General features: G+C 39.0%; 1 protein-coding gene and 3 pseudogenes across 1 annotated transcript; all 4 read left to right on the forward strand.

The window, feature by feature from the left end:
* The first annotated feature begins 11128 nt into the window (after nucleotides 1-11128).
* Nucleotides 11129-28983, forward strand: LOC100735610 (E3 ubiquitin-protein ligase TRIM58-like; annotated as a pseudogene).
* An 8269-nt stretch (nucleotides 28984-37252) lies between these two features.
* LOC106025633 (olfactory receptor 2W3-like) lies at nucleotides 37253-38196 on the forward strand (annotated as a pseudogene).
* Nucleotides 38197-52504: 14308 nt separating this feature from the next.
* LOC134473090 (olfactory receptor 2W3-like) lies at nucleotides 52505-80251 on the forward strand (annotated as a pseudogene).
* A 42495-nt stretch (nucleotides 80252-122746) lies between these two features.
* Nucleotides 122747-123667, forward strand: LOC100729779 (olfactory receptor 2AK2-like). Its single transcript, XM_003479733.1, has one exon. The coding sequence runs from the start codon at nucleotides 122747-122749 to the stop codon at nucleotides 123665-123667; it is 921 nt and encodes a 306-aa protein (XP_003479781.1).
* The last annotated feature ends 20512 nt before the right edge of the window (nucleotides 123668-144179 follow it).

The raw sequence follows: 144179 nt of genomic DNA on the forward strand, positions 1-144179 counted from the left end.
TACTTACTTTTCTGCTGTTACAGTTTTCTGTCCTGGAAAATTTAGGCAAAGCCATCAGCTGTTCGAGGATAGTGACCCCAAAGGCTAAGGTTCCTTGATAATGAGGACTAATTTAGGGGTCAGTGTAATAACTTTACAGTCTGCCAGCCACAACTGGAACAAGTAAACAGAAGTCCTTGTGCCCTCTGACACCTGAGCACACAGCACTCCAGCTCCCCCTGAAAGGTGCCACACATTTGCACAAACCGCAGTTCTGTCTTTGCTGCTGGTGCCCAGAGAGCCACAGAGCAGTGGTGCCATCTGGGCTGAGCCATCACTGGCTGCTGTCCAACCCCTTGAAGCAGATTCTCCACTTAGTAACCCTGGTTTCCTGGGCCCTGGGCCCTGGGGAGTGCTGTTCCCAGATCCTCTGTGATGTCACCCTAGAAACAGGAAGCAATGAAATCAGCTTTCTGATATGGGATTCTGCCCACTGAGACAACTGGGGTGAAACCCTTGGATGCAGTTCTTGTATTCCTTTGGAACAGCCATCCCATGACCTTAATTAAGCCTCTAGCCACAATTCCCGCCTTTTCAGTTCAGGGAAATTTTGCTGTATCACACAATGAGATTTCCATCCTTCATAAAACACAGTCACCTTTTAAGCTAGTTGTTTAAACACTGGCTTTTGAATGTATGTAAACAAATGTTGTAGAGATGCTTCAGAAGCTTACAAGAGTTGGCTGTGCTGTCTGAGCTGATTCAGACATTGTGCAGACATTGTACCGACATTGGCCCCTCATGTGCACAGAGGCTGCCTGGGCAGTAGCGGTAACTCAGGTTAATCATCCACAGCCCAGAAAGGAGAAAAAGCAGGGTTATCAGTTTCAGCTGTGAGAAGGGCATTTTTGCCAAAAACTGCTCTGTGAACCTGTAGGGCGTCAGAGCTGCTCTCTGTCCCTTCAACAAAAGCTTCTAGTATTTGTCCAAAGTGTAGACAGGGTAACCTGGGGCCACTCTGTGTAGATTCAAAGCTGATGTGTAGGCTGGCCTACCCCAGCAAACTGCCAAGGGGCCTGCCCTAGCCCTGCAAAACCTAGGGGAGCCATCACTCAGAGAGCTCCCCAGAGACACTTGGCCCCACTCTGCACAGCAGGGTCCTGGTGGTTGGGGTAATGTTTTCCTGATTTTTGGTTTGCTTATTTTTGTGTAAGAAAAACTCTCATAATAGACAATTTTAAATAACAAATACAACAACCATTCTTTAAAACTTCTAGAAATTTAACATTTGGCTTTCACAAACTGGTAACAGACTCGTTCTAACATATCACTGTCTCACTATGGCTTCATAGTAAGTTGTGATATCTGGTAGTGCAAATTCTCAAACTCTGTTAGTTTTCAAAATTGTTGTTTACTTCAGGGGAACTTGCTTCAAGTTCACAATAAATATAGCTCTGCATTTATTTAGATTTTTTGCTTTCTTATATCAATTTTTAGTTTTCAATAGAGTGGCAACACACAGCTTGCTAAATTTCTTGAGTTTGTTCATTTCCAGAAGACACTGCAGTTACATACTTGGGACGAAGTGGAAAAACAGGTTACAGCACAGCCAGGGAAAAATGAAACCAGCACAAATCTATCAAGACCTCTATAGACTATTAAAGGGCTGTTTAACAGGGAGAAACTGCTGCCTTCTGCTGCTGTTATCATTTCTCACAGGCTGCCCAGGGCATGAGAGGAATCAAAGAGCTCCAGGGACCCTGGAGCTTGGCCTGCACAAGGGAGGTGGGAGGAATGATGGTTGTTTCAGCTGATGGGGGAAATGTCATAGTTCCAATGTAATATAAAGTTGATGGACTTCATACTGGTTTTGAAGGATTGTTCTACCTGTGTTATGACGGTAAAGCTGTGAAATGGTAAAATAAGCAGTTCTTTGTATCCGGAAACTCGTTTAAAAAATACATGTGTTTGACTGCCAGGTTGACTAAATGTGGACTGGAGTGGCTGATACCTGTGTCCATCTGAGAAGTTTAGGAGCTTGGCTGAGTGACCTAGTGTGGGGCAGGGTCCTCACTTTGTAAACATCCTTGTCCTGTGCAGAAGGAGGGCCCAATCCATGCAAGTGCTACTTTCCAAAGTTTGCTAACATTTTTTCGTATTTTTCTTACCATAGAAATTCCTTACAATCCTCAAGGTCTAACAGTTGCTAAACTTGGTCACTGTGATAAAAACTCAATTACAAAAACAAAAGGTGGGGGAAATACCAAGATGGCAGAGCAGTAAGTAGCAGAGTAAAGAGCCTTTCTGAGAGCTGCTATCCAGACAGTGGAATATAGCATCATGAGGAAGACAAGAAGGAGGGAAATAGGTCCATAGGACCCAGGAAGAACCCGAAATGTGAACTGAAGCCCAAAATCATTGAAAAGAGAAACTTCAGTGAAGAACAGGGAGGTGTCTATAGACATCTTCTCGTGGAGACAGAACTCACTGCGTGAAAGGAGAGGTTTGAACCTGTGGACAATGGTGATAGTGATGGCTGGCAATCCTGTAGAGGCACACAGCAGTGGAGGGGAGCAGTGGACATCGAGGACTACACTGGTGGTGTTGAGAACAGAGGACTTAGTCCACTTGCAAAAGAGATCAATTGACTGGGAGCCATGCTGGTGACAGACCAGCTGAACTCAGAACACAGAACTGCTGCTGGCTCCATCTAGAGACACACAGCTGCGCTCAGACGTTTGGAGACTGCTTGGATGGTGGAGAGCCCAGTGAGTTTGATCTTGGGGCAGGCCTGCTGACATCATCTACTATGCTGCCAAAAAGCTACTGCTGGCCTGCTGGGACTTATCTGCCCAAATCAGGATCTTGTGTCCACAGGTTGCCTATGAGTGAAACTGGAGATAACACTGGAAGTGGACCCCCATTGCTTCTCCTTCATTGTTTGATCTTGTTTTTATGTGAGTGTGAATGGGATTCCTAGCCTCCTTGTGGTTGTGGTTCTGTTCTGTTTTTTTCTTTTATTTCTTCCGCTTCTCTTTTCCTTGAGTCTTCTGCACTAGCTCCCAAGGCAGCATGGTTCTGCCTTTATTCTCTAATGTTACTTCTAGTTCCTTCTTTTTTTTCTACTTGTTTATTTTCCCCTTATGCCATTTTATGTTTTAGCACCTGAGAGCAAAATAGACATATTAAGGAATTGTGTACTGCATATAATTTTTGGGTTTATTTCATATTTTGTTATGTAACTACATATTAGTTAATATATTTAAAAGTGACAAATTAAAAGCTAGCCTGCCATTTGGTAGACAATTGGTACCCCTATATTGGTACCACTATAGCCAAAATTGACATAATTGTTCTTTTTTTTTTTGTCTTTTTCTTTTTTACCAGTACCGGGGATCAAACTCACGATCACACACTTGCAAGGCAGGCCCTTATGCGGCTGAGCTAAATCCCCAGCCCCAACATAATTATTCTAAACAGCTGTGGTCCTGGGATTCCATGACTAAGATTAGCTAAGAGTCACAGAAAATACAGTGGAACAGGGGCAAATAAACATAATTGAACCAAACCAGCAACAACTTCTCACTTCCAGCAAACTGATGGTTTAAGATCCTAGAACAGATTCGAAGTCCAAAAGATGCCTACACCTGAATGACACTTCAAGAAGTATTCATCATATAGGGACCCTAAATACTTCAAATAAAGCAAACCACCATAGACAATTTACCAGCATCACCCCAGGATTTAAACTAAAAATAAAAAGAAAGAAAATGGGAGGATATTTAAACAAAATGCAACCTTGCACATCCAGTACACCAAAGGCAAATCCAAGGGATAGTGTGTTGAAACAGCCTGAAAGCCTCCCATCAGGCCGCTCTGCAGTGTTAACAATAAAGCAATTGGTTGAGGTTCTGAAAAAAAATGAAATCAGAAATAATGATGCAGATAACTACAGAGATGGTATCCAATCTAAAGACCATGCTCAGCAATGCTAGAGCAGATACAGATGAAAAAATAGATGAGTTTAACAAAATCAGGGAAGTTCCATGTAGGAAAGAAATGGGATACATAAAGCAGATCCAAGCAGACATCCAGGAGAACAAAATCTCCACTGAAAGCAATTGAAGCAGATTAGGCCAATGTGAGGACAGGATCTCAGATACTGAAGGTTTGCAGTCAGCGACCAGGAAAAGAAAGACTTCTCAAAATGAACAAGGGACCATGAGAAATCAATCCAGCAACTCATGGATGAAACAAAGAAGAATAAATTAAGATTGATTGGATTCAATGAAAAAGCAGGAGATACCACAAATGATAGTTAAAAATATGCACAGGTATCATGGCAGAAAATTTCCCTGGTAGAGAAAAAGAATCTGACATCCAAATAAGTGAGGCATATCGGAATCCAATTATACATAATCAAAAAATCCACAACCAGGAATATCATAGTCAATATTCCAAAAATTCAACACAGTAGAATCTTAAAAGATGGTGTGGAAAAGAGAACAATCACCTGAAAAGGAAAGCCCATCAGAATCACAGCCCACAGAATCTCAGCACATACTCTCAAGTCAAGGAGAGCTTGGAGAGTATTCCAAGACGACTTTCAACCCAGCTTCAGGTACACTGCAAAACTATCTGTCAAAATGGATGGAGAAACAACCTCCATGATGAAGAACATCTGAGGAAATTTATAACTGATGAAGCAGCACTCCAAAATGTTTTTGAAAGATTTTCTAAAAAAAGATAATAATGATTACAACTCCAAGAACCTCAACAGAAGGAAGCCACAAGGCAAGGCAAGCAATTAGAAGGCGGGAGAAAAGGGGGAGCCACAAACAACAAAAATAACATGGCAAAGAGAAGTCGATACATATAGTTACAATCATCAATGTTAGTGGTCTCAGTTCATCAATCAAAAGACATAGATTGGCAGAATGGATCAAGAACACAGATCCAACAATATGCTGCATACAAGGAACATATTTCATTGAAAAAGAAATTCATAAACTGAAAGTCAAAGGCCACAAAACATTATTTCATGCTATAAATCTATACAAAGAGCAGAGGTAGTTATTCTATTTGCAGACAAAATGAATTTCAAGCCAAGACTGAGTAAGAGAGATAAAGGTCACTACATCTGCATAAAGGGAACAATCCAAGAGGAAGAGGTAACAATCATAAATACATATGTAACAAATACCAGTGTACCCAACTATATAAAACAAATATTAACATACATGAAAAATCAAATAAGCCTTAATGCAGTTGCACTGGGAGATCTCAATACCCCACAGTCACAAAAAAGAGATCAACTAGATGAAAAATCAGTAGTGAAATATTAGAACTGAATCAAACTTTTGAACCAAAAGTTACTAGACATCAATAGAGTGTTCCACCCCATGACATCAGAATATACATTCTTCTCAAATTCACACAAGACATTCTCCAAAATAGACTACATACTGGTTCACAGAACATGCTTAAGTAAATGAAAAGGAACTGAAATTATGCCATGCACACTAGTAGACCACAGTGCAATGAAATTGAAAGTCCATGGCAAAAGAAACCACGAGAACTTAATAAAAATGTGGAAATTCAATAGTATCCTCCTGAACAAACAATGGATCACAGATAAAATTAAAGAAAAAGTTGCCCATTTTTAAAATTGAATGATAATAATAATTCAATGAGCCATAAAATATGCTACAATGAAAGTAGTCATAAGAGAGAATTTGATAGTAATAAATATACATATCAAGAAAACAGAGTGAGTGCATATAACCAGTTTACTGGTGAACTTCAAATTTCTAGAAAAAAAAAGCAGGCTAAGACAAAAGCTTGTATAAGTGAGTAAAGTATAACAATCAGAGCAGAAATTAATGCATTGGAGACTAAAAAACAAAGAATTAATGAATAAAACAGTAAGTTCTTTGAAAGATTAAATAAAATTGACAAACCTTTATTCAACCTTATCAAAAAAGGAAAGACTCAAATTCATGCAATTAGGCATGAAAGCATAAAATCCTAACAGACACTGCAGAAACTCAGAAGATCATCTATACCTACTTTACAAACTTGTATTCTAATAAGATGGAAAATGCAGAAGAAGTGAACAAATTCCTAGGCACATATGAATTATTAATACTGAATCATGAAGCTATAAAAATCCTAAGTAAACTAATATAAATCAATGAAATGAAACTCATAATTAAAAACCTATCAACAAAGCAAAGCCCAGGCCCTGATAGATCCACAGCTGAATTCTACAAGAAATTTAGAGAAAAACTAACACCACTACTTCTCAAACTCTTTAATGAGGTTGAAAAAGAAGCAATACTCCTAAATTTATTCCTGGAAACATGCATTACCTGATACCAAAACCAGAGAAGGAGTCAAATAAGAAAGAAAATTACAGGTCAACTTATCTAATTAATCTAGATGCACAAATCCTCAGTAAGATGCCAGCAAACAGACTGGTTACATCAAAAAGGCTGTACACCATGATCAAGTTAAATTCACCCCGAGGATGCAGGATGATTCAACATATGTAAATCAACAAATGTAATACACCATATCAACAGAACCAAGGACAAAAACCACATAATCATTTAAATGGATAGATAAAATGCTTTTGACAAAGACTAACACTCACTTATGATAAAAACCATACAAAACCATACAGAAAATTGTAGTAGGTGGCCTTTATCTCAATTTGATAAAAGTCATCTGTGATGAACCAACAGCGAATATCATAGTGACAAAAACTGAAAACTATTCCCCTAAAATCAGGAACAAAACAAGGCTATCTGCACTCTTATTCAACATAGTCATGGAAAATTTAGCAAGAGCAATTATAGAAGAGAAAAAAATAAAAAGAATACAGATAGGAAAGAAAGAATTAAACTATCCTTATTTACAGATGGCATAATACTATGCATGTAATACCCCCAAATCTCCATTAAAAATCTGATAAAATTAATAAGAAAATTCAGTAGTGTAGCTGGATAAAAATTCAGTAGTCAAAAAATCAATATCATTCCTGTACACCAATAAAATGTCACTGTGAGAGAAATCAGGGAAAGAAAAACTTTCACAGTAGCACCCCCAAAATATAAAATACATAGGAATCAATTTAACCAAAAAAATGCAGAGGATCTCTACATGGAAAAAGGACCTCTACTGTAGTCTGAATAACAAATTGAGGAGGATATTAGAAAATGGAATAATCTCCCATGCTCTTGGTGAGAATGAACCAATACAATGAAGATGTCCTACTTCCAAAACCTTTATACAGTTTCAATGCAATCTCAGTCAAAATTCCAATAGTATATCTCACAGAATTATAGAAAACAGCCCTGAAATTCATCTGGAATCAGAAGAGATGTAGAAGAGCAAAGGCAACCCTTGGCAACAAAGGCAAGACCAAGGACATCACAATCCGTCACTTGAAATTACACTATAAAACTACTGTACTAATAAAACAGATGCAAACGTCAGTGGAATAAATTAGAAGATACAGAAAGAACTCCAGATACACTAAGCAACTTTATAATTAATAAAGGTGCCAAACACATTCACTGGAAGAAATACAGCCTCTATAATAAATGGTGCTGGAAAAACTGGCTCTGTACATGCCAAAGATTAAATTTAGACTCATATCCTTCACCACATACTAAACTAAATTCAGAAGGCATCAAAGATCTGAATATGAAAACACAAATATTAAATCTGTTGAAAGATAGAGTAGGTAAAACTCTTGAAGACATTGGTTAGGCAAAGACTTTATGAATAAAACCCTGATTGCAGAAGAAATATTATAGATAATCAACAACTGAGATCTCATCTAATTAAACACCTTTTTCAGTGCAACAGAAACCACCAACAGAGTGAAGAAACAACCCACTGAGTGGGAGAAAACGTTTACCAGCTTTCTTCAGACAAACAATTACCATGGAGAACATACAAAGAATGTCTTATTAAAATGTTTTTGCATGTTGAAAGAAACCCCCAGGCAAGTGAAAAGAAAACCCATGAATTTTGAAAAAAACAAAACCTCAGCCAAAGGACTTCTGTCCTTCAGACAAAGGACTTCTGTCTAGAACATATAAAGAATTTTAAAAATCAGTTCTCCTAGATTTAAAGACTCAGTCCAAAAATCAGCATCTGAGATGAATACACACTTGTCAGATGAAGAAATACATACAGGAAATAAATAGATGAAAATACATGTCCAAAATCCATGGTCACTCAAGAGATGTAAATTAATAGAACACTGAGATTTCACCTCACCCCAGAAAGAATAGCTATCATCAGTAAATCAAGCAATATGAAATGCTGGAGGGGCTGTGTGGTAAAAGGAACCCTTCTCCACTCTTGGTGGGAGTGTAAACTGCTGTAACCGCTGCAGTAATCACTGTGGGGAATTCCTCAAAAAACTAGGATTGGAGGTTCCATTTGACCCAGCTTTTCAACTTCTGGCTATCTTCCCAGAAGAATTAAAAACATCATACCAAGTGATATATGTGTACCCATGTTTATAGCAACACAATTTGTAATAGGTACTTTTTGTAAACAACCTAAATGCCCATCAGCTGGACCCATCTGAGAGCTGACTGAAGGAGTTGACTCAAAATGCCCAGGATGTGGTGACCAGAAACGGGAATCAGAGGTCTGAGCAGGTTGTAGAGTGATTAGAGATAAATGACCTGACAGTTACATGAGAGATGTGGACACAGAAGGTGCCAGTATTCTTAAGATAAAATAACACATAAATATATATATGGATTAGGGATAAAAAAGGATTTTATTCCTTCCAAACTCTTCCTCCGACATATTTGCCAACTGATCTAAAATAAAATTTGACTAGACTAATTATTGAGATCAATTCTAAAGTTACAGTTATTATAATTAAATTCAGTCAAAACTTTATTTGTGTGCACTCTGATTTTGTAAGATGTGTGTCTATTTGTCCAATCTGTTGTGCTATGTACTTGTGTTTGTTTGTCCATTTGTCCAATAAATTGACAACTATTTTTATTTGATCTCAACATTTTTCCTTTTTTCTTTTATATTTTTAATCATTTGTTCATAATTTAAGTTGGTTTATAGATTTAAAAGGTGTGCTTTCATTCAGGTTGCTAGTTGCTCAAAATAATAACTGATTTGGTTTTCTCATAGGTCACCAAAATTGTTAGATAATTAATCAAAAATCTTTTAGGATGGGGAAGCATCATTGGACAAAAGTAGCTGCCTAGAAAAATTATCTAGTTCTTGTTCACTCATAGGAGGCCCCAGTGCCTTATGGGAGAAGTCACAGTAAATATTATTAAAATAAATTATTATGATATATTTACATTGCTCTTTCCTCAAAGGAATACATTTTCTAGACAACAAGGTTTTCAGTTTGAAGATGCCCCAGCACACAGATTTTCACATGCATGAGACAACTGATTGCTAAAATTTTTTTCAGTGTACTGAAGGTATTCAGGCCTGCAGATGTGCTGATCTTCCAAAGTGTGGAATCAGGCTTGTTTACAGCGACAGATTTTTCTTTCAGATTCAGACATCTGCCTATAACAACCACTCATATGATATACATCCCACTAAAGGACAGCAGATTAGGTAAACACTTCTTGTGCATTAGAGAGGTATTAGAGAGGTTACTAATATGGTTATGCTATGTCAAAGTGGAAGTTTAAGCATGTTTTGAAATGTCATTATGATTGTCATGTTGTGATATTATGCATGGGGCTTGATTTCTGAGTTTCTGTATAAAATATGTAACTGTATACATCCTACAGGTATTCAAATGTTAGATCACTCATGGCTGTTAGAAAAGAATAGTTCTGTTTTATGTTTCCAGGTGCTTGATTTTTAAATAAGACAGCAATATTAAGCTTACTGCCTTCAGTGCAATGTAGTATCATTAATCCTCTTTCCTGGATATTCTGCGACTGAGGTATGGAGACCAAAAGCTAGAAAGACGGATGGGCTAGGAGAACAAACAGTATTTTGGTCCAGATCTTTGAAGTCAATAAAGACTCAGGACATCAGAGGATCTCTGCTGTGACATCCTATAACTTGGTGAGTTCCAGATTTTCTGACCAAGGACTTTGTGGGACTGCAGAGGAAAGTGATAAATCATACCTAGCGTGCCTAAGGATAGTCAGCAGGAGAGGGAAACCTCCCATGATTTCACATAAAGCAACTTGGTCAGGCAGTGGCCATGACACATCCAGATCACTGATACACAGAAGTACTGAGAGCTGCTGAACATGGTTTTAAGGTAATTCCTCATGAGATTTAACCAACCCTGAGAGAGAGAGCAAGAGATTGATTTTAATTAATACAGGTCTCACCCTAACTTAGTCTTGTAGAAAAGCATAACCACAAATGTGTAAAACAGTGCCATAGTAATATGCCAGCTCTAAAAGAAACTCAAACACCTTCTGCCAATTTCCAGCTTCACCAGACACTGACTACTGTTATGGATTAATGGACTGTACAGAGTTAATTTGCTGAAGTTAAATTTAAATCCTTGAACTGGAAATCTTTAGCCTAAATGAGTAAGTTCACTCAGAGTGGAAAGGGTTCCACATGAGAAGGTCTTCCACAGAGTCCTTCAAACACAGCAAGTCCAGCTTCAACTGACCACTCATCACTTACAACTACAAAACAGAGAAGTGGGAGACCTGGAGAACTTCTGAAGCTGGAGGTCAACTGCATGTGCAGGGTTAAAGCAAGGCCAGCCCTGAGAACACAAGAGGCCGAGTGAAGCCAAATAAATGAGCTGTTCCTGCTCTGAGATCACCAGGAGTCCAGGCACGCCCTCAGAGCTGAAGAACAAGGATGCTGAAATTGCCATCAGCCTCCAGATCCTGTGAGGCCACTGCTGTAGTTGAGCAGGGTGAGCAGTTCCTTTCCTGCCTTCAGTAAACAGGGCTCCACCTGTCCTCAGCTTCATCCCTTTTCTGTATTTTCCCATCCTCTCTGAATCCTCCCCCAGGAACATCAGGAGCTGCATGCTATGCTGCAGCAAGGCGCTGGGAAATACGGTTCTTTTAAGCCAGCTGTCTCCTGTCCGCAGGTCTGAACACGTGTACTTATCAGTGTATCACTCAGGTGAAGCAGAAGTGATGGAGCAGCAATGGGCTGCACATGGCTGGAGCAGGAGATCACTGCAGCTGCTGAGAATGTGGTCCCAATACCAAGTGTGAGTCCCATCTTCCCTGCTGGTTATGTGGGTCTGGGCTAAGGCACACACAGCATTGAGGGGCCTCAGCCTCAGGGTGACCCCACTGGTTCTGTTTGACCTGATTAGGCCTCCAAAACTGTTTAGTGAGTGACTCTAAGTGCTGGTCACTCTACCCAGTCCTGAGAGTGGAGCAGTGAGCAGTATAGAAACACATGTTAATACAGACACACACACACACACACACACACACACACACACACACACACACACACACACACACAGTGTCCTAATGCAGGCCATGATTTCCCAACCACTCTTCCACCCACTTTGCATTCCTTTTCCTTTTTCCTTTCATTCTATATACTCACCCTTTGCCAGGACCTCTGTCACACAGGTGGTGTGCAGAGGTTCCTAATCCTCCCTCAGCCTTACATGAGTGTCACAAGGCCGTATTCTGTGACATGTGCCACAGCCTGCCCCTCAGCCTCCCCACAGGAGGTGTAGCCTTCCTCTGAAGCGTGGCTGCCTGCTGGTGGATAAGAAGGTTGGGGTGTGACGTCAGGATTCTGTGAGCTGCCTTTCCCTGGGGTGGTGGTTGGCAGTGATATTCACTATGTATTTAATCACACCTGGTAAAGACACTGGGGAAAAAAGACTCCAGAGCCCCTTCAGAACATGGGGAGGACAGTGGCCAGTGTGCTCCAGTGACTGGAGGACTAGGAAGAAGCCACAGCACTGCGTCTTTCAGTCACTTTGTATTTGGTTTCCTCTTATATGCTTTCCTCATCTTCCTGCCCTTTGCACCCAGAGCTGTTTCTGAGACCCACAACTCTCACTTACTGCTGGGAGCAGACTGACCTGTGGTGCCCCCTCCTGCAGGCCTCCTCTGCACACTAATAACTTAGCTCAGGGTCAGTGACCCCTGATTCTGTGTTTCCAGGTGGCTTTTAGGATGCCTGTGCTGCTCCTAGTCACCTGGCAGAGGTGACCACTCTCTGGCCCCTTCTCAGCCTCCCCTGCCCCAACAGTGCAGTGCTGCGGGCTGTGCTCCTGGGTCCCTCTAGGGAACCGCTCAGCTCCCTCAGAACCCGCAAAGGGACCACAGGGACATGGCCAGGTAGTTCCCCACTGCCTCCTGCTCCTGTGAAACATGCCATGTGCATGGATCCAGCAGCTTTCTCTGAGTCCAGGGTCACACCACGACACACTTCAGGAAGCTGCCCAGTGGTGCTTACTGAACTGTGAGTGCTAATTGTTTTCCGATGAGAATTTAACCAGAAACCTGAAGTGGAGGAGCAGAGCTATCATTCCAGCACTCTGGGAGGCTGAAGCAGGAGGATCACAAGATGGAGCCCAGCCAGGGTAACTTGAAAATTTAGGAAAATCCTTCTAAGGAAACAGTGCCTGGAATGTAGCTCAGTGCAAATATCAGGACTTCCACCCCAGTACTGCAAAGAAGAAATGAATAGTCAACCTTAGAGAACTGTTCATGTTAAGGTGACTCAGCTGTTACAGGGCACTAACACTCTCAACACTGATCTCAAAAAGTGGAAGTGAAAGGCTGGCGCACTGGTGTCCTAGGCGAGGACCAGTTCCTTCTGTGGGCAGAGCTGCACGCTCAGCCTGTACTTGGGGATAAGCAGAGCCTGCTTCACAGCTGTGCTGGTCCCAGAGGGTGCACAGTAGCACTGTCACCCAGGTCGCTCCTGTCACCCTGTTCATCTGGCCACCCTGCTCACCTTGTCACCCCAGACATCTGGTCACCCCGGTGACCAAGTCCCCTGGTTCACATGCATCACGCGCGGGCGCGCGGCTGCACGAGGACGCGTGCTGCGCTGTGTACCTGGACCTGCTGCGTGCGCCCGTAAGCGTGGACTGCACACACAGGTTCTGCGCTGCCTGAGTGCGCTGCTAGACTCCGGGCCACAGGGCTCTGAGCCCCGGTGCCCTCAGTGCCGCGCCTTCCGGCCTGAGGGTGTGAGGCCCAACTGGCAGCTGGTGGCGCTGGTGGACAGCGTGCAGCGCCTATTGCTGGCCAAAGGCACCAAGGGAGATGCAGGGCTGTGCGTGAGGCATGGCCAGGAGCTCTCACTCTTCTGCAGCCTGGACAGGCACGCATTGTGCGGGGCCTGTGCCGCAGGGGAGGAGCACCGGGGACACAGCATGGTCGCGCTGCAGGAGGCTGCGGAGGAGCACAGGGTGAGGAGCAGGGGACACCGGGTGGGACTGGACAGGAGGGAATGGCAGGAGACACAGGACAGGGCAGAGCAGGGGACAGGACAGCACAATGAGGGACCTGGGCGGACAGGGCAGGGGAGGAGAGACCCACCAGAAAGGGGCTGGGAGGCCCATGGGTGAGGGAGCACTGGGGAGGGCACAGGTGGAGTCCTGCAGGGTAGGGTCCAGGTGAGAGGACAGAAGAAGCGGACTCTGTAGGGGACCAGAAGGAGAGGAGCCCAGGTGGAGGCAGTGAGGGGCTGCCAGTGCAGGGCCTCATCCTCCTTGGGGACCCCGGGGTGCCACCAAGTGAGGGAAACTGGGGTCTGGAGAGGAGCAGGAGATGGGCTGCACCCCTGATAGGAAGAGGAGAGGGGGAAAGAGAGACCTGAAGGAAAGAGGGAGAGAGCAGAGATAGCTGGTGCAGAGTGAGCCAGGCTGGGTCTGCTCCAAGCAGATCTGGACTCACACCCTTCTCGGAGAAGTGCTTGTTGTTGGAGAATTTGGCCCTGAAGGGCACACCTGTGACACTGGAATTCTCCCTTCCTACTAGAGCACCTCAGATGTCCCAGAACACATTCTAAACCCACCTGGGACAGGGAAACCGAAGAAGAGGCCGAAACCCTCTTCACAGACACTTTTAACTAAAGAACCACGTTGTGCTATAATAAACTGCACACACCAGCTCTGTTAGAAATTCCATTACTTTATGCTTTTTACTTGGTTTAAACTAAGGATTGGGGTATCTTACATCAACAACCTCGCTGGAGCTTCCTAGGAGTGCCTCTCAGTTTTTCTTAGTGATTTCTGTTGTCTTCTGCAAAAGTCAGGCAGGAAGTTCTGGGTAGATCTCCGAAGTGGGCTCCTGCATGTGGGAGGAGACAGGGGAGATCCTGGGAGTCAGGAGGGGCAGACTGAGGTTTTCCGGTGCACAGTGGCAGGGCAGGACTTTATGTCCAAAAGACCTGACTTCTTGAAGAAAGGAGATCTCCAGGTTAAGTATGTTTTCTGGAGGTTTGGGCACAGAAAGGAACTAAGGTAGTTTTTCCTGCATGGTGGGTTTACAGTTTTAGCCTTGAAAGTCAAATATTTTCAAGACATCAATAAACCTTGTCTAAAAGGACTCAGTCATCAACGTTCTCTATCATTAGAGGACATACAGTGCTTGAAGGGTCACACAATTTCTAGGAATATGATTGGCTTTATCAGCCCTAGAGGAAGCTTAGCCTTGATGTGGATTTCCAAAAAACAGTAGATCTCTGTGTTCAGGGAGGCTTCTTATTTACCTCCTCTGATGCAGGGGAGATGCCCTTACAGCCCGGGAGTGTGGAACCCCTAAAGTGCTGTGGGAAATGGGAGAAGCTGGTGAGGCAAGGACCCTGATTTCCTTTAAGTTCTGCTATTATAGGCAAGGCCAGAATAGATTCCATAACTGCTCTCTGTATTTCACAGGCTCCTTAGCTAAACAGGACTAAGTATCACCTGAGTCCTCACCTGGCCTGTCCAGAGGCCTGGGCCCTGGGATACAGTCCTGATGCTCTGGTGGAAAGCAGACCTGGGGTCCCTAAAATTAGCTGGATCCCATTGTTCTGGAAGACAGGGCATGGGTTCTCACTTCCTCGTTTTCACTGACAATCTCTGATCTGAGGGAGCTTTTGTCCATTTAAAGTGTCACAGTTCCCCATTCCTTGCAGTAACCAAACAAATGTCACAGATTCTCAGATGTCACTGTGGATAACAGAATTGTTATGCCACCCTTTTAAAAGCAGATGGCCTGTATGTAGGCCTGATTGCATAGCTCTGCTGATAGAACTTTTATTTTTATTAGTAAAGATGATTTTCTCTGTATCTATGGGTGCTTACCATAAATAATCCATGCACTTGCCTCTAGCATCGTGGAAGGAAGATTTAATTTCTGTTGTGTTATCATTTTCTCTTTTTGTTAAATTTTCAGAATGGTATATATTTTTTGTTGAAAATGCTCAGCATATTTGTTCTGGCTAAGTAATATGAGTAATGCTATTAAAATAAACTGTTTTCTTAACCTATGTAATAATCATCATGCAGTCCAGCACCACAAGATAGCATTTCATCTAATGACATCCTTTATCTCACTTAGGTTTTATATATTCATTATAAAACTTTTTATAACTTGGCACTAAATTTTATAAAACATGTTTAACTTGAGATTATAACTGTATTTTGTTATATATGCTCCCTCCCATTCATATACTCTATTGTTAATAATAAGTACTTTGTGTTTCCTGTCATAACGCTTGGTGGATCACAGTGCTACTGCTGTACATGGTGCAGTAAGTGTACCTCTAGACAAGTCTATATGTCTTTGTTGAAATGCAATTGTGTTTAATTTACTTGCCAATGAGCGGAGTTTCCCAGGCTGTCCAGGAGCATTCTGAGATCTCTGTCTTCTTGGTCAGGTGGTCTAGGTGCCAGAACTTTTTATTTTATTTTATTTTATTTTATTTTATTTTATTTAAAAGGAAAAAGAGAAAAACACAAAACAAAACAAAGCAGTGTAAGGGTACAAGTAACACAGAACTACAAAAAAACAAACAAACAACAAAAAACAAACAAACAAAAAAAAAACAAAAAAAAAAACAGTAAGAAATCACCAGTTAATATATTACATATTATCGTCTTAGAGATAGTTGGTCAAATCACAGTATCAAAGCATACAAAGTGGACATTCAAACAGTGAGACTGCAAATAGTTGTGTTCAATGATCCAAACAAAAACATTAATATGGTCAGCTATTTAACACCCCTAAACACACTTGCTGTTGTATCCTTTAGAGCTCTTTTTTTCCCTCTTTTTTACAACAAAATTTACACATTTTGGGTTTTATTACTCCTTAGTTCTTATTACTTTTCTGGGTGGGGAGAGAATAAGGTCAAATATGGAAAAACAGAGCTGTCAGTCAAAACCAAGGATAGACATAGCACATGATGTAAAACAGAGTACAAGGTTATCAACAATGGTTATCAACAATGTCTCTTGTTTCCTTAAAAATAATTGTCTATCTCATTAGATATTATCAAGTTGAACAAAACAGTAGAGAATAAGACCAATAAAACTTAAGCATTGTAAACATTACAGGACTTCCAAAGGAGACAATAGTCAAACCAGAATGGGCATCTTAGTGAATCTCATTGCCTTCAAAGTAGTTGCCTATACCCTCAAACTTGATACTATCATACAGAATGGAACAGAGTCTAATCAGTCAAAACAAGATCGTGGGAGTATTACAGGACTTCAAAACAAGTTAATAGGAAATCAAAAAAAGTTACTATTATATATCCTGCTAATTTTTTTAAATTTCCCCTTAATTAAAACAAACATAAGAATTAAATAAATAATTTTTTTAAAGAATAAGGGAGATTAAGAGATAAAACAGGACATAACAATATAGCAATACAGGTCAAAGCATGACTGTTTCAGCAACCTAGTGCTTCACCGCCAAATAACCGGACTTAATAGTAGTTACCATTGTGTATATCTTTTTCCTTGAAATATTTGAATAAAACTTCATATACTATAGCTTCAAATATTTCCATATCAAGAAGCCCAGAATATAGCCTTTCCAATTAATAAGTGAAAACTTTATAAGGATCCAAGGCCACATATTGGAGAATCATGATTACCACATATTTTTATATATTTGATTCATTACTTACATTAGGGAAACTATTCGGTATTCACACATGCGAGATTGGTTTATTTCACTTATGAGTATGGTCTCAAGCTGCACCCATTTATTGATAAATATCTCAATGTGATCCTTCTTTATAGATGAATAATACTCCATTGAAGAGAAATACCACAACTTTTTTATCCATTTCTCAGTTGAAGGACACTTGGGTTGTTTCCAAGATCTGGCGATTACAAATTGTGCTGCTATAAACATAGGTGCGCATATATCACTGTGGTATGATGCTTTCAGTTCTTCTGGGAATATGCCTAGAAGTGGAATAGCTGGAATAAATGGGACTTCCAATCCCAGCTTTTTGAGAAATCTCCAGACTGACCTCCACAAAGGCTGCACCAGTCTACACTCCCACCAACAGTGTAGGAGAGTTCCTTTTTCCCCACAGCCTCTCCAGCATTTTTTTTGTTGTTGTTGTTGTTGTTGGTTTTCTTGATCCTGGCCATTCTTTCAGGAGTAAGATGGAATCCCATTGTGGTTTTAATTTGCATTTCTCTAATGACCAATGATGATGAACATTTTTTCATGTATTTATTTGCCATTTGCATTTCTTCATCTGAGAAGTGTGTATTCATCTCAGTTGCCCATTTTTGGATTGGATCTTTGAATTTTGGGGATCTGAGTTTTTTTTAATTCTTTATGTGTTTTAGACAAGAGTCCCTTGTCTGAAAGAGAGTTCACTAAAATCTTTTCCCAGTTTGTGGGTTTTCTTTTCACTATGCTGGAGATTTCTTTTGACATGCAGAAACTTTTTAATAAGAAGTGGTCCAGTTATTGATTCTGGGAAGTATTTCCTGTGCGGTTTGAGTCCTGTTCATGAATTCTCTACCTACTCCTGTGTCTTCAAGGTTTCTACCCAATTTGTCTTCCAATAGATTTAGTGTTTCTCTTTTAATATTCAGATCTTTGACCCATTTAGATTTTAATTTAGTACATGGAGATAGACATGGGTCTAGCTTTAGTTTTCAGCAAATGGAGAGCCAGTTTTTCCAGCACCATTTATTAAAGAGACTGCTGTTCTTCCAGTGAACCTGCTTGGCTCCTTTATCAAAAATAAGGTGGTTGAGTGTGTTTGTAATTGTGGTTGTATCTTCTAATCTATTCCATTGATCTTCAGCTCTGTTTTGATTCCAATACCATGTTGATTTTACTACTGTTGCTTTGTACTATAACTTCAAGTCAGGGATTGTGATGCCTCCTGCTTTGTCTTTGCTGCTTAGAATTGCCTTTGCGATTCTAGGTCTCTTCTGGTTCCAGATGAAATTTAGGAGTGATTTCTCCAGATCTATAAGGTATGTTGACAGTATTTTTATTGGGATTGCATTGAATCTGTATAACAGTTTGGGAGAATGGCCATTTTCACAATGTTTATTCTTCCTATCCATGAGCAAGGGATGTCTTTCCATTTTCTGAGATCATCTTCAATTTCTTTTTTCAGTGTATTATAATTTTCCCTGTATAAGTCTTTCACTTCTTTAGTAAGAGTAATTCCAAAATATTTCATTTTTTTGCTTGCTAATGTGAAGAGTGTAGTTTCCCTTATTTCCCTCTCTGTGATTTTGTTGTTCGTGTATAGGAATGCTATTGATTTCTGAGTATTGATTTTGTATCCAGCCACATTACTGAATTTATTTATTGCATTTAAGAGTCTTTCCATGGAGTTTAGGGGGTCTTCTATGTAGAGTATCATGTCATCTGCAAACAATGATAATTTAACTTCTTTTTTTCCTATCTTTACCCCTTTTATTTCTCTCTCTTGCCAAATTGCTCTGGCTAGTACTTCCAGTACTATATTAAATAGGAGTGGTGATAAAGGACATCCTTGTCTTGTGCCTGATTTTAAAGTAAAGGCTTTCAATTTTTGGCCATTTAGTATGATGCTGGCTGTTGGTTTGTCATAAATGGCCTTTATTATACTGAGGTAAAAACTATCTATTCCAATTTTCTCTAAAGTTCTTATCATGAATAAATGTTGCACCTTATCGAAGGCTTTTTCAGCATCTATAGTAATGATCATGTGATTCATATTTTTGGCTTTAATGATATGGTGGATTACATTTATTGATTTATGTATGTTGAACTGTCCTTGCATTCCTGGGATGAATCCCACTTGGTCATGGTGTATAATCTCATTGATTATTTGCTGCATCCTATTTAACAATATTTTATTGAGGATTTTTCATCTGTGTTCATTAGGGAGATCGGTCTATAGTTCTCATTTTTAGTTGGGTCTTTCTCAGGTTTTGGTACTAGAGTAATATTTGCTTCCAGGAATGACTTGGGAAGGATTGCTTCCCTCTCAATTTCATTGAATGTTTTGAAGAGTGTCGGCATTAGGTCTTCTTTGTATTTTGTTTAGAATTCTGCAGTGAATCCATCTGGGCCTGGGCTCTTCTTGGTGGGTAAGGACTTAAATACATTTTCAATTTCATTAACATAGATTGGGTTATTCAACAGTGTTACTTCCTCTTGATCTAGCTTTGGTACTTCATATGTTTCTAAGAATCTGTCTATTTCTTCTTTGTTATCAAACTTTTGAGAGTAGAGGTTTTCGAAATAGGTATTGATTATCTTCTGTATTTCTATTGGGTCTGTAGTGATTGCACCTTGTTCATTTCTTATTGCATGAATTTGAGCTTTTCTTCCTTTTTTTGATAATGTTGGCTAGGGGCTTATCGATTTTATTTACTTTTTAAAGAACCAACTCTTTGATTCATTGATTTTTTGGGTTGTTTTCTTAGTCTCTATTGCATTGATTTCTGCTCTGATTTTTATAATTTCCTCTCTTCTTTTGGCTTTGGGCTTGAACTTGCTCTTCTTTTTTCTAGCTGTTTGAGGTGTAGCATCAAGTTATTTATTTGTATTCGTTCTGTTTTCCTGAGGTGGGAACTCAGTGCAATAAATTTTCCTCTGAGGATGGCTTTCATTGCATCCCACAAATTCCGGTAAGTTGTATCTGCATTTTCATTTTCTTTTAGGTATTGTTTAATTTCTTCTTTAATTTCTTCTGTGATCCACTGATTACTCAAGAGTGTGTTATTCAGTTTCCATGTGTTTGCGGGATTTTTGCAGTATCTTTTATCATTAATTTCTAATTTCAGAGCGCTATGATCTGATAACATGCAGGGGATGATTTCAACTCTTTTGCATTTGTTTAAATATGTTCTGTGAGCTAATATATGGTCTATTTTAGGGAATGATCCATGTACTGCTGAGAAGAATGTGTATTCTGATGTTGTTGGGTGGAACATTCTGTATATGTCTATCAAATCCATTTGTTGGCAGGTGTGATTCAGTTCTGTTATTTCTTTGCTCATTTTCTGTCTGGTTGATCTGTCCCTTGGTGTCAATGGCGTATTGAGGTCTCCTGTTACAATTGTGTTACTGATAATTTGAGTTTTCATTTCTGATAATAGTTATTTTATATAACTGGGTGCTCTCGAGTTTGGTGCATATATATTTAAGACAGTTGTCTCTTCCTTTTGGAGTTTTTCCCTTACAAGTATGTAGTGATCTTCTTTGTCCTTTATGGTCATTGTTGGTTTAAAGTTCATGTTGTCTGCAAACAAAATGCCTACTCCTGCCTTTTTTTGGATTCCTGCTGCATGAAGTATTGTTTTCCGTCCTTTGACTTTCAGTCTTTGAGTATCCTTCTGGGTTAGATGGGTTTCCTGTAAACAGCATATGGTTCGATTTTGTTTCTTGATCCATTCTGCTAGTCTGTTTCTTTTGATTGGTGCATTGAAACCATTTACATTAATGGTTATTACTGTTAAATGCTGGTTTATTGTTGACATGTTATCTCTCTGCTGTTGCATCTTTATCTTTCTGTTCTGTTTAATTATCTGCTTTGCTTAGTGCTTTTTTCCTTTGTGTATCTAAACTGTCTTTCAACATTTTTTGCAGGGTTGGCTTGGTGTTCATGAAGTTCTTCAGCTGTTCTTTGTCATGGAAGTATCGTATTTCACCATCAATCTTGAATGATAGTTTTGCAGGATACATCAGTCTAGGTTGGAAATCATTTTGCTTTAGGATCTGGAATACTTCACTCTATGCTCTTCTTGGCTTTATTGTTTGTGCTGAGAAGTCTGCTGTGATTCTGATAGGTTTTCCTTTATAAGTGATCTGTCTTTTCTCTCTGACAGCTTTTAATAATCTATTCTTGTGTTGGATTTCTGGGATGGTGATTATTATATATCTGGGTGTAGTTTTATTTTGGTTATGACTATTTGAAGTTCTATATGCTTCACTGATCCTGATGTCGGTTTCTGATCTCATGCTTGGGAAATTTTCAGCTATTACTTCTCTAAATATCATCTTGACATCCTTTATGTTGTCTCCTTCATTTTCATTAATCCCTATCATTCTTATGTTATTCTTCTTTGCATCATCTTGCATTTGTTGAATTGTTGTTTCCTGATTCCTTGTTATTTTTAAAAGATCGTTCCTTTCCTGTTCGCTAGCTGCAATCCTGTCTTCAAGGTCTGAAATTCTATCTTCAGTTTCATTAAGGCAGTTTTTACAACTTTCAGTGGAGTTTTTTTTTTTATTTCCTGTATATCTTTGTGCATCTGCATTATGTATTCTGTTTGTTTCTTATATTGCTCATCTAGGAATTCTATCTTTTTATTTAGTTCCTCCAATTTTTTATCTGTGTTTTCTTTAGATATATTCAGAATCTTTTTCATTTCTTTCATCATTTCTTCTTTTACCTGGGAGATTATTTCAAGTTTGAATTTCTTTAAAGCTTCCTGGGGTTGCTTGTTAATTTCAGTAACTATTGTGTCCGATATTTGAGGTGAATGGCATATATTTTCTTCTACATACATTGCTCCTAGGGTTTCTTGAGATGGGCTGGAGGTTTGAGGTTGTGATTTGGTCTTTCATTTTGTCATTTTCCTGTATTTCTGTGTTTCAAGTGTTATTTGAAAGCTTCTTCCGGATCTGTTGGTAATCCCCTTCTATGTTTGCAGCTACTGAGACTCTGGCACCACACTACTCTAAGCCACTGGGCTTGCAGAACCAATGGCCCTCTTCTGCCTGCTCAGAACTCCGCAGTTCCAGACAAGCTGGGCCTCAGGGACACTGTGCGCCCACCTGCCCGTTGGAAGCTCCACAGCTCTCCAATCGCAGCCGGGATGTGGAGGCAGATGTAGAGGCCCCAAACCCACCTCTCCACTTCACTACACATAGAAGCCTGGAGGGACCCAAACAGTCTGGGCTCTGGGCAGAGTGCGCTGAGCACTCACCACAGGTGGCAGGGCCTCCAGAACCCGCGATGCTCCACCACCCATGGAGACATCCACAGTCCTCCAGACACATGGGGAGGCTGATGCAGGCACCCCAGATCCGCCCAGCCCCTCCTCTGCATACCGATGGCTAGGTGTGGGGGCTAGGTGCCAGATCTTGAAGGTATGAGTGACGGCCTCTCTGTGTCCTCCTGAGCAGATTAAGCTGCAGCTGGCCCTGGAGGCAATAAGGAAGGAGGAGCAAGAGGTGTCTGCACAGGAGGTGACCATGAGGAAGAGGATCCTGGTGTAGAAAGTGAGCTGGCCCTGGGCTCCCAAGCTCACTGGAGCTGGGCCCAGTCTTCCTGCAGGCTTCTGTCCTGTCCTGAATCACGGCCCATTCTGATCCCAATCCCCTCCAATGCTGCTCTGATTCCTACTTCCTACCTTCATGAACACGGCTCATGGTTCACTGCACATCATGGCTTTACTCTCTAGTCTTACAGTGAGATTCACTGGTGTGTGCCTGCCCACTAGTGCATGTTGCAGTTAATAAACCTGTTAGAAGGAGGAACAGATGGCGTACCTTGCACTGATCCCTTTTCTTCTTCACACTATCAGCCCTTTTATTCCCTTACCTGTTTCATTCACAAACACACATAGACACACACAGACACACAGACACCTTCACACACAGGCACATATGTCCTCAGCTTTAGGGGATTTTGCCCTGTTTTCAAGGGCATTTTTCTCCTTCTGTAGCAAAGTACCTGCCTTTGGTCTACTGAGAAATTTCAGTTGACCAGAGATTTCAGAGATTCAGGTAGAAAGCAATCAAATAGTCAGAAGCTAAGTCTGAAGGAGGCCTGAGTGGCTTTCAGATTTTTTTTTTGACTCTGCAGAGAACATTAATCAACATTAGGGTTAAGGTTAAGGGTATGATTGGGGGTAGGTTATATTAGGGTTAAGACTAATTTTAGGATTAGGGTTATGTTGATGTTAAGATTAGCATTCAGGGTTAGGTTAGCCTTAGTGCTGCTTTTCCTTGCTGGAAGTTCTGCAGATTTTAAAGATGTAAGGAGGTGTCCTGTGCACCTGGCATCTCTGGTGAGGAGTAGGAAACTGTGCAATTCCCCCATTGTTCTGGGCAGTGGCCACATCTCACTAGGCTGTGATGCATACAGGGACTCTGTGGGTGCATTGTACACACAGTGTTTTACGGGGTTTCTCATATAGGAGGATAATTATAGAATATTTCTCTTTTTCTTTTCTTTAAGAAACCAATGCTTCTTATTTTTCATGTTTTCTTATTCCTCCATTTTGTCCTAAAAATGTAATTTAAACAGCCTGAAATTTTCATAGAGAACAAAGTTGCTAAATTTCTGTCTTCTGGTGTCTTATCTTTCCAAAGTGCTATGTCTAGTTAAATTCAAACAGTGATTCACAATTTGTGTTTTTTTCAGGCTAACAAATCCAAGTGTGGTTTCAAAGACTCTCCTGAGCACATATTTATGAAATTTGGTTCCTGGTATTAAGCATATCTTTTCCTAGATTTTAAAAATACTCTGCTGCCCATTCTAATATAGAGGAGATTCTAAGTTTTTCAAGGTCCTTTAAACACATGTATGTTTCCTGCAGACACAGCATCTCAGTGATCCTTGTACAGTAAGCATGGTTTTCATAAACATGAACTCTGAATTCCACAGAAGCTCCCACAGATATAACTGCAGTCCTCAGGAGATGGAAGGTTAGAGTAACCCTTCTCCCTGTACCACCCTTCCTGACCCGCAGCTCTGCTGCTTCCTGATGGCTGGGTTGTGAGCCTCTTAGCAGAAGCACATACTCTTACATAAAAAAATACAATAGAATATGAGTTTTGGGGAATCCAGGGAGCTCAAAAGTCTCCGAGAGCTAAGATCATGAATTTTCCAGATCAATGAATTTATTGGGTTTCTAAACAAAGGAAGGGTATCCTGAGGTAAGGTGCAAACTGAGCAGGACCTTGGCAAATTTAGACCAAATATATCTCCAAAGCAGTCAATTTTGCCAGCTGAGAGACCTGTCCTATCTCTAACACTGACATTTACAACAGGAGCAAAATGACTGAAGCTGCAGTCTTATTTTTTAAATTGGAGGAAGACTTAGGTGTCTTAAGATGTGATCTCATCTTGCCTTCTGAGGTGTCACAGTGTCACAGACCAATACAGAACCCTACTGTCACCACTGAAGTGGAGAGTTACAATTACTGCACACTAGTCATGGCACTTTGAACAAATCATCTGGGGCTGGGAGAGACTCATGAGTAAATGTGGAAAGCCAGTTGATTAATGTTAAATCTTGCTCAGAGCCACTTTGTCATGGTCTCCATCCCAAAGACATCACCTTTATAGAGGGTTGGTAGGCACCTTACAGAGCTCCAGGGTTGGGACAGCACCTTCTTCAGCTCCTGTCCTACTGTCCTCTGTATTGACAGAAGAAAGTGGAGATGCAGAGACAATGATTCCAGCTTGAGTTTGACAAGCACCATGGCTCTCTGGCTCTGGAGGAGTAGCTGGAGCTGTTGACAGCTGGAGGAGGAGGAGCAGGCCACCCTGCAGAGACTGTGGGACAGCAGGTTCAGGCTGTCTCAGCACAGCAAGGCCCTGAAGGAGGTAGCTGAGGAACCAGAGTAGCAGAGCCAACACCCAGCCCTGCGTCTGCTGGAGGTGAGGTGGGGGGAGGTGACAGATGCTCAGCACTTTGGAGCAGATCCCTTGTCCCCTCCAGGTTTATCATATTGGATCACAATTTCCAGTAGCTTCTAAAGAGATTTCCATTTCCTGTCACCATCCTCAGGCCTGATACCCACTTTTCCATTCCATGTAGGATGTGAGTGAGGTCTTGAGCTGATATGTTTCCTTCCCCTGTGACCCATCTAGGATCAGGCAGAGACCATGGTGGGGAGCAAGGTCAGTTGGAAGCTCCCTAATGCCTGTGGGTGCTGTGTCCTTTGCAGAAGCAAGGGTGTCTCATGGCTGGAACTTGAGCTCATCCGTCTGGAGCTGAGAACTGTGTGCTGCATCCCAGGATGAGAGACATGTTGAGGAGGTTCCAAGGTAGTTGGCTGGGGTCTGCCTGTCACTGCCCATGGTCACACGTCACTCAGCTTCAGTGACAAACAGGGATGCCTTCATGGCAGGTTCCCCATCTCCTATAGTCAGTACAACACAGAGGGTGCATGTAGTCAGCTCCCAGGGATCCTCACCTGGGTTTAACTCACTTCCTTTTGTCATGATCAACCCAGTGGCAATACTGGATCTGAATGACTGGGATGACCAGGTCCCTCATGGCTGCCCTACTTCAGGGGCCAGGGCCAGCAGGAGAGGGTGTGTGCTGTTAACCTAGCTATGTCTAGTTGCCTGCAGGCCTTCTTTGAGGTCACTTGCATTGCTAGAGCAATTTAAAGAACCCTTCATTTTAGTCTCTTGTTATGGAAGACATTATGCTGCTGGGTTTAGACCAGCAGCTGCCTGGAGCTCCTGTACTCATCATCCTGCAGTCCTCAGTCCTTGTATTTTTTAGAGAAGCTTCCTGTGCAGGCAGATTGGATGACCTATCTCCTGACTGTCTGGAATCCCCTGTAGCTATTCTTGTAGCTACAGATTTCATTTTGAGATAACATTACATCATGTAGAGTCCTAACCTTATTTCAAGGCTTACCTTGATATATTTTGAAATATTATCACTGCAGTGCTCTTGTATGTTGGTAGTCTTTGGAACATATTATGTTGCTCAGTGTGCAGCATGCTGGTTCAATAGTGCTATTGAATCTGCTTCCACCTTAGAGAGTAAGCTTACACAGAGTTGAGTGAATGCTGGCAGTGGGCTGGACGTTTTACTTTTTAAGGAGAAATTCTAAGTCATTCTCTGTGAGCTTAATGACTGAATTTTCTGCCCCTCCATAGTCCCTGAGGAAGAGGTTATATGATAGAAGTTCTAAACCTCTAACCACTTCTTGGGTTCCCTAGCTAACAGTCCCTTTTTGAGGCCTTCTGAAGCCTTGGCACTTGTTCCCTCACACTCTTACCTCTCTGGAGGTGCAAAGATTCTCCTGCATGTGTGAGTCTCCTGTGCTTTAGGAGTTTGACTGTGTTGGAGACCTAATGTACACTTCACAGTAGCACAGTGACTGGTGTGCTACTTCTAAGGCAATGCACACAGAATTGAACACACTAGAGGTGGTGGAGGAACTCAGGAGTATTTTCCACATTTTAGATCACAAGAACTAACATCATAAACCAAAATGGTGGCCCACATGTTATAATCCTAGCACTGAGGGAGCTGAGGTAGGAGGACTGAAAGATTGAATCTTACCTGGGCAACTTCCCAGGAACCACCCTCCACATAGAATAAAAATGGTTTTGGGATGTAGCAATGTGGGAGAGCACTCTTGGGTTTAATCCCCAGTGTTCACACACACACACTCTCTCTCTCTCACACACACACACACACACACACACACACACACACACACACACACCAACAATAACAACAAGCACACAAGAACAACAACAGCAACAAAAAGCCTGGCACCCTGAGGTTCCTGCTCACATTGGTGGGTGAAGCTGCAGGTGAGGCAGGAGGGGGATGGCCTTGGACACAGGAACGAGGATGTTACTGCAGTGCTGAATGCTGATTATTCGTGCATCAGGCAGGCACATGTGTTCACAGACATGTAGTTCAGAATGCTTTAGCCTGAGGTTTGCCTTGAAATCATCTGGCAAGGGAGTGGAGCTTAATTAAAGCAGAGGTGGATTAAGTGAATGACACTAGATGCTGAGGTCAGCCAAGAGAGTGGCAAGGCCTGGAGCAGAGACCTGAGGTTCCTGGTGATGGTGGGGCCCAGGAGAATGAAGAAGAGCAGGGAGACCAAGGGAGAGGTGGGAGATGGTATCTCCAGACAAGGACCTGCCCATTAAGGCTTTAAGTGTAGAAAAGCAGGAAAATTCTGACAAGTGGGCATTGTCCACATGGAGGTCATGGGCACTGGCCTGCTGTCCGGTCCCATGAGGGACAGCTGAGCCTAGGAGAGGAGGAGGAGGAGCAAGGCAGTGCCTGTAATTCCAGTCCCCTGGAGGCTGTGAAGTGAGGAGTACAAGTGTGAGCCCAGCCCTGACAACTTAGTGACTTAGTGACAGTATTTCACAAACCTTTTTACAAAGAAGAGTGGAAGCCAGGATGCAGCTTAGTGCAAAGGCCTTGGGTTCAGTTCAGTCATACACACACACACACACACACACACACATACACACACACACACATACACACACACACACACACACACAAACACACACGCACACACACACACACATACACACGTAAGAATACATATAGTAGCAGGAGTAATGATAGTGTATTTGTTCTGACATTAGAAGTTAAAGTTCATTCATTGATTTATTGCTTTTGGACATGAAGGGGGAAGTGTCTCCTGGTATTCGAAGCAAACCTCTAAGCTTGTGTTTGTTAGGAAGGAATCTGGGGTGCATCGGTCTTCCTGGGACTTTATTGGGCAACAGTAAGGTGTTTCGTTTTTTTCTTTTGGTAAAGTAACAAAGGTTCACTGCTTAACAAAGGTTCACTGCTTAACAAAGGTAAAGTATCACAGGTTCACTGCTTCAGACCACACCCACTCCCAGGCTCTCTGATCTACAGTACGGGCATCCAGGGTTGGTTAGCCCTGTCTTCTGAGTGGGGTTTTCTGAGGTCAGACCGTTCTCTGGCTGAGTTTAGATATAAATGTAGAGGATGGAGCAGCTCCCAGGCTGTACATGGGCAAAGGTCCAATAGCTGAGCCTGGATCTGGGCCACTATGAACTCAGGGCCTGGGCCTCCTCCTGCATGACCTGGTGGTGACATTGGCCTGAGCCAGCCATCCCTGGTGTGGCCTGTGCTCTGTATCGGCATAGCAGTTTGCGGGGCCTGTGTTCTCCAGAGCTGACTGGTGAGGACACAGGTCCCTGCGTGGCTCCCTCAGGGCTCCCAGCTGCTCACCATTCTCCACATTCCCTCTTGTAGTGGACCTCAAGATGGACCCCAGCACAGCACACCGCAGCCTGCTGCTGATAGCCGACCTTCATTCAGTGTGGGAAGGGGAGCTCTGGAGGGCCGTCCCTGGGAACCCTGAGTGGTTCAACACCTGGCCCTGTGTGCTGGGCCTGCAGAGTTTCTCCTCAGGCCGGCACTACTGGGAGGTGGTGGTGGGCGAGAGTGCTGAGTGGGTCCTGGGCCTGTGCAGAGACACGCTACCCAGGAAGGATGAGGCCACTTCGTCCCCTGAGAATGGCACGTGAGCGCTGTAGCTGCTGCGGGGCGCCAATTACATGGTGCTGGGCTCACTGTCTTTGCCACCACTGCAACTGTGCAGGCCGGGCTGTGTGGGGCTCTTCCTGGACTGTGGGATCCGGTAGGTCTCCTTCTATGATGCCACTCATGGGTCACACATCTGCACCTTTCACCAGCTTTTCTCTGGAGTCCTGTGGCCCTACTTCTTCATCTGTGTCACGAACCCACTGGTTTTGCCCCCTGGGCCAGAGGCAGAGTTGGAAAGTGGGGCATCCTGGGCCCTTCCAGACCCTGATGGTCCTGAGATGCCTGCCTGAGGACTGGTTGAGGCCTTCAAGGTCCTGGGGGGGGGAAGGCTGTGGACTCCTAGAGAGACCAGGCTGCACCTGAGTGGGTCTGGGAAGTGTCCTCATGGGACAGAGAAGGCGTGGAGGAAGCGGGCAGGAGGAGGAGTTTGGAAACAGCACTGTCCACAAACCCTACTTCTGGATGGCTCCACATGCATTGCTGATGGGTTGTCTTTCAAATTAAGGACCTGCAATGAGATAACACCCTGAAACCTGCATATTAACATCCCATTCTGTTTGCCGTCCTTCCTTTCACAGTATTGTACCCAATAACAGTCAGGAGCGGCCGCTCCTTAGGCTGCTCAGCACAATCTCCTTAGCAGGCACTGCAGCGACCAGTTGGTCCTTCCCAGTCTTTTTCTGTCCTGGTCAGAGGCTCAGGTGGGAAAATCTAGGAAGGTGAAAGCTGAGCACTGTGTTCAGGCAAAAGAAGACAAACACGAGAGAACACTGAAGAGGAAAGTGCTGCAAAAAGAAGAGCTGGGAAGAGTGCCCCTGGGTCAGTTAGAGCTGGAGAGGGCCAGCGGGGAGGCCCACATGCAAGAGCTGAGTGACCACTGCCCTTGCTGTCCTTTCTGACCTCAGATCAAATCCCCGTTCCACCTCTGCTGCAGATGGTGTCAGGTGTCTGGGAGCAGCTTCCCAGCCTTGCCCGGGTTAACTCCTCTCTGCATTGGACCGGTCACGCAGTCGCCAGCCACAGAGCCATGCCCTCACCCCGGCCTCCATCTGAGTCTGTTCCAGACCAGATTCCTAACTGTGGGTCTCAGTGTCCTCTGCCCTCCCCTCCCATTCACATGCTCCCCTCTGTCTGTCTGTCTCTGTCCCTCCCTGACCCCCTAGCTCTTCCTTTCAGCAGCTCCCTCAGCCTCCAAGCAGAGCTCTTTCCAGCCTTGCCCTGCAGACCCCAGCACTCTCATCCACCCTTATCTCCTGCAGGAGGCGCTTTCCCCAGGAACCAGGCATCACCTCTCATGTGCTGTGTTGTTCTCTTATTCATTCATTTTTTAACTTATTTATTGGTGTCCTTGTCCTGGTGTGGCAGGCTGTAAGCACCCTGAGGAGAAGGATATTTGTCTGTTGACCAGAGTGTTTGGCAGCATATGCCAAGGCCCTCGGGGTCTTACATATGCTTATCTCTGAATGCACATTTGTTGAATGAATAAATGATGGGTACTCTGAAAAGCAGAATTAAATGTAGACATAAAGCGTTTGTGAAGTGTGACACATCATGATGACACTGTTTTTAGTGGTCACTGGACAACTGCTCTGTGGTTGACTTTAATGCCATGTGCTAAGTGAGTAAAGTGGCTGTTAGATACAGAGATGATTGAAATAGAAGCCAGCTGTGAAGAGGTGCCCAGTTCTAGTGCTGTGAGGACAGTGTGTGTCTGGGGCAGTGCCAGGCTCCTGTCGCTGTGGCTTCCTGTGGCACCAGTGTGACACCATGGAATCACACATGGCTTTCTGCTTTCAGGCTGCCCCTTGAGAGGTCACACTGGCTAGTTCTCTAGCTTCTCATTTTTATTAAAAGTGGCTCAGAGTTCCTGTGTCTGTCTGCATCTGAACTGTGGGGAACCCCATGCCCCATATACCAGGAGGAACACACCCTGCAGAGAAAGAAGTCTCAGTCATTTCCTCCCTACCTCCTCCTCCCCTCTGCACACCACGTTATTATGTCTTGGGGTTTTCCAGGCACCCCTTTATGAATTTTATCCACTTTGACCTTCCCTTAAACACTATGCCAACAACACTCCAATTCCCTTCTTCCCTATCAAGAATAATGAGAAAGACCCACAGGCCCTGGGTTTAACCCTCCGCACTGCAAAAGGAAGAAGGAAGGGAAGAGAAATCAGCCCTCACCCTCCAGTGCTTGTTTTCCTAACCAGCAGCTCTGGAGCTGTGTCCCCAGGGAGGCGCTCAGTGCAGGTCTCTGTCTGTGCATCTGGGAGGCTGAAGGACTGAGTGGTCCCCAATCTCAGGGCCAATGTCCTCTCCTCCATCCCTTCTGGGCTGAATGACAGGTTCCTCAGGGAATTAATGAAGGACTTCCTGCCCTGTGGGAACCCTGGGTGGGAGAAGCCTGCAGGCACAGCTGGCTGGAGGAGGGAGTGAGATGTGCTCATTAGCAGGGGAGGAGGCCACTCAGGCAGAGCAAGGACTGAGGCTTCTGTGTCCCAAAGGGCAGAGACACAGGAACAGAGGGACTCATTAAACCCAACTGCACTCCTGGCTCGGGCCTCCATATAGGATTTCCCTTTACTCCGGGGCCTCTTGGGACCTGCTCCTCTGTCATGCAGGAGAGTTTGAGTGTACACAGTCCAGGCTCCCTGTGTGTCACCACCAGCCGTGATCCCTGAATCTGTCTGTCAGCCCCAGGCCCCACAGCATCCTTTTACTGTGTCTCTGAGTGTGGTGACACAAGCCCAGGAGTCTGGCTTTTCTCTGGCACTGCCTTGCTGATGACAGGCCGAGACCCGGTTTCTGAGCTTCTCTTCCCTTTGCTGTGATTATTTGGAATATTCAGCCTTCAGAAGTTGCTTTCCCCTAAGGAGCATTAAAAACGTGGGTACATTTTCAAATCCTAATGAGTTTAGACCTCAGATATTTGCTCTGTGTCTTCCCAGTTAGTTTTTGAGACTAAACTGTGGAACCCTGTGGATGACAGCTTTCTCTCAAATTCAGAGCTAAAGGAAGGCTGCCCTGACAGCTGGTCCCTTCTGTTAGTGTACCTGTCAGTGACATCAGAACCTCTCCAAATCCACATTTATTAGCACAGAGTTGTGAAGACACTCGGCCCACTTCAAGAGCTCTAAGGAGAAGTGTGTACTCCCTTGTCCTAGGGTAGCCTGGGCTGATGACTCCTCTGCTGAGCTTTCCTGGATGGGGAAGGCAGTGCTTGGCCCATGGTGTTAGTGTGCTTGCAACAGCAGTGAGCTGCAGACCCTGAGTTTGCTTCCATGAGGTACTAAGCACTTTCTATATCTAGAGACAAATCCTCCCTGTCCTGTTTCCGTGGTGACTAGTGGGATGCAGGAAGCTGAGGAGGTGCATAGCTAGTCCCTGCCTCCATGACCCCGCTCATGCCCTGGGGTCTACAGAGTCTCTGGAGCTCCCTGAGCACCCTAGATGTGGCCTCCCTCCTCATAGTATGGTCCTCATCTGGCTCCTCATAAACTCTGCAGCTGGTCATAGAGTTAATGCTGGGAGCCTGGGAGGCACCAGGACCCCTGCACAGCTGCGTCCCCCAGGCCTCCCTGCCGTATACCAGGAGGAACACACACTGCTCACCCCAGACCTGCTCTGTCTACACGTCTCACAGTCTCACGCTCAGTGGTTACTGCCATCATGCTGGTGGATGTGGTAAGTCCAGTTCTGGGTTTTGAGGTCACCTAAGAGATCTGCACAGCTTTTTTTTTTTTTTTTTTTTTTAATCTTAGTAAATAACTAAGCAGCCCGGATATGGAGATAGCTGGGCTAGAGTGCTGTGTGGTCTGTGTGAGACCTGGGTTTAATCCAGGACCACAACACAAAACAGAGCCTGGTGTTTGTCAGATGGAAGTAAGGAAACAAAACCCGAGAAGTAAATTTCATTTTTCTGTAAGAAAAAGCAAATCAAAAGCAAATCATCAGCCTCTCATGAGGGAAATATGAACTGTCCTGTGATGGGTGATCCAGTCTCACAGGCACTACAGGTGTACCCCACTGCCTGTCCTGCTTTATTTGTGGTACCCATCCCTTTTCCTGAGTTTCAGGTTATTTGTTCTTTGACACTGTGACATAATTTGAAATCAAATTTTAATTTAAGAATAGTTTTCATTTTCATTTAAAGAATTTTAAAAGTTGAAGATAAATGGAAAGTGTTAATCTCATGAACAACCTCACCCTCTAGCAAGGGCTCTACATCCATCCCTGGTGGCTAAGAACCAGGGATGCTTGCTCTCCACTGTTTGCCCTTCTGTTCCACAGGGACAGGTGCTGTTACCCTGATGCACTGTCTGGACCCACAGTCCCCAGCACACAAGTGGGTCTGGGCTCTTACACATACGTAGCCCCTCCCTTCTTGTAGCTGAGCTGCTCGCCCCGCTGTCACCAGGTCCCTGCAGCACCATCTCTGCAAAGAGTTCTCTCTTCAGGCTTCTCTTGACCTCCCTTGTGTTGCCCCTCTGTGGGGCACCCAGGTCTCCAGTGCTGACCTGGTCCTCTCATACCCCACTGTGAATCACGGGAGAAAGTGGTCCCCCAGGCAGGAAGCTGGACAGGATCTCAGGAGGTGCCTACCTCACAGGAGCTCTTCTAGTCCTTCCTATGTGAAGCCTGAAGGGAAAGAGTGGCCAGACTCTCCAGCAGCAGGCGAGGAACTTAGGGCCCTGAGGACTTCCTGGAAGACAGGAGGACTCCCCTTGTGCGAGGTCAGATGCCTGGTGAGGTTAGTAAAGGCACAGAGGCTGCAGGAAACGTGTAGTAGCAGAAGCAATGAGAGCCTTGAGTCCTGGAGCTCTGCTCAGAAGGGGAGCAAAGGTCTCATCCTCCCAAGATCAATTCAGAGGGGAGAACGTGTCCTCCCCACATCCTGCAGGAAGTGAGGGTGTGGATTCCTCGTGAGAGCCCTTGTCCTCCTGGGCAGAGAGCTCTCGTGGGCATTGCACAGGTACTGGAGTGGCAGGGGCAAGGACAGTCCCTGGCTTTTAGAAACAGCATTTGTTCCCATTTAAAACAACGCCTTGGCTCAGGAGAATCAAGTTTGAGCCAGTATGTTGGTAGCAATGCAAAGGTTTCAGTAAGAAAGCCCTCCAGCCGGTTCCCCACCATGCCAAGCCATGTTTTCCGTTCCTGAAAAATTGGGAGAAATTGTGTTTCTTAAGAGAAACAAGGACAGGGCCGCTTGCTGCTGAGCTCACTGGATGTGGAGCAGGGAGTCAGTGTCCCTCTCAGTGGTTGCAGCCTCCTGAGGAAGTCCTGCTCACCTTGCAACTGAGGGGCCATAGCTGGGAGGAAAGCTGAACCCCAGCTCTCCCAAACCCACACACAGCCTGTACTTGCACAGGACTGCAGCTCGCAGCACCCTCTCTGGTCTCTTTCAGGGATTCTGAGGTTCAAATTCTCCAAAGTGTCCTCATGCTCAGGTGTCCTTGTGGTGGTGGGAAATGCATTTTGGTCTGTTTATTTGGTGTGTGTGTGTGTGTGTGTGTGTGTGTGTGTGTGTGTGTGTAGTCCCAAGTTTCTTCCTACTTTTTTCCTATTTCAGCTAATTTTGAGAGAAAAGTATTGCGGAGTGGGCAGGGCAGATGATCTTTGTAAAGGAGAATGGCAAAGTTAAAGCCTTGCATTAACAAGTTACAACATGATTTTAGGACACAAGTCCAAAGCCAGCTAGTAAGTTTGCGCTCACTGATACATGTTTTAAATTGGAAGCTAATTTATTATTTTTGTTGCCTAAATTTTTCCCTCCTTATTCTCATGAACTTCTTTTCACGCTCCCTGTTTTTATGTATTGTAAAGGACCACACGAAACTGGGAATCTTCCTTCACCTCCGTCCTGCTACCCAGGAGCACGTGCTCATGGATATCTTCTTCCACTGAAGCAAGTGTCTCTGTGTGTATGAGCAGGTAGACGTGGCATGCCAGAATGTCTGTTTTGTTTTTCTGCTTGTTGGGAATTACTGTTTTCGTATTAAATTCTGAGACCACAGATCTATGCTGACTTGAATTTAGGAGTCTTTTTGTCAAGTTCATGATGACATCTCTGCCTGTTACCTCAGGTCCATGACTAAACTCAGGAATTGTTTCCTAGCTCATCTCCTTCATTCAGAGCTCCCAAGAGGGTTGTTGAAGGTGGAGGTCTCTCAGTGAGAGTGGAATCCTGAGTGCAGGTGTCTAAATGCGCAACCAGGGAGGCACAAAGTGAGTCAGTTTCTTTTGTTTGGAATCCATAGTTTGTTAAATAACCCATGCCCTGTCCAGATATATGTGTATTTTAAAGCAGGATTCTTTTCAAAGTAGATTTTTTTTTTTATCAGTAACTGGGATCGAACTCACAACAGCCTGCTTGCAAGGCAGGTTCTTATGCCACTGAGCTAAATACCCAGCCGCAAAACAAACATCTGTAAAGACAACATTCCAGGTTCAACTCGCATCACAGGGTCATGGGGAATGAGCTCCTTCTACAGACTCTGAAGCTTTGAACTTCACAGGGTTTTCCAGCATCTAGAGAGACCTATCTAGAGAGCAGACCTCTCTGTTTCCATGTTATATCCTCAGTCACTAGTGAGACCCTGTCTCATGTGCATAAATCAGTTGTCCATAAATTGTTTGTTTTCCTGTGAAATGCTTCTTCAAATCAGTGCTCATTTTTGTTTTGCCTCAAGTGTTTCTTGACAATTTTTTGAAAAAAAATTCTTGACAAGGAAGTCTCTTGACTTTCAAAATTTCTATTGTCACAATTTTTAGACTTGGTTAGCAGTCTTTCTTGGTGTGCAGATTTTTTTTTATAATGTGAAATTTTCTGTCCTTTTTTACTTTACAGTATTTGACAAATGAAATTTGACTTGGAAAATTTTAAATCTATGCTGAGCAGGGCAAAAGAAAAAACTATCACATCCACTTATAGTAGACTTTTAAAAATGTTTAAGTATAGATTTTATGCTTTAGTTTTACCTAAGTGATAGAGAGTAATTAATACACACTCTCTGCTCCTCCTCAAGTATCTTGTGAGTTACAGTGTTTTAGTTATGACATTTAAAGCATATTATACAGATACTTATGCATTTTTCCTCCAAAGACTATTTTGTTGCCTAAATTTTTCCCTCCTTAGTCTCATGAACTTGTTTTCACGCTCCCTGTTTTTATGATACATCAGCTTGATTTCACATACAAGGAAACCTACATTTAGAAACTTTTATATGTTTTATATTTGTTAAATTTCTTTTTCTGAATTGTGAAAATTTTTCTGTGAAATGGGTAAGATATATTTAACTATTGCTACTGAAGTTGATAAAGCATTAAAACATAAGTGAGCATCCAAAGTCTCAAACACCATGCCCTGTGGTGAACAGACCCTACAGAGGAGCCTGTAGATGTTGGGTCTGCTTTATGTTGACTCAGCTTCTCTGTGTGTCTGTGATGTGATGAATCCCAGCAAATGTGCTTTACTCTGAAGACTGCATATCAGGAACTGAAGCTCCATAGGATTTCCTCCACTGTGTCAGGTGCTGGACTCAAGAAGTATAATCTATTACAAAACTTTATGATTTCTTTTTTCAAGTGTCAGCTTCTCCATGAAATTGTCTGTTGCCTAATTATAAAAGAGGGTTTTTTTTTTGAGATACAAGGAAATGAAACAAAGACTCTGCACTGAGCTACAAGCCCAGCTCTTTTCAGTTATTTGTTTGTTGGTTTAAATTTTGAATCAGGTTGTCTCTGAATTCCCCACGGAACCTTGAACTTGCCGTCCTCATGCCTCAGGCTCCCAGCATGCTGAGGTGACAGCACACACCTGGGTGCTGGGTTGAAAGGAATGTTGAGGTGTGTTCTTTAGTGACAATATTCTATTCCTCATCGCTGTATTCTCATGTAATTTAAAATTACCCCAGGAATCAGGGTTCAGAAGGGAGCAGGCACATGTGTTGGAGACTCAGCTGTATCTGCCATTTGACTGTCTTGACTCCATCTTGTGTCTCTGGGATTCCTACAGGAGCCCAGAATGTGGCAGTGTTCTGAGAGCTTCCTCTCTGGCTTCTGTGGAGGTGGAGCCACCACCAGTAGGGCACAGGGAGAAGAGCCTGACCTTGCTTCAGAATGAACACTGTCTCTTTACACAGGTGACAGTTTGCTGAACATTCAAGTTCATTGGTTTATTTTTATAAATTGGGGGTTTCTTATCAACAGTGCCAACTGCACACCATTGTTGGGATTAAGTGAATGAGTCAATGTTAGACACTGAAAAGAGGACTGGTATGATGGTGATCACCTGAGATCTCAGCACACGGAAGCTGAGGGAGGATGACCTGAAGATTAATCCAAGCCTGACTAATGTAGTGACAAAGCAAAATGTGGCAGAATTAAAAACAAATGGCTGGGGTAGCTTAGTGTGAAGGCCTTGGGATTAATCCCAACCACCCCTCACAGAAAAACATCTCCCACAGAAAAGTTCATAAAAGAACTCCTGGCAAATAGTAATTGCTTCTGTCATATCTCACTGTCACCAGTACTACTACTGTCTTCCTCAGGTGCACTGGAGATGGTTGGAAGCAATGACAGCTCCCAAGGGACCTTCATCCTGCTGGGCTTCTCTGCCCGCCCCCACCTGGAGAGTATGCTATTCATGGTCATCCTGCTGGCCTATCTACTGACCATGCTGGGCAACACAATCATCATCCTGGTGTCCCGACTGGACCCCCACCTCCACACCCCATGCACTACTACCTCACCCACCTGTCCTTGCTGGACCTAAGCTTCACCACCAGCTCCATCCCTCAGCTGCTGTATAACCTGCATGGCCCAGAGAAGACCATCAGCTTTGCAGGCTGTGCACTCCAGCTCTTCCTGTTCCTGGGTCTGGGAGACATGGAGTGCCTGCTCTTGGCTGTCATGGCCTATGATCGCTTTGTGGCCATCTGCAAGCCCCTGCATTACATGGTGATCATGGGCCCCAGGTTCAGCCTGGGCCTAGCGTCAGTGGCCTGGGGCTATGGGGTGGCCAACTCCCTGGCCATGTCTCCAGTGACCCTGCTTCAGCCATGCTGTGGGCACTGCCATGTGGACCACTACCTGTATGAGATGCCAGCCCTGATCCACATGGTCTGCATCAACAAAGTGCCCATCGAAAGCGCTGTGTTTGTCCTGGCAGTGGGCATTGTGCTGTCACCTTTGCTGTTCATCCTGGTCTCCTACAGTTACATTATGAGGGCCTTGATGTGGATGTAATCAGCATCAGGAAGGCAAAAGGCCTTCAACACATGTAGCTCCCACCTCATGGTGGTGTCAGTCTTCTACGGAAACATCATCTACATGTACATGCAGCCTGGGAACAGCTCCTCTCAGTACCAGGGCAAGTTCCTCACCCTCTTCTATAACATCACCACCCCGCACCTGAACCCCCTCATCTATACCCTCAGGAACAAAGAGGTGAATGGGGCCCTGAGAAGGCTGCTACTGTGCACCAGGCAGGTAGGAAAGGAGTAAGGGGAGATAGGACAGCCCTGCTCTCCCTAGTGTCCCCACCACCAGCACCATGGACAGCATTAGGAACTGTTGGGAGAATCCCCCGCCCTAGCCAGCAACTCTCACCTCATTGGCCTGCTCTGAATCTCCTTGGATCATATGACCCAATGTCATATGGGAACTTTTTAATGTTGTGTGACATGGAATTTGAATCCAGGACCTTGCCAATACAAGAGGACATTCATTTGAGTGAGCTCTTCATTTAGAAACTCCTTGAAATGATCCATCTGTAAAGCTGGTCTACAAAACAGAACAGGAGAAATATTTGCAAACATAAGTTTCTACCAACTCGTACTAGAGTGTCAAGAGACAACTGTTCTTAACCCGAGCTTTGTAGTTGTTTCTTTCTAATTCACTAACAATATTCTGGGGTCCAGGTTCAAATGAACCAAGATCCACAGGACCCTTGCCATGGACCAAGTATCTGCTGTTGGATGCTATCAAACATTGTGTCCAGCACAGGTTGTTGCTCCTCTCTTTCCCAAATTCCCTCCCAAAGCCTTTTGACAGATCCCATAGCTTTTCCAAGTCTAGTGTAGGATTCTGGATGAACTGCAAAGTCAGGCTATGAGGAAAACATGCAGGTCATTTACACCTGGGAACCTCATGAGTGTTCAGGTGTGTTTGGTTTTGTTTGTGAGAAAATCCTGGAATTTGCAGAATTTCTGGCAGGTGCTCATTGTTCATCTAACCAAATGTTCTCAGTGTTTGTCTGAGGTCAGTGTAAGCACTAGGATTCCTGTTTTACTAAGCTGGCACTTCACATAGGGAGGTTAAGCTATTTTCTTGTGGGGAACAGAATCAGAGATTTACCTCATTCCAATACCTCCAGCTCCTACAGCTACTGTTTCCAAAGAGCTTTCAGAGAGCAAACTTTCTCTAAAAGTTCACAGGCAATGTCACTGATCCTTTGTGCTAAAGAGATCTTCCAGTTCCATTTGGGTGTCCCCTTTCGTTCTGTGCCCAAAGTCACCTGAGTTCTTCTACAAATGCAGACTCTTACCCAATGGATCATAAACTGGTGTGAGGCTCTGAATTTCTGAAAGGCCCTATGAAAGGCCTTCACTCCTACAAAAGTCATTAACCACATCTTTCTTTACAGGAGCTCCTAGGGCAGGTACATTTGAGGAAAAGCATAAGGAGAATTAGATATCAGGGAAGTGGGAAGGAAGGTCCAGAGACTTCTGCTCTCCCATGCATTTTCAATCCCCACAGAGCAGCCTTTTCACCATGGGTTATGTTGCCCCCCTCTCTAATTTCAGTTCTCTACATCATATGTCAGAAACCTGAGAAAAGATCAAGTGGAAACAAACCATAGCCCATTTAAGAGGAAGAATCCAGAGCTTCAAATTCAAGGGTGCTGATGTGAATTATCAGAGGAGCAGCCAACTTTGAGGGCAAATGGGAGTTTTATAGGCATGCAGAATGCAAGTGTTGTGGGCTCAGCCAGGCTTCCATCCATATTTAAAGAGAAGTCCACAAGTGCCAGCCAGTCTGCACTGGAGAGACTGGTGTGGGATACTCTGAGATCCTCAGATGTAGGAGATGACAAAAATGTGGAAAATGTGCTAAGGAAATCTGCAGCCTGGAACCTGAGAAAGACAACATGAGTGCTGTAAATGGCAATGCTCAAGGGGCAGGAGAGTGCCCAAGCCACTTGGAATTCACTTTTCACCACAACTTGCCCAGGTGCTAGACATGGAGCTGCAGAACATAGTGTTTGGTCTGTCAGGTTTCAGGATTGCTTTGGTCTGATGTCTTTCTATGATTTACTTTTGCAATGAAATAATGACCCTGTGCCATTATATGTTGGAAGAAGACAAGCTCTGTAGTTAAGGGGGAAAGACTTTGATTTTTACAGAGGCTCACAATTAAAATGTGTGTTGAGTCTCAGAGGAGAGTTGGACTTGGACTTTCTGCCATGCTTGAATTTCTAAGATTTTGGAACCTGTGATATATATACTAACTGCATTTTCATACCAAGATGGATGTGCATCTTTTGAGGGCCATAGGATCCTCATTTCCTCTGTCATTTACAATTATCTGTAAAGAACTTAATGTGTGTCAAGAAAAACAAAGTAATCTTTTTGGTAGATACTAATAAATATGAATTGTTCAGAGAAAAACCTACAAATATTTCAGACTAAACTGCTACAAAAGCACATATATTAGTTTGGAAATAGTTTGTATTCTTCTGTGGAATATCTCTGCAATTTTTTACCTTGTGTGGAAGATTATCTCTTGTCTACTTATCTTTTGTCACCTATATATTGGAGTTGTTACTCCCAGAATTGTTCCCCTAAAAAATATTGTGAATTAGGTCTTTCATTTTCTTTTATTAGTTTTTGTTTGTACTTTAATTTCTCTTAAGGTCAGTTTTTAAAGAGGCTAAATATCTACAATGTACACAGTGTAATCAAAACATGTAATGAATTTTAATTTTATACTATTATATTAAATCATATTACCATTATTCTTCTCAAAATACTCTCCCCATCATTTGAACACACCATAGTAGATGGTATTTATGAGAAACATATTTAATGCAGGACCCAGAAATTTATGAGATTAGCTGTCAGTACCTGCCTGCTGAGCCAAATGTAGAAGAGTGCAAGACATCTGCCCTAGAATTAGAGATCCAAGAATCCATTGAAGCCTGGGGCCCACAGCAGTGTCCTGTGCAAGTTAGCAACAGAAGACCTAAGAATCTTACAGGAAAGACTGAAGGTTGTCCACCAGAAACCCCAAAGTTCAGTGGTAGATGACTCAGTCTGCACCAAAAACCAAGTGACAACACCGCAGGAATAGGAGAAGAGCAGAGCTCCTCCTGAGTATGGCATCTGTGCTTGGCAAAGGTGAAGACTGGTGCTTAACCAAAAAAAACAGCCTGAGTGAAGCTCTTCCAAGGGAAATCAGCTGAAATCTTCCGTCCATTCTCTTTGACACCCTTCCCACAACAAGCCTCCCTAAGTGAGTATTCCAAGCCCAGAACAGAAGCATGCCCACTCAGTTCAGCTGAGAGTTCATGCTCAAGTTGACAGTAAGTTAACCACCAAGCACACTATTCTCATTGTTCTTGTCATGGTGTCTTATTGTAACAAGTTTTTTTTTTCCCTAGAATTTAAACATTCCTTTACTTTACAATTACACTTTGTACAAAGATCATTTATTCCAGATCATGGCTAATAAGGCATCAGAAGCCCACTTCCATTGTGGAGACCATTCTAAATATTTTCTAAGAACATGAGGACTTTTATAGTTGAGACAAAAAAGTGTCTAGTGATGGTGTTTTGTCAAATTTACTTGATGGTATATATTGTTACATGAGTGCTCAATATCAATGAATGAAAGAATAAATCAATCTTTTTTCTTGTGCTCAAAGACATCTATAGCATAAAATCATAAGACAGTCTTAGGAATAATGTAAGGAAGAGTAAAATATATGGTTAGGGATGTCAGTAGAGGATCTGGCAGGTGTGGTGAATGATGTAAGGAGGAAGACAGATGGAGCAACCTGAGTAATCCTGAGATTCAGAGGGTGAGGTTAAATCTTGACACAACTAGGAAGACTTTTAGCCATGGTGATGAATCAGACTTGCATGGTAAAACATCAGCATACATGTCACAAAGTATGGGGAGTTATCAGCTATAGATAATATAAATTAGGGAGCAGATGACATGTAGAACATAAAAAAAATGAGGAAATATATTTGTAATTAAACCAGGGTAAACTATAAGGCTCTTGAAAATCAGGGTATGAACTTGTGATTGTGAACACCTATAATCCCAGCACTAAGGGAGGCTGTGGCAGGAGGATAACAAATTGGAACCCAGGGAGGGGGCAATTTAGTGACTTCGTGAAACACTGCCTCAAAATTAAAATAAAAGTAAAAAAGACTTGGTTGTGAGCAGTTCAGTGCAAATAAAGGAAAGGAAAAAAGCTAGGCTAAAATATTTGGGGATTATTCAAGTTTTAAACATAAAGATATAAAAATGAGGATTTTTGCAAGACAGGGATAACTCAGAGGAGTGATTGAAAATATTTAACAAAGATGAGGGAAATAGAGGAAGCAGCGAAATTAGAGGACAAGTGTGAGGGTGAAAATGACACCTTCCATAAAACCAGGGCCAGAGTCTCTGCAGCACAGAGCAGGTGCAGTCCATAGAGAGGTCACTGTGTCTGCAGAGGAAACTAAGGAAATTGCTCAGTGTAAGTGATCAGCATGCCTCTTATGCCTTCATTCTACTATGATTGCATTCCTTGTAAACTGAAGAATCTGTCTTCACAGCTGTTCTTGTTTAAGTTAATAATGTAAAGTCTTACTGAAGTACCGATTTATAAAAAGCTAAATTTCAAGATTTAAAATATGACTCTGCCTATACTTGTCTTAAAGATTTCTACCTGTTCCTTCTCAATATGCTTAGTGTTTCTATTTTGATGTTTAGATCATTAATCTATTCTGATTCTACTTTCATGTATGGTGACGCATATGCAGAAAGCCAGATTTTCCAGTACCATTGATTTAAGAGGCTGTCTGTTTTAGGTTAACACATTTGGCTCCTTTGCCAAAGGAAAATTGATTGAATGTGTTTGGATTTGTGTCTGCATCTTCTAATCTGTTCCACTGATCCTCAGATCTGTCTGGTTTGCTAGTACCGTGATGCTTGTATCACAGTAGCTTTGCAGTATAATTTTATTTCAGATATGATGCTTTCCCCTGCCTTGCCTTTTGCTCAGAATTGTTTTTGATATTCTAGGTCTCTACAAGTTCTAAATGAATTTTAAGAAATTTTTCCCTAGTTCTGTGAAATATGCTAATGGTATTTTGATTGGAATTGCATTAAATCTGTATAATCATTTTGGAAGTATAGCTGTTTTCACTATGTCAGTTCTTTCTATGATCACATCAAAAGACAGCACCAACAGAGTGCAAAGAGAATCCACAGACTGGGAAAAAGTTTAGTCAGTTGTGCTCAGATAAAGGACTTATATGTAGAAAATTTAAAAAGCTGAAAATTCACCCACATGCAAAGACCCAGTCCAAAAATATACATCTGATATGACTAAGAACTTCTCAGATGAAGAAATACAAGTGGCAAATAAACATATGAAAAAAATGTTCAGCATCATCGGTGTTTCTGAGGTGCACATTAAAACAATTCTGAAATTGAATGTCACTGCAGAGAGAATGACTATCATCAAGAAATCAACTAATAACAAAATGCTGGTGGGACTGTATAGAAAAAACAATCCTTCTGCACTGTTGATGAGAGTGTAGGCTGGTACAACCACTGTGGAAATCAGTGTGAAGCTTCCTCAAAAAACCAAAATCAGAGGTCCATTCAACCTAGCCATTAGATATACTTCTGTACATCTTCCCACAAGAAATAAAACTCATGCCATAGTGGTACATGTGTACCCATGTTTATAGCTGGACAATTCATGATAGTTAAGTGTTGGAACCAAACCTAATGCCCATCACCAAGGAATTGATAATAAAGATGTGGTGTTTTTTTTTTAATTTTATTTAAAAGGAAAAAGAGAAAAAACAAAACAAAAAAATGGTGTAAGGGTACAAGTAATACAGAACTACAAAAAAAGTAAGAAATCACCAGTTAATAGATTACACATTATCAGCTTAGAGATAGTTGCTCAAGTCACAGTATCAAAGCATACGAAGTGGACATTCAAACAGAGAATCTGCAAACAGTTGTGTTCAATGAAACAACGAAAAACATTAATATGGTCAGCTATTTAACACCCCTAAACACACTTGCAATTGTATCCTTTAGAGCATTTTTTCCCTCACTTTTTTGCAATGAAATTTAAACACATTGGATTTTATTACTCCTTAGTTATTATTACTTTTTTTGGAAAAGAATAAAGTCAAATATGGCAAAACAAAGCTGTCAGTCAAAACCAAGGATAGACATAGTACATGATGTAAAAACAGAGTACAAGGTTATCAGTAGTGGTTACCATAATGCCTCTTGCTTCCTTAAAAAGAATTGTCTATCTCATTAGGCATTATAAAGTTGAACAAAACAGTAGAGAACAAGACAAATAAACCTTAAACATTGTAAATATTACAGGACTTGCAAAGGAGATAATAGTCAAACCAGAATGGGCATCTTAGTGAATCTTACTGTATTCAAAGTAGTTGCCTATACCATCAAACTTGATACTATCATACAAAACGGAACAGAGTCTAATCCGTCAAAACAAGATAGTGGGAGTATTACAGGACTTCAAATCAAGTTAATAGGAAATCAAAAAGTTACCATAATATATCCTGCTAATTTTTAAAAAAATTCCCCTTAATTAAAAAAACAAACAAAAAAAAAACTAAATAATTCTTTAATGAATAAGGGAGAGATTGAGATGAAAGAGGACATAACAATACAGGTCAAAGCATGACTGTTTCAGCAACCTAGTGCTTCACTACCAAATAACCCAACTTAATAGTAATTATCATAGTGTCTTTTTCCCTGAAATATTTGAATATAACTTCATATACTATAGCTTCAAATATTTCCATATCAAGAAGCCCTGAATAAAGCCTTTCCAATTAATAAGTGAAAACTTTATAAGGCTTCAAGGCCACATAATGGGAATCATGATTACCACATACTTTTATATATTTGAATCATTACTTACATTAGGGAAACTATTCAGTATTCACACATGCAAGATTGATTTATTTCACTTATGAGTATGATCTCAAGCTGTGCCCACTTAGTGATAAATATCTCAATGTGATCCTTCTTTATAGCTGAGTAATACTCCATTGAATAGAAATACCACACTTTTTTATCCATTCCTAAGTTGATGGACACTTGAGTTGTTTCCAAGATCTGGCTATTACAAATTGTGCTGTTATAAACATAGGTGCACATATATCACTGTGGTATGATGCTTTCAGTTCTTCTGGGAATAAGCCTAGAAGTGGAATAGCTGGAATAAATGGGACTTCCAATCCCAGCTTTTTGAGAAATCTGCAGACTGACCTCCACAAAGGTTGTACTAGTCTACACTCCCACCAACCGTATAGGAGAGTTCCTTTTTCCCCACAGCCACTCCAGCATTTGTTGTTGTTGGTTTTCTTGATCTTGGCCATTCTTTCAGGAATGAGATGGAATCTCAATGTGGTTTTAATTTGCATGTCTATCATGACCAATGATGATGAACATGTTCTCATGTATTTATTTGCCGTTGGTATTTCTTCATCTGAGAAGTGCATATTCATCTCAGATGCCCATTTTTTAATTGGATCTTTGAATTTTGGGGGCCTGAGTTTTTTTTAAATTCTTTATATGTTTTAGACAAGAGTCCCTTGTCTGAGAGAGAGTTCACTAAAATCTTTTCCCAGTTTTTGGGTTTTCTTTTCATGGTGCTGGAGATTTCTTTTGACATGCAGAAACTTTTTAATAAGAAGTGGTCCCTGTTATTGATTCTGGGAAGTATTTCCCATGCGGTTTGAGTCCTGTTCATGAATTCTCTACCTACCCCTATGTCTTCAAGGTTTTTACCCTTCTTGTCTTCCAATAGGATTAGTGTTTCTGTTTTAATATTCAGATCTTTGACACATTTAGATTTTAATTTAGTACACGGTGATAGGCATGGATCTAGCTTTAGTTTTTGGCAAATGGAGAGCCAGTTTTTCCAGCACCTTTTATTAAAGAGACTTTTGTTCTTCCAGTGAACCTGCTAGGCTCCCTTATCAAAGATAAGGAAGTTGAGTGTGTTTGTACTTGTGGTTGTATCTTCTAATCTATTCCATTGATCTTCATCTCTGTTTTGATTCCAGTACCATGTTGATTTTACTACTGTTGCTTTGTAGTATAACTTCAAGTCAGGGATTGTGATGCCTCCTGCCTTGCCTTTGCTACTTAGAATTGCTTTTGCTATTCTAGGTCTCTTCTGGTTCCAGATAAATTTAAGGAGTGATTTATCATAAGATATGTTGACGGTATTTTTATTGGGATTGCATTGAATCTGCGTAACAGTTTTAGGAAAATGGCCATTTTCACAATGTTTGTTCTTCCTATCCATGAGCAAGGGATGTCTTTCCATTTTCTGAGATCATCTTCAATTGCTTTTTTCAGTGTTTTATAATTTTCCCTGTATAGGTCTTTGACTTCTTTCATAAGAGTAATTCCTAAATATTTCATTTTTTTGCTTGCTAGTGTGAAGAGTGTGGTTTCCCATATTTCCCTCTCTGTGATTTGTTGTTAGTGTATAGCAATGCTATTGATTTCTGAGTATTGATTCTGTATCCAGCTACATTACTGAATTTATTTATTATGTTTAAGAGTATTTCAATGGAGTTTAGGGCGTCTTCTATGTAGATTATCATGTCATCTGCAAACAATGATAATTTAACTTCATCTTTCCCTGTCTTTACCCTTTTTATTTCTCTCTGTTGTCTAATTGCTTGAGCTAGTACTTCCAGTACTATATTACATAGGAGTGCTGATTAAGGACATCCTTGTCTTGTGTCTGATTTTAAAGTAAAGGCTTTCAATTTTTGGCCATTTAGTATGATGCTGGCTGTTGGTTTGTCATAAATGGCTTTTATTATATTGAGGCAAATACCATGTATTCCAAATTTTTGTAAAGTTCTTATCATGAATGAATGTTGGACATTATCGAAGGCTTTTTCTGCAGCTATAGAAATTATCATGTGATTCTTACTTTTGGCTTTATATTGATATGGTGGATTACATTTATTGATTTACATATGTTGAACCATCATTGCATTCCTGTGACGAATCCCACTTGGTCATGGTGTATAATATCCTTGATAATTTGCTGCATCCTATTTGCCAATATATTATTGAGGATTTTTGCATCTGTGTTCATTAGGGAGATTGGTCTATAGCTCTCTTTTTTAGTTGGGTCTTTCTCAGGTTTTGGTACTAGAGTAATATTTGCTTCCAGGAATGACTTAGGAAGGATTGCTTCCCTTTCATTTTCATTGAGTAGTTTGAGGAGTGTCGGCATTAGGTCTCCTTTGTATTCCTTGTAGAATTCTGCAGTGAATCCATCTGGGCCTGGGCTCTTCTTTGTAGGTAAGAACTTAATTACATTTTCAATTTCATTAACAGAGATTGGGTTATTCAGCAGGTTTACGTCCTCTTGATCTAGCTTTGGTACTTCATATGTTTCTAAGAATCTGTCTATTTCTTCTGTGTTATCTAACCTTTGAGAGTAAAGGTTTTCAAAATTGGTGTTGATGATCTTCTGTATTTCTGTAGAGTCTGTAGTGATTTCACTTTTTTCATTTCTTATTGCATGAATTTGAGCTTTTTCTTCCCTTTTTTAAATAAGGTTGGCTAGGGGCTTATTGATTTTATTTATTCTTTCAAAGAACCACCTCTTGGATTCGTTGATTCTTTGTATTGTTTTCTTAGTCTCTATTGCATTGATTTCTGCTCTGACTTTTATAATTTCCTCTCTTGTTTTGATTTTGGGCTTGACTTGCTCTTCTTTTTCTAGTTGTTTAAGGTGTAGCATCAGATTATTTATTTGTATTCATTCTGTTTTCCTGTTGTGGGAACTCAGCGCAATAAATTTTCCTCTGAGGACGGCTTTCATTGCATCCCACAGATTCCAGTAAGTTGTTTCTGCATTTTCATTCTCTTGTAGGTATTGTTTAATTTCTTCTTTAATTTCTTCTGTGACCCACTGATTACTCAAGAGTGTGTTATTCAGTTTCCATGTGTTTGTGGGATTTTTGCAGTATCTTTTATCATTAATTTCTAATTTCAGAGCGCAATGATCCCATAACAGGCAAGGGATGATTTCAACTCTTTTGCATTTGTTTAAATATGTTCTGTGAGCTAATATATGGTCTATTTTAGAGAATGATCCATGTACTGCTGAGAAGAATGTGTATTCTGATGTTGTTGGGTGGAACATTCTGTATAGGTCTATCAAATCCATTTGTTCACAGGTGTGATTCAGTTCTGTTATTTCTTTGCTCATTTTCTGTCTGGTTGATCTGTCCCTTGGTGTCAATGGCATATTAAGGTCTCCTGTTACAATTGTGTTACTGATAATTTGAGTTTTCATTTCTTATAATAGTTGTTTTATATAACTGCATGCTCTGGAGTTTCGTACATATATATTAAGATAGTTATCTCTTTCTTTTGGAGTTTTCCCCTAATGATTATGGAGTGACCTTCTTTGTCCTTTATGGTCATGGTTGGTTTAACGTTCACATTGTCTGCAAACAGAATGGCTATTCCTGCTTTTTTTTAATTATTGTTGCATAAAGTATTGCTTTCCATCCTTTGACTTTCAGTCTGTGAGTATCCTTCTGGGTTAGATGGGTTTCCTGTAAAAAGCATATGGTTGGATTTTGTTTCTTGATCCATTCTGCTAGTCTGTTTCTTTTGATTGGTGCATTGAGTCCATTTACATTAATGGTTATAACTGTTAAACGCTGGTTTATTGTTGACATGTTATCTCTCTGCTTTTGCATCTTTATCTTTCTGTTCTATTTAATTATCTGCTTTGCTTAGTGGTTTTTTCCTTTGTGTATCTAAACTGTCTTTCAATATTTTTTGCAAGGTGGCTTGGTGTTCATGAAGTTCTTCAGCTGTTCTTTTCATGAAAGTATTATATTTCACCGTCAATTTTGAATGATAGTTTTTCAGGGTACATCAGTCTAGGTTGGAAATCATTTTGCTTTAGGATCTGGAATACTTCACTCCATGCTCTTCTTGACTTTACTGTTTGTGCTGGGAAGTCTGCTTGATGGTGATGTGTTTTCCTTTATAAGTGATCTTTTTTTTTTCTGACAGCTTTTAATAATCTATTCTTGTGTTGGATTTCTGGGATGGTGATTATTATATGTCTGGGTGTAGTTTCATTTTGGTTATGACTATTTGGAGTTCTATATGCTTCACTGATGCTGATATCGGTTTCTGATCTCATGCTTGGGAAATTTTCAGCTGTTAGTTCTCTAAATATCCTCTTGACATCCTTTATGTTGTCTCCTTCTTTTTCATTAATCTCTATCCATCTTATGTTATTTTTCTTTGCATCATCTTGCAGATGTTGAATTGTTATTTCCTTATTCCTTGTTATTTTTTAAAAGATCTTTCCTTTCCTGTTCACTAGCTGCAATCCTGTCTTCAAGGTCTGAAATTCTATCTTCACTTTCATTGAGGTGGTTTTTACAACTTTCTATGGAGTTTTTTATTTCCTGTATATATCTGTGCCTCTGCTTTATGTATTCTGTTTGTTTCTTATATTACTCATCTAGGGATTGTATCTTTTTGTTTAGTTCCTCAAATTTTTTATCTGTGTTTTCTTTAGATATATTCAGAATCTCTTTCATTTCTTTTATCATTTCTTCTTTTACCTGGGAGATTATTTCGAGTTTGAATTCCTTTAAAGCTTCCTGGAGGTACTTGTTAACTTCAGTAGCTATTATGTCCAATGTTTCAGGTGAATGGCATATATTGTCTTCTATATACTTCGCTCCTAGGGTTTCTTGAGATGGGCTGGAGGTTTGAGGTTGTAATTTGGTCTTTCATTTTGTCATCTTCCTATATTTCTGTGTTTCACGTGTTATTAGAAAGCTTCCTCAGGGTCTGTTGGAAATCCACTTCTATGTTCCCAGCTCCTGGGACTCTGGCACCCAGTTTCCCCAAGCCACTGGGCCTGTAGAACCAACGGACCTCTTGTGTCTATTTAGAACACTGTAGTTCCAGATAAGCTGGGCTCCAGGGACAGTGTACACCCACCTGCTTGCTGGAAGCTCCACAGTTCTCCAAGTGCAGCCAGAATGGGGAGGCGGATGTAGATGCCTCTAACCCACTTATGCATTTTACTGAACCCGGTAGCCTGGAGATTCCCAAACAGTCTGGGCTTGGGGCAGAGTGCTCTGAGCACTTACCACAGGCCACGGGGCCTCTGGAACTGGTGATGATCGCCTGCTTGCGGAGGTATCCACAGTCCTCCATACACACGTGGAGGCAGATGCAGGCACTGCAGATCAGCCCAGCTCTTCCTCTGCACCCAGATGATGCGGTGCAGGAGTCCCAAATAGGCTGGGCTCCGGGGATAGTGTACACCTGCCTGCTTGCTGGAAACTCCATAGTTCAGATGTTGTGTTTTTATACTATGGAATATTACTCAAGCATATTAAATGATAAACTTGAGAATTTTATGGGTAAATTGATCCCACTAGAGACCATACTCATAAGTGAAATAAAGCAGACAAACATGTAAGTTTCATCTTGTCTCCCAGGTGTGAGAAACTGAAAGAGTAAATAAGGTCCAAAGTGCACAATACATATTGTGAAATGCAAAGAAATTGTCCAAAAGGAAAAATAAACTAGGATGGGGGAAAGAGAAAAGGAATGAAGGGAACAGGAAAATAAATAGAAAGTAGTTGTACTACTAGTTTCTCTTAGTTCTTTGCAATGAAAATTGTGTACTAATTGTTTGGAGAGTTTTTTAAGCCCCAAACTGTACGCTGATTGACTACGTTAAAGTTACCAATAGTCATTGTATTAGCTGTTGTTTTTCTGATGTTATTTTTTTTATGAAAGATTTTTAAACTCATGCAACTACCAAAGGTTTATCAGCACATATAAAGGGTTTGGCTAACAAAGGTGGTATTGCATGATATTTTGCTCTAGATTTCAATACCAGTCCTCTTTCACCAAGTATGTGGCTTTCTTTTAGTTCTTCTCCTTCCATTCGTTATCTATAGAAATTTCAGCATATAGATCATCTTTCTCTGCTTTTAACAAGACCTGCCTCTGAAAAACTTCCAGCTTTAACAACATCAATCTCATGTGAATTTTTATCAAAGTCAAACCCACCTCAACATTATTACTCATAAATAATGCATTGATTGAGATGAATAGAAAACCTAAACACTGTCGAAATCCTGGGAAATTGATCCTGACAGGTCTGTCCTACCAGTTATCTTTCAGGATGGCAACTGAGGTGTCTGATTTTTGGCGACTTTTCCCTGGGTCTCCCCACACTTGTTATAAAATTCTGTTTTATTTTTTATAAAAAATAAAAATGTACACATTAATTAAGAAACAATGATAGTATTTTAAATTTCATGAAATTCAAATGTGGTATTTTATTGGCTGGAATTTAGTCTACTGCTTGGACAAATACTGAGGTTTGTAGCAAATGTTGCCAATAATGGGAAACAAAAAGAAAGCAAGTCTTGCCACAGTGTGGAGAAAACTGGCAGGAATAAGGAAGAGAAAAAGCAGTGAAGAGCAGCTTCCATATTCGTGCCAGGGTTTTCTCTGCCGCCCCCCAAGGTAGGGGACGTGTGACCACGTGCTTCACTAGAGCCAGACATAAATTTACACAAAATCTAACCTTTAGCAAATTTCAGGAATCTGTTTACAAAGTCCTTCTACTTGGTGCATTTGAAGATTGTAATTACTTCATTAATTAATCAAATCTTGAAAGCCCGCTGCTCAGCAAGGGAGAAGTAGGGACCCTGATCAGAATCTGCCTCCCTAGCCCTAAGTCTGGAAGGCGTATCCAGCTGAGGGTCACAGGCACCCCTGCAGCTTGCATAGCATCAGTGGTCCTGGACCTGGCTTGGACTTGGAGGCTCTCACAGGCAGACTGTAGCGCACACCTGAACCTACAGTGTGTGCTGGGACTGTCCCCACACAGAATTGAGGGGGTCCCTGAGGCAGAGGAGGGGATCTCTCTCCACCCCCCAGAGTAGGTTTGTTGGGCACAAAATGAATTCAGGGACATCGGGACATGACAGCGAGAGGCAGGAGATCTGTGGGGCAGAGTAGGCTGCAGAGAGTTCAGGAACGGCACGCAGCCATGGGCAGCTGGAGAGGGTGCTGCTGAGGGTGTTCACAGGGGCACTCAGGGAACCATGCTGCTGGCCCTTAGTGTCAGCAGACTCAGCTTGATCCTACCTCAGTCCAGCTGGGAGCTCTGCAGGGATCTGCATGGCCTGCCCACAGCTCCCTTTGCAGACTGAACCTTCCTGCTTGGAAGGGTGCAGGCTGGGCTGGCACCCTGGGGTTTCCACTCCCCACTGGACAGGACACTTCATCATGGGGCAGCTGCAGGGCTCTGCCCACACTGGGATCTGAGGAGGTGCTAGGATTGTGCCCTGCTCTGGAGATGAGTAGCTGGATCTCCTAACAGCACAGACAGCCAGCTTTCCAATGTCCCTGCAGGTCCTGAAAACTACTTTCATTTTTCCTATCCTGATGTCTTCCCTCAGGCTTGAGGGATGTAAGAGAGGCTATGAAGGCAAGGTTGGAGGGCTCTAAGACACAGGAACTCCATGTGGTGGATGCCTGCGTGTGCAGAGCTGAGCGCCAGGGAGTGGTGTGGAAGGAAGGCAGAAGTGCAAGCTCTGCTCTGCCGCTCTTGGGTGTCTTCAGGCTTAGCCTCTGCATCTCTGTTACAGCATTGAACACAGTGGGAAAATTCAGAGTCAGCCTTGGAGACAAAGGTCAGAGAGACTCAGCAAAGTCAGTGTGAGGTATCTTAAAGCTGAGGATTTTTAAAGAACTATGGTAGAAGCTGACCTTTCTCAAAAATTAATGACTGTCCAAAGGTATCAACCATTATTAACCAGCTTCTTACACATTCTCACAATTCACTCACAGAAAAACAATGGAAATTAGTCTAAATCCAGGACAGCCCAGAAGTCTCCCCAGGATGAGAGCACAGAGAAGCACATTTATCTTGTTCACATGTGGACTGGTTCAGGGGAACAAGTACTTGGGAAAAGACAAGATAAAATTAATAATACCACATATATGTGGTATTATTAATTTTCCAGGAAAATGGCCAAAGCATATTGTTTGTCATGTTAGTCTATGTCTTTCTTTTTCTGTTTAAAAGTATTTTTATTTTTAATTTGGCTAAATGTTCCTTGATTTAAAAATTGTATGCAGGTTTGGTATTTTGTTGTTTATAAGTTTCTTATCACCAAATTGTGCACAGGATATCCATGATTTTGAAAAAATTACTTTGATCACATGCAAGTGGTAGGAAAGAAGATCAGGTTTGCTCTGCATACAACTGTTTCCCTATAACATGTCTTAAAGCATTTAGCCATGTTAAGAGCTACATAGAAAGAAAACATCCAAGTGTAAATAAAACTTTCCAGTTTTCCTTTGGTAACTTTCAAGCAGCAACGATTAAAATTGATAGAATTTTCGGCGTGGCTAAAAAGATAGAAATATGAAATAAAGTGGCCTTTATTCCAAGAACACAGAGAGAGAAACCCTGACCACTGAAGTCTGGCTTTCTCTCTCTGCTGGAAACCTGGTGTGGGCACACATCCATAGCTTAGGTTTGGGATGGAGCCTAAGGGACATTACTGAGGCACAGGTAGCCAATTGAAATTTGTTTCTCACCACAGGTAAATTGCCTAGGGGTGGGAAAGGTGACCTTCTGCCTCCCACCACTGCAGCGTCCCCTTTAGGGAAAAATCCTTTCAAAAATGACTTCATGCCATGCATTCAGTTATGTAAGAAAGCATCTTAAAAGTGGCTGATCTACCTCTCCCGTGAAATTTTTCACATAACAACAAGTTAAAGTAACAAATAGTAATTTCTAAGGAAAATAGGTAAGATCCGTCAGCATAAAGGATGCAGTACCTGCAAGAACTTAGCATTAGCAGTTCTGTAACACATGTGGTACTGCTATCTTTTTCTGTTAGTTCACAGGCTAAAAGTTGCTGCTGGATCCGTGTTACACTTAGTAGCTGGAGTTTAATACAGTTCAGGTTTTAAAAGACTTCATTTGTGTTAAAAGCAAAGATCAATGAAACTAGACAAATGTATGAGAAGAAAAGTAATGAGACTCTGTGAAACTCATCCCAGTAGCTGCCTGTATAAGCCTTCTAGAAAGGACTGGTTGTTGAAGTTCCCATTGGTGCCCTGTTTGAGAAGCAGTCTTTGGTCTAGAAATCTACATGCATAAGTCACACATGTGTTTCCTTAACAGTTTGGTGTATTGTTGCCATGTAATAGGTATACAGAGTTGCACTGAATTATTTTCTTTCACTTTCCTTTATTTCTGTAGGTACACTAAAGCTGGTTGGAAATAATGACAGCTCCCAAGGAAACTTCATCCTGCTGGGCTTCTCTGCCTACTCTCCACCTGGAGAGCATGCTCTTTGTGGTCATCCTGCTAGCCTATCACCTGACCCTGCTGAGCAACTCCACTATCGTCCTGGTACCCTGGCTGGACCCCCATCTCCAAACCCCCATGTACTACTTCCTCACCCACCTGTCCTTGCCTGACACCTCAGCTTCACCACCAGCTCCATCCCTCAGCTGCTCTGCAACCTGTGTGGCCCAGACAACACCATCAGCTTCGTGGGCTGAGCCCTCCAGCTCTTCCTGTTCCTGGCTCTAGGAGGAGTGGAGTGCCTCCTCCTGGCTATCATGGCCTATGACTGCCTCATTGCCCTCTGCAAGCCCCTGCACACATGGTTACTATGCTTCCATAGTTCTGTGTGGGTTAATTGTCATTTGGTGGGTGATCTGGTTTGGGAAACTCATTGTCTATGTTTAGAGAAGCAAAAGGCCTTCAACACGTGTGGCTCCCACCTTATGGTCGTGTTGCTCTTCTACAGAAACATCATCTACGTGGACATGCAGTGGGGGAAGAGCTCGCAGGACCGGACCCTCTTCTACAACCTCTTTGTCACCTTCTTCTAAAACATCTTCACCCCGCTTCTGAACCCCCTCATTACACTCTCAAGAAGAAAGAGGTGAAGGGGACTCTGAGAAGGCTGACTTTGGCAAATCAAAGTACACAAAATAAATAACAATCCAAAGGAGAGTTACAAAGCTCTGCATATGTGAGAACATCATGAAAACTGTCATTCAAAATCTAGCGTTGTGATGTCTCCCCCTTGCTGTTGTGTGCCAGAACTGCTTTTGCTCTTCTGGGGCTCTTCTGGTTCCCCTTGGATTTTAGGCTGTTTCTTTAGTTCTGTGAGAAATGCTGTTGTTATTTAGATCGGTATTGCATTGAATCAGTACATCAGTTTTGACAAATGGCCCTTTCAAATGTTTCTTCTGCACTTACAGGAACTGAGGGGATCTTTCCATTTTCTGTGCATTTTTATCTCCTTTTTCAAAGAACTGTAATTATTTTGTACATCTTTCACTTCCTACTTAGGGTTAATTCCTAGGTATTTGATTTTCCATTATATTATCGTGAACAGTATTTTATATATTTTGTATCAACCTATCATTAATTTTGTTCATATGGTTCCCAAAATATTTCCCATATTAATCCTTAATTTAGTGAAGTTTTTTCTTAATAGCTTTATACTACTAAAGAATTTATTGATATGCAAAATCTGACTGACAGTTCATTTATCTGTTTACGTTGTACTTTCTTTTTTTAAATTTTATTTAAAGAGAAAAATAAAAAACCATTCAAGAGAATTACAGTATTACAGGGTATTTAGAACTGACTAACAGAAAATGAACAATGGTTTCTATATTATCTCCTTGTCTACAAAAGTTTTTGTTTGTACTATCTCATATAGTAAAATCCAATAAGATACAACATGTTAAGACTGATGGAGACATAAGAACAAAAGCTTGATGGGACTTCAAAACAAGATGATATTAAATCGGCACTAGATATAATGATGGCTTGTTTTCTTCAAAATACCTGTTCATACCATCACAGACAATAAAATTAAAAAAAAAACCGGAATAAAACCATTCCAATTAATGAATGAAAACATTATAAGGCTTCAAAGAAATATAATGGGGAATCATGATTACCATATACTTTTATGTATTGTTATCAATTCTTACACCAGGGAAACTATTCAGTATTTATACATGTGGGTTTGATTTATTTCACTTATGAGTATGGTCTCAAACTGAGCTCATTTATTTATAAATATCTCAGTGTGATCATTCTTTAATAGCTGAGTGGTACTCCATTGTATAAAAATACCACAACTTTTTATCCATTCCTCAGTTGATGGACACTTAGGCTGTTTCCAAGATCTGGCTATTACAAATTGTGCTGCTATAAACATGGGTGCACATATTGCCCTGTGGTATGATGCTTTCAGTTCTTCTGGGAATATGCCTAAAAGTGGAATAGCTGGAATAAATGGGACTTCAAATCCCAGGTTTTGAGAAATCTCCAGACTGACTTCCACAATGGTTGCACCAGTCTACACTCCCATCAACAGTGCAGGAGAGTTCCTTTTCCCCACAGCCTCTTCAGCATTTGTAGTTGGTGTTTTTCTTGATCCTGTCCATTCTTTCAGGAGTGAGATGGAATCTCAGAGTGGTTTTAATTTGCATTTCTCTAATGAGTAATGATGGTGAACATTTTTTCATGTATTTATTTGCCATTTGTATTTCTTCATCTGAGAAGTGTGTATTAATCTTAGATGTCCATTTTTGGATTGGATCTTTGAATTTTGGGGGCCTGATTTTTTTTTTAATTCTTTGTATGTTTTAGACAGAAGTCTTTAGTCTGAGGGATAATTCACTAAGATTTTTTCCCAGTTTGTGGGTTTTCTTTTCACTATGCTGCAGATTTCTTTTGACATGCAGAAACTTTTTAATAATAACTGATCCCAGTTATTGATTCTGGGAAGTATTTCCCTTGCGGTTTCAGTCCTGTTCAAGAATTCTCTATCAATATGTCTTCAAGGTTTTTACCCAATTTGTCTTCCAATAGATTTAGTGTTTCTGTTTGATCTGTTTAGATTTTAAGTTACTACATGGTGATACATATGGGTCTAGTTTTAGTTTTAGTTTTCAGCATATGGAGAGCTAGTTTTTCCAATACCATTTATTAAAGAGAGTGTCATTCTTCCAGTGAACATTTTTGGCCCCTTTATCAAAGAAAAGGTGGTTGAGTATGTTGGTAGTTGTGTTTGTATCTTTTAGTCTATTCCATTGATCTTTAGCTCTGTTTTTATTCCAGTACCATGCTGATTTTACTACAGTTGCTTTGTAGTATAACTTCAAGTCAGGGATTGTGATGCCTACGGCCTTTTCTTTTCTGCTTAGAACTTTCTTTGATATTCTAGATAGCTTCTTGCTCTAGATGAATTTTAGTAGTGATTTCTCTAGATCTATGAGGTATGTTGATGGTATTTTTATTGGGATTGCATTGAATCTGTATAACAGTTTTGGGAGAATGGCCATTTCACAATATTTATTCTTCCTATCCATGAGCAAAGGATGTATTTCCACTTTCTGAGATACTCTTCAATTTTTTTTTTCAATGTATTGTAATTTTCCTTGTATAGGTCTTTCACTTCTTTTGTGAGAGTAATTCCTAAATATTTCTCTTTTTTTGGTTGCTAGTGTGAAGGGTGTGGATTCTCTTATTTCTCTCTGTGAACTTGTTGTTAGTGTATATGAATGCTATTGATTTTTGTGTATTGATTTTGTATACAGCTACATTGCTGAGTTTATTTATTATATCTAAGAGTCTTTCAACAGAGTTTTGGGTTCTTCTATGTAGAGTATCATGTCATCTGCAAACAATGATAATTTAACTTCTTTTTTTCCTGTCTTTACCCCTTTTATTTCTGTCTCTTGTCTAATTGCTCTGGCTAGTATTTCTAGTACTATATTAAATAGGAGCGGTGATATGGGACATCCTTGTCTTGTGCCTGATTTTAAAGCAAAGGTCTTCAATTTCTGGCCATTTAATATGATACTGGCTGTTGGTTTGTCATAAATGGCCTTTATTATATTGTGCTAAAGACATATATTCCAATTTTCTATAAGTTTCTTATTATAAATGAGTGTTGGATCTTATCAAAAGCTTTTTCTCCATTTATAGAAATGATCATGTGATTCTTACTTTTGGTTTTATTAATTTCTTGGATTACATTTATTAAACTATGTATGCTGAACCATCCGTGCATGCCTGAGATGAATCTCACTTGTTCTTGGTGCATAATCTTCTTGATGATTTGCTGCATTCTATTTGCCAAAATTTTATTTTGGATCTTTGCATCTGTGTTCACTAGGGGGATTGGCATGTAGTTCTCTTTTTTAGTTGGGTCTTTCTCTGGCTTTCGTACTACAGTAATATTTGCTTTTAGGAATGACATAGGAAGGATTGCTTCCCTTTCAATTTCTTTGAAGAGTGTGAGGAGTGTCAGCATTAAGTCTTCTTTGCACTTCTTGTAGAATTCTACAGTGAATCTGTCTGGGCCTGGGCTTTTCTTTGTAGGTAATGACTTAATTATGTTTTCAGTTTCATTAATATATATTGGGTTATTCAGCACTTTTACATCTTCTTGGCCTAGCTTTGGTACTACATATGTTTCTAGGAATCTATTTCTTCTGTGTTATCAAACCTATAAGAGTAGAGGTTTTTGAAATAGGTGTTGATCTTCTGTATTTCTACAGAGTCTGTAGTGATTTTGCCTTTTTCATTCCTTATTGCATGAATTTGAGCTTTTTGTTACCCTTTTTTAATAAGATTGGCTAAGGCTTATGAATTTTATTTATTCTTTCAAAGAACCAACTCTTTGATTCATTGATTGTTTAGATTGTTTTTTTTGTCTCTATTGAATTAATTTCTGTTATTGTTTTTATAATTTCCTCTCTTCTTTTGGCTTTGGGCTTGACTTGCTCTTCTTTTTCTAGATGTTTGCTCTTCTTTTTCTTATTTGTTTACTTGTATTTGTTGTTTTCCTGATATGTGAACTCAGTGCAATATATTTTCCTTTGAGGACAGCTTTCATTGCTGTCCAAAGGAATTCATCCGCAGATTCCAGAAAATTGTGTTTGTATTTTCATTTGCTTGTAGGTATTGTTTAATTTATTCATTAATTTCCCCTCTGACCCTCTGATTGTTGAAGTGTATTATTCAATTTTCATGTGATTGTGGGATTTTTGCAGTTTCTTTTAACATTAATTTCTGGTTTCATGGCAGTATGATCTGATAACATGCATGGGATACTTTCACCTCTTTTGCCATTTATTTAAATATGCTCTGTGAGCTAATATATGATCTATTTTAGAGAATGCCCCATGCACTTCCAAAAAGAATGTGTATTCTGATGTTGTGTGGAAAAATCTATATGTGTCTATCAAGTCCATTTCTTCACAAGTGTGATTCAGTTCTGTTATTTTCTTTTTCACTGATTTTCTGTCTGGTTGATCTGTCCCTTGGTTTTAGTGGTGTGTTAACGTCTCCTGTTATAATTGTGTTACCACTAATTTGGTTTTTCATTTCTGTTAATACTTGTTTTATATAGCTGGGTGCTCTGGAATTTGGTGCATATATATTTAAGATTGTTATCTCTTCCTCTGGAAGTTTTCCCCTATGTAATGACCTTCTTCATCTCTTCTGATTGTTATTGATTTGGGGTTCACATTGTCTGCAAACAGAATAGCTACCCCAGCTTTTTTGGGGTGGTGGGCTGTTCCTGTTGCATGAAATACCATTTTCCATCCTTTGACTTTCAGTCTGTGAATTTCCTTTTGGGCTAGATGAGTTTCTTGTAGACAGCATATGGGTGGATTTTTTTTTGCTTGATCCATTCTGGCAGTCTGTTTCTTTTAATTGGTTTGTTGAGTCCATTTACATTAATGGTTATAACTGTTATATGTTGGTTTATTGTTGACATGTTATCTTCTGCTATTGAATCTTTATCTTTCCGTTCTGCTTAATTGTCTGCTTTCCTTAGTAGCTTTTTCCTAAGTGTATCTAAACTGTCTTTCATTATTCTTTGCAGGGCTGGCTTGGTGATCATGAAGTTCTTCATCTGTTCTTTGTCATGGAAGTAACTTACTTCTCCATCCATTTTGAAGGACAGTTTTTCAGGGTTCATCTGTCTAGGCTGGAAATCACTTTCCTTTAGGATATGATATACTTCATTCCATCCTCTTCTTGACTTTGTTTGTGCTGAAAAGTCTGCTGTGATTCTGATAGGTTTTCCTTTATAAGTCATCTATCTTTTCTGACAACTTTTAATATTCTATTCTTATGTTGGATCTGGGATGGTGATTATTATATGTCTGGGTGTACTTTTATTTTGGTTATGGCTATTTGGAATTCTATATGCTTCACTGATCCTGAAGTCAGTTTCCATTCTTATGTTTGGGAAATTTTCAGCTGTTACTTCTCTAAATATCCTCTTGACATCTTTATGTTTTCCCCTTCTTTTTCATTTATCCCTGTCAATCATATGTTGTTTTTGTTTGCATCATCTTGCAGTTGTTGAATTATTTCCTAATTCCTTGTTATTTTTATAAGATCTTGCCTTTCCTGTTCATTAGCTGCAATCCTGTCTTCGACCTCTGAAATTCTATCTTCACTTTCATTGAATCAGTTTTTACAACTTTCAATGGAATTTTTGATTTCCTGTATGTCTCTTTGCATCTGCTTTATATATTCTGTTTGTTTTTTATATTGTTCATCCACGGATTCTACCTTTTTGTTTAGTTCCTCCTATTTTTTAACTATGTCTTCTCTAGATATGTTCAACATGTCTTTCATTACTTTTATCATTTCTTCTTTTACCTGGGAGATTCTTTCTAGTTTGAATTCCTTTAAAGCTTCCTAGAGTAGCTTCTTTATTTCAGTTATTATTTCAGATATTTCAGTTGTATGGCATATATTTTCTTCTATGTACATAGCTCCTACCATTTCTTGGGATGGGCTGGAGGTTTGAAGTTGCATTTTGTTCTTTTGCTTTGTCATTTCCCTATACTTCTATACTTCTATACTTCAAGTGTTGTTCCAAGGCTTTCCCTGCATGTGTTGGAAATCGTCTCCCATGCCCTATGCTCCTGGGACTGGGAAGTTGCTGAGCTAGTCCAGTTAGGCCTTCAGGCCCTCCTTTGTCCTCTTCAGTGTTTCAGGAAGCTAGGCAGCCACCTAACCACTGTGGATGATGGGTTGAAGCTCTCCCCGAGTGAAGACCAATGCCCTCGAACTCACTTCACCTACTCTCAAATCCTGTAATTGAAGAAGGTCACTGGAAGTAATATAGTTGACCCACAAAACCTCCCAAGGCTAGTCTAGTTTGCCTGGGCTCTGGCTGGGTCTTGAGCTCTGGAAGAGATAATCTTAAAGTCTCCCAGGGCTCAGGGTTGCACAAATTTATCTCCACTGCCACTGAGTTTCCTTGTTTGGCAGAAGGTCACTGGGCATGTCCTGGGCAGGCCTGAAACCTTCCACATGCAGTGGCTGGGATCTGGGTGGGTCCTTTTGCTCTGAAGAGATGTTCTTAAAGTCTACACTGTGCTGGGGATGGTGTGGATTCACTCCAGCTGCCAGCTGAGTTTCCTGGTTTGGGGAGCTTCTTTCATTTTTTTTTATCATTTCTTCTTTTACCTGGGAGATTATTTCTAGTTTGAATTCCTTTAAAGCTTCCCAGAGTTGCTTCTTTACTTCAGTTGGTATTATTTCTGATATTTCAGGTATATGGCATATATTTTCTTCTATGTACATAGCTTTTAAGGTTTCTTGGGATGGGCTGGAGGATTGAGATTGTAATTTGGTCTTTCTTTTTGTCATTTTCCTATATTTCTGTGTTTCAAGTGTTAATCCAAGGCTTCCCCAGGACCTGCTGCAAATCCTCTTTTATGCCCTCAGCTCCTGGGACTCTGGCCACCCATTTCCCCAGATTGAGAGAGGGTCACTGGGAGTGGGTCAGGCCAACTCAAGACCCACTGAGCTGGGCCAGCGCAAAAGGAAGCTGCGAAATTCCCTGTTCAGGGCTGAGCGAGGGTCCCAAACTAGCTGAGCTTGGTGGGGGGGGGGTGCGGGGGCACTCACCCTAGGCTGCCCAGGCTCTGGAACAGATGGCGCTGGCAGGCCCAGAACTCCAGAGTCCGCCAAGCCTGGCAGGGAGCAAAGGGAGACCTATGCAGGACCATACAAAACCCCTTACATTGTACTTCCAATTAAAGTGTTAGAGTATCTCATTACAGCACCTAGTGTGATGGTAGTAACAAAGGGTTTAGTATCCAGTTTTGTCTTTTAGTTACATTCATTTATTTTTATTATTCACTTATAATAAGCTATCACACATTCAATGATTTATATTTAATCATGTATTAGAATGATCTATTTTTCACAATACACTTAATTTTCATTTAAATGTCTTAAATTATTATATAATACATTGACAAATTCAAAATTTTAGCATTTAAAATGCTTTAGCAACCTAACTCAATAATCCCAAGTTCAAATACAGAAATGCAGATGTGTATGTATTTTGAATAGGAAAATGGGTAGTAGCAAAACTAATTTAATATTAAAATCAATCTTTTTGTAGTCTTAATCATCAGTGAGATGTTTTTCCTTCAACCAATAGTGTATAGGTGTAAAGAATTATTTTTCATCTTATAAGATATTCAGTGTTTTATGCTTATAACATATTTTTTCACTCATACATTCATTCAAAATTTCATCAGTGTTTTTGAAAAGTCTGTGAAGACTGGCATTAAACACATATGATAAGAACAAATAGGTGGAATTGGAGAACACTAGTAAATATCTTTTATACTTAAGCTGAATTAAAGATTTAATTGGTTAGTTTCCAGTTTTGCTTTTAGGTGCGTTCCATAAACCAGACTAATTATACTGAATAAGACAATTAATCATCTGAACAGTGCAGTGTTCTTACCATCATGTCTATTTCCTTCAGAAGTATCAGGTTCAAAATTATTACTTTTTACAGATACCTTTTAGTTTCCTCAAAATAGCACCAGGAATTGTTGAGAAAGAAGACTATGTATGAAAACATGTACAGTGTTGGATCTTTTAAGTCCAGATATCAGGACCACACATTACTACCACACATTACTAATGAACTAAGGAGATGAAATGATACAAAATTCTTCTACCAAACAACTGCAGAGGCAAATGCAGTGTTTCCTGCCCATGTCCACAAGGAAAAGTCCCCTGTTTGACACTTTTCTCCTATAGATAGGCAGTTGCTTAATTATTTCATTGTAAAAGCTATAAAATTAAGTAATCTGTCACTTTGAAAAGAAACAAAAATATTGATCAGTCACATTATAGATCATATCAGATATTTCACAGAGATTTAATCTGAAATGTCACTCTTCACAATGGGAAAAGTATCTTCAATAAAAATATTGCAGAGAAAGATATGTATATGCAGGCAAGATGAATGTAGTCACATATATAATGCCACATGCAAAAATCAGGTCAACTTTATAAAAAGTTTATAAAAACTTGAAACTGTAAAACTAGTGGAAGAAAATCATAGGTTACCACTCCTTGATATCTCTCATGATAAATTCTTAAAGGTGATTCCAAAGCAGAAACAACAAAAGCAAAAACACTTTCATGACTGTGTTAAATTAAAGCTGCTGTGCATCAAAGAGAAGAGATAACCTATGGAATGGGAGAAAATGGTTGATATTCAAAATACACAAGAATCTCAAACCAAAACAAGGAAGCAAAGCATGAAGCAACTGAATACACATTTCAAAAAAAGACACAAAAATTCCAATACATTAAAAATTGTTCATTTATTATTCATCAGCAAGGACATACAGCTACCCCTAATTTAATGACTACCTGGTCAGTGACTACTGATGGACAACCTGCATTCAGGCTTCTGACACAGGCAAGCGGGCAGCAGTGTGACCTCATGGCTGCTTCTCCCACTTCTGTATGCATGAAAACTCCACAATTTTCTCACTGAATGTGCTGTCTGCAGTGTACTGACCACAGCATGTTCTTAGAATTGAACACAGCTGTGTTAGAACAGCAGCTTGGATCCAAATATTGAATGGTTTGTGGAAGTGAAATGGCAAACGATTGAGCCTTTATGATGTTCTCCTGTTTGTGAAGAAAAGGATAAACGGACAAAGCAGATCACACTAAGGGGTTCTTCTGAAGAGCTATGTTCACAAAAGCTACTGTTCTTCTTTCCTTCTATTTCCTCATCTCCCTTAATGGGTCTCCTGCTCATGGTGATGAGGATGACACAGAAGAGAACATTAAAGGACTGGATGACTAAAAAACATTAGCTAGAATACTTTTTGTACAGTTCCCTATGTGTTGTTTATAGAACCTCAATGTACTTTTTGTACAGTATTCCTGGCTTACACAGTACTATACATTTTTTCCTGATTTTGCTATGCAGTACAGTACTGTAGTTTTATATTCAGTTATATATTACAGTACTACATATTTGTAAGAGGCACATACAAGCAAAGTCATCCAGTTGGTCTCTATTTTGACATTTCTTTGTTCTGAGTACTGTAATAATATACTGCTGTATTATATATGGGATTTCTCATTTAGGAACCAATTCAATTAATGACTGGGTTGCAGGAACAGAACTCAGTTATTAAAAAAGAATGTTCCTACAAATTAGTAAAAATGAGATATTAATTCCAACATATCAAGATATATATTACCAAAGTAACAAAAATGTGTTGATGAGGACACATTTTATAAGTTGGCAACAACGTAAGTTAATACAGCCATTGAGTAAAACAGAACAATGATTTCTCAAAAACTAAAACTGGAACTACTGCAGATTTTTAAATCTCACCCTGGGGTGCACAGGATTTTAAATCAGAATGTCAACGAGATGTCTGTTTTTCTATATATCTTTTAGCTCTGCTCAAATTAGCTGTGACATGAAATCTAAGAATCAATTAAGGGGCATGTGGATTAATAAAATGTAGTATGTATACATGATATACTACTACACAGCTTCTTAAAGGAGATGATATTTCAATACATTGTGACCACATGGATACAACAAAAGACAGCACGTTAAATAAAGTAAGTCAGATACAGAATCCCAAACTCCACGTTATCCATATATGTAGTATGAAATGCCAGCTCTCATAATCAAAGAGCAGGATGGCGATTAGCATTGCCATCTCAGGAGAAGAGGGTGTGACTAGAAAGATACTGTTCACTGAAAGAGTGAATCAGTTATACAGGGAGATTATTTTCAAGAAATTCTAGAACATGGTGAATATAATGTACTTTGTACTTCAAAATTGCTATGAATCTATTTCAAACTTTTCCACCCCATACAAATAAATATGGGGAGTAATACATCTTTAATGACCTTGCATTAACTATTTAGAATATTTACATCTATAAAAATATCATATTTCATATTATAATATATTATTGGTAAATTATGCAACAATATTAAAGATAATACTTGCATTTTTGTGTTGAATAAAGTAGCAGGCAAATATATAATGAGTCAATTCATATGTCTAATTCTTTTTACAAAATTAAGAAAAAACTCTTTAGGATAAATCTTTATTATACTTTGTATTTGAAACATTTCCAATAAATTAGTGACCCTTAATATATTTTGTACCAAATAACCCCTTTAACTGTGCATTCTCATTATCTTTCAATTTTATAAATGAATAAATGGAGGAAGTACAATATCAGTAAAACACTGAAGGCAATCAAGAAGACATGGAGCCAGGAAACACATAGCCTTGTTTTTCCTCTAGAGAGACAGTTATGAAGTTATGAACTTGGATCCATTCTTGAGATCATCAATCTTGCAAAATGGTGAAGGACATGAGTTAACAGCCTTGTTCAAGAAGTACAAGACTTTAGTGCCAGAGAGAGGAGCATTAGTGGGAGCCATTCACACATTCTCAGATTAGGGTGGCATCCAGGTGAAAAACCAAGATCACCTCACATGACCTATCCTGTCATCATATTTCCAAAGATTGACTCATAATTCAATAACCCATATTCAAAATATTGAGTGACTTGTACTTTACAAAATAATGCAGGCTGTACAGATTTAATTCTGGTAAATCTTTATAGAGAAATAGAAGTTTAAATAAGGGAATCTGGGAAATGATCTCCTAATCTAGTATCATGAGAGTACACTGATTTCATAAACAGTAGCATAAAATACAACTCCATTAACCCACTTTATGCTATGAGTATAGAATACTATTAACCCACTGTGTACTATGGAACATGTTATTTCAACATTTGTGATGACTGGATTAAATTCAAGTGTGATGGTGTGTTGGCTTCCCCTGAGCTGTGATCAGTCACAATGAGGAGCTGAAAGCACAGAATGCCTGGCGAAGGCCCCAAGGGCATGCGATGCCTGAGGTACACCATGAGGGCATGGAGGCTGGAAGTAAACAGGTGATCCTGCTTTGAGAACACAGGTATAGGAAGCCAGCTCGTTAAGCAAAGGGGCATACAACAGATGTATACATTGCACAGGTGGGCCAGTCTCTTCTTCCCATCCAGGAGGAAGGGCTCCACCTACCACAGCTTTCTGTCTCTGTCTTTGTTTTCTTCATCCTCTCATCATTCTTTCTCCCAGTAAATCAGAGACCTCTCAGGAATATGACATATGGCACCTGAACAAGGATGGGGTAAGAAGAAGTGGAAGGTGAGGGGACACTTCTCAATGAGCATGCAAAATGTGGAGGAATGGACTATTAGTGAATCCACCAGGTGTTAAGCTTGGGATAAAAGAAAGAGAGACAAACAGACACACACACACACACACACACACACACACACACACACACACACACACACACACAGATCAGCCAGAGGAAGAAATGGGTCCACGAGGGACAAAGAGAGAGAAAAATGAGTCCATTAAGGCCATAGGGAGAAAATCAGGATTGCACAAAGCAAATCAAAGACAAGTGTATTGATTTTATAAGGGTTTCAACATGGGATAGAGTGTTGTTAAAATCACATATATAGAAAGGATGCATATAGACATTTATAGAAATGTTCCTTGTAGGTGTGATTTCTGTACTTAACTTTACCTTTGAGGATTTGCATTATAGAGTGTTTTTATGGTTGTATGCTTGTGAAGATGACCGAAAGGGATTTGACTGGAAGTACCAGGTGCTGTGCGCAGGTCCAGGATAATTTCTGAGGAGACTTTCCTGACATTTAGAGATAGCAAGAAATTGACTTTGAGTGGCACAGGATGCACTTAATCTTGGTCCTAAATATCTACCAGGAAAGTATAATCATAAGGAAGAAAGTTATCCGCAGAGTCCTCCAAACACAGCTCTTCCAAACTGAACTGAATCAACTACAAAAACAGAAAATGGGAAGCCAGAGAACTAGGGATCATTCACATGTGAGGAGCCAAAAGCACAGAGCTCCCAAGGAAGGCCACAAGGGCACAGAGCTGGAGGTAAACATAAGTAAGAAGCAAGCTCATTAGGCAAATTCCTATGACTTCTGCATGTTTACTGAAATCTATAAGTTTTACATTGTTTTTCTTTGCATCATCTTGAAGCTGTTCATTTGTTATTTTGACTCCTTGTTATTTTAAAATGTTCTTTCCTGTCCGGATTGCTAGCTGTGATCCTGTATTCAAGGTCTACAAGCCTATCTTTAGTTTCACTGAAGGGGTTTGTCAGCTTTCAATGGAATTTTAATTTCCTTGATATCCCTTTGAATTTTTTTCATGCATTGTTTCTTATATTGTTCTTCCAAGATTTCCATCATTTTACCATGCTCCTGTATTTTTTTTTATCTATGTCTTCTCTAGCTATGCTGAGCAAATCATTTATTAAGGTTACCATTTCTTTCTTTACCTGAGAGATTATTTCTAATCTCATTTCCTCTATAGCCTCATGAATTTGTTTCTTTATTTTGCTTTCTATCTTTTGAGAAATTTCAAGTGCATGACTTCAAATGTCCTCTATTTTGATGTCTCCTCTACTTGTTTTTGGTGCACTGGGTGTTTGAGATTGCATTTTGCTCTTTTGTTTTGTCATTTTCACCTCTTGGGTTAATATTTTGGTCCTTTCAATTCAGCTAGTCTGCAGTGTCTTAGGGTCCTACTGTGTGGTTGATGTTCATTCAATTGATGGGTTCTGCAGTGCAGAGTGAGGCAAGTCCCCTGAATTCCTGCTGCAGGATTTTTGGATGCATCTTATATTCTTTCCAGGCTGACTATCCAGGAGTACTGATCTAAACTATCCTTTAGCTCCTATTGTCAGTGTGCATTCAGACTGTCCCAGGCTGCCTGATTCACATATCTACTGTGTGTGTCTCAGTCAGGCTCCTACTGTGTCACTAGGGGTCTTGTAGGGCCTTGCAGATTCCACCAGGTGGGGTGAGGTTGTATCAGTGCTCTTATCAACCCACCTGGAGTTCTCTGTATGGAATAAGGACTCACAATCTTGCCAGCTCGCCAAAGTCCTACAGTTGGGCCTGAGGTTTTCTGCAGTTCCTACTTACACATTGAAGTGCTCTACTTGAGGAGGAAGCTCACCACACTGTTCCCAGCCTGCCAAGGTCTTTCGTGTGTTGGGAGGAGTTGCCAAGGCTCCCAACAGCCCACTGCAGGTGGTGGAAGGGGTCAGTAATGATTGGTGGGCAGCTGAGGCTCCTCTTGGCAGCTTAGGTTTTCTGGGTGTGGGAGAAGGGGGTCTGATGATCCTGTTGGCTGCTGAGCTCTTTCAAGTGTCTAAATTATTTTTTAAATTCATTAATTAGTGAACTGAAAGACAATCTAAATATCCTTCTGTCTTTTGAAAAAGATATTCTTCCACAATTACATCTTACTCTTCAGAGTTAAATGAGCAGCTTTCTGGAGGTAAGAAGGCTCATTCACAGCAAAGGCAACAGAACTACCTAATTCCTGCTTGGCCAAATAATTGCAGAATTACTCAGAAATCCCTTGACAAACTTCCTATGAGTAATGTTGAAAAAAGAAACAGAATCCAGTCTCATTTATACTGCTTAAAGGTATGTGTTTTATTTGAATGTATTTAAGCATAAATTGCATTAATTTACTGATGTTCTCATGTTCTTCATTTGGGCTAATTCTGGGTAAGATAAATTACCCAGGTACTATTTCAGTGATATCTGCTGAGAATATGAACATGTTTATTTGCTATTATTTGTGTTACAGTGAATTTATTCCTCACCTCTAGTGCTCTGACTTTCTCTGTTTCCATCTTTTATAGTGATTCAACTCATTTCTGACACTTTCTATAAGTATTTGTAATATAAGAGCAATTCTAAATTCAGAGTAAGCATTGAGGTCAAACAGGCAAAAGTATTTGTGATGATGTTAACATCTCAAGAGGTTTCAATATGGAAATTGGTACAAGTGAAATAAATGTTAACATTTGATAAAACTACCTACAATCATTTGAAAAAGCAATTTAGTAAGACATTTATTTTAAGCTTGTGGGGCCAGAAGTAGTGAGTTCAATCTCAAATCTGTTTTTTTTTTTTTTTGTGAAGAATTGTCAAGGCTGATTTTTTTCTCTCCCAGATATCCTGAGCTTGGTTTATAAGTCAGTTTCAGTAGATACTGGTATTGATGTGTTTATCCTAACCTAAGTGTCTAATACATTACATGAGTGGAGCTACATTATTATGATTTGGGACTGGAATGCTCAGTGTTTAATATCCTGGTGAATATGTCATGCTCAGGGCTGTGCTTTCACACTGCTCTATGTGACCCTCTTAGTCAGGATTCCATCCAAATAGGACTGGGTTTTGGAAACGGGGTGAGGGATTAGTGGAGTCCCTGCACTAAGGAGTGTAAATAAGTCAAAGAAGGGAAAATTCATCTTCCTCAACCCCATAGCACTTAAAAGTGCATTAAATATATATATATATATATATATATATATATATATATATATATATATAATGCAAACTAGTGGGGATTGAGTGTGACAGTCCTTCTTGTGATCAGTTACTCTGGGCTAGGTGGAAGCAGCTTCTCAACCTGGCACTACCAGTAGCTGAATTGTGTCCAGACTGTTAGTGTAGTAGGAGAATTAGAAAAAAAAAACTGAGTTCAGGAAGATAATAATTCTATGTACAGCACCGCGTGTTACCTGCTTGCAGCCATTGCACCTGTGAAAGGTTAGGAAAACACTAGGGGACTTGATAACTCCAGAGAGATGTTACAGGATGACAAATGCCACTGCATTTATTTATCTTCTCAAACACCCAACAGTTCTTACTGAGTGGTGCTCAACAGACATCATAATTGCACACACGTGTTGTTCGTTTGCAGATGAAATCCATAAAAGCCTAACTTTTAGGGCACCTTTTAATATGTGACATTATCTGCTCAGGAACCTCACCCTGGTCCAACTCATCTGAGTGGGCAGTAGGCTCCACTTGCCCATGTACTTGCTGCTCAGTCAGCTCTTTCTCATGGATATGATGCACATCTCCAACACTGTGCCCAAGACAACTGTGAACTTCCTGATGAACACCAAGACCCTCACATTCTGGGGCTGTGAGATTCAAACATTTATGTTCCTGACCCTTGGTGGATTTGAAGCTTTTCTCCTGGGCTTCATGTCCTATCATTGTTATGTAGCCATCTGCCATCCTTTGTGCTATCTTGTTCTCATGAGCAAGAAGAATTGTTGCTCCCTGAACACATGTGCATGGTCCAGCAGTGCTGTCAACTCCTTAATACACACACTGTATTTTTTTTCCAGCTTCCCTTCTGTGGGTATCGGTTTGTTAACCACTTTTTCTGTGAAGTTCCTTCTCTGCTGCCACTGGCATGTGAGGACACCTCCCAGTATGAGTACACCATCCTCTTGAGTGGACTTGTTATTATGCTGCTGCCCTTCCTGGCCATCCTAGCTTCCTATGCTCAAGTGCTCACTGTCGTGTTCCAGAAGACCTCAGGCACAGGATGGACCAAAGCTCGTTCCACCTGTTCCTCCCACCTGATTGTGGTGAGTCTTTTTTATTATAACAGTCTGTGCACCTACACTTGGCCACACTGCTTGCATGACCCTGCCCAGGACAAGGTGTTGTCAGTTTTTATAGCATTGTCACACCTCTTCTGAACCCATTCATCTACAGCCTGAGAAACAAGGAGATCCTGGGGGCTCTGAAAAGACTGCTGGGATGATGAACATTGGTAGAGAAAATAGGGTTTTAGGAATAATTTAATAATTGGAGATGAGCAATTTAGAAAGTGCATCCTCAAATCTATCACGGAGGATGCAAAATAGATGTTCTTTGTAGAACCCGAGAAACTGTGCACTCATGACTTTACTACACAAAAGAGACTGAAATCTATTTTCAAAGTATGAATATTTTCAAATGCCCCTTTTTAACATTATTTTTTTATTTTAAGGAGAACCAAAAAACAGAAAAAAATCAAGAGGCAAACCATCAAAAAACAACAAAAGCAAAATAACAACAATTAATCTATTTGATCTGTCTCTTCATGACAATGTGATATTAAAGTCTTCCATTATAATGGTGTCATTGCTTATATGATTTTTCATGTCTATTAATCTTTATCTTTTATAGGTATATGCTCCAGAATTTGATGCATTTATATTTAAGATTGTTATATCTTGTTCTTGAAGTTTTCTTCTAATCAGTATCTAGTCACCTTCTTTACCTATTTTGATCATTCTTGATTTGAAGTTCATAAGGTCTGCAAACAGAATAGCTGCTCCTGTTTTTTCTGGGTTACTGTACCATGGGGTATTGTTTTCCATACTCTGACTGTGAGTATATGAATTACCTTTTGTGTCAGATAGGTGTCTTATATATAGCATATAGTTGGGTTTTATTTCTTGATCCATTCTACCAGTCTGCTTCTTTTAGTTAGTGATTGAGGCCATTTATTAATTATTATGACTAGTATATTGGCTTATTTATGTCATGTTATATTTTTGCTATGTTTCTTTAGTCTTCCTCTATGTTTAATTGTTTGCCTTGCTTGGTGATTTATTTCTGTTGATGTTCTTGAAACTGTAATCATTTTTGTCTCTATCTAAACTATCTTTCTGTAGTCTTGTAGGTTTGTTCAGTGATCCTGAAGTTCTTCAGCTGTTTTTTGTAGTACAATTACTTTATTTCTCCCTGAATATTGAAGGTTTCACAGGGTACATCAATCTGGGTTGGAAGGTATTTTCTTTTAGGATTTGAAGTACTATTCTCATATGCTCTTCTTGACTGGTTGTTTGTGTTTAAACATGTGCTGTGATTCTGATGGTTTTTTTTTTATAAGAGATCTGTGTCTTTTCTCTAACAGCTTTGAATATTCTGTTCTTATGCTGGATTTCTGGGGTCATGATTATTACATGCCTGGTTTTAGATTTATTTTGATTATGGCTAATTGGAGTTCTATACACTTCATTTATCTGTGTCAGTTTCTTTTCCCATGCTTGAGAAATTTTCAGCTATTACTTCTGTAAACAGTATTTTAATTTCTTTTGTGGTGATTCCTTCATTTTGTTGATACTTCTCATGTGTATATTGCTTTTATTGGCATCATTTACCAACTTTTGAATTGTTATTTTCTGGTTTCTTGTTGTATTTTAAAACACTTTCTTTTCTAGGTCACTAGTTACTATCTTGTCTCCATGGTGTTAGACTCTATCTTGATACTTGCTCAGGTGGTTTTTCCAGCTTGAAATCTTTGATTTCCTGGATTTCTATTTGAGTCTGTTTGATTGATTATAGTTCTTTCATATATTGTTCATTTAAGGTTCTCAACATTTTCCAATGCTCTATTTTCTTAACTATGCCTTCTTTGGATAGGCTTGACATTTATTTCATCATGTTAGTCATTTTTGTATTACATGGGAGATTATTTCTGATATGTTTTCCTTTACAGCTTCATGGAGTTTTTTCTTTGTTTAAGTTGTTCAATGTTCATAGAATTGTTTGCGATGGGCTGGAGGTTTGAGATTCAAGTTTTCTTTTGTTTTATTATTTTCCTGTATTCCTGCAGAGGAGCCAAATGCACAGTTCCAACTGCCTCCTGATTTATCATTGGTAGTCCATCCAGGAGGGTCTTTTCAGCTGGGTTAGGGTCACTGGGTGGGCCTTTCCAAGGCCCCATTGCAGTGCACTGACACTCACCAGCTGGCTGGGGTCACAGACCAGTTTTTTCCAGGCCCTGCACTATACATCAATAATCTCTTCATGGTTGGGGCTCCTGGGCAGGTACTTTGTCAATTGCCCTTTTCAAGGTCATGAAAACCAATCCATGAGATGTTAAATCTACCCAAACATTTAACATCAGGTTAATTTATGTAACAGAAATTTAATTGAGAGAAAAAATCCCTCATCCTTTCATAAACCCACCAGTATTTCAGGGATTTTTTATGTGACCTGGCCTTTGTTATAAGAAGTATTTACTTGGGAATAAAGAGGGGAAAAATCTGAAGAATTCTCCCCTGACTTATTTCCACCTGCCATCTAAATGACCTTTGGCTCAACACCCATCACTGAAAGAGCCATGGTGTGAGCATGCCTGTGTTGGCACACTCTTATCTTTTCTCTCTTCCAACGCTTGTGAGTGGTGCGTGCTCGGCAGTAGAGCACTGCAGACCTCCTCACACCTCAGGCCTGAGAGGACACCTGGTGCTACTTAGTGTCAACTTCTCTCTCTGACTCAGATGTCACTTGTTGAGTGTGTTTCTCCTAACTTAATACATTAGAGTGATGCCTTCATTAGAGTTTGACCACAATTTACTTGAAAAGTTTATAATGTTTATAGTTAAGTAATTTGAACTGTTCTCAAAAAATAAGTCTGATATTGTAAGCCATTCAGTATATTACAGGATGCTAGTGTATCCTGTATGTATGCCAGATGTAGCTGGGACTGTTTCTTAGTTTTATATTGAGAAATTCACAGGCTTAGAAAACCTTCTTGTATCAAGTTATTTTATCAACTAAGAATTTGTTTCAAATGGTTAACTATATAAAGCTTCAGAAAGATATTTCCTCATTAATACATATATATAAATGTACATATGCATGAAACTCAGTACTCTGAGAAGTTACCATCCCTAACTTCATATTGGTTGACAGTCAGGCCCATGGGGTAGGAAGCTCTCTGAGGAAACCTTCACTAAAAATCTGAGTACTGGACACAGCAGCTCATCTGTAGAATCTACAGAGTAGTGAGGCTTAAACATGAAGACATAATTGGAAACAACCTCTTTAATATAAAATTATTTTAGTATTATATTGTACAGTTAATGTATTGTGTGAGGCCAGCACCAGGAGAACCCTCTCCCAGGAACAGCACATTGTATAAGCTCACAACAGCTCTCCTGCGCAGGGGGATTCATGCAGGACTGGAAAGGGTAGATGGTTTCAGGGCAGAACAGGTTCCGCTGGAAGAGACTTCCTTAAGAGACAGAAGATGTGGCCACTAATAGAGCTGTGCAAAATGAAATAAGGAGAGACAGCAGCTCCTAAGATAGTGCAAGCTTATAGAGAGTCACCAGGTTGAGGTAAGACAGGAACTCAAGAAGCCTCCACTAGATCAAAAGCCTTGTAGACATTAAGAGAAGATCAAGGCTTAATATCAATCCCTGACTGGATACGGGGGAGCGGGAGGAGGAAGCTGGGAGAAAATGATCAAAGGCCAAGGAATGACTTCAGATGTCTGCAGATCCTTGTCACAAGCAGTGGGTGTGTTTGAGAACAGCTGTGTTCTGCTTCTATTGTGTTCTAGGTAGATAATCAGAAATCACAGTGGGATTCTTGTCTAAGGATCAGATCTTTGAGGAGAGCTGGTTTCTCACACACAAAGAAAACACAACTCTGAGGTTACTGAGATTCTGGTCAACTCAGACATCTCCTTAGCAACTAGGAGTGTTTCAATGTCAAACTTTACATTTTAGACATAGGAAAAATCTAAATTGTGCTGGTAGTACATACCACTTGCCTGGCATGAGTCTCCAGGCTCCATTTCCAATACAAAAAACAAAGTCTACAGATATTTTCTTTTTGCCAGGGTTTCTCCTGATCTTCTTACACACTTAATCTAAATTTCTTTTTAAAAATCCAAAGTATTTTATCACATTTTACATATATATTTTTGTACTAAGAGAAGAACAATTGTGGGAATTTTTTTTTTTCCAGTAGCTCTGAGGAAGCTGAGAATCTTGTAGAGGTTGAAAGCATCTAAGTAAAAAAAAAAAAAATTAGAAAAGAGAGGAGTGGAAATGCAGGTGTATCTAGTCACCTGTATGTATCATGCCTCCCATACCATCCTGGCACTGTACACTCAGACAGGGGTGCACATGCACACACACAAACACACGCACACATCTCTGCTCATCCATGCCCAGGCACAGGAACGTCCACATGGGCAGTATGCACCTCAGTCTGAAACTGGGCCCCAGTCTCCTCCCTCATCTTTGTCAGAGAACATCGCAGGCTTTCTGTTTGCATATAGCTGCCAAGTGCCCTTGCTTTCAGTCATCTTTTTTTATATGCGCTTCCTGTTGGGCATCCATGGGAATTTGCTAAGACCAACAGTCCTCATCTAGACATGGGAGAAAAATACAACTGTTGAAATACAATCTATTGAAATAAAATTCTTGCTAAGAAGTTATGAGACCCCCACGGAGAGCTCTCAGTTGTTCCTCAGTAAAGATTAATGCTTTCAGTATTTATTAGCGCTGTCAGTATTTTTACAAGTATTTCACTATCATTTAAATCAAGGTTCATATGTTTTCTTATGCAGGTAATTTATCCAGAAATATCAGTATTCAATTTATATTTTTGCCTTTTTACCCTGTCTTATTTATTTACTCTCAATACCTATTTACCGGTTTGAATATAAAGTTAAGATAGCCCTTTATTTAGGTTTCAGAGAATGTTATTATGATTTTTACCAGCAGTTTTACTTTTCCAGGCATTTATCTGTAAAATGGTATTTGGGCAATTACTCAATATTTAAGTTTTTCTTAGGAAGTAGAACAGCATTATACCAACTATAGTTATAACAGTTACATATGTTAAGTAATCCTTTATTGCTAGGCAGACATATTCTACTGTTTTCTTAAAACTCTCAGGCTGGGGATTTAGCTCAGCAGCATAACTGCCTGGCTGGCAAGCATAATGTTGTAAGTTCATCTCTAGTAAATAATATTAAATAAAATAAATAAAATAAAATCCTCATGACAGAAACAATTCCTTTTATGCAGATCAAAAGACATTTTTTTGTTGGAAGTTGGTGTTGCCATCATGGTATGCGAGAACAAAACACTATATCACACATAATTTATATTATTTATAATGATCAACCAAGGAGTCAAATACAAAGAAAGTGCGTGTATCTGTCCACACACTAAAGACCTAGGAAATACAGCCTGGGGCCTGGATCCCATGGTATTGATCTGCATGAGTTCAGCCGAAAACTTAGAGCCCAAGACAATGACTCATGTAAGTCTGTTTTGTGGATCTTTACAGGGAAGTTCCAAAGATCAGTGATGGACATCACAAATGTGCCAGTTTGGTGGTGGATCTGTGTCAGTGGGTTAAGGATTCTGCACTGGAGCCAGGAACCAATGCTCAAAGTAAGGATCAGGGCTCTTCTGAAAAGTACTACAACAAGGTCCCCAGCTCCTGGACAATGAGAGCAGTCAGGCACACATCAGGAGGGCAGCATGACTGACATCTCTGTCTGGTCCAGAGAGCACTCTCTTTTCTTTCTACATTCCTACATGCTTGAGAGAACACGTATATGCTGTGCCTCACATATTGCAGAGCGTACCTCGTGGACAATGCTCAGCCTAAAAATTAGGGGAAAAAATCCAGTAGGGTTGGTAAAATCCAAGTACTTTTTACAGGAACAAATATATTTTCTAAAGTACAGGTACCTAAGAGTACCTGTACAGAAAAACCAGTACCAAACCAAATGTAAGACTCTGAACAGAGCAGACAAAATACAACTTGTTTATTATGCTAGAGGGCTGATGGGAATCTCAGTTCCAAATCATCAGCACTGAAGCAGTTTTTGGGTTCAGTTTAAATAGTTTGCAAGCAGGAAGTACAAGGCATTACATGTCTAGTTACAAGGGTTGAGTTAATCATATTCTGTCAGGTAAACAAACTTTAAATACATTGACTTAGATGAAATTGTTCTTCATAACATAAGCACATCCTGGAGATGCGGGGTTGGTTCAAGTGGAGCAAACGAGGTTAAAAGTGTCTTTGATTGGACTATTTCATCCCAACCAAAGTCCTTGAAGTCAGTTAGAAGCCATTTTTTCAATTATGGAAAATGTAAGCTGAGAATAGTCCAGTTGGTACAGCACTGAATCAAATGAAAAGCTGGACCCAGAGAGTCCAGGTGGCTAAAGTTAGCAGGCTGACGTGTCACAAGCAGCAGGAGTATGGGCAGATGGGCTATCTGATTTCAACTTGTTCTAACATATCTGTAAGTTTGTTATTCTATAGCTATGTCTCTATCATATATTATTATATTCATACATCTCTTCTTACAGAGGAAATTCCTCATCCTCAGTCTCTTCAGTGCCCAACAGTCAATAAGGGGAAGTAACTTGTAAGAGTCAGTGGTGCATGCCTTCCATGCAGTCAGACAAGAAACATGTTAAGACACAGATCATGCAAGGGCCTAAAACAAGAATTTCCAAGACAGACATCAAGGGTCCCAGTATGGCTCCCGTCCAGGAGGGGAGGAAGTTGAAAGTTTCCCCACCAGGAAGAGCCTCCCATAAGATTTAGTAGGGAAATAGAGAAGAGAGCCAAATCTCCACTTCTCCCATCCGATTTGGGACCCTATGTGTGAGGCGCTCTCACAGCAGACAGGAGTTTCCTCTTACTATCCTTGATTTGTTGCCATAATAACAGCATTCCTCCTCTAGAAGCAGGCAGGTACCTCCATGCTGGACTGTCAGGGGGGTCTAAGCTTCTTTGATTCTGGAGAATGATCACAGACATGAAATCCACTTGGTCCTTCAGTGTCTACTGAGGTTTGTGTGTTGGCAAAATCTCCAGCTATCTGAGCACTTCACTGTGAGTCCTGCTGTTGGGTTATACCCATAGCTGTAGTACTGAAGGTCAGACACCCTGGCATTGCTAGCCTAGCTAACATGCATATTATCGCTGTCACATTTTTGATGTGACTGATGGGCATGTGCAGGTCCTTGTTGTTCTGAATAAACAGAGAGATCAAGTACCACCAGGAAAGCAAGTGCACTAAGACTCTCTTTGATGCTATCAAACACTTGTTGTATGCCATTAAATTACACCAAAAAAGAGCCCCAAAGGGGGCTGCTAGAGGATCTGAGGTGAAAGTCAACAGATTTGTGCAGTCAGCAGAAACATTCTGACTTTAACTGGAACCTAAAAAGCAGGAAGTATTTTCCCATATCACTGCAATATGAGGATGGAGCAGGTGATCAGGAACATCAGGTTCATGGAAATTTATGTTATTGTGAGTGAGACCTAAAGCTCAATAGGAAAGAATTGAAAGAGGAACACAGGGTCGACTGGCTTTGGGTTTACAACTAAATTTGGGTTTACAATTCAAAGGACCCAATGGGTTTCAAGATGCAAGAGTTCAGGATTTGGGGGCCCTGTATAATCTGTGACATGTGCAGAGGCCAATGGACACATTGGTGACCTTGGAGAAAGAATCTTAATGTGAACTGGAGGTGCAGAAAATATCCATATCTTTGTGAGTTTTAAAACAAGCCATAGATTCAGTCCCCATCTGACTCCCTGGACTCTTTTCCGGCATCCTGATGTCCAGGCTTGATCAGAAGGATCTGGAACTGTGTACTGTGAGGGGTTACAAATTTCCTTCTGGCATGGTGGGCTACAGGGAATCTGGGCCATCAGGCCACCTTCGGATCTGCCCAAAAAATGACACAGTCCCACTGAGGCAGACATAGATGAGGATGGAGGCATCAATGTGTGGTTTTTTGTTTGTTTATTTGCTTGTTTATTTTGTTTTAAGCTGTCACCATTCTGGGCAGACACACTTATTACTAGAACAGTGTTCTCATTCCCAGTCTAATCCTCCACAGCTGGAAGAATAACAGCAGTTTATCAAGTGTGGAAAGTTAGCCCTAAGAGGACATCATCAAAATAAAGATCTACTTCCAGCTGTGATCAGTCCCATCTGGTCAGATTAATTATCATTATGCAACTCACTTCTTTAATTTGAACCTGGATTTTAGTGCCCAGAATGATACACATATTCCTAGGCAGCTAAAACAAATAATCCATAGGGGCTTCATTTTTTACTTTGGGTGTAGACAGCTGAAGGTAAGTGTTCCAAGAATTATGTTTATATAATGGAGAATAAAGGCAGTCCTCCTACTGGGCTCCCAGTCTGCTGTAGTTGAAGACCATACAGTAAAACACTGAGGTTAACAGGAGATGTGGAACCAGAAATCAAGCAGAATAACAATAATTTGTGTCTATAACTTGACAAAACAGATCTAGGTGCCTGGTACAGTTGTTACATCAATGTGGAAGAGAGTAGAGGTGATTTTGTGGGGAGCTTTCCATTCCTTTGGGGATGCAGCACAGAGTCCTGCAGCAAGCACTAAGAGTAGTGAGAAAATGGGAATCAAAACACACCAGGGTACCAGAACACCAGTCAGTGAGGCCAGGTATTTTAGTGTTTGATATCCATTCAATCTTCAGCTGTGCATTGACCTCCCAGCCTCCAGAGCTGCAGGTACAAGGCTTTGAGTGCACTGTCCCTTAGGGGTGGTCTTCCAGGATAGGCCTGCACAGAGCTTCCAACAGTCCTCAGATGAGCCCATTGGATCCTGGTGTGGAGAACTGAGGGCTGAATCTCTGTCATTCCTTAGCTGCCTGAGATGACACTCAGAGTGGTAGCCCGCCAGAGATGGCCCAGCTGTCTGTGTGCACGTGTAGGGGGTCATCATAATTGTGACCAAAGTCCAACAGGATGTTTTTGATTTTCCTGCTTTTGTCATAGACACATGGCAGGTTAGGATCAGTGGCTGACCATCATGCTTGCACCTGTGTAGCAGCCCTCTTTATGTCCAGTAAGCATCTTCCTTTGCCTCTGTTTAGCCCTCTGTTGTGCCCTTTCTGGTCATCTGGTATAAAGGGCAGAGCAGGATGCCAGATGTGGTACATCTGCCAGGTACATCTCCCAGCAAGCCCATCTACGCCTGTAATCAAGAGTATTACTGTGGTCTGGCCATGTCTAACCATGTAACAAGCAGTTTCCTAGACTTTGTCTTTGTCCATGACCCACCTCATGCCTGAAAAGCTTCTTTTAGATTTTGCATAATGGATTTGAATTCTGCAAGAAAATTGGGTTAACATAATATCGGTGCAAAACAGTGACACAGTTTGTGATTTGGTTCATGTGGTTAAATCCTTTGTCATCAGGCCATGTCATAAAGTTGGGCTGTGCAAGTAGCCCTGTGGCAAAATCTGGAAGGTTCATTGCCTGCCTGTGGCCTTGTTAAATGGAAATAGGTCCTGAATACAGTGTCAGGATGGAATTCATAGTCATTCACCATGTCCCATCTGGCTTCTGTACAGGTCATAATGAAGGGCTCTGTGCAGGGAGTGTCAACCATTTTTGTTAAGTTCAGCAGTCTGTCCCATCTCTTTATGGCCTTCAGGCATCTGATACTGCTTTACCCACATAACCCATGTGGCCTGTGGGAGAGTCTGATGTGTGGTGTGGCTGGTCTCAGAATATGGATTTTATCATGCGAATTTGCAACTGGAATTCTCCTTTTGTGGTGTTGAGCTGAGCACCAGTCAATATGTCCCTTCCCAGTGTGTATTCAGCAACTGGAAAACATAAAGGACATACAGGTGCAGGGACATACAGTCACCCAGGTCTTACAGACCTTGATTTAGTGATCTGTGTTTTTTTTATATATGTATCAGGTCCTGTAAAACAGTCAGAGTTGTATTCTTTTAGTGTTGACTCAGCTCTGATATTCATAAACATTAGTACACATTGCACAGTAAATAGACCAGCGTCATTTCTTTTAGCTGCATCATGACCACTTTTGTGTTCTGGCCCAAAAGCCCATTGGCCAGTGTTACTGTCCAGGGCACAACTACATGCACAGAGTCAGGAGCACATTGAACCAGGTTGCTGGGAAGTTGAAAGCCTGGAATAGCTCAGCGGCACACCCTTCCCTCGAAGGCCATGGTCTTGCTCAAAATATCCTTATCTTTCTCTGGCTCCCACACCTTACCAGTCCTTCCTGATCCATTGATTACTGCCAAAGGTTTTGCTGGCAGGGTTGATGCCTTCTCAGGAATGAGTGTGTGCTGTTTTCATGCCCATAGAACAAAGGTGAAGGCTGGATCCCTTCTGAGTGGGTCCATCCATTCTGACTCTTCTTTAAACAAATTGGATGAGAATATAGCTCAATGGGAGAGCATTGCTCTGTACACATAGGCCCTGGGGTGAAACCCGGCACTGGAAATAAGAGCATATAAAATGGTAATCCTTGTATCTGTTTATATAAGTGCTATGTATCATGCTGTGATTAAGCAAAAGGTATTATTAAGACTTTCACAAGCTGGGGATTGATTTGTGGTCAAGCCCTATGTTAGATGAATGCATTTAGTTTTAACATATAAATTTACTACCAAATTCCTCTTGCAAAAATGTGATGTTGGGGCTGGGGATTTAGCTCAGCGGCATAAGTGCCTGCCTTGCAAGCAGGCAGTCGTGAGTTAGATCCCTGGTACTGATGAAAAGGAAAAAGACAAAAAAAAAAAAATGCGATGTTTTGGTTGATAGAAAGAATTGTGGGTATTATTCATTCATAATTTACTAAATACCTACAATCACTTAAACACTGTAGGTCCTCTACCTTTGGTATCCCTTTGGCAGTCCTGAGTGTAACTGTACCCATTGCCCTGGGTATAGAGGAACACACTGCCCTGATAGAACTTGAGTGTTGGGGTCTCTAGTAGGGTGAGCTCTATAGGACAAAAACTGCAGCTGTCATGATGTCACATCCTAGGTGCTCTGCCCAGGGAGGCTCTGGAGCCCAGGGAGGTGATTCTTTATGGGATACATTTAAATGACAGATAGAACAGAAATTATCTGTTGTCCTTGATTAAATCAATACTTGCACAGGTTTCTGTGATTATAATTTATGACTAATAGAATATTTATTCTATGTTTACTCTTTTCAGTGAGGAGCTACATAGTGGACAGCATCTACTCAGCATTTCTCCCATGGAGTGTCTTGACTGAATTAATTTATCCGTCTGAAGACAGAAAGTCATTAGCTTTAGCCCATCACGTGTACATTCCATGATTTATTTAGTTTTGCTTTTGAAATTGAATGTTTGTGTCTCCCTGCTGTCAGCCTGATATTCAGAATAAAATATGGGCAGACCTCACAGGAGTTGAAGAATTTCACTACCAGAATTGGAGCTCTGGGCTCAAGTTACCTGGTGTGAAACCTAAACTTACAAGTAGGCAAAAATAATAAAATTCTTTAAGTTCTTCACCTGCATTTCTAATATAGCAAGGTCCTTACTCAGTTGTTTGGAAGTGAAATGAGAGTATGCACACCCCAGGGTGGGTAACACTGGAACAGTGGCAGCAATTACTGTTCTTGTTCCACCATGTTAAAATACCACCGGGTCGGGTGGAAAGGAGCCCTGTGCAGTGTTGGGAATGCAAGTTAACACACTATGGAAAGATCATGGATTTTCCTGCAAAAATCTAAAAATTCAGCTGCATGCCACCTTCAGTATGTCCAGGGTGGGGGGAATGACCTCAGCACACACAGGACCCCTGAGTTCCATGGTTCTTTCCTGCACTGTCAAGGTTAATATATATCTGTCCCCGAGGAAACTCGTGTGCTCATGGCTGGGAGGTGACTGGGTTGTGGGGCTCACAGCTGATGCTGTAGGAAGTAGTCTAGTCACTGAGGGTGTGAACATAGGGCTTTATCTCCCTCTCCAGCTCCTAGCTTCCAATTTGTGCTTCTTAGCAACCATGAGGTGAACAACTCTCCTCCACCACAGTCCCCTACCATGCCATCCTCCTTTTGGCTGGCTCCATCTTGAGTCAGCCAAATATGGACTGAAGCATGAATGAAAATACACCTCTCTTCTTTTGTGTGTGTGGAATACTGTCTCCATTGATGGTGAAGTGACTAATGCAGCACAGTTTACAAAAACCAGCTGAGGAACTCCTCCTCTTGGTTTTCAGTTTCATGAATGTCATTTTCATTTTTCTGTCATATTTTATGTATGCTATTTCTCCAATAGGCAGCTTATGTTTGGTTTTATTTACACTCCATTGACCATTCCTTATGTTTTAATGAAAGAGTTTGTTTCAGGGCTGGGGATTTGGCTCAACGGCATAAGCGCCTGCCTTGCAAGCAGGCAGTCGTGAGTTTGATCCCTGGTACTGATAAAAATGAGAAAGACAAAATAAATAAATAAATAAATAAATAAATAAATAAATAAATAAATAGTTTATTTCTACTCTATTCACTGTGGTAACTGATAGCTAAGAACTGTCTGCTGCTGCCAGAGTTTCTGTATGTTTTTCTTGCTTTTGTGTTACTGGGGTCATTTTGTGATTACCTTGGCTGCCTCCATTATAATGTAAGTCATCATTCTTCTTTCCTGGACGTCAACAACTAAGGCTTAGAGACCAAAAGATTACAAAAATGGAGGGCCAAGAGCATAGCCAATATTTTTATTTCAGCCCTCCAAAGTCAGCAAGGATATAAGATACAAGTGAACCTCTGCTATGATATTTTGTAACTCAGTGAATCCCTGATCGTCTCAAGGACATAATAGGACCACAAAGGAAGGTGACTTACAATGTGTAGTGTGGCTAAGCAGAGTCACTAGGAGAAAAAAAAAATCTCTGAAGCTTTCGCAGAAAGCCACTTGATCAAGCTATAGCCATGGCTCATCCAGATGGCTGACACTGACAGAAACACTAAGAGGTGCTTTGCATGGGTCCAAGATAACTCCTGAGGAGACTTCACTGACCTTGAGTGATAGACAAGGTGTTGGCAGTTTTTCACAGCATTGTCACACCTCTTCTGAACCCATTCATCTACAACCTGAGGAACAAGGAGGTCCTGGGGGCCCTGAGAAGCCTGTTGGGATGATGAACATTGTTGGAGAAAATATAGCTTTATAATTCCTTAGTGATCAAAGATTAGCACCTTTGATAATTGTTTCTAAAATCTATCAGGGAAGATGTCAAAATAGATGCTCTGTATAGAAACTAAAAAACACTGTGGTCATCATACTTTACTTACAAAACAGGACAGTAAAAATGATATGGACTCTGTTTTCAAGGCACTACTATTTTAAATTTTCTTTTTTTAAACATTTTCTTTATTTTAAAGGAAAAAAAATAAAAATCAAGAAACAATTTTTTATAAATAACAAAGCTAAAATAACAAGAACAAGAAAAAACAGCAATATAGGATTTTAATACAACAAGATAGGAATTTAATGATGCCTGTTATGTAGCATATAATTATCTTAAAAATAATTGCTGAGAAGATACAGCCAAGCAAGACTGGTCCTCAGGGTAATTTTCCTTTAAGTAGTTTCTTTCCCTTTTACTGTATATATTACATCTTTTGTGTCTTATTTATTCTCTTAGTTTCTTCCATGAGGGAGACAACAAAACGTTTACACATGTGAGTCTCATTTCAGTTATGAGTATGATTTCTAATTGTATCCAGTTACCTATAAAAGCGTCATTTATTGGTTTATGGTCGAATAGTATTCCACTGTATAAAAAATGTCATATCTTTTTTTTTTTTTTTATAATTCCCCAGTTTATGGGTTTTGGGATTGTTTCCAAGATTTGATTGGCACCTCTAACACTAGCTTGTTGAGGAATCTCCACACTGATTTCCATAGTGATTGTATCATTCTATACCCAACAACAATGGAGATGGGTTCCTTTTTCCCCAGGGATCCATAGCTATTCTTTCTGGAGTGAAGTGGATTCTGTTTTTTATTTTCTTAGTATTGTTTTGATTTCTCAAATGACTACATCATTGAGCGTTTTTTCATATATTTATTTGCTATTTGTATTTCTTCATCTGAGAAGTGTTTATTCATCTTAGATGCCCATTTTTGGATTGGGTCTTTGAATATTGGGGGCCTGATTTTTTAGAATTCTTTATATATTATAGATCAGAATCCTTTGTCTGGGGGACAGTTGTCTAAGATTTTTTATTTCCAATTCGTGGGTTTTCTTTTCACTCTGATTCCTCTGAAACATCAAAATATTTTAATAAGATGAGATCTGATTTGTTGACTGTGTGAAGTATTTCTTGTGCAGTTTGGTTTCTGTTCATGAATTCTCTGCCTACTCCTATGTCTTCAACATTTTTACCTACTTTGTTTTCCAGCAGATTTAGTGTTTCTGTTTTAGTATTTAGATGTTTGACCTATTTTGACTTTAGCTTTGTGCATGGTGATAGATGTGGGTCTAGTTTTAGTTTTTGCTATATGGAAAGCCAGTTTTTCCAGCACTATTTATTAAAGATGCTGGTGTCTATCCAGTGAATATGTTTGGAGCCTTTGTCAAAGATAAGATGTTTTAGTATGTTTGTAGTTGTGGTTGTATCTTTTAATCTATTCCACTGATCTTCAGGTTGTCTTTTTTGCTAATAGTATGTTGATTTAGTCACACTAACTTGGTAGTATGATTTCAAATCAGGGATTATGATGCCTCCTGCATTGCCTTTGTTGCCTTGGATTATATTTGCTATTCTACATCTCTTCTGGTTCAAAATGAAATTTAGGAATGATTTCTCTATTTCTGTGAGGCACATTCATGGAATTTTGATTGAAACTGCATTAAATCTGTATAACAACTTTGGGATCATGGCCATTTTCCCAAGGTTTGATCTTTCTATTCATGTACAAAAGATGTCTTTACCTTTTCTGAAATCCACTTTGATTTTTTTCAGAGTACTATAATTTTCAATGTATAGATCTTTTACTTTTGATTCCTATATCACTTTTTAGAGTGCTATTGTGAAGGGTGTGATTTTCCTTATTTGTCTCTAAGTGAACTAGTTGTTTATTGACAGGAATATTAATGATTTTTGAGTGCTGATTTTACATCCAGCTATCTTGTTGATTGTGGTTGTTTAAGGTAGAAATCTCTCAGTGGATTTTGGGAGTCTTCTATTTAGAGTATCGTGTCATCTGCAAATAATGATACTTTAGCTTCTTCCTTTCTTAGCCTCCTTTTATTTCCTTCTCTGTTCTAATTACTTTATTATCAGTATCGGGGATGGAACACATGACCATGTGCTTGCAAGTCAGGCACTTACACTTCTGAGTTAAATCCCCAGCCCCTGTTCTAATTACTCTTACTAATATTTTCATAATTATATTGTATAGGAAAGAAAATAATGGGCATCCTTGTCTTGTTCCTGATTTTAGAGTGATAATGTTCACTTTTTGTCCATTAAACAAGATGCTGGCTGTTGGTTTATCATATATGGTTTTTAATCAGATTGAGGTAAAGGCCATTTATTCCAATTTTCCATAGGGTTTTTATCATGAATCTGTGTTGGACATTATCAAAAGCTTTTTCTGCATCCATTGAGATCATGTGTTTTTTTTTTTTTCATCAGTCAGTTGATATGGTGTATTATGTTTTTTGATTTGCATATGTTGTACCATCTCTGCATTTTAGGGAGGAATTCCGCTTCATCATGGTGTATAATCTTAATTACTCACTGTATTGTTTGCCTCTATTTTATTGCCTGTATTGTATTTATTGCCTGTACATACAACTATGTTCATTAGGGATACTGGCCTGTACTTCTCTTTTTTGGTTGGGCCTTTATGGCCATGGTAATACTCGCTTCCAGAAATGAGTTAGGAACAATTATTTTCCTTTCAATATCACTGAAGAGTTTTAGGAGTGCTGACATTAAGTCTTCTCTAAATTTCTTGTAGAATTCAACTGTGAATCTATCAGGACCAGGATTTTGTTTGTTGCTAAATATGTTTTCAATTTTATTAAAATAAGTTGAGTTCCTAAGAAGTTTTAAATTTTCTTTATCCAGTTTTGGTAACTGATATGTTTCTAGGAACCTTTCCATTTCTTCTGTGTTTTGGAATCTATGAGAGTAAAATTTTTCAAAGTAGATATTGATGATTTTCTGTATTTCCACAGGGTCTATAGTGACTTCACCATTTGCATTTCTTATTGAATGAATTTGAATCTTTTCTTACTTTGATAAGGATGGCTAGGGGGTTATCAATTTTATTTATTCTTTCAAAGAACAAACACTTCAGTTCATTACTTCTTTGCACTGTTCTTAGTCTCAATTGGGCTAATTTCTGCTGTTCTCTTTAAAACTTCCTCCATTCTTTGACCTTTTTTACTTAGTCTTCTTTTTCTAGAAGTTTGAGATGCAGCATCAAGTTGCTTATTTGTGCTTGTTATGTTTTTCTGATGTAAGAATAAATTTCTGAGAACTGGTTTCATTTCATCCCTTAAGTTCTGATAAATTGTATTTGCATTTTTGTTTGCTTATAGATACGGTTTAATTTCTTCTTTAATTTCCTCTGTGACCCATTTAGACTCATTAGGGTATTACACAACTTCCATTTGCTTATGGAGTTCTTATAATTTCTTTTGTCATTAAATTCCAACTTAATGGAATTATGGCCAGATAATATGTATGGGGTAATTATGTTTTGCACTTGTACAAGCATATTCTATGGGCTAGTTTATGTCCTATTTTAGAGAACAACCCATGTGCAGCTGAGAAGAATATATATTGTGGTGTTTTGGGGTGCAGTACTCTGTAAATATCTACTAAGTGCATTTGTTCACAAGTTTGATTCAGATCTGTTACTTTACTGATATTTTTTGTCTATGGATCAGTCCCTTAGTGACAATGCGGTGTTAAAGTCTTCCATTATAATTGTGTCATTGCTTATTTGATTTTTCATTTCTACTATTATTTGTCATATAGCTGGAGGCTCCATTATTTGTTATGTATACATACATATATATACATATATATATATATATATATATATATATATATATATATACATATATATAATTATATTATATTTTAAGATATAACAATCATATTCGTATATATAATCATATGTATTCATATATATATATATATATATATATATATATATATATACATATACATGAATATGATTGTTATACCCTAAAATCTGAGGAATTACCCCAACTTACTTCTATCTGCCATGCAGAAGTCCCTTGGACAGATAACCTATCATAACAACAAAACCAAGGTGTGTGCATGACTGTGTTGGAGGCTCCTCTTTCCTCTTCCAAGTCTTATAAGTGGTATGTGTTCAGCAGAAGAACACTGGGGACTTCCTCACACTCCCATGTCTAGTGAAGACACCTGTCATTTTAATGTCAATTTCTCTCTCCAATTCAGATGTCATTTACTCTGTGGTTTTCTGCTAACAATATACTACATAGATGCTTTCATTAGAATTTGCCTACAATTTATTTCGAATATTTTTATGTTTATGTTTCTTTAAATAACTTGAAATGTACTACAGAAGTATAAATCCAAGGATATAAGAAACAGTAGATTACCGAATGATAGTGCAAGATGAAATTTGGATTTCTAGATTCACCTCCCCATCCCGGCTGCACTTGGAGAACTGTGGAGCTTCCAACAAGTAGGCGGGCACTTGCTATCCCCTGAGCCCAGCCTGTTTGGGACTCCTGCACCTCACCATTGGTGTGCAGAGGAGGGGCTGGGCAGATCTGGGGCGCCTGCATCAGCCTCCCCGTGTGTCTGGAGGACTGTGGATATCTCAGCAAGCAGGGGAGGATCTCAGGTTCCAGAGGAACCGTGGCCATTGGTGAGTGCTCAGCGCATTCTGCCCAAATTCCAGACTGTTTGGGACCCTCCAGGCTTCCAGGTGCAGTGAAGTGGAGGGGTGGGTTTGAGGCCTCTACATCTGCCTCCCCATCCCGGCTGCACTAGGAGAACTGTGGAGCTTCCAACAAGTAGGTGGGTGCACGCTATCCCCTGAGCCCAGCCTGTTTGGGACTACCACACCTCACCATTGGTGTGCAGAGGAGGGGCTGGGCGGATCTGGGGTGCCTGCATCAGCCTCCCCGTGTGTCTGGAGGACTGTGGATGTCTCAGGAAGCAGGGGAGGATCTCAATTCCAGAGGAACCGCAGCAAGTGGTGAGTGCTCAGCGCACTCTGCCCAAAGCCCAGACCCTTTGGGACCCCCCAGGCTTCCTGGTGCAGTGGAGTGGACAGGCGGGTTTGAGACGGCTACATCTGTCTCTGCATTCCAGCTGCGTTTGGAGAACTGTGGAGCTTCCAAAGAGCAGGTGGGTGCACAGTGTCCTTGAGGCCCAGCTTATCTGGAACTGCAGAGTTCTGCACAGGCAGAGGCGGGCCATTGGTTCTGCTGGCCCAGAGACTTGGGGTAACAGGGTGCCAGAGTCTCAGGAGCTGCAATCATAGAAGGGGATTTCCAACAGACCCTGAGGAAGCTCTCAAATAACACTTAAAACACAGAAATAGAGGAAAATGACAAAATGAAAGACCAAATTACAACCTCAAACGTTCAGCCCATCTGAAGAAATCCTAGGAGCAATGCATATAGAAGAAAATATATGCCATTCACCTCAAATATCGAACACAATAGCTACTGAAATTAACAAGCAACTCCAGGAAGCTTTAAAGAAATTGAAACTCAAAATAATCTCCCAGATAAAAGATGAAGTGATAAAAGAAATGAAAGAGATTCTGAATATATCTAAAGAAAACACAGATAAAAAATTGGAGGAACTAAACAAAAAGATAGAATCCTTAGACAAGCAATATAAGAAACAAACAGAATACATAATGCAGATGCACAGAGATATACAGGAAATAAAAAACTCCACTGAAAGTTGTAAAAACCGCCTTAATGAAAGTGAAGATAGAATTTCAGACCTTGAAGACAGGATTGCAGCTAGTGAACAGGAAAGAAAAGATCTTTTAAAAATAATAAGTAATCAGGAAACAACAATTCAACAATTGCAAGACGATGCAAAGAAAAATAACATAAGAATGATAGGGATTAATGAAAAAGAAGGAGACAACATAAAGGATGTCAAGAGGATATTTAGAGAAGTAATAGCTGAAAATTTCCCAAGCATGAGATCAGAAGCCGACATCAGGATCAGTGAAGCACACAGAATTTCAAATAGTGAAAACCAAAATAAAACTACATCCAGACATACAACAATCACCATCCCAGAAATCCAACACAAGAATAGATTATTAAAAGCTGTCAGAGAGAAAAGGCAGATCACTTATAAAGGAAAACCTATCAGAATCACAGCAGATCTCTCAGCACAAACAATAAAGTCAAGAAGAGCATGGAGTGAAGTATTCCAGATCCTAAAGCAAAATGATTTCCAACCTAGACTGATGTATCCTGCAAAACTATCATTCAAAATTGATGGGGAAATATGATAATTCCATTACAAAGAACAACTGAAGAACTTCATGAACACCAAACCAACCCTGCAAAAAATATTGAAAGTCAATTTAGATACACAAAGAAAAAAAGCACTAAGCAAAGCAGATAATTAAACAAAACAGAAAGATAAAGATGCAACAGCAGAGAGATAAGATTCCTAAAATTAACCAGCATTTAACAGTAATAACCATTAATGTAAATGGTCTCAATGCACCAATCAAAAGAAACAGACTAGCAGAATGGATCAAGAAACAAAATCCAACCATATGCTGTTTACAGGAAACCCATCTAACCCAGAAGGTTACTCACAGACTGAAAGTCAAAGGATGGAAAACAGTTCTTCATGCAGCGGGAATCCAAAAAAAGGCAGGAATAGCCATTCTGTTTCCAGACAACGTGAACTTTAAACCAATAATGACCATAAAGGATAAAGAAGGTCACTACATATTTGTAAGGGGAAAACTCCAAGAGGAAGAGATAACTATCTTAAATATATATGCACCAAACTCCAGAGCACCCAGTTATATAAAACAATTATTAACAGAAATGAAAACTCAAATTATCAGTAACACAATTGTAACAGGAGACCTTAGTAACGCCATTGACACCAAGGGACAGATCAACCAGACAGAAATTGAGCAAAGAAATAACAGAACTGAATCATACCTGTGAACAAATTGGTTTGATAGACATATACAGAATGTTCCACCCAACAACATCAGAATAAACATTCTTCTCAGCAGTACATGGATTATTCTCTAAAATAGACCATATATTAGCTCACAGAACATATGTAAACAAATGCAAAAGAGTTGAAATCATTCCTTGCATGTTATTGGATCATAGCACTCTGAAATTAGAAATTAATTATAAAAGATACTGCAAAAATCTCGCAAAAACATGGAAACTGAATAACACACTCTTGAGTAATCAGTGGGTCACAGAAGAAATTAAAAAAGAAATTAAACAATACCTAAAAGAAAATGAAAATGCAGATACAACTTACTGGAATTTGTGGGATGCAATGAAAGACGTCCTCAGAGGAAAATTTTTTGCACTGAGTTCCCACATCAGGAAAACAGAATGAATACAAATAAATAACCTGATGCTACACCTCCAACAGCTAGAAAAAGAAGAGAAAGTCAAGCCCAAAGCCAAAAGAAGACAGGAAATTATAAAAATCAGAGCAGAAATCAATGTAATAGAGACTAAAAAACAATACAAAGAATCAACGAATCAAAGAGTTGGTTCTTTGAAAGAATAAATAAAATCGATTAGCCCCTAGCCAACCTTACAAAAAAAAAAAAAAAAAAAAAAACGGAAGAAAAAGCTCAAATTCATGCAATAAGAAATGAAAAAAAGTGAAATCACTACAGACGCAATAGAAATACAGAAGATCATCAACACCTATTTCGAAAACCTCTACTCTCAAAAGTTTGATAACACAGAAGAAATAGACAGATTCTTAGAAGCATATGAAGTACCAAAGCTAGATCAAGAGGATATAAAACTGTTGAATAACCCAATCTGGTAATGAAATTGAAAAAGTAATTAAGTCCTTACCTACAAAGAAGAGCCCAGGCCCAGATGGATTCACTGCAGAATTCTACAAGAAATACAAACAAGACTTAATGCCAACACTCCTCAAACTATTCAATGAAATTGAAAGGGAAGCAATCCTTCCTAAGTCATTCCTGGAAGCAAATATTACTCTAGTACCAAAACCTGAGAAAGACCCAACTAAAAAAAGAGAACTATAGACCAATCTCCCTAATGAACACAGATGCAAAAATCCTCAATAAAATATTGGCAAATAGGATGCAGCAAATCATCAAGAAGATTATACACCATGACTAAGTGGGATTCATCCCAGGAATGCAAGGATGGTTCAACATACATAAATCAATAAATGTAATCCACCATATCAATAAAGCCAAAAGAAAGAACCACATGATCATTTCTATAGATGCGGAAAAAGCCTTCCATAAGGTCCAACATTTATTCATGATAAAAACTTTACAGAAAATTGGAATAGATGGTCTTTACCTCAATATAATAAAGGCCATTTATGACAAACCAACAGCCAGCATCATACTAAATGGCCAAAAATTGAAAGCCTTTATTTTAAAATCAGGCACAAGACAAGGATGTCCTTTATCATCACTCCTATTTAATATAGTACTGGAAGTACTAGCCAGAGCAATTAGGCAAGAGAGAGAAATAAAAGGGGTAAAGATAGGAAAAGAAGAAGTTAAATTATCATTGTTTGCAGATGACATGATACTCTACATAGAAGACCCCCTAAACTCCATTGAAAGACTCTAAGTTACAATAAATGAATTCAGTAATATGGCTGGATACAAAATCAATACTCAGAAATCAATAGCATTCCTATACACGAACAACAAAATCACAGAGAGGGAAATAAGAGAAACTACACTCTGCACATCAGCAAGCAAAAAAATATTTAGGAATGTCTCTTATAAAAGAAATGAAAGATTTATACAGTGAAAATTATAATATACTGAAAAAAGATATTGAAGATGATCTCAGAAAATGGAAAGACATCCCTTGCTCATGAATAGGAAGAACAAACATTGTGAAAATGGCCATTCTCCCAAAACTGTTATATAGATTCAATGCAATCCCAAGAAAAATACCATCAACATACCTCATAGATCTAGAGAAATCACTCCTAAATTTCATCTGGAACCAGAAGAGACCTAGAATAGCAAAGGCAATTCTAAGCAGCAAAGCCAAAGCAGGAGGCATCACAATCCCTGACTCGAAGATATACTACAAAGCAAAAGTAGTAAAATCAACATGGTATTGGAATCAAAACAGAGCCGAAGATCAATGAAATAGATTAGAAGATACACCCACAACTACAAACACACTCAACCACCTTATGTTTGATAAAGGAGCCAAGCAGGTTCACTGGAAGAATGAGTCTCTTTAATAAATGGTGCTGGAAAAACTGGCTCTCCATTTGCCGAAAACTAAAGCTAGACCCATATCTATCACCATGTATTAAATTAAAATCTAAATGGGTCAAAGATCTGAATATTAAAACAGAAACTCTAAATCTATTGGAAGACAAATTGGGAAGAAACCTTGAAGACATAGGAATAGGTAGAGAATTCATGAACATGACTCAAACCGCATGGGAAGTACTTCCCAGAATCAATAGCTGGGACCACTTCTCTTTAAAAAGTTTCTGCATGTCAAAACAAATCCCCAGCATGGTAAAAAGAAAACCCACAAACTGGGAAAAGATTTTAGTGAACTCTCTCTCAGATAAGGGACTCTTGTCTAAAACATATAAAGTATTAAAAAAAAAAAACCTCAGACCCCCAAAATTCAAAGATCCAATTAAAAAATGGGCATCTGAGATGAATAAGCACTTCTCTGATGAAGAAATGCAAATGGAAAATAAATACATGAAAAAATGTTCATAATCATTGGTCATTAGAGAAATTCAAATTAAAACTACACTGAAATACCATCTCACTCCTGAAAGAATGGCCAGGATGAAGAAAACCAACAACAACAAATGCTGGAGAGGCTGTGTGGAAAAAGGAACTCTCCTACACTGTTGGAGGGAGTGTAGACTGATGCAGCCTTTGTGGAGGTCAGGCTGGAGATTTCTCAAAAAGTTGGGATTGGAAGTCCCATTTATTCCAGCTATTCCACTTCTAAGCATATTCCCTGAAGAACTGAAAGCATCATACCACAGTGATATATGTGCACCTATGTTTATAGCAGCACAATTTGTAATCGCCAGATCTTGGAAACAACGCAAGTGTCCATCAACTGAGGAATGGATAAAAATTTGTGGTATTTCTATACAATGGAGTATTATTCAGCTATAAAGAAGGATCACATTGAGATATTTATCAATAAATGGGAGAAGCTTGAGACAATACTCCTAAGTGAAATAAATCAATCCTGCATGTATGAATACCGAATAGTTTGCCTAATGTAAGTAATGATTCAACTATATAAAAATATGTGGTAATCATGATTACCCATCATGTGGCCTTGAAGCCTTATAAAGTTTTCACTTATTAATTAGAAAGGCTTTATTCTGGGCTTCTTGATATGGAAATACTTGAAGCTATAGTATATGAAGTTTTATCCAAATATTTCAAGGAAAAAGACAGACACTATGGTAACTACTATTAAGTTGGGTTATTTGGTGGTGAAGCACTAGGTTGCTGAAACAGTCATGCTTTGACCTGTATTGTTCTATTGTTATGTCTTGTTTTATCTCGATCTCTGCCTTATTCATTAAAAAATTATTTAGTTATTTTTTATGTTTTTTTTAATTAAGGGGAAAATTAAAAAAAATAGCAGGGTATATAATAGTAACTTTGTTGATTTCCTATTAACTTGTTTTGAAGTCCTGTAAAACTCCCAATATCTTGTTTTGACTGATTAGACTCTGTTCCATTCTGTATAATAGTATCAAGTTTGAGGGTATAGGCAACTACTTTGAAGGCAATAAGATTCACTATGATGCCCATTCTGCTTTGACTATTGTCTCCTTTGGAAGTCCTGTAATGTTTACAATGCTTAAGTTTTATTGGTCTTGTTCTCTATTGTTTTGTTCAACTTTATAATATCTAATGAGATAGACAATTCTTTTTAAGGAAACAAGAGACTTTGTTGATAACCATTGTTGATAACCTTGTACTCTGTTTTACATCATGTGCTATGTCTATCCTTGGTTTTGACTGACAGCTTTGTTTTGCCATATTTGACTTTATTCTCTCCCCCCCAAAAAAGTAATAAGAATTAAGGAGTAATAAAACCCAAAATGTGTAAATTTTGTTGTAAAATGAGAGGGAAAAAAAGAGTTCTAAATGATACAACAACAAGAGTGTTTAGAGGTGTTAAATAGCTGACCATATTAATGTTTTTGGTTGGATCATTGAACACAACTGTTTGCAGTCTCACTGTTTGAGTGTCCACTTTGTATGCTTTGATACTGTGAATTGAGCAACTATCTCTAAGATGATAATATGTAATCTACTAACCAGTGATTTCTTACTGTTTTTTTGTGTTTTTTTGTTTTGTTTTGTTTTTGTAGTTCTGTATTACTTGTACCCTTACACTGCTTTGTTTTGTTTTGTTTTTTCTCTTTTTCCTTTTAAATAAAATTAAAAAAAAAAAAGAAATTTGGATTTCTTAGTTATGTATATAGAAAATCACAGACTTAGAAAAACTGTCTCATTTTTTTTATCTACTAAGAATTTCTATCAACTCTTTTAACTATGTAATTCCCCAGGGTGCTATTTCATCATTAATACACACACATACAAATGTACAAATACATGTATCTCAGTATTCTGAGAAGTTACGATCCTTGCATTCATAATATTGACAGCCAGACCCTTGGGGTAGGAAGCTCTCTGAGGAAACCTGAATTAATAAACTAAGTAAAAGACTCAGCAGTTCATTTGTAGAACATCCAAAGTCATGACTCCATCATGCTTTAACATCAAAACCTAACTGGAAACAACCCTTTAATATTTACTTAGTTTAGTGTCATATTGTACAGTTAATGTATTGTTTGAGGCCACCACCAGGAGAACCCTCTCCCAGGAACAGCATGTTATGTGAGCTCAAAGCAGCCCTGATATGCAAGAGTTGTCGTCCAGAGCTGGAAAAGGTAGATGGCTTCAAAACACATCAGCTGGGTTCCGCTAGAAGTGACTTCCTTAAGCAACAATGTAGACAGTAACTGTGGCTAATAACAGCTGGGCACAATGAAATAAAGAGACAGAAGCTCCTTTGAAAGTACAACCTTACAGAGAGTCACCAGGCTGAGGAAAGACAGCAACTAAAGAAGCCTCAATTGGAGCAAAAGTCTCGTAGACATTAGGAGAAGATCAGTCCCTGACTGGATGTTGGGAGAAGTAGGGGAAAGCTGGGAGAAAAGGCTCAAAGGCCAAGGAGTGAATTCAGATGTCTTTAGATCCCTGTGAGGAGCAGTTGATGTGTTTATGAGCAGCTGGGTTCCATTTCAATAGCATTCTAAGAACATTATCAAGAATTACAGATAGGTTCTTGTCTGAATATCAGATCTTTGAGAAGAGGTGGTTTCTTGAATGCAAACAAAACACAACTCTGATGTCATGGAGATTCTAGCCAGTTCAGACATCTCCTCAGCAGCCGGGAACATTTCAACATTGAAGTTTACATTTAGACATAGGCAACATGTAAGTCATGCCAGCATGATGTAGCTGGATGGTAGATCCCTTGCCTAGCATGCATGAGTCTCTGGGTTCCATCTACAATACAAAAGAAAAAGTCTAAACATCATCTTTGTTTTCTAGGGTTTCTCCTGGTTTTCTTATACATGATATAAATTTCTTTAAAGAAAACCAAAGTTTTGCATCACACGTTATATACATATTTTGTATTAAGAACAATTCTGGGATTTTTTCCAGTATCCCTGATGAACCTGAGAGTCTTGTAGAAGTTGAAAACACCTAAGAGAAAAATTAGGGCAAGTAGAAGAAGAGAGAGGAGTGAAAAAGCAGATGTAGCTATTCACCTGTCTTTTGCCTCCTGCACCATCCTACTACTGCACACCATGACAGGGGATGCACACACACACACACACACACACACACACACACACACAGAGAGAGAGAGAGAGAGAGAGAGAGAGAGAGAGAGAGAGAGAGAGAGAGAGAGAGAGAGAGAGAGAGAGAGAGAGAGAGAGAGAGAGAGAGAGAGAGAGAGAGAGATACATGCACATATATCTGCTCACCCATCCATAGGCACAGGAAGGTCCACATGGGTACTGTGGACCTCAGTCTGAAACTGAGCCCTGCTCCTCACTTGGCATTCTGTTTGTGCATGGGTGCCAAGTGCTCTTGCTTTTAGTCATGCATGTTCTTATCTGGGCTGCTTCATGGATATCTATGGAAATTTTTGAAGAACAACAGTTCTCATCTATAAATGGAAGCAAAATCCTCCATGAAGTTCCTAGTCTTTTGGTGTAAATTCTTGCTACCAAATTATGAGATGCAATAGATTTCTCAAACATCCCTCAAGAAAATTAATACTTTCAATTTTATTAGCACTGTCATTCTTTGAATTATTTTATCAAGGTTTTTGTATTTTCTATTCAATTGAAATTACCTGGAAATACAAGCATTTGATTGGAATTTTTGCTTTGTTTCCATCTCATTTATTGACTCTATACCTATTTACCTAGGTGAGTATAAAATTACAGTAGCCATTCAATTTATGTTTTAGAGAATGCTTTTATAATTACTGAGATAGATTTTTACCAGCATTTTTCCTTGCCAGTAACTTACCTGTAGAACTATATGTGAGAAATTACTCAATATTTAAGTTTCAGTTAGGACATAGAAGAGCATTATAACAATTACATGCGTTAAATAAACCTTGGTGACTAGGAAGATATTTTATTGCTTTTTAAAATTCTTACATGAGAGAAACTATTTCTTTTAAACAGACAAGAATGCATTTGTTTTTGTTAGATGTTATAAAATGGACAGAAGTGAGTAAACACTGTTATTGGATACATCTGATGCTTCATATTCACTCTGCAAATCAATATCCTTTCATAATCCTCTGTGAGAGATAATGATGAGGTCATCATTATCTCTTTATTGGAGGATGAACTGAACCTCAGGGAGTGTGCAGAGCCTTCCCTAAACAGGTCAGCAGAAGTTGCAAGCCTGAAAGTGTTCAGTCACGCATCCTTCCCACAGAAGACCACTGTCCTGACCAATATATGTTTACCTTCTTGGGCTCCCTCTCTGGCTTGCTGATCCACTGATTATTGCCAAAGGCTGTGATGCAAGGACTGATGCATTCTCAGGAATGAGTGAGTGCTATTCACACACCCATTAATTATAATAAAAGGGTGGATCTCTTTCAAACCTGTCAATTAATTTTGACTCAATTACAAAAAAATTAGATGAAAAAGCAGCTCAGTGTCAAGAGCACTCCCTAAGTATACACAATGTCCTGGGTTGAAACCCCAGCACTGAGAAAAAAAAAGCAATTCATCACAAATAAATAGTATGTATAGACTAACATGGAATGATCAGATGAAAAGGAACAGTGTTAACTATATGTACTGTCATGTGAATGAGGAGGAATCATCACTGTCCACGGAAACAGTAAGCTCCTTTCTTTCTTTTTTCATCCTTCCTTCCTTCCCTCTTTCTTTCTTTCTTCTTTGAGGGTACAAGACTTGAGAGAATTATCCTGCTCTATATATTCTTCCTATACTTCACTATGGTTGGGGCAAAGCAAATGCAAAGGGTGGAGATTTTGCAGCACAAAAACTTAAAGTGAACTCCAGTGGAACTCAGTGGGGTACAGATGAAAAGATAACATTAAGAGTCTCAAAGATGTGAGGGTCAACCACTTCTGGCACGGATGCCTGTTCAGCTCACAGTGGTCAAGTGGCTGTATCAAGTGCAGAGTGTGCGTTATGGGAGCAGAATGAGCTGTGAGACCAAGGAGGCTCTTTATGGATAGAAGACTTTGCTCACTGGTGGGCACCGTGCAGGAGGCTGAGGGCAAAGAGCAGGACCAGACTTTTAAAGATAGTATTTATTCCCATTAAAAAGTAACAAGCTCAGTAGAATCAAGTTTGAGCTAACAACTTTAAAAAATGTAAAGGTTTAGATAAGAAAGAATTTCTGCAGCCAGTGCTATCCCATGTTTTCCATACCTGAAACACTGGGAAAAAATTTCTTAACAGAGGCAAGGAAGCACTCTCTTGCTGCAGAGTTTACATGATGTGGGTTTCAGCATTAGTTCCCCTTTCTCTAAGCACTGGAGGAAGTCCTACCTAAGTCCTGCTCACCTTAGAACTGATCAAACTTTTATTCAGCTTTTTAATTCATTTATGCTGAGAGTTTCTTATATAAGGGATATTAAAGTTTCTGTGTCTGATTTGCTTAACATTATGATGTCCAGGTATGTCCATTTGCATGTAAATATTTAAAATATGTTGGGTTATATAACCATGGATTATCTCGTAACATGCACAAATACAAATGTTTTTATCATTGCAATGGCAAAGTAATATTCCACAGTGCATAAAAACATTTTAGTTATCCATTCATCTGTTGATGGATGAATAGACAACTTTCAAGATTTAATTATTTAGAGTTGTGCAGCCATCACTATAGGAATTCACGTATGAGTGCAATACGATGTGTTTAAATCTTTTTTTAAGATACTTACAAAGTGAATACATGAGCCAAGTTCAGTTTCTGCTTTTAGTGTTTTCAAGAATCCCCACACTGATTCCCAAAGCTGTTGTCCAGGTTACATTCCCAGTTGCAATGGGGAAGGGTTTCTTCTGCCTCACAACCTTGGCAGCATGCTATTACATTTCTTGATGGATAGTCATTTTTTTTTTCTGGAGTAAAATGAGATGTCACAATTGTTTTAGTTTACATTTATCGAGTGTCTAGAGATAATGAGCTTGTTTTCATGCATTTCTGAGAAGTGACTTTTCATTTTGGCTGTCCTTATAACTGGGTTTGTTATTTTTAGGCATTTCATTGTTGAAATTCTTTACATGTTCTAAGTGTTAGTCCTTCATTTGAGAAGTAGCTAGCAAAGCTCTTTTCCTAATCATGAACAATGTCTCGCATCTGTTATTTCCTTTTCTGAGCTTTTAATTTGACATGATCTCATTTGTTGATTCCTGTCATTTCTTGAGCAAATGGGATTATGTTCAGCACACCCTTGCCTACACCTATTTAAATAGTTTTTCCTAGTTCATCCTCCATCAGGTTTAGTGTTTCTGTGCTGACATCAGGTGTTGGACACATTCTGCTTTTGGTTTAGTACCTGGTGTGATGTATGAGTCTCAGTGTAATTTTCCATATGCAAATCTCTAATTTTCCCAGCACTATTTATTAAGGAGGATACCTTTTCCTTCAGGGGATGTGTTACCCTGTGTGAAACCTCAGATATCCAAATAAGCCTGTCATTGAGTCTACATCTTCTGACCTATTCAATTGATCCAAATGTCCATTTTTGAACCAGTTCCACTGTTTTTTTCAGTCACTGTAACTGCTTAATAAAACTTGAAATCTGGGATTGTGATGCCTCCTGCTTTACTGTTGTTGCTTACAGATTTAGTTTGCTATTCTGAGTCTCTTCTGGTTCCATGGGAATTTTAGAGCCAGGTTTGGGTCAACAAACTGATAGAAAGAAGGAAGACACAGGAGATGGAGACTATCTGTGTTGGGAGTCAAGATACTCCACTGGAATGAAGTCCCAAAGTGGTTTAAAACTTTTAGTTTTATTGAGAAGCAAAGTATTGCTTTCTACAGAAAGCAAAGCTTTCTACTGGTTCTTACCGTAGAGAGGCTTGGCAACTATCATGCTGAATTGTTAACTTCATGAGATTGTTCCCAGGAATTTTTTCCTTGCCCCCTGTCAAGGCTCACTTCTGCTTCAGCCAGTGAACATCCTGTATTCAACATGTTGTGATTGCTGGGGTGAGCAGTCTTGTGTGCCCAAGCGAAACCAAGCAAACTGCAACCTATTTGGTGCCACCATAAACTCTGCATTTAGGACTTTTTTCTCTAGGTTTCTGAGGAATGCTGTTCTTATTTTTACATGAATTGAATTTGTAAGCTAGTTTTGGAAGTATGGCAAATTTCACTACATTGGTTCTGCCTATTTAGGAAAATTTTTCTGATACCATTTGTGATCTGCTATAATTAAAAAACTGTCAGATTCCTAAATTCATCACTTGGCATTTAAAAAATTTCTGAAGTTTGTATGGAACTAAACACGTTTGGTAAGCACAAAAAGTAATATTTTTGTAAAATTATACAATGTCATTTATATTTATGCTGAATTAAATATTTGGTAAATCACTCATCAGCTTTGCTTTTAGGTGTTTGGTAAATTATGCTGCAAACTACACTAAACAGCACGATAAATCACCATGACATATGAACACTTGGTTTTCTTCATGCATAATATTCAAATACCATTATCATCTTTGGTACAATTTCATTCTGTGATTTCCAGAAATACCAGGTACAAGATGGTTATCCTTCATAGTTTCAGTGACCTAACATAACAATCATCCTCCCAGCCCTCTGAGCCCTGCAGAGCACAGAGCCTGAGACTGTAAGCTCCAGGGTAACCGAAGGGGTGGGCTGTGCCCCGCCCCCACAGCAGGTGGACACCGCTGGCCTAGGCCCTGCAGACCCCTGAGGGCCTCACATACCTCTCCAACTGGCCATTCTTTTTTTTTTTATTTATTTATTTAAAAGGAAAAAGAGAAAAAAACAAAACAAAACAAAGCAGTGTAAGGGTACAAGTAATACAAAACTACAAAAAAACAAAACAAAACAAAAAAAAAAAAAAACAAAAAAAAAAAAACAGTAAGAAATCACCAGTTAATAGATTACAATTATCATCCTAGAGCCAGTTGCTCATGTCACAGTATCAAAGCATACAAAGTGGACATTCAAGCAGTGAGACTGCAAACAGTTGTGTTCAATGATCCAACCAAAAACATTAATAACGGCATCTATTTAACACCCCTAAACACACTTGCAGTTGTATACTTTAGAGCACTTTTTTTTCCTCTCTTTTTTACAACAAAATTTACACATTTTGGGTTTTATTACTCCTTAGTTCTTATTACTTTTTTTTTTTTTGGAAGAGAATAAAATCGAATATGACAAAACAAAGCTGTCAGTCAAAACCAAGGATAGACATAGCACATGATGTAAAAACAGAGTACAAGGTTATCGACAATGGTTACCATAATGCCTCTTGCTTCCTTAAAAAGAACTGTCTATCTCATTAGGTATTACAAAGTTGAACAAAACAGAGAACAAGACCAATAAAACCTAAAACTTGTAAACATTACAGGACTTCCATAGAAGATAGTAGTCAAACCAGAATGGGCATCATAGTGAATCTTATTGCCTTCAAAGTAGTTGCCTATACCTTCAAAATTGATACTATACCACTGGCCATTCTTTGCCTGAGCCACAGCACAGGATTGCAGCTCTGGTCCGCGCTTCCCCTCAGTCTCTCCACAATCATGGTGCCTGGGCTGACAGAGGCAACTGCGAACCGCAAACCGCGCGTGCGCATGTGGCCCGCCTATGGGAGGTCTGCAGCAGGCCGTGGTCACGCCCCCAAAAACGTTAGGTAGCATCACAAAGCCACACGTCACACTCTGGTCCCGCAGGGTGGTTCCTGCCTACACCAGCCAGTCCTGGACCCTCAGGGACCCCTTTCCTCTTGATCCAGCTGCGTGCTGCCAACCCGCTCCTCCCATCCCCTGTCACACCTGGGCGCTGCTGCTCCGCACCGGTCCCGGGTTGCAGCGGCCTGGGTCCGCGGGGAAGCTGCCTTCTTCCTGCGTTAGCCTGATAAGATTCAAGAAAATGTTTCCTTCTCACAGTGCTGCAGGGATGCATGCAGATCCCACGTGCCTCTTACCTGGACGATTTCAACCCCAGTTGGTACTTGGAGTCATAGAAATGTTTCCATTTCCGTTCGTAATCGTAAATAATCTATGGGAACAGAATGTGAGGTTATCTAAACCCATCGGTTTTTCGTCACAATTTACATTGTCATGATTTACATTTTCTGTACCACAGATTTAGGGTCCATCAACTCATTTTTACCAGAACTGCTTTTCTAACTCCATCTTTTTCTCCATATTAGGCAGCATTCTATTTTTCAATTTTTTTTAACTTGACTGTTATCTATATGCTTTATTTTATTTTCTAAATTTTGCTTTTTTGTTTTTGATTTTTTTTTTTTGTTACCCATTTTTTATTTTGAGACAAAATTTTGAAAGTCACAGTATTGTCGGACGGGACTGAGTCTCCTGCCTCAGCCTCTTATAGTTCTGGAATCACTGATTTGTGCCTCCAAGCCTACCTTTTTCCATGAGTTTTCATTCATAAGTGTTTTTAATTATTATAGTACCCAGCTGTCCGAAATTTGGTCAGTGGAAGTCTCTTCAATGGAGTTCCCAGGTCCCTTTGACATGATTCCACTGCTTTTTTAGACATTTATAGAAATATATTCAACATGCAGTTTGAAGTCTTTTGGTACAACAAAATACTAACGAACACCTGCAAACGTTTCCTTGTCCCCTCGGCAACTAGGGATTTATGTCACCATTTCATTAGATTGCATTTTGATTCAGTTTACATAAGGGGAACTATATATACCATGTACTTTTATTTTGGTCTCGCTTCTTTCAATTGGTGTAATTATTTTAGATCCATCTATGCATTTGTATGTGCTGCTTTCTATTGCTGCCTTAGTAACTTCCCCATTACTGGTACAAAACATCCAACACCCACAAGTTAAAGAGAAGTCTATTTCAGCTCATACTTTGTGGTAATTTCTGTTTGTAGTTAGCTGGCTCTAGCATAAGGCTGCATAGCAGAGGGGCATGGCAGAGAAGAGGGATTCCATGGCAGAGAGTAACAAGTAGCGCACTCCTTTTCTCTTTTATACCACCCAGGCTACAACCCTGTTAAATGATTCTGCCCACACCAATGGTGGGCCTTCCCTTTATCCAAAACCAAAACTATACTAAACCTGTTAATCTGTGGACTAATTTTGTTATCGCACCTTAATCCTGGCTCGCACATGTTAGATCCAGCCATGTTTTGGTTACTTGTATCACTGTTACTTAGACAAAATAACCAACAACCAAAATTAAAGTTAGAAAGGTTTATTTAGCTCACAGTCTGCAAAGTCATAGTCAGCTGGCTTCAAATTAGGATGTCTTGGCAAAGGGCATCCCAGAGTAGAAGCAGCTTTTGGTGGCAGAAGACAGCAAAAGCAACAAGAACAAAAAAGGGAAAATAAGCCTTTTTTGTGGCCCCTTTATCCACACTGTTGGGGTTATGCCAGTGCCAATCCAGTCATTGGACTGGTCTAGTAATCACCCAATAAGAACAGCCCAACAGCCTTAATTCCAGCTAGAGACTATGAGCCAATCACAATCTCTAGATTCAGCCTCCTCTGAAAATCCTGACCCCAATGACCACATGAGGTTTTGCAGCAACATCTGGAGACAAACCATAACAGTCCATCACTGGCACTTCAAATATTCACACATGACCTTTTATGCAGAAGGTATTTAATCCATCTCCAAAAATTGCCAAAGTCCTAACAGTCTGAGCACTGCTGAAAATTCCAAGTCAAAAGTCTCCTCTGGGATTTAAGGCAAACTCTTAGCTGTGAGCACCTACATAATTGAAAATAAAAGCGTTCAATAACAGAAGATAGAAATTTCCATTCCAAAAATCACAATCAGAAAGAGAGAGTAATGGGACAGAAACAAGTCCAAAATTCAGCATGTCAAACATGAAGTCCTATAGTTCCACGTGTAGCATTTGGGACAATCTGTACCAAATGCAAAGCTCTTGTGTGGCTCTGCTTCTATGGAACTTCTAGTGGTTGTTGTTCCCATGTAGTTTCTCTTGGGCCCACTCTGCATCCTCCTTGCAATGTTCCTTGCAATGTTCCAATGTTCACATACACAGACCTGGATTCTTCAAAATTTTTGGGTCTCTTCTGTGCATTTGGCTTCATGTATCTTTGCACACTTCCCTCTCGGGGCACACTACTTGGCCTTATAATATCTGGGTGGGAACCTTTCTAACTCTATGACTCTTATTTTGCATACCCCTAAAATCAACATCATGTAGATGATGCCAAAGGGTGATGCTAGAAGCAACAATATCCAGGATTGTCTCTCTCTTGGCTGCAGGGGACAAGTCCCTGCATCACTGAGTACTCTGAATCCAATTGAGAGACACAAATTCTCTAGATCACCAGCATTCTGTAACATAGTGCTATGTGGCTTTCTTCTCAAAGCAAAGTATTTCACTTTTGTTATTTTGAGGCAGCAAAGGGTGGAGTCCTGTGGCTACTTGTGATGCCCTTAGACCATTGTTTCTGTTCTTTTATTCCTTCTCAGCAATCAAGATCTCCTCTGCTCTATCTTTTTAGCACACAGATTTACTGGTGCTTCCTTTCAGGCCAAACTCACATTTTAAATCATTCCCCTGGGCTCTTTACTCTTGATTCTCAACATAATTCTGGCTAAAAGGCCCCCAACAGTAGCCAGGCCACCACTTCACCATTAGACTGCCTTGAAACTTTTTCTGCCAGAGCAACCCTGAGCAACCTTAGTCTTGGACAAAGTCTCAGTACATGAGCAAAATGCAGAAAACTTCCTACCAAGACATGACACCCATCATCAGGAATCCAACAAAAACTGATGCAGTCTTTCCCAGCAGAAACTTCCCCAGCCTGATCTCTACCTGCTGGATTTCTTTATCAGGCTTTTGGTCTTCTGAGCTCAGAACAGAATCTCCCACAAAGAACAATCTAATGTATTCCAGTGTTACTCTCTAAGGTGACACCTAGAAACTTTTCCAAACTCTTTCCACAGCTGTTCCCATGGGCTCTTGAACCATGGTCACAGCACAGACACAGCAATGACCTCACTTCTCTGGTATCAAATTCTATGTGTTACTTTTCTCTTGTTGCTGAGCCAAAGTACCCAGCATCCAACATTAAGGAGGGAAAAGTATAGTTAGCTCAGTTTATGGAGGTGTCATCCATAATCATTTGGCTCCAAGTCAGGGTAGATAACACAGGAGTGACAGTTCAAGGTGACAGAAAACAGCAAAATTAACAACATAAAATGGGAGAAAGCAAGTCTCTTCTTCTCCCTCATATTGTAAGCAGGTCAGCCTTCCCAGGGCTTGTGTAGCACTCACACGATCTCCATGCCCTCCTGTTGAACAGAATGAGGATGTTTACAAAGCGAGGCCCCCTGGTTCTCTGCTGATTTCTTAGTTAAACTTCAAAACTTCTCAAGTTGAACCATGTATCAACCATTACACACATATATCTAGAAGTAGGAATGCTGGATTTTATCATGGCTCTATTTTTTGAAAATATTTTATTTTTTTTCCATAATGACATTCTCAACAACTTCTATTTATAAAAGTTTCATATTCTCTGCATTATAATCATTTTTTTTCTTTTCAATAATTCCTGGTTAGTATATATTGATATCTCATATCTGCATTGGGTTCTGTTTCTTTACTGCTAGGTGAGTCTGAATTTTTTTTTCATCTATCTGTTGAACTGTTTCCTGTCTTACTTTTAAAATATCTCTCCAGTTGCTTTGCCCATCTATTAATCAGACCATTTCATTATTTGATTTTGAATGGCTTGGCTTTTGTGTTTTGGACATCTGATTTTTTGCCTGGAAATATTATTTTTTCCATTCCATAGTTTGCCTCTGTTCTGATGTTAAAATATTTTAGTTTGATATAACCATACTACAGTGTGTTGGATTTTTATTTCAATTTTTTCAGAGCCTTTTCCATAAAATTGTCATCCAGACAACTATCATGGAACTTTAATTCTATGATTTTTTCTATCCATTTTACATGTTCAGGTCTTAGAAAGTTTTTGTCCATTTCATCTGGGTTTTGCCTATGGCATAATATGTGGGACTAATTTGATTTTTCTACATATACATACTTGTTTTTATAATACCATTTATGGAACATAGTTTTCTCATGTTTTTAAAAGATTTTTATAAGAAATCAGGTGATACACATGTGTATTGCTATTTTTTGACTATTATTTTTCCTATATGTATCCTGTTCCTCAATATTATTAAATATACATGTACCATAGCAATTATCATCCTTTAATGATGTATTTGTACATATTTTCTTAGAGTTTTCCTGACAATCCACATATGGCCATCAATTTTCTACATACAGAAGAAGCACAGAAATGTAATAACATCACAGCAGTTAGTGTGATTTGGGAGTGAAACACTTAGTTCTGCCTGTGACGTGAATATGATGCTGGGGGACCCAGTGAGGTAGAGGGGAGTTAAAGATAAAGTGAAGGGCATTTGAAGGTGCAGTGTTTTCAGGCTAGAAAAAATGAAATTGTCTAGTGTGTATTTGTATAAGACATCAGCTTCCATTAGAATTTACTGATCACCTGTATGTGCCAGCAGGGTTGGTAAAAACTAAGTGCGAGTTTTCTCAACACATGCAATGGCCTATGATGGGAAGTTAATTTTCTCAGCAAACTACCAAAGAAATACAAGATCCAGGAAAAAATACGTAACTGTCTTCTTCCTGTGTTTATGGACACTGTTGCACTTGTTTTTTGTTTTGTTTTGTTTTGTTTTGTTTTTGTTTTTGTTTTTGTTTTTTTTTTATTTAAGAGGAAAAAGAGAAAAACACAAAACAAACCAAAGTGGCGTAAGGGTACATGCAATACAGAACTACAAAACAAAACAAAATAAGGAAAACAAAACAAAAAAAAAACATAACAGTAAGAAATTACCTGCTAGTAGATTACACACTATCTTCTTGAAAATAGTTCCTCAAATCACAGTATCAAAGAACACAAGGTGGACATTCAAACAGGGAGACTGCAAACAGCTGTGTTCAATGTTCCAAAAACATTGATAAAGTCAGCTATTTAACACCCCCAAACACACTTGCTGTTATATCCGTTAGAGCTCTTTTTCTTTTTTTTTTCCATCTCTTTTTTACAACAAAATTTACACATCTTGGATTTTATTACTCCTTAGTGCTTATTACTTTCTTTGGGGGGGGGGAGAATACAGTCAAATATGGCAAAACAAAGCTGTCAGTCAATACCAAGGATAGACATAGCACATGGTGTAGAACAGAGTACAAGTTTATCAACAATGGTAATCAACGTTGTCCCTTGTTTCCTCAAAAAGAATTGTCTATCTTATTAGATATTATAAAGTTGGACAAAACAGTAGAGAACAAGACCAATAAAACTTAGGCATTGTAAACATTACAGGACTTCCAAAGAAGACAATAGTCAAACCAGAATGGGTATCTTAGTGAATCTTATTGTCTTCAAAGTAGTTGCCTATGTCTTCAAACTTGATACTATCATATAGAATGGAACAGAGTCTAATCAGTCAAAACAAGATCGTGGGAGTACTACAGGACTTCAAAACAAGTTAATAGGAAATCGAAAAGAGTTACTATTTATATATCCTAATTTTTTTGAATTTTTTCTTTAATTAAGACAAACATAAGAAATGACTAAATAATTTTTTTGAAACAATAAGGGGGAGATTGAGATAAAACAGGACATAACAATATAAGAATAGAGGTCACAGCATGACTGTTTCAACAACCTAGTACTTCACCACCTTGTAACCTGACTTAATAGTAGTTACCATAGTGTCTTTTTCCTTGAAATATTTGGATAAAACTTCATATACTCTAGCTTCAAATATTTTCATATCAAGAAGCCCAGAATAAAGCCTTTCTAATTAATGAGTGAAAACTTTATAAGGCTTCAAGGCCAGCTAATGGGGAATCATGATTACCACATATTTTTATATATTTGAATCATTTACATTAGGGAAACTATTCGGTATTCACACATGCGAGATTGATTTGTTTCACTAATGAGTATGGTCTCAAGCTGCGCCCATTTATTGATAAATATCTCAATGTGATCCTTCTTTATAGCTGAATAATACTCCATTGTATAGAAATACCACAAATTTTTTATCCATTCCTCAGTTGATGGGCACTTGGGTTGTTTCCAAGATCTGGCGATTACAAATTGTGCTGCTATAAACATAGGTGCACATATATCACTGTGGTATGACGCTTTCAGTTCTTCTGGGAATATGCCTAGAAGTGGAATAGCTGGAATAAATGGGATTTCCAGTCCCAACTTTTTGAGAAATCTCCAGACAGATCTCCACAAAGGCTGTACCAGTCTACACTCCCACCAGCAGTGCAGGAGAGTTCCTTTTTCCCCACAGCCTCTCCAGCATTTGTTGTCGGTTTTCTTGATCCTGGCCATTGTTTCAGGAGTGAGATGGTATCTCAGTGTGGTTTTAATTTGCATTTCTCTAATGACCAATGATGATGAGCATTTTTTCATGTATTTATTTGCCATTTGCATTTCTTCATTTGAGAATTGCATATTCATCTCAGATGCCCATTTTTGGATTGGATCTTTGAATTTCGGAGGTCTGAGTTTCTTTAATTCTTATATGTTTTAGACAAGAGGCCCTTGTCTGAGAGAGAGTTCACTAAAATCTTTTCCCAGTTTGTGGGTTTTCTTTTCACTATGCTGGAGATTTCTTTTGACATGCAGAAACTTTTTAATAAGAAGTGATCCCAGTTATTGATTCTGGGAAGTATTTCCCGTGCGGTTTGAGTCCTGTTCATGAATTCTTTACCTACTCCTATGTCTCCAAGGTTTCTACCTATTTTGTCTTCCAATAGATTTAGTGTTTCTGTTTTAATATTCAGATCTTTGACCCATTTAGATTTTAATTTAGTACATGGTAATAGACATGGGTCTAGCTTTAGTTTTCGGCAAATGGAGAGCCAGTTTTTCCAGCACCATTTATTAAAGAGACTGTCGTTCTTCCAGTGAACCTGCTTGGCTCCTTTATCAAAAATAAGGTGGTTGAGTGTGTTCGTAGTTGTGGTTGTATCTTCTAATCTATTCCACTGATCTTCAGCTCTGTTTTGATTCCAATACCATGTTGATTTTACTACTGTTGCTTTGTAGTATAACTTCAAGTCAGGGATTGTGATGCCTCCTGCTTTGTCTTTGCTGCTTAGAATTGCCTTTGCGATTATAGGTCTCTTCTGGTTCCAGATGAAATTTAGGAGTGATTTCTCTAGATCTATAAGGTATGTTGATGGTATTTCTATTGGGATTGCATTGAATCTATATAACAGTTTTGGGAGAATGGCCATTTTCACAATGTTTGTTCTTCCTATTCATGAGCAAGGGATGTCTTTTCATTTTCTGAGATCATCTTCAATTTCCTTTTTCAGTGTATTATAATTTTCACTGTATAAGTCTTTCACTTCTTTCGTAAGAGTAATTCCTAAATATTTCATTTTTTTGCTTGCTAATGTAAATAGTCCAGTTTCTCTTATTTCCCTCTCTGTAATTTTGTTGTTCGTGTATAGGAATGCTATTGATTTCTGAGTATTGATTTTGTATCCAGCCACATTACTGAATTTATTTATTGTATCTAAGAGTATTTCAATGGAGTTTAGGGGGTCTTCTATGTAGAGTATCATGTCATCTGCAAACAATGATAATTTAACTTCTTCTTTTCCTATCTTTACCCCTTTTATTTCTCTTTCTTGCCTAATTGCTCTGGCTAGTACTTCCAGTACTATATTAAATAGGAGTGGTGATAAAGGACATCCTTGTCTTGTACCCGATTTTAAAGTAAAGGCTTTCAATTTTTGGCCATTTATAATGATGCTGGCTGTTGGTTTGTCATAAATGGCCTTTATTATATTGAGGTAAAGACCATTTATTCCAATTTTCTGTAAAGTTCTTATCATGAATAAGTGTTGGACCTTATCGAAGGCTTTTTCTGCATCTATAGAGATGACCATGTGATTCTTATTTTTGGCTTTATTGATATGGTGGATTACATTTATTGATTTGCGTATGTTGAACCATCCTTGCATTCCTGGGATGAATCCCACTTGGTCATGGTGTATAATCTTCTTGATGATTTGCTGCATCCTATTTGCCAATATTTTATTGAGGATTTTTGCATCTGTGTTCATTAGGGAGATCGGTCTATAGTTTTCTTTTATAGTTGGGTCTTTCTCAGGTTTTGGTACTAGGGTAATATTTGCTTCCAGGAATGACTTAGGAAGGATTGCTTCCCTTTCAATTTCATTGAATAGTTTGAGGAGTGTCGGCATTAGGTCTTCTTTATATTTCTTGTAGAATTCTGCAGTGAATCTATCTGGGCCTGGGCTCTTCTTGGTGGGCAAGGACCCAATTACATTCTCAATTTCATTAGCAGAGATTGGGTTATTCAACAGTTTTATATCCTCTTGATCTAGCTTTGGTACTTCATATGCTTCTAAGAATCTGTCTATTTCTTCTGTGTTATCAAACTTTTGAGAGTAGAGGTTTTCGAAATAGGTGTTGATGATCCTCTGTATTTCTATTGGGTCTGTAGTGATTTCTCCTTTTTCATTTCTTATTGCATGAATTTGAGCTTTTTCTTTCCTTTTTTTAATAAGGTTGGCTAGGGGCTTATCGATTTTATTTATTCTTTCAAAGAACCAACTCTGATTCGTTGATTCTTTGGATTGTTTTCTTAGTCTCTATTGCATTGATTTCTGCTCTGATTTTTATAATTTCCTCTCTTCTTTTGGCTTTGGGCTTGACTTGCTCTTCTTTTTCTAGCTCTTTGAGGTGTAACATCAAGTTATTTATTTGTATTCGTTCTGTTTTCCTGATGTGGGAACTCAGTGCAATAAATTTTCCTCTCAGAACGGCTTTCATTGCATCCCACAGATTCCGGTAAGTTGTATCTGCATTTTCATTTTCTTTTAGGTATTGTTTAATTTCTTCTTTAATTTCTTCTGTGACCCACTGATTACTCAAGAGTGTGTTATTTAGTTTCCATGTGTTTGCGGAATTTTTGCAGTATCCTTTGTCATTAATTTCTAATTTCAGAGTGCTATGATCTGATAATATGCAAGGGATGATTTCAACTCTTTTGCCTTTGCTTAAGTATGTTCTGTGAGCTAATATATGGTCTATTTTAGAAAATGATCCATGTACTGCTGAGAAGAATGTGTATTCTGATGTTGTTGGGTGGAACATTCTGTATATGTCTATCAAACCCATTTGTTCACAGGTGTGATTCAGTTCTGTTATTTCTTTGTTCATTTTCTGTCTGGTTGATCTGTCCCTTGGTGTCAGTGGTGTATTAAGGTCTCCTGTTACAATTGTGTTACTGATAATTTGAGTTTTCATTTCTGTTAATAATTGTTTTATATAACTGGGTGCTCTGGAGTTTGGTGCGTATATATTTAAGATAGTTATCTCTTCCTCTTGGAGTTTTCCCCTTACGAGTATGTAGTGACCTTCTTTGTCCTTTATGGTCATTGTTGGTTTAAAGTTCACGTTGTCTGCAAACAGAATGGCTACTCCTGCCTTTTTTTGGATTACTGCTGCATGAAGAATTGTTTTCCATCCTTTGACTTTCAGTCTGTGAGTATCTTTCTGGGTTAGATGGGTTTCCTATAAACAGCATATGGTTGGATTTTGTTTCTTGATCCATTCTGCTAGGCTGTTTCTTTTGATTGGTGCATTGAGACCATTTACATTAATGGTTATTACTGTTAAATGCTGGTTAATTGTAGGAATGTTATCTCTCTGCTGTTGCATCTTTATCTTTCGGTTCTGTTTAATTATTTGCTTTGCTTAGTGGTTTTTTCCTTTGTGTATCTAAACTGTCTTTCAATATTTTTTTGCAGGGTTGGTTTGGTGTTCATGAAGTTCTTCAGCTGTTCTTTGTCATGGAAGTATCGTATTGCACCATCTATTTTGAATGATAGTTTTGCAGGATATATCAGTCTTGGTTGGAAATCATTTTGCTTTAGGATCTGGAATACTTCACTCCATGCTCTTCTTGACTTTATCGTTTGTGCTGAGAAGTCTGCTGTGATTCTGATAGGTTTTCCTTTATAAGTGATCTGACTTTTCTCTCTGACAGCTTTTAATAATCTATTCTTGTGTTGGATTTCTGGGATGGTGATTATTATATGTCTGGGTGTAGTTTTATTTTGGTTATGACTGTTTGGAGTTCTATATGCTTCACTGATCCTGATGTCAGTTTCTGATCTCATGCTTGGGAAATTTTCAGCTATTACTTCTCTAAATATCCTCCTGACATCCTTCATGTTGTCTCCCTCTCTTTCATTAATCCCTATCATTCTTATGTTATTCTTCTTTGCATCGTCTTGCAGTTGTTGAATTGTTGTTTCCTGGTTCCTTGTTATTTTCAAAAGATATTTCCTTTCCTGTTCACTAGCTGCAATCCTGTCTTCAAGGTCTGAAATTCTATCTTCACTTTCATTAAGGCGGTTTTTACAACTTTCAGTGGAGTTTTTTATTTCCTGTATATCTCTGTGCATCTGCATTATGTATTCTGTTTGTTTCTTATGTTGCTCGTCTAGGGATTCTATCTTTTTGTTTAGTTCCTCCAATTTTTTTTTCTGTGTTTTCTTTAGATATATTTAGAATCTCTTTCATTTCTTTTATCATTTCTTCTTTTATCTGGGAGATTATTTCGAGTTTGAATTTCTTTAAAGCTTCCTGGAGTTGCTTGTCAATTTCAGTGGCTATTGTGTCCGATATATGAGGTGAATGGGGTATATTTTCTTCTATATACATCGCTCCTAGGGTTTCTTGAGATGGCTGGAGGTTTGAGGTTGTAATTTGGTCTTTCGTTTTGTCATTTTCCTATATTTCTGTGTTTCAAGTGTTATTTGAAAGCTTCCTCAGGATCTGTTGAAAATCCCCTTCTATTTTTGGAGCTACTGAGACTCTGGTGCCGCGCTACCCCAAGCCATTAGACCTACAGAACCAGTGGCCTCCTCTGCCTGCTCAGAACTCCGCAGTTCCAGACAAGCTGGGCCTCAGGGACACTGTGCGCCCACCTGCCCCTTGGAAGCTCCACAGTTCTTCAATCGCAGCCGGGTTAGTGTACTCACCACAGGCCGCAGTGCTTCAGGAACCTGTGGACCCTCCCTGGTTGCAGAGATATCCACAGTCCTCCAGACACATGGAGAGGCCGATGCAGGCACCCCAAATCTGCCCAGCTCCTCCTCTGCAGACCAATAGCCAGGCGCGGCAGCTAAACAGGCTGGGCTAGGCTGGTAGTGTGGGCCAGCCCACCTATTGGGAGCTCAGCAGGTCTCCAAATGAAGCCGGAATGGGGAGGCTGATGTGGAAGCCTCAAACCCACCTCTCCCCTTCACTGCACCTGGAAGCCTGAGGGAACTCCAGCAGTCTGGGTGCAGATATCCAGAGTACTCCAGACACGCAGAGAGGCCGGTGAGCACACCCCAGATCTGCCCAGCTCCTCCTCTGCAGGCCTATGGCCAGGCGCAGCAGCTAAACAGGCTGGGCCAGGCTGGTAGTGTGGGCCAGCCCACCTATGGGGAGCTCAGCAGGTCTCCAAGTGAAGCCGGGAATGGGGAGGCTGATGTGGAAGCCTCAAACCCACCTCTCTCCTTCAGTGCACCTGGAAGCCTGAGGGAACTCCAGCAGTCTGGGCGCAGATATCCAGAGTCCTCCAGACAGGCAGAGAGGCCAGTGAGGGCACCCCAGATCTGCCCAGCTCCTCCTCTGCAGACCTATGGCCAGGCGCAGCAGCTAAACAGGCTGGGCTAGGCTGGTAGTGTGGGCCAGCCCACCTATCGGGAGCTCAGCAGGTCTCCAAATGAAGCCGGGAATGGGGAGGCTGATGTGGAAGCCTCAAACCCACCTCTCTCCTTCACTGCACCTGGAAGCCTGAGGGAACTCCAGCAGTCTCGACACTGTTGCACTTGTAATATTTCATTTTATTTTCTCCTAGTGGCCATTCTTGTTCTCTGTCCTAAAATGACTGATTACGATTATAACAGCTACCATTCACCTGGTACTTATATTTGGTTAAGTGCTTGCTTGGTGGATTAAGAATGCAAGACATTTGATAGACAAAAAATGACCATGGTCTCATCACAAGACTATGATGGTAATCAGGGTTATGGAGTAGATATTATGTTGTTTAGCTTCTGCATCATGCTCATTAGATAATTTTAACTGAAGTCATGAAAAATTAAACTTGTAATGTTGGTTTTCATTTACTTTCAGTTGACAATGCAACTTTATTGAACTTCAACTTGATCCAATAGTATACTTCAAATTGTCCTGGGTATTAAGGAACAAGGGTGTCCTAAATTGCTCCTGGAGGTACATGATCATTAGTTTTGTGTTCCATTATCTTAACTTCTCTACTAAACTTTATCATGGGTAACAATATTATCTTCTATGTTCATTTCTTATTTGGATGGATTTTTTTTTTTTTTACAAAATCTAGAAATAGAGACCCAATACCCACTGCCAGTCAGTCTTCCTGCTCAAACTTTTGTATGTGCACTGCAGGAGCTCCAAGGGTAGAGGAAGATGGGCCCAGGGCAGGGTGTTGAGGGGACCCTGGGATGATGTGCTGATCATGTGGGTACCAGGGGTGGATCTGTTTACAGAGGTTATTTCACATCATGCTCTGCCTCAATATTTGGCCTCTTTATATCTATTTTTTGAGTCTATCATAGAAAAGATCACACACAAATGTGGATGGCTGTTTAGAGGATTGGGATCTTCATAGGATGAGAGCAGAGAATGATGTTCACCATTTTTTAATCCATCTCTGTCCTATCAACTCCTCACAATAAATTCCCTTAAAAGCACTGTCATGTGGGGAGACACTGTGAGGTGTTTGCCCCTGGTATGCACTCCCTTCTCAAACTTCTCCCACAGTGTTAGGTGCTGCCACCAGACAGACAAGAAAGGAAGACTTAGTAGAAAAAGACACTGATTTTTACCATCTGAATTTCATTTTGGATTAAATGTGTTCTTGTATCAGCATAGCATTAGATTTTGGTTTTTGATCCAACTTGTCAGTCTCTGTGTTTTGACTGGGGAACTCAAACGCTTGAGTTTGGAGATTATTATGGAAAGTTATTGCTATATTGTTAATGTGCTCCTGATTCTTATTTCTGAGATTCTGCTAATCTGCTCACTCTAACCTCATGAACTCATCCCATTAGACTTTTTAGCTCTGTTGGCATCAGTGTCTCTTAATAGTATGTCCTTCAGAAATTTTTGAAGTGTGGGTTTTGTGGCTATGACTTTCTTAAGATCCTCTTTGTGATGAGCAAGCATAACCTTTCCATCAAATTTGAAAGTGCTTTTCGGGTATGTTAGTTTAGGTTGAAGGTGTTTTCTCTTACCTTTTGACACCCTTCACTCCAAGCACTGCTGGCTTTTAATTTTTGTTTTGTGATGTCACCTTTGATTCTAATAGTTTACCTTGTTGAGTGACTTGTTGCTTTGTTATAACAGCATTTAAGATTCAGTCTGTGTGTTGGACTGCTGGAATTTTTACTACAACATATCCCAAAATAGTTCTTTTCTGTTTGTGTCTAATTGGGTCTGTGCATGCCTTGCTTCTCTGTTTTATGTACATGTACTACCTGCTTGGTTAATGTCATAAGTGTGTACTAATAATTAAGAAGAAAAAAAACAGTGAAAGCCTATCTGCACCAGACAGAGTGGAGAACCCTAAACCCCTTCCATGCCACCCACTTCACCACATTCCTTTGATAGATGGATAAACACACAGTGCTTGTTTTATTTTCCAAGGAGTGGATCTGTGCAACAGTATAATTTTTCCATACTGCTTGTATGCAAACTCAAGTGTGAAACACAGTCAAAACCTGGTAAGTACTGGTGAAATGAATTAGCTGTGAACTCAGGGGCTCAAAGGAAGCTGAAGAAATCTCAACTCCAGGACCCCTTCCAAACAAATTTTGATTTTCTTTTCTTTTCTTTTTAAATAAAGGGAGACGATTTATTTGAAGATAGGGAAGAAGGAAGAGAGAAAACAAGTAGCTACTATGGATGAGTAGGGAAGAGTTTGAAAATTAATTGCCATTATTCTTTCTTAATGATAACATCCAGTGTACAAGTTTCCGAATTGTCCAATCTCAGCTTTGTCCTTTTATGTCCTATAAGTACCATGGCTTGTGATTTCCTTCATTCACAAACAATATTGTCTGAACCCTCTGGGATTCTTTCAGGTAGCACTATTATGAAATCTTTCACACATATTGGGAAAAATATTCCAAACTAGGGAATCCCATTACAGTGGTGGTTTAGTATATGCAGTTATTGAAGAAAAACCTAAATCTCAGTTCAGGAGGGCAGTGTGAGACTAAGTCTGTGTCTCCTCAGTTCTAACTCGTAGCTCTTTCCTGCTATTTTTTTCTTTGTTTTCACCCCTACACAAAAGGGTTGCTTTATCTTATCGCAAAGCATTATGTAGGGACAACTTGGGTAAAATCAAGCCATTTAGTTTTCCTGAATAAAGTAAACTTTGCTGTAAGAGCAAAAAGTCCTGGAGGTTGTGTTATCCTCTGTGTACTCTGTGAGCTGGGGCAGAATTCACTGTTAGTAGTTCTACCATCTTTATTGTCCTTGTGGACTTACAAAGATTTGAGGCTCCCATTGCTACAACCATGTTAGTTTTCAAATGATATTTTGCTTAAGAAAAATATTTTAATGTGTAAAACAGACCATCTTCTGAGTTAGTTAATTCATTTTTATATGTTATAGCACATATACTAAAATTGAATATCAGGTTTTAGCTACACAGAATGTAGTCTGTATGCTGTTTAGAATGAATAATGGAATAAAATATTGTTTCAGAAGTTATCAGTTAACATTTTCCTGATTTCCATTTGAATGCATTTGAGCAGTAGAACTGAATTCAATTTTCTGTTCTTTAAAAAATGTTTTAGTAAACACTCACAATTCTTTTGGTAGGCAGACATAAATCTGATAAAACATTGTCCACTTTGTATGCTAAAGGGTTAATTGTAGGCCAGAGACCCAGTTTTCCCAGAAGGTGCTTAAGAAAAAGACTGAAACTCCCTGCTCATAGGCAGCTGGCCCACGCAAGGGGGGACATTGAAAGTCTTCCACTGGCTGAGAAAAATGATATTTTTAAATAATTCTGTTTCCCACTAAAGATTTTATGGTTGCAGTTTTATTGTATGAATAAAAAAGAATCAGGTTTAAAAATCTCTAATATAATAACTGTTCCTAAAATTTATTTCAAATTAGACATTTTAGAACATTAAGATTTCTTTTTCAGTACTCGTACATTAAGTAGCTTGAGTTCTTAGAGTATATTGTTATATTTCATAGGTCTTTAATGTAGATATAAAGCATATATATATATATAATTTCAAACATATATATTTCAACAAATACTATACATTTAATTAAAAGTTGCATAAAGAAGGGATTACTGTGACTTTCTAATCATTAGCTGTAAGTGTGATGGCAGGGAATCCATCTTATATCTTCTTTTAATATTCTATTTCTGCAGAAAAATTCTAGGAGGACTTTAAAGGAAGAGGCTATACAAGTTGCACTGACATTATTTTTAGGCTAATTATTTTATAAACTGAAAGACAGACATGTCTGTGTATCTAGAGGAAAATATATCCTTCCGGGACCCTGTCTCACCCTGAGAACTCAAAGCATGGATGGCTTCCTGAAGGCAAGAAGGCTCCCACCCTGCAGTCATCACAGAGCTACCAAGGAGCTGTTTTGTGATCTAAGTTTTGAGGATAAATGCAAGGTCTTTAACCACTTTCTGCAGGTAATGTTGAAAAGAGGAACAGAAACTATCTCATTCACACTGCTAAAGGTATGTGATTTAACTGGATACACATGTGGAAAGAATTGCATTGTTTTACCTGAGGGCTCATGTTCTTTATTTGTGTAAGGTTAGGGCTGGATAAATCACTATAATGTGTTATATTAATTGATTCCTCACTTCTAATAACTTACCTTTCTGTATTTCTTATCTTCGTGTCTTAGTTCACATCTTTGAATCATTCTATAAGGATATTTAATAATAATAGAATTAAAATTCATGGAAACCATGGAGGTCAAACTTGCAGGTGTATTTGTGAGTGACGCTGACATTGCAACATACTCTCTATAAAAACAACCACAAGTCTCATTGCCTGTGATAGAGCTGCTTACCAAGAAAAATGTGGCTGTCAGTTTGCAGCTGCAGTAATGATAAACTCATTCTCCAATTGCCTTTGTCTATAGAATGTTACTGCCTTACCCTCTGCCCCGTATCCTGAGATTGTTTTATAGTTCAGTTAAAATAGGTATTATTTTCTCTTCTTTATAATCTGAGCAATTACTTTGAAGATAACAATATGTAATATATTAACTATGGTTAATCTTCTATTATCTTTTTTTGAAATTTTGTATCATTTATTTTTCTTTAAAAAAAAAGTAACTTAATTGCTAAACTCACAATGATGTTCTACAATGTTACCTACCTGAAAGGAACTAAAGTGTTGTTATATATTTTGGAATTGGAAATCTCAAAGTGATCAATGCAGTGGTTAATATACCATGCAATATGTCATTCTCAGTGCAGTAATTTGTATTGATTCCTGTGGCCCTCTTACTCAGAATGCCTTCTAAAGAAGGAAGGACTCTGGAAACTTGCTGAAAGGCTGGGGGAATCATTATGGTAGGGAGGTTCAAGAAGTCTGTTAAATGCTTCAGGACTCACCTTGGTACACCTTCTGCAGCCATCAGGTGAAATAACCATATTTACAGTCCATTCTGTTTGATCCCATCTAAAGTTAAATATTTTAAACTTATGAAAAAAGTTTTACATTGCTCAGGCTTGCTGTGATCAGCAGGGGTTGTGATTTGGAGTCACAGGTGGGAGAAACCCTGCTTATGTAGCTTGCTGTTCTCCTTCCAAAGACAGCCTTATCACAGTCAAATGAAGAAGAGCAAATACATCTTCTCAGCCTCACAGCATTGCAAAGTCTGCTAAACACATGCAAAAACATGTGGAAATGAATGGGACTAATTCTTCTAATGATCAGTAAATCAGGGCCGAGGGAAAACACTCTCACTGTGAGCGACTGAGTGGTGCCCAGACCCTGCACACCCAGGGCTGACTCAGGACATCGGAGCTCTGGCGGAATCAGGAAGCTCACAGAGTCACTGTGTCTTCCAGGGTATTACCTGGCTGCCCAGGAAAGATGGTCTTGAGGCCTTGCTCATTTCAGAAAATAAAACCTCCAGTGTTCAAAGTAAGCCAGCAAGCCATGCAACCATGGCATGAGAAATGCTCACATGTTTACCATTTGTCTTGTAAATATTTCCCAAACTACAGCAGGTGACACTGACCGATGATTAACTGGCATCATAACTGTCTGTGTGTTTTGTTTTGTAGATAAAATCCAAAATGTCTGCTTTTTAATATGCACCATTACCTCCTAAGTTTGATCATCTCTACAAGTATTTTCTCCTTCCTAACTATGTGCTTATTTCAAATTGTTCTTTGCAAGGATGTCATGTTTGATACTGCTGGAACTGAGATATAATTCATGTTTATGATTATTCTCTACAGAAATTGTTACCATCAAAAGTTTTGTCTAAAAGAGAGCAAAGTAATGAGAGCTTGTCACAAATAATGTTTGTTTTTTTTTTATAAATTCTAACTTGTTTTTAGATGTATGTTACAGAACATTTGACTATTTTTTATTTAACTTTATTTCTGGATAGCAATAAGAATATTAAATTCTGACATAAGCTGAGGTGAGTTACTAGCATATTATAAGCTTCTAAAAGTTTATATTATTTTATTTCATTTTCATGTTGCACACATTCACAATATTTTCTAGTTTTTACTAAAGTGTTTTTCTTATATGAAAAGTCTTTTATCTTTACTTTATTGCAGTATTTTTCTCACTTGGCAAAGAATTCACACTTAACATGTGAAATAATTTTTAAGTTGCTCTTAGAACATCCTTTGAACTCTTATTAAAATTTACTTTTTTCAGAGTGGATTGTTTTGGGAAGTAAGTGCTAATCTGAAGAAAAATTATCTTACAATGAAATCATTGTTGCAACATGGAAAACCATTTTGCAGGAATATTATCTAGTTTAAAGCCTCTGAATTGTGGTTGACAATATATCTTAAATGTCAAGGAATATAGACCTTTATGTTTTAGTTAATCCCATTATAAACACTATTAAACAGTGACCTTTTCTATTTTCAGTTTTCTGCCTTGCCTAGATGTCTGCACATATTATTATTTATTTTATTCAATAAAATCTTACATTTGTGTTTCTTTTATGTTACTCTTTTAAAAAATATTTACTCTTCTTTTTAGGTCACTATCTTTTCTCTGATGTTTTATTGAAATAATTATATCATTGTAGGAAATACAACTTTGTAATTTAGATTGAATTTAACAGATTGGCTTACTAAGAAGTAACATCAGCTACATAGAGACACATTATACACACTATTGCACATATTTTGAAATATGCAATTTTTATCATTTTTCAATCATATTAAATATTTCTTGTCGTTGCATGTTTCTTCTTAGATGTTGAAAATATTTTAGAAAGAAAAAAATATTTTCATAGAGAAAAAGTATGATTTCTACACTACATAGATATAATCAATCTTTTGAATATTTCAAAGATTTATACTCAGTTTTAAGTTTTTGAAGTGTAATTGAGGTTTTCATTCTAAAGTAAGCAAATTATCTTCAGAAATTCAGAAAATATCATTGTGATATTTTAACTGTTCAGGACCAGAAAATTCTGAAGGCATATAATACTGTTTCAGGTCACTTCATCATCTTTTAAAAACATAATCCCTAAAATTATCAAGATATGATTGACTCTGGAAAAACTTGTAGAAATCAGAATTTCTGTCAAAAACAAACATAAAATTTCAATTTTTACCTTGTAACTAATTTTTAAAACTAGACTATTTCAATCAAAGTATATCACTTTAAATTTGAAATATTCACTTAAATCTTTCCTTATTTTTATTAACACTTTTTCAGAAAATTTGTAGTTTCATCTATATTTACCAGAATAACTGGTTGGTATTCAATTCATAATGCATGATGGCTATAACTTTCACATTAATATTAGTATAAAATTTATCAACTCAGTCTTAATATAGGATTACTTTTATGAGATAAATGATTGGGAAGTTTCATAATAAATGAACAAAATTGTAACCAATCATCTTAAAAAACATATACTTTATAGAATGTAATTTTTGCAACAAGTCATCAAAATACTTTCAAAGATGACGTTTATGATTATATGTATACATATATGAAATTGGTGAGCTTCTTTTCATTTTATCATTTGCAGTACATGAAGATTATGAAGAAATGATTTGAAGTTTCCTAAGGCTTAAAAAGTGAGGAGAAGGAACTGCTAGTTATTCTATTTGACCTATGGACAATCTAAGCACCAGGTGAGTTTTCACCGGTAGACATTAATGCCTGCAACTATTATACGTTAATCACAAGTAAAAAATAACTACATACAGTATTTAACGTACTACATAGGAGACAGATATATTCACCTAAGGTGATTCAAGTAATAATGTTTGTCCCATTCAATTACTGTCATTTTGCTGCAAAGGAGTATAAACATTAGTCCATGGAGTTTTCATATATTGTCTGCATGATATTTCAACTTGAGGCATGAACACAGGAAATCAAAGTTATAAAGTAGACTTTATGCTGGTTGGTCTTTTCCAATATGGCAGCATGAATGGTTTTCTCTTTGCTGCCATTGTCTTCCTCTTCTTGGTGGCTGTGCTGGGGAACATCACTCTGGTCCACCTCATCCGACTGGACAGCAGGCTCCACACACCCATGTACTTCTTGCTCAGTCAGCTCTCCCTCATTGATATGATGTACATCTGCACCACTGTGCCCAAGATGGCATCAAACTTCCTGGCAAATATCAAGACCATCACATTCTTGGGATGTGAGATTCAGACATTTATGTTTCTCAGCCTTGGTGGATGTGAAGCTGTTCTCTTAGGCTTCATGTCCTATGATCATTATGTAGCCATCTGCCATCCTTTGCGCTATGCTGTCCTCATGAGCAAGAAGATCTGCTGCTCGCTGAGCATATGTGCATGGTCCAGCAGTGTTGTTAACTCCTTAATACATTCATTGTATTTTTTTCAGCTTCCCTTCTGTGGGTCTCGGCTCATTGACCACTTTTTCTGTGAAATTCCCTCTTTGCTGTCACTGGTATGTGAGGACACCTCCCAATACGAGTACACCATCCTCCTTAGTGGTCTTATTATACTGCTGCTGCCCTTCCTGACCATCCTAGCTTCCTATGCTCAAGTGCTCACTGTTGTGTTCCAGATAAACTCAGGCACAGGACGGACCAAAGCTCTTTCCACCTGTTCCTCCCACCTGATTGTGGCGAGCCTCTTCTATGTGACCACTCTCTCCGCCTACACTCGGCCACACTCTTTGCATGATCCTGCCCAGGACAAGATGGTGGCAGTTTTTTACAGCATTGTCACACCTCTTTTAAATCCATTCATCTACAGCTTGAGAAACAAGGAGGTCCTGGGGGCCCTGAGAAGACTGCTGGGCTAATAAACACTGGCAGAGGAAACAAGTCTGCACAAATTCCTTAGCGATCAAGAATTGGCACATGTGGTGAAACATCTGATAGTCAACTTATAACGCACAGCTGAACTGAATCAGCTGGGTGTTAATTGTGGAAGGCTCACCCAATGATTGTTACCAACAGCATAAAAGCAGAACTGAAGAGGAAGATACCATGCTGTTGATTCTCCTGGAGAAGCCTGTCTCACGGGCTTTCCTAATATGAACTTGGGTGTTGCATTGTCAGAGGAACTAGGGTCCTCCCTGTCATTGAGCTTGACATGAACTTGGGTGTTGCATTGTCAGAGGAACTAGGGTCCTCCCTGTCATTGAGCATGGCAGCAGTTCTCATTGTGTGATAAATGGGATTAAATCAAATGGCAAATTTTCTGAATAAAAAATGAAGGAAAGGATTTAAGTAGCCATTGCAATTAACAGAAGAAAGAATATGGGAATTATACATCAGGCAAGGGGTTAATATCAGAATACATAAAGAACTCCTTGAAAAAAATAAAACAGGATATATACTTAAATAAACATTTATCAATAAAAAGATTAACCCTTTTTTAATCTATGTAATTTTGTCATCTATAAATGGAAGATTAAAATTAGCCTACATTCATGGGCCAAAAATCATTTTACTTAAAAGTTTTAAGCAAAATGGAGGTCTCTGAAAAGTTTCTCTGTACAAATTACTTTGGGATACTGTTATCCATAACATATAATTATTAGTTTATCTATGTTATAGGGGATTTTATTTACCAATATCAGAATTACATGTTTCAAGTTTATATCACAATTTTGATTGACAAAGTATTTGTATATCTGCATAGCATACAGTGTAATATATAAATTGTATAATGATCCAACTGAAATAGTTACAGATTTATTAATGAAAATTTCTCATTCTTGAAGTTTAAATATTCAAGTTTCTTTCTTCTTGCTATTTTGAAATAACAATACATTATTGTATACTACAGTGATCCAGTATGCATTAAATGATCAAAGGCAGCACAGACCCTTCCCAACTCTGACTTCCTCCTATTGACAGGTGCCCAGCTGCTCACATACAAAATCCAAGATGGCCTCTTTGAGCATGAGGAATAATAATGTGAGTATAGAATATAATCCAACCGCGTTAGCTAGGTCTTGTCCACTTTATATGCATGAGATGGTTAAGTACTAAAATCATGTGATTTCCTTTCTGAGGTAGAGCTTTCTAATCTTCTATATTTAAGTAAAACTTTTCCTGTTAACATGTCAGTAAACTATTTCCTCGAATTACCTTGCATCAAAACAGAAAATAAGATGTTTTACTAGAAAAGGGAGAAAAAATGAGATGCAATCATTTATTTATATACCTGGTTCTCCTTATTCACTAAACAAAATGAATTGTGTAAGCAAATTCATGAGGGAAGCATTACAGTCACTTTCTATGGATGATTAACCTGCATTTCAAGGACTTCAAAAAACTCATCCTGAGCCATGTGATTGGTAGGTTTCATGACTGACAGAAAACAACTGAGCTTGTTTATTTCATAAGTATGTTTGGGGTAAGGTGTTTCTAAATGTCTGCATCTGCTGTGTAATTACTAGTACCCTAGACACATCAGTTACTGAATGCTTTTGTGATTAAGAAATACATAATTTTCTGTATCATCTCATCTAACAGCTGTGTAGGGTAAGCTTCACTTACAATTAGTCAGGTATGCATGTAAGCAAAATATTAGCCAAAAGAATCATTTTCTTCAGGGATGGAGTGCTTGATATTTGGAAATAATCTGTCTGAACCAATAAATGGAGGAGTAATTTCATCACTGGTATTCTTCTAAATATGTCACTATTTGTATTACCAGAATCCAAAACTGAGGACATTTTCATACTTTAGAAATGTACTTTTCACTTAATACAAGCAACAGAAACACTGGTGAGCTCTTCATAGTGGGCAAGGCCAGAGCTCTGGGGCATAGGGTGCTTAGGGCATTGTGAGGTTGGCCTGGGCTGAGTTTGGACTGATAGCTTACACCTATGAATTGTTTCTGCTAAAGCTATTGTTGTCTACTTTATTGCCATGATAAGGACTATGTAATAATCATTAACATTTGGTGAATTAAGTTTTTGTCTTTTGCTTAATAACTTCACAACTATTTCTTTATTCATTCTGCTGCACACATTTTACGATCTTTGAAAAATACAGCATAATAATCTAAGATTGTTCTGCTTATTAGATAATGTTCTATAATATGAGCTTAATATTTTCATAATTGATATTACACATTGTAAGCAAATTGAAAAAACAACTTATGTGGAAGTAGAGCATTTCCCCCTTTCTTGGGAGTTATTTCACATAATGAAACCCAAGACAGGTACCAATTCTAGTTTTCAGACACAGGACTAACTCTTTAGAAAACCAAACTGTTAATATTACTTTATTGCACTGGTTAATTTTAAATATATCCCAGAAAATAACGCATAATATAATGAAAACATCAAGTTCAGATGAGTTCATAAACAGTAATTTTGTAATCAAATTTTAATTTCCCCTTTGTATTTCTTGTAGAATTCTGCAGTGAATCCACCTGGGCCTGGGCTCTTCTTGAAGACCTAATGCCGACACTCCTCAAACTATTCAATGAAATTGAAAGGGAAGCAATCCTGCCTAAGTCATTCCTGGAAGCAAATATCACTCTAGTACCAAAACCTGAGAAAGACCCAACTAAAAAAGAGAACTATAGACCGATCTCCCTAATGAACACAGATGCAAAAATCCTCAATAAAATATTGGCAAATAGGATCCAGCAAATCATCAAGAAGATTATACACCATGACCAAGTGGGATTCATCCCAGGAATGCAAGGATGGTTCAATATACGCAAATCAATAAATGTAATTCACCATATCAATAAAGCCAAAAATAAGAATCACATGATCATTTCTATAGATGCAGAAAAAGCCTTCGATAAGGTCCAACATTTATTCATGATAAAAACTCTACAGAAAATTGGAATAGATGGTCTTTACCTCAATATAATAAAGGCCATTTATGACAAACCAACAGCCAGCATCATACTAAATGGCCAAAAATTGAAAGCCTTTACTTTAAAATCAGGCACAAGACAAGGATGTCCTTTATCACCACTCCTATTTAATATAGTACTGGAAGTACTAGCCAGAGCAATTAGGCAAGAAAGAGAAATAAAAGGGGTAAAGATAGGAAAAGAAGAAGTTAAGTTGTCATTGTTTGCAGATGACATGATACTCTACATAGAAGACCCCCTAAGCTCCATTGAAAGACTCTTAGATACAATAAATAAATTCAGTAATGTGGCTGGATACAAAATCAATACTCAGAAATCAATAGCATTCCTATACACAAACAACAAAACCACAGAGAGGGAAATAAGGGAAACTGGACTATTCACATTACCAAGCAAAAAAATGAAATATTTAGGAATTACTCTTACGAAAGAAGTGAAAGACTTATACAGTGAAAACTATATTACACTGAAAAAGGAAATTGAAGATGATCTCAGAAAATGGAAAGACATCCCTTGCTCATGGATAGGAAGAACAAACATTGTGAAGATGGCCATTCTCCCAAAACTCTTATACAGATTCAATGCAATCCCAATAGAAATACCATCAACATACCTTACAGATCTAGAGAAATCACTCCTAAATTTCATCTGGAACCAGAAGAGACCTATAATCGCAAAAGCAATTCTAAGCAGCAAAGACAAAGCAGGAGGCATCACAATCCCTGACTTGAAATTATACTACAAAGCAACAGTAGTAAAATCAACATGGTATTGGAATCAAAACAGAGCTGAAGATCAATGGAATAGATTAGAAGATACAACCACAACTACAAACACACTCAACCACCTTATCTTCGATAAAGGAGCCAAGCAGGTTCACTGGAAGAACGACAGTCTCTTTAATAAATGGTGCTGGAAAAACTGGCTCTCCATTTGCCAAAAACTAAAGCTAGACCCATGTCTATCACCATGTACTAAATTAAAATCTAAATGGGTCAAAGATCTGAATATTAAAACAGAAACGCTAAATCTATTGGAAGACAAATTGGGTAGAAACCTTGGAGACATAGGAGTAGGTAGAGAATTCATGAATAGGACTCAAACTGCACGGGAAATACTTCCCAGAATCAATAACTGGGACCACTTCTTATTAAAAAGTTTTTGCATGTCAAAAGAAATCTCCAGCATACTGAAAAGAAAACCCACAAACTGGGAAAAGATTTTAGTGAACTCTCTCTCAGACAAGGGACTCTTGTCTAAAACATATAAAGAATTAAAAAAACTCAGACCTTCAAAATTCAAAGATCCAATCCAAAAATGGGCATCTGAGATGAATACGCAATTCTCAGATGAAGAAATGCAAATGGCAAATAAATACATGAAAAAATGCTCATCATCATTGGTCATTAGAGAAATGCAAATTAAAACCACACTGAGATACCATCTCACTCCTGAAAGAATGGCCAGGATCAAGAAAACCAACAACAACAAATGCTGGAGAGGCTGTGGGGAAAAAGGAACTCTCCTGCACTGTTGGTGGGAGTGTAGACTGGTACAGCCTTTGTGGAGATCTGTCTGGAGGTTTCTCAAAAAGCTGGGATTGGAAATCCCATTTATTCCAGCTATTCCACTTCTAGGCATATTCCCAGAAGAACTGAAAGCATCATACCACAGGGATATATGTGCACCTATGTTTATAGCAGCACAATTTGTAATCGCCAGATCTTGGAAACAACCCAAGTGTCCATCAACTGAGGAATGGATAAAAAAGTTGTGGTATTTCTATACAATGGAGTATTATTCAGCTATAAAAAAGGATCGCATTGAGATATTTATCAATAAATGGGCGCAGCTTGAGACCATACTCATAAGTGAAATAAATCAATCTCGCATGTATGAATACCGAATAGTTTCCCTAATGTAAGTAATGATTCAAATATATAAAAATATGTGATAATCATGATTCCCCATTATGTGGCCTTGAAGCCTTATAAAATTTTCACTTATTAATTAGAAAGGCTTTACTCTGGGCTTTTTGATATGCAAATATTTGAAGCTATAGTATATGAAGTTTTATCCAAATATTTTAAGGAAAAAGACAGACACTATGGTAACTACTATTCTTTAAAAAAATTATTTAGCTATTTCTTATGTTTATTTTAATTAAGGGAAAAACTTAAAAAATTAGGATATATAGTAGTAACTCTTTTTGATCTCCTATTAACTTGTTTTGAAGTCCTGTAATACTCCCAAGATCTTGTTTTGACTGATTAGACTCTGTTCCATTCTGTGCGATAGTAGCAAGTTTGAAGGTATAGGCAACTAATTTGAAGGCAATAAGATTCACAAAGATGCCCATTCTGGTTTGACTATTGTCTCCTTTGGAAGTCCTGTAATGTTCACAATGCCTAAGTTTTATTGGTCTTGTTCTCCACTGTTTTGTCCGGCTTTATAATATCTAATGAGATGGACAATTCCTTTTAAGGAAACAAGAGACAATGTTGATAACCATTGTTGATGACCTTGTACTCTGTTCTACATCATGTGCTATGTCTATCCTTGGTTTGGACTTACAGCTTTGTTTTGCCATATTTGACTTTATTCTCTCCCCCCCAAGAGAGTAATGAGAACTGAGGAGTAATAAAATCCAAAATGTATAAATTTTGTTATAAAAAAGAGAGGGAGGGGAAAAAAAAGAGCTCTAACGGATATAACAACAAGTGTGTTTAGGGATGTTAAATAGCTGACTATATTAATGTTTTTGGATCATTGAACACAGCTGTTTGCAGTCTCTCCGTTTGAATGTCTACTTTGTATTCTTTGATACTGTGATTTGAGCAACTATTTCCAAGATGATATTATGTAATCTATTAACAGGTGATTTCTTACTGTTATGTTTTTTTTTTGTAGTTATGTATTATGTGTAACCTTACACTGCTTTGTTCTGTTTTGTGTTTTTCTCTTTTTCCTCTTAAATAAAAAAAAAATTTTTAATTTCCCCCAAAGTAAGTTTTATGTGATTATTCTGTGTAAACTTAACATTTTTAAATTATGTAACATTTTGAATTTCTCAAGATAAGTTAGAGTCAATCATTTCCCCACTAAGTTATAGAAAGTTGAATTTGATTTTATCATTTAAATTCTTTATGCTCTCTCTAGGCAACCGTTAAATTTGAGTAGATGGAAGCAATAGTTTCTATTATTTAAGAGGATGTTATTGAAAATAATAACTAAGCATTCCATTACAGTACCATGAATTTATAGCAATTCTTTAATATGACCACTGTCATCCTTTATGTTGGTGGCCCCCAGCCCTCATGTACTTACACTGTGCATTCATGATTGGTTTATTGTCTAGCACTTGGATTGGGAGTGTGAGTGTTATATTGGCCTAGGGATAGAGCCAGGATGTAATGTAATGGCAGGAAGAAGGTGTGTATTGCTCTCTCTTTTGTTGGTTTCTGCCTTGCTGTTTGCATCCAGCATAAACTGCAGCTCTGCCATACCACCATGCTTTGGAGCCATCTGCATATAGACTAAAACCTCCAAAAACAATAAGAAATAAACCTTTCATTTCCCAACTTTGGTCATCAGGTATTTTGTCTCAGTGATAAGTAAAAAGTAATTAAGACACAATTCGGTACCAGTTGTGGGATCATTTGCTGTGACTACACCTGACCATGTTTTTTTGAGAGGCTTTAAAAATGGCTCGTGGGCAGAGTTTGAAAAGGTTCAGACATGTGGCCTAGATGCATAGATCTAAAACAGCTTAAGCTGTTCTGTAGTGGAGATTCTTATCAAAGTTCAGGACATCAAAACTCTAATAGACTGATGGTAAAAACCAGGCTTGGGAGGTTTCTACTGAGAAGGACTGCATTGGTTGTTGGACTCCCCGTTGTGTGTGTTATGACTTAGAAAAAAGAAAAAAAAGGTTTATCCACATTTTGCTCATGCTCAGAGACTTTGCCTGAGACTAAAACAAAGGGCAATGTATTAATTAACCTAAAAGAAAATTTCAAAGCGCTCAAATGTTGAGGCTGTGGCATGGCTATTATTGAGGGCTTTTAGCCTGCTTTATGTTGCAAATCAAGAGCCAAGAACCAAGCAGGATAATTTACAGCTCTGTAAATTTGGTCAGAAGGAATATTCCAGAAAAGCTGTGGATTATAAAGACAGGGTTGAGACTTTGATTGCTGAGGAAAAATGGAGAGATAAAAAAAGATGGCCCTGCTTCCCAAGAAGCAGCATGTGCTTTTCTTTTGCAGTCACAAAACTGCAAAAGTAAAAAAAAAAAAAAAAATTTTGCTCAGAGGAAAAAGCTGCAAGACACCATGCTCCCGAATGGCGATGGAGGCCACCTGGTGAGGTTCCAGAATGGCCATAGAGGCCATGTGAGGTACCCAAATGGAAGCAAGATGGAAAAGCTTTTCTTCACAATCAGGTTCACAAAGCCCAATGATCCAGGCAATTGACCCCTACAGCCGAGAGAGAAAAAAGCCTGGCTACTGCTGTTGGCAGCAAACCTTGGTGGCATCCACATGGTGCTGAATTTAGGTGCAAGGAAAACGCACCAATTCTGAGGGTAAGATGCCTTCCACCTTGATTGCAAAGGGCCTGGGAGGCCAAACAGTGTGCCCCTGACAGGGCAATTTATAAAGATGTAAAGGTAAAGTCAAAGGTGCAGCAGAGACCCCAAAAGTTTGGAAAAGCCAAAAACGTGAATGATAAAAAAAAAAAAAAAAAAAAAAAAAAAAAAAGCTACAAAAACAAGCAGAGAGCATTTAAGAGAAAAGTTGTAGGAGCTAAAATTTCTAAAAATGCCATGGGGGTGGAATTACTCAAGCCTTTTATAGTTTGCAACCAAATTGCTTCAGAGGCTGAGCATAAAACTGTTCATCTTACTGGATGTTGGACTTGCTTGGTTTCCAATGCTTTTTATTCCTATTTGTAACTTTTTAAATGTTAATGTTGATCGTGTGCCTTTAAATTTCAAAAATATTTAACTTTGTTTCATTTGTACACAGTGTTAAGGTTAAGAGTTTATCATAGATGGTAGAAGAGACTTGAAACTTAGACTTCTCAGCAATTCTAAAACTGTTAGGACTTTGGCAACTCTTGGAGATGGACTAAATGTGTTTTGTATAAAAGATGTATGTGAGTCCTGGGGTGCAGGGGTGGGAAGTCATGGTTTATGTTGGTGGCCCCCAGGCCTCTTGCATTTACATTGTGCATTTGTGATTGGTTCTTTGTCTAGCACTTGGATTCCGGGTGTGAGTGCTACACTGGCCTAGGGGTAGAGCCGGGATGTAAAGTAATGGCAGGAGGAAGGCATGTCTTGTTCTCTCTTTTGCTGGTTTCTGCCCTGCTGTTTGCCACTGCCATCAACTGTGGCTCTGCCATGCCACCCTGCTTTGGAGCCAACTAAGTATAGACTAAAACCTCCAAAACCTGTAAAAAATAAACCTGTTGTACTCTAAGAAAATAGCTTCGTTATATGTGTATTATAGCAAACCTGCAAACGTGGCTTACTAAATGTGTTTTTTTATCCTTTTTCCCTAACTGATATGTTAAGTGACCTAATTGATATGTTGAGCAATACTCCACTCTGTAAAGAATTGCAAGAATCTCACCTAATTGATATGTCAACCATTGTTACCCTCTACAAACTACAGAAGTTGTGCTAAAACAAGCTAACAAGGGTTGTTAATCACTGTTAGGCGCCTCTATTCTCTGCTAAAGAAAACTAGAATGGCCCATTAATTTACACTTGTTTAAAGTAACCTGCTTGTGTGCAGAGAGATTTGCATATGAGTTTAACCTTTTACCTGACCTTGACACATAACCGCCGTTTCCTGTTCTGTGTGGTGCCTTATTGCCTCCCTCTCCCCTCACCTATGTATCTAGGCCATAAAGAATTTGGGTTTCTGGTGACCTCTTCCCGACCTGGTGATGATCTGTCATAAAATGAGCCTGCCCCAATTTTAAGAACTGTTTAGCTTCAAAGAAATTACTGGGAAATACTATGGCCCAAACCTCAATCGGTGCTTTCCTTTTGTTCTGTATGCATCAAATGAGTTAGATATCAGATCTTCGTAAAACTTAAGTTTCAGCTTCTTATAACTCTTGACCCCTTCGCACCCACTAGCGAAAACGAGCTATCCTGGGATAATTAACTGTCCACCTTCTTCTCCAAATATTGCTGCAGATGTGCCACTCCGAGATAATGTCAGTCTGTAGGATGGGAGTAATTTGAGAAACACCAGGAACTCCTGAGATTGTCAGAGCTAAATGGACAGCAATACAGTTTCCAGACTTGGGTCAACAAGTTTGATGGCTCTGCAGGTTTCTTTGTTTCTCCCCCCACCCTTTTCCTCCAGCCTCTTTTTAAAGTCCTCCCTTCAGTCTCTGGGACACAGTCTCCAAATTGGCTCCCGGAAACTTGTCATTAGGCCTGGAAATAAAGGCTTTGCTACCTAAATTTTTGGTCTCTTGTTTCCTTGGATTTTATACCAGGGCACGAGTTATAACAAAACCTTTCCTTTCCCAAATTTGGTCATCAGATATTTTGTCTCAGTAATGAGTAAAATGTAACTAAGACAACCACTGTACTATTTTAAAACACTAACTGGTGTGCTAAATGCTGGATTCCTGGAACATCTTAGGTTATATGGCAATGAAAGAAACATTGAGGTCACAAGTTCATGATGTTCTTTGAGTAAATCAATATTCTTGTGACCACTGTATATAGTTTTAGTACAGCCATGAATTTTGTTTTGCAATAAGGACATTTTAGGTAGCAAAACAGCCTGATATTGCAATTCTCAAGAATACACATGATGAAGAAGGTGCCTTATTGCACTAAATTATATTTTACCTAAAATACTGTCATTTGATCTAGTACGCAGCCCTCTGTGTGTCCTTTACTTTGTTTTGTTATGTATTTATAAAAATTTCATTTTACTGACAATAATGGGATCCAACCAAATGAAACAAGCAGTCTAGAAGCGTGCCATGCTCCCAGGCTCCAGTTCATTGGGATGGACCCTGTCAACACTATAGTTCCAACAACCAGGGAGACCTCAAATGAGTAGAGGAAGCCCCCTCAGGACCCTGGCTGCGGTTTCATGATGGCCTCACCCCTTCATTTGCCAAGAAAAACTTAATATATGATTTTTACAGTAACTGAAATCTAAAATAAAAGCACAGTCTTCCTCATTCACTTGTTTATATTAGATGAGATAAATTACAAAATAATGAGATGATGACAAAATAATAAATGTGGGTAATTACTGCTACCATTTTCATACATTTTACAGTTTAGTTGTCAGCTCTGTAGCAAATAGATATGGAATAAGTTATGGTTTCACTCATAGTTTTTAGTGATCAAATTGAATAAAATCATATTGAGGCCAGAACATAATTTTGGCCACCAAGACATTTTAATTTATTGTACTTCTGGGGGTGTTTGAAGCTTTGCTAATTCTGGGAAAGCACACAGAAGTGGAGATGGAAAAGACATCAGGCATTAAAAGGATTTCAAACAATTTTATGTGACTGCATCACATTTCACAAAATGAGAAAATAAACAAAAGCATTCTTTTACTCTGTTTTCAATGTGCAGAGCAACACAGTAAATACATGGTAACTCTTCTGACCTCCAACTTGATGTTGATATATAAAATTACAATCATATTTACTTGAGTCTAACATTATTTTGTGATTAAACAAATTACATGATTTATATTTTAATTTGTTGCTGGAAGATTGAAAATTCTTTAGAATTTTTAATGAAATTTGAATAATACATTATAATTTTCCATAATTCCTCAAATATATAATACTACATAAATAAGACAAATTTTTAAAAATAATACTCAAAAAACTTAGTGGTTTAATTTAGAATGGCTAAAGTATTCAGGCTGCTTTGGAACATGACCCAGATTCACAGGAAATTCATCAAAGTAGGATGATGTGTTGTCTAAGAAGATACTGAAACATTCTTTCTTACATTTTGCTTTTGACTGAAAAATATGTCATATTTTGTGTTACTTCTGAATTGTAGGTTATTTTCCCTCCAAAATATTTGGGTGTAAATTATCTATTCTGGGCTAATGTAAATAATATTTAAGACAATAATTATAGCTATAGTTGGCATTATTACAATGTCTTACATATGGTAATAACCATAAAAAAGTTGAATACTATTATATTAGGTGCTCTTATTACATCCTATCTGCACATAATGAAGCGGATGCTTCTGACTTATTTTAATTGCCTAATTTTACCCAACTACTTCTTGGAGGTAGAGATTTTCAAGCATTAGAAACTAGCCCATAAATCCATCTTGCAGTAGTCAACTAAACAGAAAAATTCTACTGTGTTAAGGAATAAATGTAACATTTATTTAATTTGTTGGAATATGTGTTACTCAGTAAATAACTCGTATTTCTAGATTTAAAAAATTTCCCACTGGTTTATGTGAAATATAGAGGCTACACTTTCAATATAAAATATAAAAAAGAGATGATCAGAACTTGCAGGAGTGGTGAGAGAACAGGGGAAGACGAGAAGTAAAAGGACTCAGATGCTATGTGTATGTGTATCTACTTCCAAAGACGAATATATTCATTGTTTATCACAAACATTGCTCAAAAAAGATTTTACTAAGATGAGCCATGTACATAAAGAAAATCCCCACAATGTACATTATCGTTAAATAGTGCAAAATGTACTAGTAAACATATATTATAAAAATAAATTTAAAAGGAGAAGAGATAAAAACAGTAATAAACATTTAAAAAACAAACACTTTCTGAATGCCTTAGTATGTTTAAGGGACATGAAAAACATGAAAAACAATTATTTTCACTTTTCTACAATTAGTAGACATAACTGCCTTGTATCACCAGACTGGTTTTATGTTGTTGTTGTTGTTTGTTTGGTTGTTTTTTTTTTTTTTTTGTCCTTTTCCTTTTTATCGGTACTGGGGATCGAACTCACTGGGGATCGACTGCCTGCTTGCAAGGCAGGCGCTTATGCCGCTGAGCTAGATCCCCAGCCCCTACCAGACTGTTTTAAATGCAATAATTTAATCTCAAATTCACAGGTGATGCCAATGCAAAAACTGTGTAATGCATGTCTCCTAAAGGAAAATAAAAAAATATTATTTACCGAAAAACACTATCCACAAATAACACATTATTAAAAATGTCTAAAATATTTAAAAATATATATTACATATTATACATATACACACACATACATGCAGTGCTACAAAGTGGAATGCAACAGTTACTAAGCTGGTTATATATATATATATATATATATATATATATATAAAACAGCATGCTATCAAACAGTACTAAATCATCCCTAACTTTGTTAAACAGAAAATACAGAAATGAAACAAAGAATATTGTCTGTATACACTGGTCACTAAAATAGGCTAATAGTCATTAAAATTCAGGTGACTGCTTATAAATTTTGCTTTGAGTTAAAATATTTAAAATGATTTTACATAGACAGCCTATGACTGAAATTCAAACAAAGCTCTTTTAGGAATCTCTATTGCTTTTTTTCGATAATTTGAGTTTGCAGAATATAAATATCACACAGGTATATGAAGAAATTCACGTGTCCTTTTACCTGCATTTATCATCATAGCTGTGTACAGGACAGATGTGCAAGTTAGCAAGAATCTATTCCTGGAATTAAATGAGACATTTTGCTAATAACAATGCTGACTGTTTGCACTAAGTTGATGTGAAGATGTTGGTGTGGACAAGACTTACATATTATTTTTATATCCTATCTTTAAGCATGTGTGATTATTATAAGCTTAAGAGTTGCAAATAAAAAATTTGTATTCATTTAGGTTACATTGCTTTGTGAAATTATTAATTTTTTGACCATAAGCATTTAAATTCATCATCATTTAAAATATCTACTGGATATAAATTGTTACGTTATCTCCACTGACCAAATCTCCATTTAGTTAGGAAAAGAAAACATTGTAATGGGAATCACATGCTAGTCGGTGTTGTGGAGCAGTATCTAGGGTAGGTAGATGCTAGTATAGACCATCAACTGCTATATATGGAAAGGAGAAATTTAGTCAATCTTATTTTCCTTTATGGCAAAGTATGGTTCAAATGGTAATTTGTGACAAGTAACCTCAGTTGCCCTCTTGGCTGCTGTGAGCACAGCCTTAGAGGAGTACAGTGCAATTCTGCATATGTCCAGGTTGGTCGTGGAGGTGTGCCTCTGAGGACCCAATCTGGACCCTAGACCCATGCTGCTTGTTGGTGTTTCTTTGTGATGTTTCTTGGACTTGATAATGGGAGAACGTTATCTTCACCAATCTTCCATAGCATGATCATCCTATTATGGTCCCAGAGGATCAAGGACTGAAACTTCTGAAAGTGGGAGCCAAATTAAACCTCTCCTTCTTTAAGTTTTGGATGACAGTCATTTTCACCAGCAACAAAGAAACTAGTACATTGTGTATTTTATTTTCTTTGTTTCAATTTTGAATTTTAATTCTCATGGCACTGAAAGATGTTTTATAAAATTACCAGTAAGAAAATCAGTATGTAAGAAATTAAATGTAGGAAAAATTTAAAGATGATAATTGTGAGATACATTACATTAACATATACTAATATACACACTTAATTCTGCTTCAGCAGACAAAGCAACCAAAATTAAAACGTATTTTTAAGGTATGATTAAGTGTTGCATACTGGAAAAGTATTCCAAAGTATTAGGAATATTATTTAAATTGGAGAGATAGATAATTAAAAATATAGTAACATGACATGGAGACAACTTGAAGCCAAGGCAAAATTTTGGGGAGCAAGTGAGACTTGTTTCATTTGGCCAGATACATTTTAAATAAAACTGCAAGTTATCTTTAAGAGCAGGTCTCATTTCGAAATCATTTTCTTTTTCTGAGGGTTTGGTCAGAGCCATGGAAAATTCACCTGATACTAGAGGGGTAAGACTCCTAGGACTCTTTCCTCATACCCAGCGGCATCCATTTCAGTTTTCTCTGGTGCTCCAGATCTTCTCTTTCTGGTGGACAATGGTTTTGGGATCCTTCTGATTCGGGAGGACCCCTGCCTACACACGTGCATGGACTTCTTATCCAGCCAGCTCTCCCTCATGGACATGGCAGTGGTCTCCAACATCATCCCCAAAATGGCAGCCAACGCCCTGGCACACATGCGCGCCATCGGCCAGAAGTGTAGCACCGCCCTTCTGGTACCTCGGCCCAGGTGGCAGTTTCCACTTGGCGCACGGATCCTGGGCCAGATCTGCGGTCATCTGCTGCTGCTAGACAGGAAGATGCAGGCAAGGCCTCCTGGATCTCTCCATGCTGCAGCTCCAGGTGATTACCCACTCACTCTGCAAGACCTATTGGGGTGCTCCTGGCTAACACCCACACAGCCAACTCCAATTTCTCTTGCTCCTCTAGGAGCTGCGGTTGGACCCAGCCTCCTGTGCATGCGTCCTGGCCTCCTGTGGATGTGTCCTGACCTTGCTCCCGAAAAGCATTCTCCACTGGGCTTCCTCCCAGCTGAGATGAGCTGTGCTGCTACACTACTGTATCCATTAACATGAGGACCAAGGCTCCAGATCTCTGCTGTTAACTCTACCATCACCCGGTGTTGACCCTCCTCATCTACAGCGTGAGAAATGAGTCAGGGGCCTTTGAGAAAGTGGCTCCAGACACACATTGTGTAATCACGGAGGAAAAGTTGACAACGTGAATGCAGTGGACATTTAAAACATTAATTTGCCCCATTGCAGTGGTTTTTTCTGTGCATAGATTTTTTTTGTGCTCATATTTTGCCATTTTGATTTTTTGTATGACATTAATGAAAAAGTATGGTTTTCTATTACCACCCTTTTGGACTGGGTGTTTATTCTAAAATAAAGGGATTAGAAATAAAACAATGATCAGGGACCTGAGTAGTACACAAAGTGTTACACTTTTATCTATATAATATGTCTTATTCTTTTATTTAGAAAAGATTGTTACTTAAAATAGGTATATGTCTACATTTAATTAGTATGTGCTTGCAGTTTGGATTCATTATGTGGAACTGGTACATATAAATAATTCTTTTTTGCGTTCCCTGTAAAACATTAATGGTAGTGGCCAAAGGTTGTTTCCAAACTACAATTTACAGGAAAGAAAAAAAGAAAAACATCATAGGGATCACTTTAGTATTACAATGAAATAAATTCCCAGTAAACAATAAGCATATATCTTATAGTCGCAGGAAATGCGTGTCAAATGATTTGAAGAAAACCTTTTTGAGGTTCCTTACAAATGAAAAAAAAAAATGTTGTAGAACAAATAAAGAGCTCTGACTATACAGATCTCAAAATAGTGTGGATATTTGCAACAAGAATAAAAAATAGATGCCTTCACTAATGAAACAAGTATCACCATCAAAAAATGACTTATCCATTTTCACCATATCATTTAAAGACGTAACACTATGATTCATAATAATTTCAAACAAGTTCAAATATTCAAGTATTTTAATATGCTAAATAGCTATTTACTTTATTAATCTTTAAAAAATAAATCATCACTGCTCATGAAAAAGTCTTAGAGGTTGCAGATTTTTCTTCCTTGTATGAAGTGAATACATTCATTAAATTTCCTTTGAAATAAAAGAGCATCTGATAAATGTCAGTGAGTAAAATCCATCGTGTCCTTCTTCAGCTTTCAAAGGTTACAGGGTTTCATTTTCTTTAGATTGTCCTTGCAGTTAAAATTCTCAAGTAAAATTTTATATCAGACTGTCATTTCAGTGTATGAAATCAATTAACATATAGTAAAAAGATATAGAAACAGGCAATTTTTATCTCTGGAATGATCTTCCTCAACATTCCAGAATCTAATTCTGCAAACTAGGAATTAATGATATATCACAGACCATGTGATAAATATGATTTAATCTTTTTCCATAAATCCTGAGTGAGTGACATGTAGATAATAATCCTAGGTTTCATGAAGTGATCTCTGTTTGTCAGTGGTTATGTACACACAGTCAGCCCCTGATATATGAATGAGTTCTGTTCCCCCCAAAAATATGGTAAATCCAACAATGCGCACTTATAAACCCTGACACAAATGCACTATGTGTATTTCTTTGAGCTTCCTAGGGTCCCTTCCACATCAACACTGCTGTTCTTCTAGCTTCCAAAGATTCTGGGCTCTGACTGTGCGCTGCACTACTGCATACTATGGCACTGTACATTACATATGCATGCAGTGGTACTGCTCAGAACCACGTAGGTCTTGAGGTTCCCATGGTGAGGACTGTGAAGGGTGCCAAGAAGGTGAAGAAACAAAGATGCATCAAAGAAATCTGGGATCAGGTGGCACCTTCTCTCTGACATTAGGAAAGGAACTGCCACCTCAATTTAGGGGCACTTATTAATACATTTAATAACTCAATGCCCTATGACACCCTGTTGCCTAGTAATTTGCGAATATAGCAAACTAACGACATGATGTATTGGGGCCGGACTTACTTCTTTTTGAGACTAGCCCCGGGTGATCTTTGTTCTCCAACTGGCCAAGCAACACCCTCAGGTGTGGTAAATTTCCAGCTTCAGGGGCTTTCAACAGTGGCATGATTGTGACAATGTGTGGCAGGTATGTAAGTACTTCTGTGATTTATCCTCATCTAAGAATCCTCATAATGTGAGGTCAGTTTGTATCTGTGAAATTTCACAAATTGAATGTTCTTAAGTTGGGAACTTAACATATAATTTATTTAATATGCAAAAAGTGTTATACAAGGTATATAGATGTAATTACATATATGTATACATACTCAACCTATAAATTGTTTCAAATACACAGAACAATGTCATATATATATATATATATATATATCATCAGCAATATAATTAAGCAATATATAATACATAAAGCCATTTCAATTATATAAAATATTTTGATGTGTAATATAGTTCTGAATATATAAATACTTTGTATGCACATATGAACAAATACATAAATGAAACATTTATACTATAAATTGTTTATAAACCCCAAAACTTCAAAACATAGTTTAAAAATCTCAACTTTATATCAGATATGTTTCATATATTTTTGGTGAAACACACCGCTAGTGTTGCTTAATCTGAGTCACTATATATACATATGTCACATATCACATCAAACTGAAATAATCTACACTGCTCCATGAAGATTATGGTATAGATACCTGCAGTGGTTGCATTTTTTAGAAGATGGCCAGGAGGAAACCAAGTACCCAAGCTCAACAAAAACTTCCCTACTGTCCTGTGAAAAGTGAAGTCCAAAAGCTTTACTCTGGAATCTGGGTAGAAAATTGTTCCCATGATTAACTATGTACAGGGTAGCTATGATTCCATGTGGATTCCATGAATCAGACAAACTCAGAGAACTTGATCTTTTTTCCGTTTCTGATACTGTGGCCTTGACACTGGTATGAAAGCTCATGGAGACTTCAGCTTGGAGAAAACTGCAGGCCTACAGTGAACGAAAATTCTAGCTACAAACAAACAAATATCAACCTTCAAATTGAGATATCTAGGTTATCTCCACGGAGGTTAAATATGAGTTGTCTGTCAATTTCTGTACAAATGAACATTTCATGGCAAATATCAATGAGGCTGGTTGCTTTAAGCAAGTAATTTTTTACTGTACTCTGAATTCAACAATATTAAGTAGCACATAATATAGTACCTAGAAGAAGCATTCAGCTAAAATTATTATGAAATTTATAGGATGACTGATTGGTATGTCAGAGAGTATGTAAAATGGCCTGAAAGAGGCCACAACAGAAACTCAAATGACTCAAGAATGTTAATGAGGGCCTGGAAGGAGCCTAAAACATGTATTACTGGAATTGAGAAGAATACAGTGCTCTTCAAACTGTGTTCTGTAGGAAAACCTGAGCCTATGATTAAATTTTAGAAAAAGAAGAAATATAGAATCCAGTGTTCTAGGTCAAAAGTTTTCCATATATATATACACATACAGACAGAGAGAGACAGAGAGAGAGACAGACAGAAGTGGATCGAGACAGTAAGGCAGAGAGAGAAGAAAGTTTAACTACAGGAAACCAAGTTGTGCTGTATTGAAATGTAAACATAACTTTCTCAGCTCTCACGTAAAAATTAAGAAAATTCCTCAGGCCAAAATTCGAATACAAATACAGTCTCTTTAATTGATCAGGAAGAGTTTTTAGCCTCTGATTGGGCAGGACGATAGCCCTCTTCAGCCCTATTTGTTTTGTGCCCCTTAAGGAAAGATATAAAAATCAGGGTTGTATAGGATACAAGAGAAAGGCTCACCATCCCAAGGCAGGGAGAGTTTAAGATCATTGTTCCCAGTGGTCAAGGATGCACCCAGCATCCAGCCACAATAGATCAGGCACTGCAGATTTCAGACCTGCTTCGTCCATGCCCAGTGACCTTATTTCAATCCAGGGAACTGTGCTGCCAGAGGAGGAAACTGGGATCCCGGCAGGGTTGAGTTCCTACTCACCATCCCAAGCCCCAGGAGAGTTTAAGATCATCCCTCCCAGTGGTCAAGGACTTGCCCAGCTTCCAGCCACACTAGACTAGGTTTGGGAGGTTTGGCTGCCTGCCTAGATTACACCAAGTGACCTTTTTCAATCAGGGGACTTGAGAGCACATGAAGTGAATTCCAGCGCATTGGTCCTTGCCTGGGGAAAACGTTGAACTATTGTCCACAGTGGTTAGGTTCTTGCCCAGCTACCTAGAACACTGGAGATAGCACAGGAGGTCCTGTGGGCCTGATTAGACCACACTCAGCCACCTCTATCCAGTCCCAGGACAAAGGACATAGGAGACAATTTCCAGCATGCCCAGCAGAAGCCTTGGAACAACACTTGAAACATGGAAATATAGGAAAATGACAAAATGAAAGATGAAAATACAATCTCAAACCTCCAGCCCATCCCAAGAAAGCATAGGAGCCATGTACATAGGAAAAAATGCATGCCATACACCTGAAATATTAGTAACTGAAATAAAGAAGCAACTCTGGGAAGCTTGAAAGGAATTCAAACAAAAAATAATCTCCCAGCTAAAAGAAGAAATAATAAAAGTAATGAAAGTGATGTTGAATGCATCTAAAGAAGACACACACAAAAATTAGAGGAACAAAACAAAAAGATAGTATCCCGTGTATGAACAATATAAGAAACAAATGGAATACATGAAGCCAATTCAAAGAGATATACAGGAAATCAAAAATTCCATAGAATGTTGTCCAAATTGACTCAACAAAAATGAAGACAGAATTTTGGACCTTTAAAGAAAAGATTGAAGCTAGTGAAGAGGAAAGGAAATATTTTTTTTAAATAACAAGGAATCAGGAAATAACAATTCAACAGCTGCAAGATCAAAGGAAAACAACACAAAATTGATAGGGATAAACAAAAATGAAGGGGACAACACAAATGATATCTAGAGGTTATTTAGATAAGCAAAAGCTGAAAATTTCCCAAACCTGAGAATGGAAAGTGACATTAGGATTAGTGAAGCATATAGAACTCCAGATAGCCATAACCAAAATAAAACTACACCCAGACACATAATAATCACCATCACAGAAATCCAATGTAACTATAGAATATTCAAGGCTGTTAGGGACAAAAGACAGCTAACCTATAAAGGAAAACTGATCAGATTCACAGCAGACTTCCCAACACAAACAATGAAGTCAAGAAGAGCACAGAGTGAAGTATTTCATATCCTAAAGGAAAAAGATTTTCAACCGAGACTGATGTACTCTGAAAAGCTGTCCTTCAAAATAGATGGAGAAAAAATATACATCCATGACAAAGAACAACTGAAGAACTTCATGAACATCAAGCCAATCCTGCAAGGAATACTGAAAGACAGTCTAGATGCACATAGGGAAAAATCACTAAGCAAAGTAGACAACTAAACAGAACAGAAAGATAAAGATGCAACAGCTGAAAGATAACATTTAAGCAATAAACCAATATATAATAGTTAACACCATTAATGTAAGTGGTCTCAAATCATCAATTAAAAGAAACAGACTGGCAGAATGGATCAAGAAACAACATCCAACCACATGCTGTTTGCAAGAAACCCCTCTAACCCAAAAGGAAACTCACAGACTGAAAATCAAAGGATAGAAAACAATACTTCATGCAACAGGAACAGAAAAAAAAAAAGTTAGGGTAGCTATTCGGTTTGCATTCAAACCAAGAATGATACTAAGAGATAAAGAAGGCCACTACATACTGGTTAGGGGAAAACTTCAAGAGAAAGAGTCAACAATCTTATATAAGCACCAATTTCCAGAGCAGCTAGTTATGCAAAGCAAGTATTAATAGAAATGAAAAATCAAATAAGCAATAACACAATTATAACAGTAGACATTAATA

The sequence above is a fragment of the Cavia porcellus genome, unplaced genomic scaffold, assembly GCF_034190915.1.
Source record: "Cavia porcellus strain 051 isolate PalLab524CR breed Dunkin Hartley unplaced genomic scaffold, mCavPor4.1 scaffold_2, whole genome shotgun sequence".
NCBI lineage: Eukaryota > Metazoa > Chordata > Mammalia > Rodentia > Caviidae > Cavia > Cavia porcellus.

Bases quoted from the DNA above. Each gene is read 5' to 3' on its own strand.
- LOC100729779 (XM_003479733.1), top strand. From the start codon at position 122,747: ATGAACACAGGAAATCAAAGTTATAAAGTAGACTTTATGCTGGTTGGT.